General features: G+C 33.7%; 9 protein-coding genes and 1 pseudogene across 19 annotated transcripts; 4 read left to right on the forward strand and 6 right to left on the reverse strand.

The window, feature by feature from the left end:
• Positions 1–15,180: 15,180 nt before the first annotated feature.
• On the reverse strand, positions 15,181–20,617 carry LOC138331806 (indolethylamine N-methyltransferase-like). 2 transcript variants are annotated; one of them, XM_069279590.1, is made up of 3 exons: positions 20,430–20,617; positions 16,720–16,921; positions 15,181–16,169 (listed from the first exon to the last, which is right to left on the reverse strand). In XM_069279590.1, the coding sequence occupies exons 1-3, from the start codon at positions 20,581–20,583 to the stop codon at positions 15,743–15,745; spliced, it is 783 nt and encodes a 260-aa protein (XP_069135691.1). In that variant the 5' UTR covers positions 20,584–20,617; the 3' UTR covers positions 15,181–15,742. The 2 variants fall into 2 exon arrangements, with proteins under 2 accessions (XP_069135691.1, XP_069135692.1); XM_069279591.1 differs by lacking the exon at positions 20,430–20,617 and adding an exon at positions 19,444–19,632 and having other exon boundaries at positions 15,198–16,169.
• A 2,166-nt stretch (positions 20,618–22,783) lies between these two features.
• On the reverse strand, positions 22,784–28,179 carry LOC138331807 (indolethylamine N-methyltransferase-like). 2 transcript variants are annotated; one of them, XM_069279592.1, is made up of 3 exons: positions 27,996–28,179; positions 24,295–24,496; positions 22,784–23,745 (listed from the first exon to the last, which is right to left on the reverse strand). In XM_069279592.1, the coding sequence occupies exons 1-3, from the start codon at positions 28,147–28,149 to the stop codon at positions 23,319–23,321; spliced, it is 783 nt and encodes a 260-aa protein (XP_069135693.1). In that variant the 5' UTR covers positions 28,150–28,179; the 3' UTR covers positions 22,784–23,318. The 2 variants fall into 2 exon arrangements, with proteins under 2 accessions (XP_069135693.1, XP_069135694.1); XM_069279593.1 differs by lacking the exon at positions 27,996–28,179 and adding an exon at positions 27,023–27,210 and having other exon boundaries at positions 22,802–23,745.
• Positions 28,180–30,399: 2,220 nt separating this feature from the next.
• Positions 30,400–37,335, reverse strand: LOC138331808 (phenylethanolamine N-methyltransferase-like; annotated as a pseudogene).
• Positions 37,336–39,029: 1,694 nt separating this feature from the next.
• On the reverse strand, positions 39,030–52,252 carry LOC138331812 (nicotinamide N-methyltransferase-like). Its single transcript, XM_069279604.1, has 3 exons — positions 52,068–52,252; positions 43,167–43,368; positions 39,030–42,759 (listed from the first exon to the last, which is right to left on the reverse strand). Exons 1-3 carry the CDS (start codon positions 52,240–52,242, stop codon positions 42,330–42,332), a joined length of 807 nt encoding a protein of 268 aa, XP_069135705.1. The 5' UTR covers positions 52,243–52,252; the 3' UTR covers positions 39,030–42,329.
• On the forward strand, positions 52,086–66,793 carry LOC138331811 (uncharacterized). Of its 5 annotated transcripts, XM_069279600.1 has the most exons (4): positions 55,519–55,600; positions 56,607–56,633; positions 57,830–57,905; positions 59,323–66,793. In XM_069279600.1, exon 4 carries the CDS (start codon positions 59,333–59,335, stop codon positions 60,374–60,376), a length of 1,044 nt encoding a protein of 347 aa, XP_069135701.1. In that variant the 5' UTR covers positions 55,519–55,600; positions 56,607–56,633; positions 57,830–57,905; positions 59,323–59,332; the 3' UTR covers positions 60,377–66,793. The 5 variants fall into 5 exon arrangements, with proteins under 5 accessions (XP_069135704.1, XP_069135700.1, XP_069135701.1 ...); XM_069279603.1 differs by lacking the exons at positions 55,519–55,600; positions 56,607–56,633 and adding an exon at positions 52,086–52,222; XM_069279599.1 differs by lacking the exon at positions 56,607–56,633 and having other exon boundaries at positions 55,485–55,600.
• A 1,826-nt stretch (positions 66,794–68,619) lies between these two features.
• Positions 68,620–71,979, forward strand: LOC138331813 (elastase-1-like). The gene is made up of 6 exons (XM_069279605.1): positions 68,620–68,758; positions 69,364–69,532; positions 69,873–69,963; positions 70,508–70,679; positions 71,068–71,216; positions 71,756–71,979. Exons 1-6 carry the CDS (start codon positions 68,704–68,706, stop codon positions 71,903–71,905), a joined length of 786 nt encoding a protein of 261 aa, XP_069135706.1. The 5' UTR covers positions 68,620–68,703; the 3' UTR covers positions 71,906–71,979.
• A 408-nt stretch (positions 71,980–72,387) lies between these two features.
• Positions 72,388–83,058, reverse strand: LOC138331809 (uncharacterized). Of its 4 annotated transcripts, XM_069279596.1 has the most exons (3): positions 82,936–82,991; positions 75,645–75,750; positions 72,388–74,454 (listed from the first exon to the last, which is right to left on the reverse strand). In XM_069279596.1, the coding sequence occupies exon 3, from the start codon at positions 74,448–74,450 to the stop codon at positions 73,185–73,187; it is 1,266 nt and encodes a 421-aa protein (XP_069135697.1). In that variant the 5' UTR covers positions 74,451–74,454; positions 75,645–75,750; positions 82,936–82,991; the 3' UTR covers positions 72,388–73,184. The 4 variants fall into 4 exon arrangements, with proteins under 4 accessions (XP_069135697.1, XP_069135695.1, XP_069135696.1 ...); XM_069279594.1 differs by lacking the exon at positions 75,645–75,750 and having other exon boundaries at positions 82,940–83,058; XM_069279595.1 differs by lacking the exon at positions 75,645–75,750 and having other exon boundaries at positions 82,936–83,004.
• Positions 83,059–86,542: 3,484 nt separating this feature from the next.
• On the forward strand, positions 86,543–106,491 carry LOC138331814 (uncharacterized). 2 transcript variants are annotated; one of them, XM_069279606.1, is made up of 23 exons: positions 86,543–86,884; positions 88,121–88,197; positions 88,504–88,619; positions 90,146–90,235; positions 93,882–94,022; positions 94,380–94,501; positions 95,038–95,138; positions 95,553–95,647; positions 95,983–96,092; positions 96,620–96,741; positions 97,452–97,541; positions 98,741–98,913; positions 99,129–99,224; positions 99,985–100,113; positions 100,389–100,535; positions 100,968–101,052; positions 101,165–101,265; positions 101,905–102,061; positions 102,371–102,511; positions 103,111–103,296; positions 105,017–105,232; positions 105,521–105,643; positions 106,036–106,491. In XM_069279606.1, the coding sequence occupies exons 1-23, from the start codon at positions 86,760–86,762 to the stop codon at positions 106,155–106,157; spliced, it is 2,865 nt and encodes a 954-aa protein (XP_069135707.1). In that variant the 5' UTR covers positions 86,543–86,759; the 3' UTR covers positions 106,158–106,491. The 2 variants fall into 2 exon arrangements, with proteins under 2 accessions (XP_069135707.1, XP_069135708.1); XM_069279607.1 differs by lacking the exon at positions 106,036–106,491 and having other exon boundaries at positions 105,017–105,179.
• Positions 106,492–108,880: 2,389 nt separating this feature from the next.
• LOC138331816 (protein N-terminal glutamine amidohydrolase-like) lies at positions 108,881–115,687 on the reverse strand. Its single transcript, XM_069279609.1, has 6 exons — positions 115,514–115,687; positions 113,823–113,922; positions 113,407–113,460; positions 111,841–111,986; positions 111,218–111,342; positions 108,881–109,043 (listed from the first exon to the last, which is right to left on the reverse strand). The coding sequence occupies exons 1-6, from the start codon at positions 115,579–115,581 to the stop codon at positions 108,931–108,933; spliced, it is 606 nt and encodes a 201-aa protein (XP_069135710.1). The 5' UTR covers positions 115,582–115,687; the 3' UTR covers positions 108,881–108,930.
• Positions 115,688–115,736: 49 nt separating this feature from the next.
• Positions 115,737–120,205, forward strand: LOC138331815 (isochorismatase domain-containing protein 1-like). Its single transcript, XM_069279608.1, has 5 exons — positions 115,737–115,896; positions 117,331–117,378; positions 117,703–117,864; positions 118,263–118,379; positions 119,371–120,205. The coding sequence occupies exons 1-5, from the start codon at positions 115,768–115,770 to the stop codon at positions 119,515–119,517; spliced, it is 603 nt and encodes a 200-aa protein (XP_069135709.1). The 5' UTR covers positions 115,737–115,767; the 3' UTR covers positions 119,518–120,205.
• The last annotated feature ends 417 nt before the right edge of the window (positions 120,206–120,622 follow it).

The following is a 120,622-nucleotide window of genomic DNA, read 5'->3' on the forward strand; positions in this document are numbered from 1 at the left end:
TTAATTTCTTTTGTCCAATACTGGTTACAACAGCTAGCATACATGGTAAAATAGGGGGATAATTTACAACCTCTAATCGCGGTAAAAGTGTTCAGGGGCGACAACTTACCAGCTCGAATTCCGGTGAGAGACGTCAGGGGGGATAACTTACAAGCTCGAATTCGGGTAAGAGAGGTCAGGGGAGATAACTTACCAGATCGAATTCCGTTAAGAGAGGTCAGGGGAGATAACTTTACCAGCTCGAATGCCATCCGGTTGAGAGAGGACTCAGGGGAGATAAACCGTCTCGAATTCCGGTTAAGAGAGGTCAGGGGAGACAACTTACCAGCTCGATTGCCTTGTAAGAGAGGTCAGGCATCGTCTGGAGATAACTTGACCAGCTCGAATGCGTTGAGCGGTAAGAGAGGTCAGGGGAGATAACTTACCTGCTAATATACTGGTGACTCCGCCATAATGCCGATGGCCTTGAATGTACAACAACAGTAGAGAGAAAGTACGACCAATGGAGACGATGATGATAGAAACCCAAACATCTGTAGTGAAAGGTTGTTGACGAGGAAAATCGTCATACTGATTGTATATAAAATGTAGAAACCCAAACATCTGGAGTGAAAGGTTTTCTTAACGACTTCGTCATACTGATCTATAAAATCCAAAACCCAAACATCTGGAGTGAAAGGTTGACGAGGATATCCAGTCATACTGATCAATAAAATGTAGAAACCCAAACATCTGTAGTGGCTAAAGGTTGGCGAGGAAATCGTCATAATAAAACGATCTATAAAATATAGAAACCCAAAACATCTGTAGTGAAAGGTTTGACGAGGTAAATCGTCATACTGATCTATAAAATATTGAAACCCAAACATCTGGAGTGAAAGGTTGGCGAGGAAATCGTCATACTGATCTATAAAATGTAGAAACCCAAACATCCTGTAGTGAAAGGTTGACGAGGAAAATCGTCATTTACTGAATCTATAAAATGTAGAACCCAAACATCTGTTAGTGAAAGGTACTGACGAGGATATCGTCATACCTGCGTCAATAAAATGTAGAAAACTAAAACATCTGTCTTCGAGTGAAAGGTTGAGCGAGGAAATCGTCATACTGGATCTATAAAATATAGAAACCCAAACATCTGTAGTGGAAAGTGGTTGACGAGGAAATCGTCATACTGATCTATAAAATATAGAAACCCAAACATCTGTAGTGAAAGGTTGGCGAGGAAATCGTCATACTGATCTATAAAAATATAGAAACCCAAACATCTGTAGGTGAAAGGTTTGGCGAGGAAAATCGTCATACTGATCTATAAAATATAGAAACCCAAAACATCTGTAGTGAAAGGTTGGCGAGGAAATCGTCATACTGATCTATAAAATATAGAAACCCAAAACATCTGTAGTGAAAGGTTGACCGAGGAAATCGTCATACTGATCTATAAAAATATAGAAACCCAAACATCTGTAGTGAAAGGTTGACGAGAATCGAGTCCATACTGGAGCTATAAAAGATATAGTCATACTGATACTATCTAAAAAATATAGAAACCCAAACATCTGTAGTGAAAGGTTGGCGAGGAAATCGTTCATACTGATCTATAAAATATAGAAACACCCAAACATCTGTAGTGAAAGGTTGGCGAGGGAAATCGTCATACTGATCTATAAAATGTAGAAACCCAAACATCTGTAGTGAAAGGTTGATGACGAGGAAATCGTCATACTGATCTATAAAATATAGAAACCCAAACAATCATGTAGTGAAAGGTTGGCGAGGAAATCGTCATACTGATCTATAAAATATAGAAACCCAAACATCTGTAGTGAAAGGTTGACGAGGAAATCGTCATACTGATCTATAAAATATAGAAACCCAAACATCTGGAGTGAAAGGTTGGCGAGGAAATCGTCATACTGATCTATAAAATATAGAAACCCAAACATCTGGAGTGAAAGGTTGGCGAGGAAATCGTCATACTGATCTATAAAATATAGAAACCCAAACATCTGTAGTGAAAGGTTGGCGAGGAAATCGTCATACTGATCTATAAAATATAGAAAAACCCAAACATCTGTAGTGAAAGGTTGACGAGGAAATCGTCATACGATCTATAAAAAAAATATAGAAACCCAAACATCTGTAGTGAAAGGTTGGCGAGGAAATCGTCATACTGATCTATAAAATATAGAAACCCAAACATCTGTAGTGAAAGGTTGACGAGGAAATCGTCATACTGATCTATAAAATATAGAAACCCAAACATCTGTAGTGAAAGGTTGACGAGGAAATCGTCATACTGATCTATAAAATATAGAAACCCAAACATCTGTAGTGAAAGGTTGACGAGGAAATCGTCATACTGATCTATAAAATATAGAAACCCAAACATCTGTAGTGAAAGGTTGACGAGGAAATCGTCATACTGATCTATAAAATATAGAAACCCAAACATCTGTAGTGAAAGGTTGCGAGGAAATCGTCATACTGATCTATAAAATATAGAAACCCAAACATCTGGAGTGAAAGGTTGGACGAGGAAATCGTCATTGTACTGATCTATAAAAATATAGAAACCCAAACAATCGGAGTGAAAGGTTGACGAGGAAATCGTCATACTGATCTATAAAATATAGAAACCCAAACATCTGTAGTGAAAGGTTGACGAGGAAATCGTCATACTGATCTATAAAATATAGAAACCAAACATCTGTTCAGTGAAAGGTTGGCGAGGAAATCTCGTTCATACTGATCTATAAAATATAGAAACCCAAATATTTGGAAGTGAAAGATCAGACGAGAAACGTCATACTGATCTGTAAAATATAGAAACCAAAATCTGTAGTGAAAGTTGACGAGGAAATCGTCATTACTGGTCTTTAAAATATAGAAACCCTAACATCTTGAGGTGAAAGGTTGACGAGGAATCGTCATTATGCTCTATAAAATATAGAAACCCAAACATCCTGGAGTGAAAGGTTGACGAGGAAATCGTCATACTGGATCTATAAAATATATGATGTACAATTAGGCATTGTTTACAAAACGTCATTGTTCTGTATGGCCTTATCTTTTGTAATATTCAAACGAGCTTAGCCATTTTAGGTGTATTTGAATTCTATCATTGTTGCTTCTAGATTGCAACTGACCTGGAATTAATTAAGAACCAGAGAAACACTTGATCTTGAGTAATCTTGTGTGGCAGGTTTAGATTATGTCGATTTGTCCTACAGTAATAAGACGTTTTATTTTCGCTGTCAAATATATATTTTCAGGATAGTATAAGTATGTCCTGTTTATATCCGGTATTGTAGGTGGTATTTTTATTATCCTGTATTATTGGTTTCGTAATGTGAACCGGAAGGAGACTAAATGCTAAACTAGATGCAATAAGCAACAAGTTTTATTCAGACAATGCATGGTGGTTTTTTCAAACAAATTGTTCGTCAAAGTTTTATCAATGGTGACGTATACAAATACTGCAAATTGTACTGAATATCTTCTTATGCATAATGAAAGATACCCGGCAGCAGCAAAAATAATGCAAAATAATATGTAGGATATGTAAAAGTCCAGGTAAAGATTTTGATTTTATAAAAATGTAAATTTTATTTTGTTATTAATATTGTCTAGGTCCATTGTCTCTTGTTTCGACACTGTATGTTTAGGAGAAGGCTTTTATAAAAACTTTTAACCTGATCTTTTTATCTTTTGTATTGACAATAAAACTATGTTTAAACTAAAAAAATGTCTGTAATTAAGAAGTTTGATACATGTTACATTTTATGATATAAAATGCAAAAATATTTCAATAGTTTAAGTTGTGCAATTACGTCCAGCACAATAGATTCATTTAATATTTCTGTTTACACAGGTAACAGTTTGTTGGCAGAAAAGGGTTAAAAGAACAATACAACGGTAATCAAACAATAACAGGGTTCAATCCATGTTAAATAATTCTTGATATTTACTTAACATTCATCTATCCATTATTAATTTCTCTATCAAATGATGGCAATCCGTGAGTCATTTAATCATACAATTTACTTAATGTTCATCGTAATGCATCACGTACGTTAAATTCTAATTAACAACTCCTTTAACAAGTTGATTAGTGTATTGATATATGTGAAATTAAGATGTGTCCAGTTTGTTCAATGTAAATCTTCATTCCCATTCAAAATTAATTTATGTAAATTCTAAACTAAATGTTCTTTTATTTAAAAACCAACCTCGTTTATTTGCTAAAAGATCCTTATCGCCCTGAATATTTCTCACTAATAAGAAACCAGGCATGTTTGTGGATTTTAATTCATGTTCGTGCACTTTAATTCTGTCATCACGATGTTTACAAGTCTCCATGGTGAAATTTTATTAATAGCTGATAGTACAAACTATCTAATTCGAACCTATTCACGACTCGCCCGCTCGTCTGTCTGTTTTAACGCCTGACATAAAGATACACTTTGAAGTGCATCTCATATGCATTTAAGAAATAGGCGATAGCAATATAAAATCAAACACGACATCCGACCATCCAAATTTGCAGTCCAATGATATCATTTTTAAGTTACAGTCCAATATATAAACATTCCCAATTTAAAGTTTTCAGTCACAATATTATCAAATAGTCTAGTCTGCGTCTACATCCTTTCTCATAGGAAATTACACGATTAAGTATTACGAGACTATCATGTCATTGAAATAAAGTATTAATAAATGTCTGTATTGTTTCACTTCCATCAATGGTCTCATAATAGATAAAAGAACACTTTTTTACAAAAGTATTAACAAAACATAAAGGTCTTCCTTGAAAATGGCAAGTAGTAAAAAATGTATTACATCAGTTTCATGTCATTGACAATTGAAACATAGTATTGAACGTTCTAATTTCGTTTTCAGAAGAACAATAACTTTCAAAGTTCGGATTCAAATCATTTCGAAACTCGTGTGTCAGAGCCTGTGATGTGACCTCTTACCTGTGCCTTGGTAGGTACTGAGAATGTTGTCGATGGTAAAACAGTCACTGATACTATTCTGACACGTAGTCAGCAGTCCCGAGTACGTGATGTTCCCGTTATTCTCCTGCTGCTGCCAAAACGGCGTGAAGATAGCCACGCTTGCGCAGACGAAACTGATAATGATGACAATGAGTGCAACACATGCTAATTTGGAGTTGTTGCCAATACACGCCATCCTTGGACTGTCTCTCAAGTGCGTTTTTTCGAATATTTCCCGTTCCAGTCGTTGTATCATAAATAACCATAACAACCCATTTGTATGGAGTTTATAATAGTCACCGTCAGTCCCAAGCTTTGTCGATCAGATTCCACAGCTAAAAAATTATTTTTAAATTAGAGCACAGCTATTGTAATTCTTTCTGTACTTTGAGCAACACTAGCGATTTTGACGAATGACATGTATTGGAACATTTAAGACAATGTAACAATTATCTATTTAAAAAACCGAGTGTTTTCACCACTATTTCATCTGCAACATCTTCCATTTGATCCAGACATTCGAACCACGTGATGAAAATGTATATTTTTACATTCATGGCCCAATCTGTTGAATATGTGATAAAAACACAGTCCTCCGGAGAATCAAAGATCACCAGTGGAGGCATCGGTGTTAATAAACTGCACACAATATTTGGATTCCTTGACTTCATATGTATAATATATACATCACACAAAGAGTCAAGTCATATATAGAAGTGCATTTTTATCTGTATTTCCTCGATTATTGGAAAGGCAATGAAGCATACATGGATTTAGATCAGGAGACGCCACTTTAACTTTTTCATCCATTTTATCACAATCCAGAGTATCTATAGATTCAAATGTCATTAAACCCTAGATGTACCTAACTCTCAATGATTAAAGGGGAGTTTATAAGTATAAAACAAAAAAAGCTTGTGATGTATGACTTAGTTACAAAAGGAATATGTTAAAGCATGTGTTCATGAAGAATTAATTACCAACGAACTCAACAATAAGATTAGGTGACATATACAGAAAGTGATTAATAGTAACTTTATAATCAAATTAACTCAACTTCTATAAATAGAATCATCATCACAATATTGACTGATTAATTATTTGACACAGATATGTATTAGAGACGCGGCTCTGTTTCCATAACACTATTAGGATATCACATGTATAGCATTCATAAGAAACAGATCCAAATAAAATAAAATCGTACGACAATGACGTGGAGTCCTTATTTTTTGGCTATAAAACGTCACAGTGAAAACATAAAATAAAACTAGAAATAAATCGTGATATTATGTTTTCAAGGAAGAAAATGTCCTGAATTGGCATTAAATGATATGAAATATAATTTTAGCTTGATAATAGTAGGCAGAGAGAGTGATAATAAAGATATAACACTTGATTATATCTTAAACACGGACGCTTTTTCCTTTGTTTACAACTAACTTACACAATGCTTGCCATTAAACCACTAACCCAAGATTCATAGCAACTGCATCTGATGATTTAGACGATTTCATTATTATTATCTTTATTTCTTCCAAAATGAAGAGTATATAACGATAATATATGAAAATACATATGGTAACAGCATGAAATAATATGTACAAAATTAGAGAGAGAGGGAATAGCGGGAAAATACACAACATAATTATTATAATCATTAAATAGTATAAATATCCCTTCCAAAAAATTTCGGCCTCTTGGTCATCTTCAGGTACATAGAAATTTAAACGTTCAAGACTGATTTCACCTAGCTTTTCTTGTGTTTCTATATGTACCGGAAGATGGTCAAGAGGCCGAAAATTTGTGGATGGGATATTTATATTATTTAATGTTTATATATATTCTCCCTCTGGAGAACTAGTATTTGAAAGTATAATTATTATAAATCAGAGAAAGAGAGAAGAGGGCACAATTCTCTCGGATATTTCTATATCAAAATATTTTCAACATATATATATATTCTTAAAGATAAACGACGAGTCAGTTTTGCAGTGATTGTAAATCAGCTACATATACAAATTGAACATCTTTTTAAAGGTATACACTGGTAACAATCTGAATTGTTCCATATCATACCTTTCCAATGTATAGCCCAAGGGACCTCCTAATAATACATGTACATGTATTAATATGAAATAAAATATATATTCGTGATTGATACAATTGAACATATGAAACATTTTCTTTTTTGTTCAGTTAAAGAACAATTCAAAACAATATGACTAACAATATCAGTGTAAAAGTGTCCTCAATAGTGACATAATATTACAGAATTTTCTAAACGTACAGACACAATCATTTTCATATTAAAGGCAAGTGTGATGACGTAGAGAGCTAGTTTCCAAAGGTAATGGGGTTTTAAACAATCATGTAATGATAAGAATCGTGTGAATTCTGAATTTATGCGCGTCATTTGACATTCTCAAATTTCCAGGCAATTTTAGTTTCATTACATAGTTACATATTTGTGGACTAATGCATTCCAACAATATCTGGAAGAAAAGGATCCATCATCAAAATTTTTAAGACATATTCAAGTTGTATTCTTAAGTATTTTGGTAATGTCTGGAATAAAACCTTTCTGAACATATCGTAGTTTCAATATTATTTAAAAACAATCTCACCTTGAAAATTTCTAAAAAAGCAAATTTATTCTATTTCATTCTACAAACTCTGCCTAGCCTATGAACAATAGTTTTTTTTCTTCTATATCAATATAAGCCTCTCCCATATAGAGGTTCAGTTACACAACCTATGAGTGAAGTACACATATTCCTGTTCTAGTTCGTCTGTCAAACCCTTGTATAGACTTTTAAATAGAATGTTGAGCCCCTTTTTCTAGCATTGATAAATCAGGTTTTGATATCAACCAAAGATCACACCCCAATAGAGCAGGAAGTATAAACTTTTATGTTTTGATAATTTTTTGAAATCGTAAGAGGGTTCACACTGTAAACTTTTTAGTGTTAAAGCTTAATCCATTTATGGTGTTTTTAACGTGTAGCTAGCTTAACACCAATAACGGTGTAAAAAACGACTAACACCGTTCCTGGTGTTGAAAGTTAATTCCAAACAATGAAAACTGTACGTGTTTACCCTAAATTTGGTGTTTAACTTTTTTGTAATCCAATCACGGAATGTTGGTTTTGGTGTAAGTGTTGCAACGTTACACCAAAATGGTGTAACTTTACACCAAATTCTCACTTCGAAGTGTAACGTTACAACTCCAGTGGTGTAACGACCTTACACCAACTTTTCACTTGAAAGGAAACCTTTACCTACCACATGCGGTGTAACTTTACACCAGATCTCCGTTTTGAAGTGTTACCTTACACCATAGTGGTGTTACAATTTACAGCAAATCATACTTGAAAGTGTAACCTTACACCACATGGTGTAACCTTTACTCATACAAATTTTTCACTTGAAAATGTCAACGTTACACCCCGGTGTTTTTAGCTGTACACCAGATCTCCGTTTGAAGTGTTACCGTTACATTGTACAAAGGAGTAAGCTTTACACCAAAACCTAATTTGAAAGGGTACATTACACCTCAGGCGGGAGTTTACTTTACACCAGAACACTTCGTTTGAACATGGTACGTTGTGACACCACAGTAAGTTGTTACTTTTACACCAAATCATCAACTTGAAAGTGTTACCTTACACCACAGTGGTGCCTACTTTGCACAAATTCTAAACTTGAAAGAGAAACCTTACACCACAGTTGTGTGTGACTTTACACACAAATTCCTCACTTTGAAAGTGGTAACGTTACAACCACAGTGGTGTTTACTTTAACACCAACTAGGTTTTTCACTTGAAAGGGTAACCTTACACCCGCAGCGGCGTTACTTTTCATAAGATCATTCGTTTGAAGTGTTACCTTATACCACAGTGGTGTTACTTTAACAACCAAATCTATACTTGAAAGTGTAAAAACGTTAAACACCAGCAGTGGTGTTACATTACTCCAACTTTTCACTTGAAAGGGTAATCTTACACCACAGCGGTGATTGTTACTTTTCATAAGATCAACCGTTTGAAGTGTTGCCTTACACCACAGTGGTGTTACTTTACCACCAAGAGCGTAATATGAAAGTGTAAACCTTACACCACAGTGGTGTTACATTAACACCAAATCCTAACTTGAAAGGGTAACCTTACACTCATAGACATGTGTTACTTTTACACTGCAACTTTTCGTTTTGGCTTTGTTGCTACTCTGCAAAATAATACTAACGTTTATCTAATTACAAATATAGTTTACACAGGTATGTTATCCGTTTTTCATTGTGATGATTTTGTCTTTTTTTAAACTAGCCCTAAAGGTCGACTGCACAGACTGGGATTTTGTTCCGGTATTGCAATAATTCGATAATGGCTTTCTAAATCAAAATATGTTTTAATGAAATAATATTTCTATAGAAATTGTAGAATAGCATTTTCCACAAAAATAACAGAATAGCACAAAATAAAGACATGTCTTTATAAGTAAATAATACCCCATATACACATAATTATGCACATGGACTTTGTCATCTGATTACTAATCATGGGATGAAATGGGGGTTAATAATGAAATAATCATAAACAGGTAGATATAAATAATTATGCACATGGACTTTGTCATCTGATTACACTGCACGTGTCTATAGATGCCAAGTAATAAATCAAAGTAAGACCAATTCAGGATAAAGCGAAAATTAAATACCACCCTAGTTAATGTGATTGTGGAAGATATAACAGGAGGCATTGCTCCCTCTCTATGTTTGACTGACACATCTATCAGAGAGACTCTTATCCATATAATACAGCACACCATTACAACAATAAGCTTACATCTCAATTACACATAATTGTTAGTAACATTGCAATATTGTATTTCTTCACAAGTAAAGTTCTCAAAAAGAGTATGCATTTCATCAACCGCATATACTTACTACCAACAATGATTACATCCCAGGTACTAAGTTTCTCGGCGTGTCTTAATATAAATACATAGAAAAAACTGGTATGAACCATGTGGTCTTCAAAAATAGAGTTCGTGATAAAGAACATTTTAAAGTTATCAACCATTTTTAGAACCAACCAAAATGTAATATACGTCGGCACATATTCTGGCACATATAGTCAAATTGATTGGAATTATACAATTTAAAATCGTAGAAAATTAAATAAGCACTGGAAAAACGAATTTTTTTACCATCAACCTAGGAACAACAGTATATTATACAAAAACCTAGGACGTACTATTAAGGATTTTAAGCAATCACTTAAGTATTTTACCATTATTATAAATATTACTATATATCTCTACAAGCCTTTTTTGTCTTTCCAATGATGTTGGACTGAAGAGAAACTGATGAGCAAAATAGTCTTATATATACAAACTATCCAATTTGTATATGACAGAATATAAATTCCTTAAATCCTTCATTAATATGGTAAAGTATCAAAAAACCAGTATTATTTATATCCGGAAAATACAGAAATACTTAAAACCTATGCCAAAAAGACTAGTAAATTGTCATACTAAGAAAGTGCATGTGACTCGCATAAAAGTTCACACACTATTTTGGAGTAGATCATTATATCTCGCCCTCACCAAACCAAAAGTCCACAAAGATCTGTCAAGGAGAAATTTAATTATAAGAAATTGATTCCCAAACTTAGGATAAACGTTTGGTGATCAAAAAGTTGGCAATAATCGTTTTCAAAAACAAATTATCCATTTGATTTAAACCTAACCATTGCATATCATTTCACTTACATTTGAATTTAAATGCATTGTGTAGTTTACATTTTGTCTGCAAGCCATGTGCACTTTACTAGACACAAAAATCACGCCTATTTTAAAGCCATTCTACAACTTCTGTGAAACAATTATGGTGATATTTTAAAAATCGGTTTTTCATCTCTGTGACCTGGTTATGACATGATATAAATCACTGAATAGTGTAAAACCTTAGGAGGACATGAACAAAAGGTCAATGCAATTAACAGTTTATAAAACAATGGAATATGTATAATCGTCATGGTTAGTGATTCCACATCCTCTTTACCTTATCCATCCGCAACGCACATTATACAACCGCATGTCAATTTAAAATTGTACCAACGGCCACCAAGCATTTTATCCACTCAAAACACACTTTATATATCCACCTGCTTTCACTTTACATGTATGAACAAAAAGTTCTGCATATCGTTATGTGACATACAATGCACTAGTTAAGACTATATAAGATTTGTATCCCCTTAACAACTATTATTTCCCCATAATAAACAATATCCGTACAGGCTTTAGACCTACATATACATTTGTAAATACCTGACTGAAATATTTTGCAGTATCTATCCATACTAAATTGCATCAGATCACCCTCAGCGGGCTGACCGGAAATGGAGTTGAGATACGTCTGTAAGTACCATTCTGGGTCAAATAAGCCAGCGTAATCCGTGGTTGTTCCTCTAGCCGCCATTTTAAGATCAAATGTACTGGTACAATACGGGTTAGGCTACACCAGGAAATATATTAGGTTTTGCGTTATAACCTACATGTAAAAGCGATGATTCGATTCGGGATGATATTATGCGTTCTGTTTGTGAGAAAAAATATTATAGCATCGATATCTCGGTATGTTATGTAACACATACATGATTTACAGAAATTATTAATTTAACAAATATTTACATTATAGACTATTAAATATATGTTTATATGGACGTCATTAATTATAAAGGTTAAATACAATGTTATCGACTAGTTAGTTCTTACAAACTAATAAAACTCGAAAATTCGTAACTGAAAAATGAAGTAAATTATTTAGTTATAATTAGACGAATCAATGGGAAAATGGGTATGTGTAAACATAAACCTGGGATGATAATAAATAAAACAAAAATAAATAAAACAGAAATATGACATTGTATTATCCAGCCATGTTCATCAGAATTCTCTCATTTTAAAACAGTTTATAAAGAAAAGCGCAGTAAAATTTTTATGAAAATTATTGGTTATAAAGTTATGACGCTTGAATAGTAATATCTTACATAACCTAATAATTAGCAAGCTAGACCCTTTTCACTTCCTGATAACCGCGACTGTATATAGCGTGATTCTCAAACTACTCGTGCTTTTGTCTGTAAACAATAACTTGCTGTATATAATACATAGTCAATGGGTCGAGACGGCACATACATTGTATACATACATATTATATGTACACAAAGAAGTACACTGATGACACCAGGCTTTCAGCGAGAGTAATTAATAGTCTTGGTTTAAGAGTCTCGCCCCTTACTGGACTTACCTGACTGAAAATATGCTGTTGTATCTCTCTAGATTAAAGCGTAACAGGTTCCCCTGGTCAACGGTCTGTCCTGTGATGCAGCCATAGTAATGTCTGAGATACCAGTCCTGGTCAAACTGACCATAGTAGTCTGTGGTTGTACCGTCCGCCGCCATCTGTAATACGTACTGTCGTCAGTAGCCATATAATACCTATGCATGACAACAAGATGATATACAGATACAAGGATATAAATAGATAAGATCTGTTGTGCTTTTAGTGTCTGAGATTTATTATTATAATGTCTGAATGCTAAAATGAAGACCAAATAATAATTTCGAATTTTCAGGAAGTCCTACTGGAAATGTCACTGCCTTCAAATGGAATCTATGCGGAACGCGACTGACCAACGTTGAACGGGACGGTGGGAATTAAATTTTCGAGCTCATTTTCACTTTTTAAAAGACTTCTAATGTTAAGAATATAAGTATCAATTGTTTGAAAATCAGCTATAGTTCAAGTTACGGGTCTGAACACTCATGACTTATTATATAGCCTAGTCTTAAAATAGAAAAGGAATCTGGAAATTAAACTCATCATATTTTTATGCAGAAAATAAATTTAAATAGTTCTAAAATAGTTTTGATGTGAAAACATAGTATTGCTTGCCAGCATAGTTAATATTCCAAATAATACATTTTCACGAAGAGCTTTTTCCAAACAGCTTGGATTGAAATTGGAAGTAAAGACATCTCTTTCGTTTTTTATAAAAATAATAAGCAAATAAATTAAAAAATATCATACATGTATTTAACTAAAAACAAGCTCACCAAATGACGAGAATTTAAAGGGCTAGTAAAAAAAGACAATTTTGCTATAGTCATCAAAATGAAAGTCAATTTAACTATCTAATAGCAAATTCGTGTGATGAGACCTTCGTTTGTTAAATGCATTGACTTATAAGGTGTTTTGCAAATATAGGCCAAGCAAACTTACGGTGCTTTTGAACAAAAAGGTTTCTCAACTTAACTTCAGTAAAAGGTATATAAACGTCACACACGAATCTCTTTGCCGCCAAGGTAAAATTTTGTTTGATTTCAGGTCAGTGTTTGTCAGAAAAAACACACGTGCATAAAGGTTATATGTCTGGATTGATCAATATAACAATTTGGAAGCTTAAATACTGATTAGCATTAACGCCGAATAAAAAAGTGTTTTGGCCATATTAAAGATTTGTGGTAATTTTAGCATGTACATGTAAACATCTCTTTCGTTTTTTATAAAAATAATAAGCAAATAAATTCAAAAATATCATACATGTATTTAACTAAAAACAAGTCTCATCAAATGACGAGAAATTAAAGGGCTAGTAAGAAAAAAGACAATTTTGCTATAGTCATCAAAATGAAAGTCAATTTTCTTCTAATCTCCATTCGTGTGAGAGACCTTCGTTTGTTAAATGCATTGCACTTATAAAGGTCCTTGCAAATATAGGCCAAGAAATGATTACTGTAGGTTGAACAATAATGTCGCCAAAGGTTTCTCAACTTGTTTGGGTTCAGTAAAGGTATATAAACGTCCACACGAATCTCTTTGCCGCCAAGGTAGAAATGTTTGATTTTGGTCAGTGTTGTGGTCAGAAAACACACGTGCATAAGGTTATATGTCTGGATTGATCAATATAACAATTTGGAAGCTAATAAATACTGATTAGCATTGACGCCGTATAAAAAAGTGTTTTGGACATATTAAAGTTTTCCGGTAATTTTAGCATGTACATGTAGTGTGTGTATTTATGTACTTTGTAAGGATCTGCTTGAAAGTAGACTTGTTTGTCAAGGAAGTATAGCGTGAAAGTACGATGTGGATGTATACTGTATATTAATATATAGCCATCGTGGAGATATTGCGAGTTAATTTTATGTGTTCAAGATATAGTTTGCGGTAAAGTGTGATGGCACAAATATAAGCACGCTAACAGTACTATTGTGTTACCATTCTCTGTCATTTTGAAAGAATTGAGACATTAGAATAACAATAGTGGAATATTATGATATCTGATATTACATTTTTGTTTATGTATTCTCATTTCATCAACTGAATTGTACACTCATTCCTCTATTGCAGGATAACTGCTCATATTTTGTAGCCCTTGAACATTCTGGTTTCTTTTTTATTTGGATGTGCACTGACATCCTAACTTAAGTGTAAAGAATTTGGTTCCTGTACAACGAAGATTCGAATCGTTAAGAGGTGGGCGTTTTAAACAGAATACCATGTTCACAACTGTCGGAACAATTCGGGAAAAAGGCAGTTATGCATCTCGGTCTCATATTTCTAAGGATTTAACTGACATCAGAGCAAATGGTGTTGAATATTCTGAAACCAACAGACCAATGCACAATTAAGAGGACAATGTTGAAGAAAATGATGCAGCTTCGAATACAATGTACATCCGATACAACAACGGTACACGATTGTGTACGGGTAGAGGCGCACCATTACCTTCCTGGAAGCAGGATTCAAACTGACGAAATGTGTGTGGGCCATATCCAAGACACAATGTCCGGAAGTAAGCATAATGAAACTAATATTGAAATGAATAAGCTTTGAAAATATTTCTATATTACTGTATCACATCCATTCTGATTTACCAAGAAATCAAACATAACGTAATCTTGTTCAAGAGTAGTCAACTTGTGGAAGGAGATAAAATCCCGATTGGCTCCAAAACAGGAAGTGAAAGCCTTCAGAACCGTCTCTGTGATTTTCCTCGTGTTTCTGATAACCATGACTCCGCAGTGCGTTTCTGGACTTGTCCATGTGATGATATTTCCCTGGTACAGATTTCAGATAATATATAACATGAAGCATTCCATTTTTTTTTTTTTTTTTTTTTTTTTGTTATGTTATACTCTTTCTAAACAAAACTAAACGAAAATTATTGACAGAAGAATCATTTTATTGACATTTCCAACCCCTCAGGTTATATATATATATATATATATTTATACGATGCGAGAATAAAATAGTAAGTGAGTTAATATATAAGACCCGAGTCCTTCATGGCAAAACCTCCTTTTCGATTAAAATCCAAATTGGCCGCCATTATTGCTGATTATTTTCTGTTCTAGTCTAAGTTCTGAATTTAAGTTACATAGAAACAAGTTTAATATTTCCATTTTAACTAATTTGGGGATGAAAAATCGATTGATGTTAATTCTTAAATCGTTAGATGTCGAAGTAAGCTTTATTTTAATAAGTATGGAAGCTGATAGTCAGGTCCTATGAAAACAAATACTTTGCAGTTTGTTGAAAGTAAGTTGGTTTCAATAATTAATAATATAAGTGATTATAACGAGTTTATATTCGAATACATTTGGACCATATATACATACATGTAATGAATATCAACATGTATGTGAACTTCAAATGTCAATTTTTCTCATATTTTGATAGCATGCATAACGAAATAACCATGGAAATCAGAGTACGCTTCGTCTTCAGATTTAAATTTCACGACATCAAACTGCTTTATGTCAAATCCACAACTGACAAAGGTTGACTCTATGTCTTCCTTTGAGAGCCAAACGCACGCGAACTTGGACTCTCCAACTCTGTACCACGTCTGTTCCAGAACGCCGTTCAGGATGAAATGACCCCCAACTTTCAATAATGATGCCACGTTTGCTGCATTCGTGCGGTACTGGTCAATGGTTAGAGCTGCTGCTTCTAAACAGAGGCTTGAAGTGATAATATCAAATTGTGTAACGTCACTTCCGCTTCCCAGTGGGATCGACATGGTCACATCGATAGGTAAAACAGCACGAACTTTACCTTTCATTGCTGTTTGTCTCTCAACGACAGTTTCACTAAAACAACATACAAAAATAGTTTCAAAGACATGTACGGGCAAATAAATAAGGGATGATGATGTAATTCATATTCTAATTTCTTTTTTTAGATTATATTGGACTATTGACGGATCGCCAGCTGTCAATCAAACCGCACGTGACTTTGTATTTTGTATTGTGTGTGCTACGATGTTTGCTCCGACATTGAATAGAAACACGTGCGTTTGTGAGCACGAGGCGTGATTATATTACACCTGGCGATCGGTCAATTGAGAGACAATGAATCCTTCTTCAGAACGTGCTTGTCCAATACGATTTTCACAATAATTATCAGAGCAAGATCCGTGTGATTTTTATCTGCTTAAGGAATTAAGATAAACCACACTAGATTGGATTGTATATTTTCATGCTACATGTATAACACAAATATCTTGATATTGTTTTACACCCCTTTTAAGTAGATATATATGGAAAATAACTAAAACAAGACAAAGAAAGTTGGTAAATTACAAGACTTGCGAAAGGAAAATTAAAACTTCGTAAAATACGAAAGGAGTTGTGTACCTACCTTGAGGTTTCCTGTTTTAACACATATTCGGTAATCTTTTCTATCAATGTTTTGTCACTTTTCCACCAATCAATGAGCACTTTTCTATTTTGTGCGGCGAAATCTGAGAGGTATACGTCATCAACATGGCGGCTGGCAGTGATGATGGAATGAACAGAAGGGCCTGTGCCTATGTCGAGTAGTTGTCTGCCCTTTACTTCACCTTCGAAGTATAATCATAATAGGTACTGTACAAACGATTATATAGCATAAAGATTCTAGTTGATATTTGTTTTTACGGCAGACCACCAAAACATGACATTCAGCCGTTAAGCCTAATCACCCAAACATCCTATTTCAAAAATCAATATTATCAGCTTTTGTCTACTTAATGTGAGCGGATTCTACATTATACATGTAGATATTCTTTAATAATTCGAACCTTTTTCCATGCAAATATATATATGTATGTATATAACTGTCATCGGAGTAGGATTTTGATCGTGTAAATCCAAATTTAATGTTCTGACCAACAATACATACGTAAGTGTGTATGATACATTGTGTTAGTAATAAGATATGAAATACACCAACTTATCGGTATCATGAATGAAGCTTTTCTTTGGCTCTGTTGCTACTCTGCAAAATAATACTAACGTTTATCTAATTGATAGTTTACACAGGTATGTTATCCGTTTTTCATTGTGATGATTTTGTCTTTTTTTAAACTAGCCCTAAAGGTCGACTGCACAGACTGGGATTTTGTTCCGGTATTGCAATAATTCGATAATGGCTTTCTAAATCAAAATCTGTTTTAATGATATAATATTTCTATAGAAATTGTAGAATAGCATTTACCACAAAAATAGCAGAATAGCGCAAAATAAAGACATGTCTTTATAAGTAAATAATACCCCATATACACATAATTATGCACATGGACTTTGTCATCTGATTACTAATCATGGGATGAAATGGGGGTTAATAATGAAATAATCATAAACAGGTAGATATACATAATTATGCACATGGACTTTGTCATCTGATTACACTGCACGTGTCTATAGATGCCAAGTAATAAATCAAAGTGTGAACAATTCAGGATAAAGTGAAAATTAATTACCACCCTAGTTAATGTGATTGTGGACGATATAACAGGAGACATTGCTCCCTCTCAATGTTTGACTGACACAGCTATCAGAGAGACTCTTATCCATAATAATACAGCACACCATTACAACAATAAGCTTACATCTCAATTACACATAATTGTTAGTAACATTACAATATTGTATTTCTTCACAAGTAAAGTTCTCAAAAAGAGTATGCATTTCATCAACCGCATACTTACTACCAACAATGATTACATCCCAGGTACTAAGTTTTTCGGCGTGTCTTAATATAAATACATAGAAAAAACTGGTATGAACCATGTGGTCTTCAAAAATAGAGTTCGTGATAAAGAACATTTTAAAGTTATCAACGATTTTTAGAACCAACCAAAATGTAATATACGTCGGCACCTATTCTGGCACATATAGTCAAATTGATTGGAATTATACAATTTAAAATCGTAGAAAATTAAATAAGCACTGAAAAAAAAACGATTTTTTTACCATCAACCTAGGAACAACAGTATATTATACAAAAACCTAGGACGTACTATTAAGGATTTTAAGCAATCACTTAAGTATTTTACCATTATTATAAATATTACTATATATCTCTACAAGCCTTTTTTGTCTTTCCAATGATGTTGGACTGAAGAGAAACTGATGAGCAAAATAGTCTTATATATACAAACTATCCAATTTGTATATGACAGAATATAAATTCCTTAAATCCTTCATTAATATGGTAAAGTATCAAAAAACCAGTATTATTTATATCCGGAAAATACAGAAATACTTAAAACCTATGCCAAAAAGACTAGTAAATTGTCATACTAAGAAAGTGCATGTGACTCGCATAAAAGTTCACACACTGTTTTGGAGTAGATCATTATATCTCGCCCTCACCAAACCAAAAGTCCACAAAGATCTGTCAAGGAGAAATTTAATTATAAGAAATTGATTCCCAAACTTAGGATAAACGTTTGGTGATCAAAAAGTTGGCAATAATCGTTTTCAAAAACAAATTATCCATTTGATTTAAACCTAACCATTGCATATCATTTCACTTACATTTGAATTTAAATGCATTGTGTAGTTTACATTTTGTCTGCAAGCCATGTGCACTTTACTAGACACAAAAATCACGCCTATTTTAAAGCCATTCTACAACTTCTGTGAAACAATTATGGTGATATTTTAAAAATCGGTTTTTCATCTCTGTGACCTGGTTATGACATGATATAAATCACTGAATAGTGTAAAACCTTAGGAGGACATGAACAAAAGGTCAATGCAATTAACAGTTTATAAAACAATGGAATATGTATAATCGTCATGGTTAGTGATTCCACATCCTCTTTACCTTATCCATCCGCAACGCACATTATACAACCGCATGTCAATTTAAAATTGTACCAACGGCCACCAAGCATTTTATCCACTCAAAACACACTTTATATATCCACCTGCTTTCACTTTACATGTATGAACAAAAAGTTCTGCATATCGTTATGTGACATACAATGCACTAGTTAAAGACTATATAAGATTTGTATCCCCTTAACAACTATTATTTCCCCATAATAAACAATATCCGTACAGGCTTTAGACCTACATATACATTTGTAAATACCTGACTGAAATATTTTGCAGTATCTATCCATACTAAATTGCATCAGATCACCCTCAGCGGGCTGACCGGAAATGGAGTTGAGATACGTCTGTAAGTACCATTCTGGGTCAAATAAGCCAGCGTAATCCGTGGTTGTTCCTCTAGCCGCCATTTTAAGATCAAATGTACTGGTACAATACGGGTTAGGCTACACCAGGAAATATATTAGGTTTTGCGTTATAACCTACATGTAAAAGCGATGATTCGATTCGGGATGATATTATGCGTTCTGTTTGTGAGAAAAAAAATATTATAGCATCGATATCTCGGTATGTTATGTAACACATACATGATTTACAGAAATTATTAATTTAACAAATATTTACATTATAGACTATTAAATATATGTTTATATGGACGTCATTAATTATAAAGGTTAAATACAATGTTATCGACTAGTTAGTTCTTACAAACTAATAAAACTCGAAAATTCGTAACTGAAAAATGAAGTAAATTATTTAGTTATAATTAGACGAATCAATGGGAAAATGGGTATGTGTACACATAAACCTGGGATGATAATAAATAAAACAAAAATAAATAAAACAGAAATATGACATTGTATTATCCAGCCATGTTCATCAGAATTCTCTCATTTTAAAACAGTTTATAAAGAAAAGCGCAGTAAAATTTTTATGAAAATTATTGGTTATAAAGTTATGACGCTTGAATAGTAATATCTTACATAACCTAATAATTAGCAAGCTAGACCCTTTTCACTTCCTGATAACCGCGACTGTATATAGCGTGTTTCTCAAACTACTCGTGCTTTTGTCTGTAAACAATAACTTGCTGTATATAATACATAGTCAATGGGTCGAGACGGCACATACATTGTATACATACATATTATATGTACACAAAGAAGTAAACACTGATGACACCAGGCTTTCAGCGAGAGTAATTAATAGTCTCAGTTTAAGAGTCTCGTCCCTTACTGTACTTACCTGACTGAAATATGCTGTTGTATCTCTCTAGATTAAAGCGTAACAGGTTCCCCTGGTCAACGGTCTGTCCTGCGATGCAGCCATAGTAATGTCTGAGATACCAGTCCTGGTCAAACTGACCATAGTAGTCTGTGGTTGTACCGTCCGCCGCCATCTGTAATACGTACTGTCGTCAGTAGCCATATAATACCTATGCATGACAACAAGATGATATACAGATACAAGGATATAAATAGATAAGATCTGTTGTGCTTTTAGTGTCTGAGATTTATTATTATAATGTCTGAATGCTAAAATGAAGACCAAATAATAATTTCGAATTTTCAGGAAGTCCTACTGGAAATGTCACTGCCTTCAAATGGAATCTATGCGGAACGCGACTGACCAACGTTGAACGGGACGGTGGGAATTAAATTTTCGAGCTCATTTTCACTTTTTAAAAGACTTCCAATGTTGAGAATATAAGTATCAATTGTTTGAAAATCAGCTATAGTTCAAGTTACGGGTCTGAACACTCATGACTTATTATATAGCCTAGTCTTAAAATAGAAAAGGAATCTGGAAATTAAACTCATCATATTTTTATGCAGAAAATAAATTTAAATAGTTCTAAAATAGTTTTGATGTGAAAACATAGTATTGCTTGCCAGCATAGTTAATATTCCAAATAATACATTTTCACGAAGAGCTTTTTCCAAACAGCTTGGATTGAAATTGGAAGTAAAGACATCTCTTTCGTTTTTTATGAAAATAATAAGCAAATAAATTAAAAAATATCATACATGTATTTAACTGAAAACAAGCTCACCAAATGACGAGAAATTAAAGGGCTAGTAAGAAAAAAGACAATTTTGCTATAGTCATCAAAATGAAAGTCAATTTACTTCTAATCTCCATTCGTGTGAGAGACCTTCGTTTGTTAAATGCATTGCACTTATAAAAGTCCTTGCAAATATAGGCCAAGAAATGATTACTGTAGGTTGAACAATAATGTCGCCAAAGGTTTCTCAACTTGTTTGGGTTCAGTAAAGGTATATAAACGTCCACACGAATCTCTTTGCCGCCAAGGTAGAAATGTTTGATTTTGGTCAGTGTTGTGGTCAGAAAACACACGTGCATAAAGTTATATGTCTGGATTGATCAATATAACAATTTGGAAGCTAATAAATACTGATTAGCATTGACGCCGTATAAAAAAGTGTTTTGGACATATTAAAGTTTTCCGGTAATTTTAGCATGTACATGTAGTGTGTGTATTTATGTACTTTGTAAGGATCTGCTTGAAAGTAGACTTGTTTGTCAAGGAAGTATAGCGTGAAAGTACGATGTGGATGTATACTGTATATTAATATATAGCCATCGTGGAGATATTGCGAGTTAATTTTATGTGTTCAAGATATAGTTTGCGGTAAAGTGTGATGGCACAAATATAAGCACGCTAACAGTACTATTGTGTTACCATTCTCTGTCATTTTGAAAGAATTGAGACATTAGAATAACAATAGTGGAATATTATGATATCTGATATTACATTTTTGTTTATGTATTCTCATTTCATCAACTGAATTGTACACTCATTCCTCTATTGCAGGATAACTGCTCATATTTTGTAGCCCTTGAACATTCTGGTTTCTTTTTCTATTTGGATGTGCACTGACATCCTAACTTAAGTGTAAAGAATTTGGTTCCTGTACAACGAAGATTCGAATCGTTAAGAGGTGGGCGTTTTAAACAGAATACCATGTTCACAACTGTCGGAACAATTCGGGAAAAAGGCAGTTATGCATCTCGGTCTCATATTTCTAAGGATTTAACTGACATCAGAGCAAATGGTGTTGAATATTCTGAAACCAACAGACCAATGCACAATTAAGAGGACAATGTTGAAGAAAATGATGCAGCTTCGAATACATCCGATACAACAACGGTACACGATTGTGTACGGGTAGAGGCGCACCATTACCTTCCTGGAAGCAGGATTCAAACTGACGAAATGTGTGTGGGCCATATCCAAGACACAATGTCCGGAAGTAAGCATAATGAAACTAATATTGAAATGAATAAGCTTTGAAAATATTTCTATAATACTGTATCACATCCATTCTGATTTACCAAGAAATCAAACATAACGTAATCTTGTTCAAGAGTAGTCAACTTGTGGAAGGAGATAAAATCCCGATTGGCTCCAAAACAGGAAGTGAAAGCCTTCAGAACCGTCTCTGTGATTTTCCTCGTGTTTCTGATAACCATGACTCCGCAGTGCGTTTCTGGACTTGTACATGTGATGATATTTCCCTGATACAGATTTCAGATAAATATAACATGAATCATTCCATTTTTTTTTTTTTGTTATGTTATACTCTTTCTAAACAAAACTAAACGAAAATTATTGACAGAAGAATCATTTTATTGACATTTCCAACCCCTCAGGTTATATATATATACATATATATTTATACGATGCGAGAATAAAATAGTAAGTGAGTTAATATATAAGACCCGAGTCCTTCATGGCAAAACCTCCTTTTCGATTAAAATCCAAATTGGCCGCCATTATTGCTGATTATTTTCTGTTCTAGTCTAAGTTCTGAATTTAAGTTACATAGAAACAAGTTTAATATTTCCATTTTAACTAATTTGGGGATGAAAAATCGATTGATGTTAATTCTTAAATCGTTAGATGTCGAAGTAAGCTTTATTTTAATAAGTATGGAAGCTGATAGTCAGGTCCTATGAAAACAAATACTTTGCAGTTTGTTGAAAGTAAGTTGGTTTCAATAATTAATAATATAAGTGATTATAACGAGTTTATATTCGAATACATTTGTACCATATATACATACATGTAATGAATATCAACATGTATGTGAACTTAAATGTCAATTTTTCTCATATTTTGATAGCATGCATAACGAAATAGCCATGGAAATCAGAGTACGCTTCGTCTTCAGATTTAAATTTCACGACATCAAACTGCTTTATGTCAAATCCACAACTGACAAAGGTTGACTCTATGTCTTCCCTTGAGAGCCAAACGCACGCGAACTTGGACTCTCCAACTCTGTACCACGTCTGTTCCAGAACGCCGTTCAGGATGAAATGACCCCCAACTTTCAATAATGATGCTACGTTTGCTGCATTCGTGCGGTACTGGTCAATGGTTAGAGCTGCTGCTTCTAAACAGAGGCTTGAAGTGATAATATCAAATTGTGTAACGTCACTTCCGCTTCCCAGTGGGATCGACATGGTCACATCGATAGGTAAAACAGCACGAACTTTACCTTTCATTGCTGTTTGTCTCTCAACGACAGTTTCACTAAAACAAAATACAAAAATAGTTTCAAATACATGTACGGGCAAATAAATAAGGGATGATGATGTAATTCATATTCTAATTTCTTTTTTAGATTATATTGGACTATTGACGGATCGCCAGCTGTCAATCAAACCGCACGTGACTTTGTATTTTGTATTGTGTGTGCTACGATGTTTGCTCCGACATTGAATAGAAACACGTGCGTTTGTGAGCACGAGGCGTGGTTATATTACACCTGGCGATCGGTCAATTGAGAGACAATGAATCCTTCTTCAGAACGTGCTTGTCCAATACGATTTTCACAATAATTATCAGAGCAAGATCCGTGTGATTTTTATCTGCTTAAGGAATTAAGATAAACCACACTAGATTGGATTGTATATTTTCATGCTACATGTATAACACAAATATCTTGATATTGTTTTACACCCCTTTTAAGTAGATATATATGGAAAATAACTAAAACAAGACAAAGAAAGTTGGTAAATTACAAGACTTGCGAAAGGAAAATTAAAACTTCGTAAAATACGAAAGGAGTTGTGTACCTACCTTGAGGTTTCCTGTTTTAACACATATTCGGTAATCTTTTCTATCAATGTTTTGTCACTTTTCCACCAATCAATGAGCACTTTTCTATTTTGTGCGGCGAAATCTGAGAGGTATACGTCATCAACATGGCGGCTGGCAGTGATGATGGAATGAACAGAAGGGCCTGTGCCTATGTCGAGTAGTTGTCTGCCCTTTACTTCACCTTCGAAGTATAATCATAATAGGTACTGTACAAACGATTATATAGCATAAAGATTCTAGTTGATATTTGTTTTTACGGCAGACCACCAAAACATGACATTCAGCCGTTAAGCCTAATCACCCAAACATCCTATTTCAAAAATCAATATTGTCAGCTTTTGTCTACTTAATGTGAGCGGATTCTACATTATACATGTAGATATTCTTTAATAATTCGAACCTTTTTTCCATGCAAATGTATATATGTATGTATATAACTGTCATCGGAGTAGGATTTTGATCGTGTAAATCCAAATTTAATGTTCTGACCAACAATACATACGTAAGTGTGTATGATACATTGTGTTAGTAATAAGATATGAAATACACCAACTTATCGGTATCATGAATGAAGCTTTTCTTTGGCTCTGTTGCTACTCTGCAAAATAATACTAACGTTTATCTAATTGATAGTTTACACAGGTATGTTATCCGTTTTTCATTGTGATGATTTTGTTTTTTTTTAAACTAGCCCTAAAGGTCGACTGCACAGACTGGGATTTTGTTCCGGTATTGCAATAATTCGATAATGGCTTTCTAAATCAAAATATGTTTTAATGAAATAATATTTCTATAGAAATTGTAGAATAGCATTTTCCACAAAAATAACAGAATAGCACAAAATAAAGACATGTCTTTATAAGTAAATAATACCCCATATACACATGATTATGCACATGGACTTTGTCATCTGATTACTAATCATGGGATGAAATGGGGGTTAATAATGAAATAATCATAAACAGGTAGATATACATAATTATGCACATGGACTTTGTCATCTGATTACACTGCACGTGTCTATAGATGCCAAGTAATAAATCAAAGTGTGAACAATTCAGGATAAAGTGAAAATTAATTACCACCCTAGTTAATGTGATTGTGGACGATATAACAGGAGACATTGCTCCCTCTCAATGTTTGACTGACACAGCTATCAGAGAGACTCTTATCCATAATAATACAGCACACCATTACAACAATAAGCTTACATCTCAATTACACATAATTGTTAGTAACATTACAATATTGTATTTCTTCACAAGTAAAGTTCTCAAAAAGAGTATGCATTTCATCAACCGCATACTTACTACCAACAATGATTACATCCCAGGTACTAAGTTTCCCGGCGTGTCTTAATATAGATACATAGAAAAAAACTGGTATGAACCATGTGGTCTTCAAAAATAGAGTTCGTGATAAAGAACATTTTAAAGTTATCAACGATTTTTAGAACCAACCAAAATGTAATATACGTCGGCACCTATTCTGGCACATATAGTCAAATTGATTGGAATTATACAATTTAAAATCGTAGAAAATTAAATAAGCACTGAAAAAAAAACGATTTTTTTTACCATCAACCTAGGAACAACAGTATATTATACAAAAACCTAGGACGTACTATTAAGGATTTTAAGCAATCACTTTAAGTATTTTACCATTATTATAAATATTACTATATATCTCTACAAGCCTTTTTTGTCTTTCCAATGATGTTGGACTGAAGAGAAACTGATGAGCAAAATAGTCTTATATATACAAACTATCCAATTTGTATATGACAGAATATAAATTCCTTAAATCCTTCATTAATATGGTAAAGTATCAAAAAACCAGTATTATTTATATCCGGAAAATACAGAAATACTTAAAACCTATGCCAAAAAGACTAGTAAATTGTCATACTAAGAAAGTGCATGTGACTCGCATAAAAGTTCACACACTATTTTGGAGTAGATCATTATATCTCGCCCTCACCAAACCAAAAGTCCACAAAGATCTGTCAAGGAGAAATTTAATTATAAGAAATTGATTCCCAAACTTAGGATAAACGTTTGGTGATCAAAAAGTTGGCAATAATCGTTTTCAAAAACAAATTATCCATTTGATTTAAACCTAACCATTGCATATCATTTCACTTACATTTGAATTTAAATGCATTGTGTAGTTTACATTTTGTCTGCAAGCCATGTGCACTTTACTAGACACAAAAATCACGCCTATTTTAAAGCCATTCTACAACTTCTGTGAAACAATTATGGTGATATTTTAAAAATCGGTTTTTCATCTCTGTGACCTGGTTATGACATAATATAAATCACTGAATAGTGTAAAACCTTAGGAGGACATGAACAAAAGGTCAATGCAATTAACAGTTTATAAAACAATGGAATATGTATAATCGTCATGGTTAGTGATTCCACATCCTCTTTACCTTATCCATCCGCAACGCACATTATACAACCGCATGTCAATTTAAAATTGTACCAACGGCCACCAAGCATTTTATCCACTCAAAACACACTTTATATATCCACCTGCTTTCACTTTACATGTATGAACAAAAAGTTCTGCATATCGTTATGTGACATACAATGCACTAGTTAAAGACTATATAAGATTTGTATCCCCTTAACAACTATTATTTCCCCATAATAAACAATATCCGTACAGGCTTTAGACCTACATATACATTTGTAAATACCTGACTGAAATATTTTGCAGTATCTATCCATACTAAATTGCATCAGATCACCCTCAGCGGGCTGACCGGAAATGGAGTTGAGATACGTCTGTAAGTACCATTCTGGGTCAAATAAGCCAGCGTAATCCGTGGTTGTTCCTCTAGCCGCCATTTTAAGATCAAATGTACTGGTACAATACGGGTTAGGCTACACCAGGAAATATATTAGGTTTTTGCGTTATAACCTACATGTAAAAGCGATGATTCGATTCGGGATGATATTATGCGTTCTGTTTGTGAGAAAAAATATTATAGCATCGATATCTCGGTATGTTATGTAACACATACATGATTTACAGAAATTATTAATTTAACAAATATTTACATTATAGACTATTAAATATATGTTTATATGGACGTCATTAATTATAAAGGTGAAATACAATGTTATCGACTAGTTAGTTCTTACAAACTAATAAAACTCGAAAATTCGTAACTGAAAAATGAAGTAAATTATTTAGTTATAATTAGACGAATCAATGGGAAAATGGGTATGTGTAAACATAAACCTGGGATGATAATAAATAAAACAAAAATAAATAAAACAGAAATATGACATTGTATTATCCAGCCATGTTCATCAGAATTCTCTCATTTTAAAACAGTTTATAAAGAAAAGCGCAGCAAAATTTATTATGAAAATTATTGGTTATAAAGTTATGACGCTTGAATAGTAATATCTTACATAACCTAATAATTAGCAAGCTAGACCCTTTTCACTTCCTGATAACCGCGACTGTATATAGCGTGTTTCTCAAACTACTCGTGCTTTTGTCTGTAAACAATAACTTGCTGTATATAATACATAGTCAATGGGTCGAGACGGCACATACATTGTATACATACACAAAGAAGTAAACACTGATGACACCAGGCTTTCAGCGAGAGTAATTAATAGTCTCAGTTTAAGAGTCTCGTCCCTTACTGTACTTACCTGACTGAAATATACTGTTGTATCTCTCTAGATTAAAGCGTAACAGGTTCCCCTGGTCAACGGTCTGTCCTGCGATGCAGCCATAGTAATGTCTGAGATACCAGTCCTGGTCAAACTGACCATAGTAGTCTGTGGTTGTACCGTCCGCCGCCATCTGTAATACTTACTGTCGTCAGTAGCCATATAATACCTATGTATGACAACAAGATGATATACAGATACAAGGATATAAATAGATAAGATCTGTTGTGCTTTTAGTGTCTGAGATTTATTATTATAATGTCTGAATGCTAAAATGAAGACCAAATAATAATTTCGAATTGTCAGGAAGTCCTACTGGAAATGACAATGCCTTCAAATGGAATCTATGCGGAACGCGACTGACCAGCGTTGAACGGGACGAGTGGGAATTAAATTTCCGAGCTCATTTTCACTTTTTTAAAGACTTCCAATGTTGAGAATATAAGTATCAATTGTTTGAAAATCAGCTATAGTTCAAGTTACGGGTCTGAACACTCATGACTTATTATATAGCCTAGTCTTAAAATAGAAAAGGAATCTGGAAATTAAACTCATCATATTTTTATGCAGAAAATAAATTTAAATAGTTCTAAAATAGTTTTGATGTGAAAACATAGTATTGCTTGCCAGCATAGTTAATATTCCAAATAATACATTTTCACGAAGAGCTTTTTCCAAACAGCTTGGATTGAAATTGGAAGTAAAGACATCTCTTTCGTTTTTTATAAAAATAATAAGCAAATAAATTAAAAAATATCATACATGTATTTAACTAAAAACAAGCTCACCAAATGACGAGAAATTAAAGGGCTAGTAAGAAAAAAGACAATTTTGCTATAGTCATCAAAATGAAAGTCAATTTACTTCTAATCTCCATTCGTGTGAGAGACCTTCGTTTGTTAAATGCATTGCACTTATAAAGGTCCTTGCAAATATAGGCCAAGAAATGATTACTGTAGGTTGAACAATAATGTCGCCAAAGGTTTCTCAACTTGTTTGGGTTCAGTAAAGGTATATAAACGTCCACACGAATCTCTTTGCCGCCAAGGTAGAAATGTTTGATTTTGGTCAGTGTTGTGGTCAGAAAACACACGTGCATAAAGTTATATGTCTGGATTGATCAATATAACAATTTGGAAGCTAATAAATACTGATTAGCATTGAAGCCGTATAAAAAAGTGCGCGTTTTGGACATATTAAAGTTTTCCGGTAATTTTAGCATGTACATGTAGTGTGTGTATTTATGTACTTTGTAAGGATCTGCTTGAAAGTAGACTTGTTTGTCAAGGAAGTATAGCGTGAAAGTACGATGTGGATGTATACTGTATATTAATATATAGCCATCGTGGAGATATTGCGAGTTAATTTTATGTGTTCAAGATATAGTTTGCGGTAAAGTGTGATGGCACAAATATAAGCACGCTAACAGTACTATTGTGTTACCATTCTCTGTCATTTTGAAAGAATTGAGACATTAGAATAACAATAGTGGAATATTATGATATCTGATATTACATTTTTGTTTATGTATTCTCATTTCATCAACTGAATTGTACACTCATTCCTCTATTGCAGGATAACTGCTCATATTTTGTAGCCCTTGAACATTCTGGTTTCTTTTTCTATTTGGATGTGCACTGACATCCTAACTTAAGTGTAAAGAATTTGGTTCCTGTACAACGAAGATTCGAATCGTTAAGAGGGGGCGTTTTAAACAGAATACCATGTTCACAACTGTCGGAACAATTCGGGAAAAAGGCAGTTATGCATCTCGGTCTCATATTTCTAAGGATTTAACTGACATCAGAGCAAATGGTGTTGAATATTCTGAAACCAACAGACCAATGCACAATTAAGAGGACAATGTTGAAGAAAATGATGCAGCTTCGAATACATCCGATACAACAACGGTACACGATTGTGTACGGGTAGAGGCGCACCATTACCTTCCTGGAAGCAGGATTCAAACTGACGAAATGTGTGTCGGCCATATCCAAGACACAATGCCCGGAAGTAAGCATAATGAAACTAATATTGAAATGAATAAGCTTTGAAAATATTTTGATAATACAGTATCACATCCATCCCGATTTAACAAGAAATTAAACATAACGTAATCTTGTTCAAGAGTAGTCAACTTGTGGAAGGAGATAAAATCCCGATTGGCTCCAAAACAGGAAGTGAAAGCCTTCAGAACCGTCTCTGTGATTTTCCTCGTGTTTCTGATAACCATGACTCCGCAGTGCGTTTCTGGACTTGTACATGTACATGTGGTGATATTTCCCTGGTAGAGATTTCAGATATATATTACATGAAGCATTCCATGTTTTTTTATTTTTGTTTTTGTTTTGTTATACTCTTTTTAAACAACACTAAACGAAAATTATTAACAGCATAATCATTTTATTGACATTTCCAACCACTCCGTCAGGTAATATATATATATACGATGCGAGAATAAAATGGTAAGTGAGTTAATATAAGACCCGAGTCCTTCATGGCAAAACCTCCTTTTCGATTAAAATCCAAATTGGCCGCCATTATTGCTGATTATTTTCTGTTCTAGTCTAAGTTCTGAATTTAAGTTACATAGAAACAAGTTTAATATTTCCATTTTAACTAATTTGGGGATGAAAAATCGATTGATGTTAATTCTTAAATCGTTAGATGTCGAAGTAAGCTTTATTTTAATAAGTATGGAAGCTGATAGTCAGGTCCTATGAAAACAAATACTTTGCAGTTTGTTGAAAGTAAGTTGGTTTCAATAATTAATAATATAAGTGATTATAACGAGTTTATATTCGAATACATTTGTACCATATATACATACATGTAATGAATATCAACATGTATGTGAACTTCAAATGTCAATTTTTCTCATATTTTGATAGCATGCATAACGAAATAACCATGGAAATCAGAGTACGCTTCGTCTTCAGATTTAAATTTCACGACATCAAACTGCTTTATGTCAAATCCACAACTGACAAAGGTTGACTCTATGTCTTCCCTTGAGAGCCAAACGCACGCGAACTTGGACTCTCCAACTCTGTACCACGTCTGTTCCAGAACGCCGTTCAGGATGAAATGACCCCCAACTTTCAATAATGATGCTACGTTTGCTGCATTCGTGCGGTACTGGTTAATGGTTAGAGCTGCTGCTTCTAAACAGAGGCTTGAAGTGATAATATCAAATTGTGTAACGTCACTTCCGCTTCCCAGTGGAATCGACATGGTCACATCGATAGGTAAAACAGCACGAACTTTACCTTTCATTGCTGTTTGTCTCTCAACGACAGTTTCACTAAAACAAAATACAAAAAATAGTTTCAAATACATGTACGGGCAAATAAATAAGGGATGATGATGTAATTCATATTCTAATTTCTTTTTTAGATTATATTGGACTATTGACGGATCGCCAGCTGTCAATCAAACCGCACGTGACTTTGTATTTTGTATTGTGTGTGCTACGATGTTTTTCTCCGACATTGAATAGAAACACGTGCGTTTGTGAGCACGAGGCGTGGTTATATTACACCTGGCGATCGGTCAATTGAGAGACAATGAATCCTTCTTCAGAACGTGCTTGTCCAATACGATTTTCACAATAATTATCAGAGCAAGATCCGTGTGATTTTTATCTGCTTAAGGAATTAAGATAAACCACACTAGATTGGATTGTATAGTTTCATGCTACATGTATAACACAAATATCTTGATATTGTTTGACACCCCTTTTAAGTAGATATATATGGAAAATAACTAAAACAAGACAAAAAAAAAGTTGGTAAATTACAAGACTTGCGAAAGGAAAATTAAAGGAAAATTAAAACTTCGTAAAATACGAAAAGGGTTGTGTACCTACCTTGAGGTTTCCTGTTTTAACACATATTCGGTAATCTTTTCTATCAATGTTTTGTCACTTTTCCACCAATCAATGAGCACTTTTCTATTTTGTGCGGGTGAAATCTGAGAGGTATACGTCATCAACATGGCGGCTGGCAGTGATGATGGAATGAACAGAAGGGCCTGTGCCTATGTCGAGTAGTTGTCTGCCCTTTACTTCACCTTCGAAGTATAATCATAATAGGTACTGTACAAACGATTATATAGCATAAAGATTCTAGTTCATATTTGTTTTTACGGCAGACCATCAAAACATGACATTCAGCCGTTAAGCCTAATCACCCAAACATCCTATTTCAAAAATCAATATTATCAGCTTTTGTCTACTTAATGTGTGCCGATTCTACATTATAGATAGATATTCTTTAGTAGACATTTCTAACATCGACAGAGACACAGACTCGGAGTACGACTTCGACGGTTTGAGGGGTCATCTCACAATGCAAAACGATGTATTATTAACATACATTGTATCTTTGTACCTTTCTTACATATTCGCTAATTGCGGCGCATCTATAGTATGTGCAGTTTTGCAGCATCATAGAAACTACGATAAAAGATCCGCCGGAGTACATGATCATGTACACTTACCTCGGTTGAGATACGTATTCTTTAGCTGGATATACTATAATATGAGCAAGCCATTTCGTCACATCATACATATGCTACAAAAAGATTATGTTAGCTCTAGACGATATTTCATTTTACCTTTATGATTGACCAATCCGAGAGTTCATCGGAACTTGAGCTGATATGGCAACTTAGTGCTACGTGAAAAAAGTTTATTCCTTAATGTTTAATTCGCACTTCAATTCGATCAAGACATGGTGCGTATATCGTGCGAGAAGCTCATGAAGGGGTCTCCTACCCGATCACTTTGGTTTTCTCCGGGCACTCTGGTTTCCTTCCACTCTAAGACCCTCTCACTCTTTCATCCGGGCCATCGAAAGTGATTTGTATAAGTTGTTTAACTTTTTTCGCAATCGATGTAAAATAAAGTTCATATTTTTTATATATGCAGACATGGTTTTAAGATTGTACAAACCCAAAACGTAACATAAACAATTGGTCTGTTTTCAAATATTAAGCAGTTTAGAGATACGTGTATTATGAAATAAGTAAAACCGAAAGAAACAGGGAAATCAATAAATCGAATCAAATAGCGCTTTTTTAAAAAGAAAGAAACTTTGAAAACTCATCCTCAATCAAAATATTTATGTTAACTGTTTCCAATGGCATTGACTCCATTAATCATTTTTATACAAATGTAATAAATATATGAGTGCATATTGATAGTACAGCGAGAAAATTGATTCTGTTGGTGGGAATTAATGCAAACGTCACTCTCTGCAATCGGAACACTTCATGAAAAGAAAATGAAATCCGATTGAATAGGCTATTAAATCTTAGAAGTTGTCAATTACTAGATGCAGTGATGACAAAGATTATGAGGAATATGAATAGATTATTTGTTGGACAAATGGGCATATTTTTATTTATAGCTACAATACTATAACCATAAGGAATACTTTTTTTAAATTTTGTAGAGGTTATTGAAAGTGACTGAGACAGTGTTATTGTTATACAATATGGTTAATAACTGAATCAAAATTAAAACTTTTTTAATCAAGGTGATAATAAATACTATTGATGATAATATTTTATTTGCCATTAAAGCAGTATGGTGACTGTTGCTAAAAAAGAAAAAAAAAGGAAAAAAAATTAAGAAAAGTAAAAATAATATAGCATTAGTGAGGATCGAAACCGATACCATTAGATCTTGTGCCTTATGCAGTATCTGTTTGTCCAATAAACATGCATTATACAGAGCTGGGATGTCCTCGGCGACGTCCGAGCAAAAATTTTACATTAAACATTTTGAGATGATCCCTGAAAACAGTCGAAGTTGGTCTCGGAGTCCGTGTCTGATCGACGTTAGAAATGTCTAATAATTCGAACCGTTTTCCATGCAAATATATATATGTATGTATATAACTGTCATCGGAGTAGGATTTTGATAGGGTAAATCCAAATTTAATGTTCTGACCAACAATACATACGTAAGTGTGTAAGATACATTGTGTTAGTAATAAGATATGAAATACACCAACTTATCGGTATCATGAATGAAGCTTTTCTTTGGCTCTGTTGCTACTCTGCAAAATAATACTAACGTTTATCTAATTGATACTTTACACAGGTATGTTATCCGTTTTTCATTGTGATGATTTTGTATTTTTTTAAACTAGCCCTAAAGGTCGACTGCACAGACTGGGATTTTGTTCCGGTATTGCAATAATTCGATAATGGCTTTCTAAATCAAAATCTGTTTTAATGATATAATATTTCTATAGAAATTGTAGAATAGTATTTACCACAAAAATAACAGAATAGCACAAAATAAAGACATGTCTTTATAAGTAAATAATACCCCAAATACACATGATTATGCACATGGACTTTGTCATCTGATTACTAATCATGGGATGAAATGGGGGTTAATAATGTCATCTGATTACACAGGTAGATATAAATAATTATGCACATGGACTTTGTCATCTGATTACACTGCACGTGTCTATAGATGCAAAGTAATAAATCAAAGTAAGACCAATTCAGGATAAAGCGAAAATTAAATACCGCTCTAGTTAATGTGATTGTGGACGATATAACAGGAGGCATTGCTCCCTCTCTATGTTTGACTGACACATCTATCAGAGAGACTCTTATCCATAATAATACAGCACACCATTACAACAATAAGCTTACATCTCAATTACACATAATTGTTAGTAACATTGCAATATTGTATTTCTTCACAAGTAAAATTCTCCAAAAGAGTATACATTTCATCAACCGCATACGTGTACTTACTACCAACAATGATTACATCCCAGGTACTAAGTTTCTCGGCGTGTCTTAATATAAATACATAGAAAAAACTGGTATGAAACATGTGGTCTTCAAAAATAGAGTTCGTGATAAAGAACATTTTAAAGTTATCAACCATGTTTAGAACCAACCAAAATGTAATATACGTCGGCACATATTCTGGCACATATAGTCAAATTGATTGGAATTATACAATTTAAAATCGTAGAAAATTAAATAAGCACTGGAAATACGATTTTTTTTTACCATCAACCTAGGAACAACAGTATATTATACAAAAACCTAGGACGTACTATTAAGGATTTTAAGCAATCAATTTAAGTATTTTACCATTATTATAAATATTACTATATATCTCTACAAGCCTTTTTTGTCTTTCCAATGATGTTGGACTGAAGAGAAACTGATGAGCAAAATAGTCTTATATATACAAACTATCCAATTTGTATATGACAGAATATAAATTCCTTAAATCCTTCATTAATATGGTAAGGTATAAAAAAACCAGTATTATTTATATCCGGAAAATACAGAAATACTTAAAACCTATGCCAAAAAGACTAGTAAATTGTCATACTAAGAAAGTGCATGTGACTCGCATAAAAGTTCACACACTATTTTGGAGTAGATCATTATATATCTCGCCCTCACCAAATGTCCACATAGATCTGTCAAGGAGAAATTTGATTATGAGAAATTGATTCCCAAACTTAGGATAAACGTTTGGTGATCAAAAAGTTGGCAATAATCGTTTTCAAAAACAAATTATCCATTTGATTTAAACCTAACCATTGCATATCATTTCACTTACATTTGCATCTGAATGCATTGTCTAGTTTACATTTTGTCTGCAAGCCACGTGCACTTTACTAGACACAAAAATCACGCCTATTTTAAAGCCATTCTACAACTTCTGTGAAACAATTATGGTGGTATTTTAAAAATCGGTTTTTCATCTCTGTGACTTGGTTATGACATAATATAAATCACTGAATAGTGTAAAACCTTAGGAGGACATGAACAAAAGGTCAATGCAATTAACAGTTTATAAAACAATGGAATATGTATAATCGTCATGGTTAGTGATTCCACATCCTCTTTACCTTATCCATCCGCAACGCACATTATACAACCGCATGTCAATTTAAAATTGTACCAACGGCCACCAAGCATTTTTATCCACTCAAAACACACTTTATATATGAACAAAAATTTCTGCATATCGTTATGTGACATACAATGCACTAGTTAAGCTATATAAGAGTTGTATCCCTTTAACAACTATTATTTCGCTATATTAAACAATATCTTTACAGGCTTTAGGCCTACATATACATTTGTAAATACCTGACTGAAATATTTTGCAGTATCTATCCATACTAAATTGCATCAGATCACCCTCAGCGGGCTGACCGGAAATGGAGTTGAGATACGTCTGTAAGTACCATTCTGGGTCAAATAAGCCAGCGTAATCCGTGGTTGTTCCACTAGCCGCCATTTTAAGATCAAATGTACTGGTACAATACGGGTTAGGCTACACCAGGAAATATATTAGGTTTTGCGTTATAACCTACATGTAAAAGCGATGATTCGATTCGGGATGATATTATGCGTTCTGTTTGTGAGAAAAAAATATTATAGCATCGATATCTCGGTATGTTATGAAACACATACATAATTTACAGAAATTATTAATTTAACAAATATTTACATTATAGGCTATTAAATATATGTTTATATGGACGTCATTAATTATAAAGGTGAAATACAATGTTATCGACTAGTTAGTTCTTACAAACTAATAAAACTCGAAAATTCGTAACTGAAAAATGAAGTAAATTATTTAGTTATAATTAGACGAATCAATGGGAAAATGGGTATGTGTACACATAAACCTGGGATGATAATAAATAAAACAAAAATAAATAAAACAGAAATATGACATTGTATTATCCAGCCATGTTTATCAGAATTCTCTCTTATAAAACAGTTTATAAAGAAAAGCGCAGTAAAATTTTTATGAAAATTATTGGTTATAAAGTTATGACGCTTGAATAGTAATATCTTACATAACCTAATAATTAGCAAGCTAGACCCTTTTCACTTCCTGATAACCGCGACTGTATATAGCGTGTTTCTCAAACTACTCGTACTTTTGTATGTAAACAATAACTTGCTGTATATAATACATAGTCAATGGGTCGAGACGGCACATACATTGTATACATACACAAAGAAGTAAACACTGATGACACCAGGCTTTCAGCGAGAGTAAATGATAGTCTCAGTTTAAGAGTCTCGTACCTTACTGTACATACCTGACTGAAATACACTGTTGTATCTTTCCAGATTAAAGCGTAACAGGTTCCCCTGGTCAACGGTCTGTCCTGTGATGCAGCCATAGTAATGTCTGAGATACCAGTCCTGGTCAAACTGACCATAGTAGTCTGTGGTTGTACCGTCCGCCGCCATCTGTAATACTTACTGTCGTCAGTAGCCATATAATACCTATGCATGACAACAAGATGGTATACAGATACAAGGATATAAATAGATAAGATCTGTTGTGCTTTTAGTGTCTGAGATTTATTATTATAATGTCTGAATGCTAAAATGAAGACCAAATAATAATTTCGAATTTTCAGGAAGTCCTACTGGAAATGTCACTGCCTTCAAATGGAATCTATGCGGAACGCGACTGACCAACGTTGAACGGGACGGTGGGAATTAAATTTTCGAGCTCATTTTCACTTTTTAAAAGACTTCTAATGTTAAGAATATAAGTATGAATTGTTTGAAAATCAGCTATAGTTCAAGTTACGGGTCTGAACACTCATGACTTATTATATAGCCTAGTCTTAAAATAGAAAAGGAATCTGGAAATTAAACTCATCATATTTTTATGCAGAAAATAAATTTAAATAGTTCTAAAATAGTTTTGATGTGAAAACATAGTATTGCTTGCCAGCATAGTTAATATTCCAAATAATACATTTTCACGAAGAGCTTTTTCCAAACAGCTTGGATTGAAATTGGAAGTAAAGACATCTCTTTCGTTTTTTATAAAAATAATAAGCAAATAAATTAAGAAATATCATACATGTATTTAACTAAAAACAAGCTCACCAAATGACGAGAAATTAAAGGGCTAGTAAGAAAAAAGACAATTTTGCTATAGTCATCAAAATGAAAATCAATTTACTTCTAATCTCCATTCGTGTGAGAGACCTTCGTTTGTTAAATGCATTGCACTTATAAAAGTCGTTGCAAATATAGGCCAAGAAATGATTACTGTAGGTTGAACAATTATGTCGCCAAAGGTTTCTCAACTTGTTTGGGTTTAGTAAAGGTATATAAACGTCCACACGAATCTCTTTGCCGCCAAGGTAGAAATGTTTGATTTTAATCAGTGTTGTGTTCAGAAAACACACGTGCATAAAGTTATATGTCTGGATTGATCAATATAACAATTTGGAAGCTAATAAATACTGGTTAGCATTGACGCCGTATAAAAAAGTGTTTTGGACATATTAAAGTTTTCCGGTAATTTTAGCATGTACATGTAGTGTGTGTATTTATGTACTTTGTAAGGATATGCTTGAAAGTAGACTTGTTTGTCAAGGAAGTATAGCGTGAAAGTACGATGTGGATGTATACTGTATATTAATATATAGCCATCGTGGAGATATTGCGAGTTAATTTTATGTGTTCAAGATATAGTTTGCGGTAAAGTGTGATGGCACAAATATAAGCACACTAACAGTACTATTGTGTTACCATTCTCTGTCATTTTGAAAGAATTGAGACATTAGAATAACAATAGTGGAATATTATGATATATCTGATATTACATTTTTGTTTATGTATTCTCATTTCATCAACTGAATTGTACACTCATTCCTCTATTGCAGGATAACTGCTCATATTTTGTAGCCCTTGAACATTCTGGTTTCTTTTTTTATTTGGATGTGCACTGACATCCTAACTTAAGTGTAAAGAATTTGGTTCCTGATCAACGAAGATCCGAATCGTTAAGAGGTGGGCGTTTTAAACAGAATACCATGTTCACAACTGTCGGAACAATTCGGGAAAAAGGCAGTTATGCATCTCGGTCTCATATTTCTAAGGATTTAACTGACATCAGAGCAAATGTGTTGAATATTCTGAAACCAACAGACCAATGCACAATTAAGAGGACAATGTTGAAGAAAATGATGCAGCTTCGAATACATCCGATACAACAACGGTACACGATTGTGTACGGGTAGAGGCGCACCATTACCTTCCTGGAAGCAGGATTCAAACTGACGAAATGTGTGTGGGCCATATCCAAGACACAATGCCCGGAAGTAAGCATAATGAAACTAATATTGAAATGAATAAGCTTTGAAAATATTTTATAATACTGTATCACATCCATTCTGATTTACCAAGAAATCAAACATAACGTAATCTTGTTCAAGAGTAGTCAACTTGTGGAAGGAGATAAAATCCCGATTGGCTCCAAAACAGGAAGTGAAAGCCTTCAGAACCGTCTCTGTGATTTTCCTCGTGTTTCTGATAACCATGACTCCGCAGTGCGTTTCTGGACTTGTACATGTGATGATATTTCCCTGATACAGATTTCAGATAAATATAACATGAATCATTCCATTTTTTTTTTTTTTTTTTTTTTTTTTTTTTTTTTTTGTTTATACTCTTTTTAAACAAAACCAAACGAAAATTATTGACAGAAGAATCATTTTATTGACATTTCCAACCCCTCAGGTTATATATATATACATATATATTTATACGATGCGAGAATAAAATAGTAAGTGAGTTAATATATAAGACCTGAGTCCTTCATGGCAAGACCTTGTTTTGGATTAAAATCCAAAATGGCCGCCATTATTGCTTATTAATTTTCTGGTCTAGTCTTAGTTCTGAATTTAAGTGACATAGAAACAAGTTTAATGTGTCCATTTTAACTAATTTGAGGATGAAAAAATCGATTGATGTTAAGTTTTAAATCGTTGGATGTCGAAGTAAGCTTTATTTTATTAAGGATGGAAGCTGATAGTCAGGTCCTATGAAAAAAAATACTTTGCATTTTGTTGAATGTAAATTGGTTACAGTAATTAATAATATTAGCGATACAAACAAATCGAATATCGAATGTGCATTTATCAAGTATTGTTTTGTTCAGTCATTTATTCTAGAAGAAAAATGTTTCGACTAACAGAAATCTTATCAGTTAACTAAGCAAGCTGAAAAAGAAACTTGTCGTGTCATGGTATTCACTATTCGAGATACTGCGAAAAAGAATTACTAAATGTGCAATACTGTATATGAGTGGACATAAAGGTTGCACAAGACAGATTTCTCATGTTTCAATACTTTTGACAAATATGACATCTTAAAACTATATTATAAGCAGATAAGGCTGAGAATATGTTAGGAGATCAGTGGATAAAGAAAATAATCCCAAAATTTTATATTTGTAAAATTATTAACATTTTTGGGATTTGAACCGAAAGCAGGTTTTGTCATAGGGGGATTCGGGTGTTGTTTTCAATGGGGTTTGCTGTACCTTTACTGAACCCAAAATAGTTGAGAAACCTTTGTTGGCATTTTTGGCAAACCTAAGTTGCTCATTGCCTGCCTAATTTGTTGATCATAAGAAACATTACCTTTCAGAAAAATTTTGAAGCTTGCACCTATCCACAAATTGCCTCCAGTTTATGGAATTGCCGGCGGTATTACGACCTCTCCAGAAAGTTGGTATGACGTCTGTTCTGGACTAGGTGGTTTGGCAGAATCATTGTAAGTAAATACCAAACAAAACCTTGGTGATTCACATTGTATATACATTATAGACCACACCTGCCAACAGTCATTAAATTTGAAGCAATGCTAAAAGAATGATAAAGAATGATTTATAAAACGATAATGCAGTTATGATTTATGATTTATAAGCTTTGATTTTTAAGTCATATGTGCATCTGTAAAGAAAATTCAGTTTGATGTCGACTGTACAATCATTCCAATTTGACTGCCAGTGTTTTCAGTGTTATGCATTATTTATGTAAGGTTTTGCTTTATGCATTCCCGGAACGTGATAAACGCGCTTGATCAAGTGTAAAGGACCAACTACATGTGTATGACCGATGTGTTAAATATGTGCAAATGTGATTCAAAGCATAAATTGGTCAGATCTAGAGGTTTAACAATCTAAAATCACGAACAAAAACAAATATTTCCCTTGTGAATGTATTTATATAAATAAGATAATGTTCAACCTACATGAAATACAATTCTACCACCACTTAACATACGCCCTCAACAAAGTAACCTATACTGCATTCTGGTTGTTAAAAATCGACCGACTACTTCTCCTAAACTACTAGAGATTGCAAACTAGTGTGGTGACATATATACATGTATCCTTTCACGGTGTAGATACATGTACGTAATTTATATGGAAACAAAATACCTCCGTCTTTTTCAGAGTTAACCCCCTTTATTACAAAAAGATTAAGATGTTACTCTTAAGCTTCTGAAGGGATTTCAATGAAACTTTAAGACGATATAATTCTTATACGGTTAACAGGAACAAACACTTAAATTTCAAATTGGCATAACCGATCGATCCATGTATGGATCAATTACCTCGCCCTCCACTTTCTCTGATCATATAGTTAATCTGTGGCCAAAATTGATAACACAGATTTGCACTTTTCGTAAATTTCTAACTTGAATACTGCCAATGTCATGAGACTTCAAACGTATTAGATCTTCATATGCATATTTTTGTGAAAGCAGTAACATGTTTAACCTGTCATAGCGATCAGTATAACTCATTTCATCTTTCTGTGACCTTTAACCCGTAGTGCTACAGAGAAAGTCTGTCGTTATATCTGTGGCCTTGATCTTGGTACCTCGATCTTCGTCCCAACTTACGATAGGCTAAATGTCAGGCTTCTAGAACTATAACCTAACATGAGAAATACTCTATCTCGAATACCTTACCTGAAGGCCAATGTCATTCATTAAAGTAATCAATTTCAATAAAATAAAGACCAATATAAACACGAAACCAGCGTATTATATCAAACATATTTATAAGCAATACATGGAGACAACACCATGGATTTTGACATTTTGCACTGTGACACGGTGTTCGATTCTAATATGTGAATTAAAAGCGACTTATCTCGATAAACTAATGACACTATAACAAGTAATATCCATCATCGAAAACGGCATCGGTGGTGAGTGGTTTAACAACGTTAAATAAATATCGATTATCCACGCGGAACTCACTTTATTCCATTTTCCCTGTCAAGTATCCCTCTCGGAACCTCTCGGGTGTTTTTATAACAATTATTATCAGACAAAAATAAATGTGATGTTATAATTAAGGGGCTGTTGAAAACATTTTATCACATTTGAAATTGTTAAAAATAAATTGTTGAAGAATAAAAAAAAATAAAAAAAATATTAGAGAGAAAAATATACATTGTCAAATCTTTACATTTCTCTTACTTTGACAGCATGCATAGCGAAAAAAACGTGAAAGTCAGAGTATACTTCGTCATCAGTTTTCAATACATCAAATTGCTTTATGTCAAACCCACAGCTAACAAAGGTTGACTCTATGTCTTCCCTTGAGAGCCAAACGGACCCGAACTTGTACTCTCCAACTTGGTACCAAGTCTGTTCCAGAACACCGTTCAGGATGAAATGACCCCCAACTTTCAATAATGATGCTACGTTTGCTGCATTCGTGCGGTACTGGTCAATGGTTAGAGCTGCTGCTTCCAAACAGAGGCTTGAAGTGATTATATCAAATTGTGTAATGTCACTTCCGCTTCCGAGTGGGTTCGACAAGGTCACATCGATAGGTAAAACAGCACGAACTTTACCTTTCATTGCTGTTTGTCTCTCCACGACAGTTTCACTAAAACAAAAAAAAAGTTTTATGTTTCAAATAAGAATAAACGAATTAGGTATCACAATTAAATAATTAATGCATTTATAATTTAAATGTTTTTGATCGGTTGTGAAACTGGTGAGAGACAATTAGATTCTCCATCGTAAATATCATTTTGAAGATCTGTGCGATTCAATTTAGGCAGTCGAATTATACATTTTATTAAATAGTGAGAAAACTTTATACTGAAAATACTTCCTGAAATTATTTAACATTCATTCTGGTGTGTGTTTTAATAAAACTGGTTTCTTCTACTAAGTAGAAATTATGAAAATATTTAAAAGAAGACGAAAATAGTCCTTAAATCTCAAGAGAAAATTGGAGCTAAGTGAATAAACTTAACTCCCAAGATACAAGAGAATTTGGGTACCCACCTTGATTTTTCTTGTTTTAACACATATGCAGTAACATTTTCTATCAATGTTTTGTCACTTTTCCACCAATCATTGAGTAGTTTTCTATTTTGTGCGGCGAAATCTGATAGGTATACGTCATCAACATGGCGGCTGGCACTGATAATGGAATGAACAGAAGGGCCTGTGCCTATGTCGAGTAGTTGTCTGCCCTTTACTTCACCTTCAAAATAACATAATGTAATGAATTTCGGCAGTATTTAGTTCTCATAATTATTTGTCTGTGTGTAATGAAAAGCTATGTAAGTAATGTAATTCTCAAAATATTGGTAACATTTGGTGGTAAATAACATACATTTTTGTATGAAAACTTTTTTCTTGATTTGTAAGTATGACAATTACGGTACATATAACTTGAACTGTAGAGATTCAATACAAAAACTGAAATGATGAACAGTCCCCAAGGTAAAACCGTAAAATCAAATGTAAATTAAATATTTCGTTTCACGACACACTCCAAACCAGTTATATGTGGTACCGTACATGGGTGAAAATGTTACATGCTACTTTTTCTCCAGAAATCTATTGAACATCATAAGTTTTGGAAAATTAAGCTGTGGAAATTGGTTAGAGACACAAACAAACATGCATGATGCATTACATGTATAAGCATTTGCAACAACATATAGAAGATAAACATTTTAAAGATGCTCCACCGCCGACAGAGCATAAATGATATTCATCATTTGAACAATAATTGGTGTTTAATCGTGTATATATATGTATAATTAACACAAAAAATAATATAAAATAATTTCCTTCACCTTTGGTGCATGCGCAATCAGTACTTCATTCTATATAGGATATAGTGGCACGGATTTTTTTCGGGATGCAATTAATTATTTTTGTTATTTTTAACTTAAAATTAGAAGCTCAAACTTTTCAATGGTGGTAATGGTGTAAAGTAAGTAACTTTTGTAACTGAAGAAAAATACTAAATTGTCTGCTCTTGTATTTGATAGTGAAAAAATACCATTTGTCAGAGGTGGAGCATCTTTAAGTAATAGTTCTCGTTTTTATGCTTTATGTATGTTTAGATGAAAGCATATTTGATGAGATCACCAACAATTTCTAATATCGCTGTCAAATGTTCATATGCAATGAAAATGAAAACCACAGGTAGGTTTTTGGCTGGACTGTGCGTACATGTACTCATTCCACTGTAATCTAGACGTAAACACCATGATTTATGAAAGTACTGCTAACAATCATCTTGAGCTCCTATTTAAGTTTGTAAAATTAAAACTTTGCATTTAAGTATTGTGTTTTTAGAATATTGGTAACTTTGGGTGGTGAATAACATATCCAAAGCTCTTCTTGATTAGTGAACTATGGAAGTTATGGCATATAACTTTAATATAAACTAGATTTGATCGCGATCAAAACACGGGATTTCCACCTATGTAATGATATAAGTAATGTTAGCGAACGGACGATTGCTTGAACGAACGGACGATCTCACTCAATATTAATCAGAAAGCGTTTCTTACGAAAGTAGTCTGGTCCAACAGAAAAAACAGATTTAGGGGAATCCCCCTTTGGGCAGAAGATTTCATAGAGAGGTGAATATATCGGAGCCTGCTGATTGGATATATTCAGGGTACACCAGTTAATGGTTTATGTGTGGGTCGGACAATACATGTAGATGTAAAATTTGTAAAGAATTTTGATAACTTCATTTAACCTGAATAGTAGCAAACGTTAACACGGTCCTCTATGGGAATTTATTTGGTTCTGTGATCTCAAAACGGCCGGATAGTTTCTCAAAATAGCACCGGTTGTGTTTGAACATCCGGTGTCACAGGTGACGGCTCTGCCACACACTTAAAAGGTTTTTTAAACCTGTCAGTTATTGTGTTTGTGCATTACTTTTATTGTTTGTATGTTCAACAATGTACGTCCCATTAACAGCTAGGGTCACGTAAGGACGGCCTCCCATGTATGCGGTGTAGCTACACATGTACGTGTATTTACGCAAACATGTGTACATTGTTCATATATACGTGTACATGTAGAACTTAAAACATCTCGAAAAGTATTCAAAACTAAATGAAGAAAGACCTTCGAAACGGCCCGTGTGTATATATAAGATTGAGCCCAGGACAGAATTTTAACCCGGCCGCTGATTGGATTGTTTGATTCTGAATTTCAAAATCAAAAATGTTTTCTGACAGGTAATTATTCCTTGATAACCGTGATATGAATTTGGAAATTCCGATTGAGATTTAGGTTCAAAATATCAATTTTGATAATGAATAGGTAAACACATTAGAATTTCAGGTTTTTTTAAAGTGCAAAAATTCTCCATTTCTTATAAAGATCTTGAACCAATGCGGAATAACACGTACGATTAGAGTTTTAGTATTAGATACCGATTATCTCCCTTTGGCCACATGCCACATCATGTAATCACAACTCAAAATCGCTGAAAGTTCTATACCCTCCGCCACTTTGAATCATATGACATTGAAATTGGTCATTTTATGTATCTGAAAGCATGAATTTTCACATCCAATTCAAAACATTTCACCTTTGAATTTTCATGAATTACGCTAAAATTTACGTTAAAAAATGAACGAAACGCCATATTCGGAGGTCTATATTTCCGCCATTTTCAAATTCATGTCTTTGAAATTAAAAACGTATAAAGACAATAGGCTAAAGCTAACATTTGCAAAAATTCAAGATTCTACATGAGATGATAAAGGCCCTACGAGCTCACAAATAACGGAAAAAAATAAGAAAATGAAACAAATTGCCATATTTGGAGAGCTATATTTCCGCCATTTTTCTATATAACCCCTTAAAAATAAATAACTTTTGAAGACAAAAGTTCATACAACACAGGTATGAAAAATCAACACTGTACATACAGGTTTAAAGGCGCTGAAACGTCTCGTGCAAGGACAAATAAAAACTAAAATTTCGATTTTCGATGTCCTATATCTCCGCCATTTTGAATCTTATGACCTTGAACTTGGTCATTTTATGTGTCTGAAAGCATGATCTTTCACATCCAATTCAAAACATTTCACCTTTGAATTTTCATGAATTACGCTAAAATTTACGTTAAAAAATGAACGAAACGCCATATTCGGAGGTCTATATTTCCGCCATTTTCAAATTCATGTCTTTGAAATTAAAAACCTGTACAGACAATAGGCTAAAGCTTACATTTACAAAAATTCAACACTCAACATGAGATGATAAAGGCCCTACGAGCTAACAAATAACGGAAAAAAATAAGAAAACGAAACAAATTGCCATATTTGGAGAGGTATATTTCCGCCATTTTTCTATATAACCCCTTAAAAATAATTAACTTTTGAAGACAAAAGTTCATACAACATAGGTATGAGAAATCAACACTGTACATACAGGTTTAAAGGCGCTGAAACGTCTCGGGCAAGGACAAATATAAACTAAAAATTCGATTTTCGATGTCCTATATCTCCGCCATTTTGAATCTTATGACCTTGAACTTGGTCATTTTATGTGTCTGAAAGCATGATCTTTCACATCCAATTCAAAACATTTCACCTTTGAATTTTCATGAATTACGCTAAAATTTACGTTAAAAAATGAACGAAACGCCATATTCGGAGGTCTATATTTCCGCCATTTTCAAATTCATGTGTTTGAAATTAAAAACCTGTACAGACAATAGGCTAAAGCTAACATTTACAAAAAAATCAACACCCTACATGAGACGATAAAGGCCCTACGAGCTCACAAATAACGGACAAAAATAAGAAAATGAAACAAATTGCCATATTTGGAGAGCTATATTTTCGCCATTTTTCTATATTTAACCCCTTAAAAATAAATAACTTTTGAAGACAAAAGTTCATACAACATAGGTATGAGAAATCAACACTGTACATACAGGTTTAAAGGCGCTGAAACGTCTCGGGCAAGGACAAATATAAACTAAAAATTCGATTTTCGATGTCCTATATCTCCGCCATTTTGAATCTTATGACCTTGAACTTGGTCATTTTATGTGTCTGAAAGCATGATCTTTCACATCCAATTCAAAACATTTCACCTTTGAATTTTCATGAATTACGCTAAAATTTACGTTAAAAAATGAACGAAACGCCATATTCGGAGGTCTATATTTCCGCCATTTTCAAATTCATGTGTTTGAAATTAAAAACCTGTACAGACAATAGGCTAAAGCTAACATTTACAAAAAATCAACACCCTACATGAGACGATAAAGGCCCTACGAGCTCACAAATAACGGACAAAAATAAGAAAATGAAACAAATTGCCATATTTGGAGAGCTATATTTTCGCCATTTTTTCTATTTAACCCCTTAAAAATAAATAACTTTTGAAGACAAAAGTTCATACAACATAGGTATGAGAAATCAACACTGTACATACAGGTTTAAAGGCGCTGAAACGTCTCGGGCAAGGACAAATATAAACTAAAAATTCGATTTTCGATGTCCTATATCTCCGCCATTTTGAATCTTATGACCTTGAACTTGGTCATTTTATGTGTCTGAAAGCATGATCTTTCACATCCAATTCAAAACATTTCACCTTTGAATTTTCATGAATTACGCTAAAATTTACGTTAAAAAATGAACGAAACGCCATATTCGGAGGTCTATATTTCCGCCATTTTCAAATTCATGTGTTTGAAATTAAAAACCTGTACAGACAATAGGCTAAAGCTAACATTTACAAAAAATCAACACCCTACATGAGACGATAAAGGCCCTACGAGCTCACAAATAACGGACAAAAATAAGAAAATGAAACAAATTGCCATATTTGGAGAGCTATATTTTCGCCATTTTTCTATTTAACCCCTTAAAAATAAATAACTTTTGAAGACAAAAGTTCATACAACATAGGTATGAGAAATCAACACTGTACATACAGGTTTAAAGGTGCTGAAACGTCTCGTGCAAGGACAAATATAAACTAAAATTTCGATTTCCGATGTCCTATATCTCCGCCATTTTGAATCTTATGACTTGAACTTGGTCATTTTATGTGTCTGAAAGCATGATCTTTCACATCCAATTCAAAACATTTCACCTTTGAATTTTCATGAATTACGCTAAAATTTACGTTAAAAAATGAACGAAACGCCATATTCGGAGGTCTATATTTCCGCCATTTTCAAATTCATGTGTTTGAAATTAAAAACCTGTACAGACAATAGGCTAAAGCTAACATTTACAAAAAAATCAACACCCTACATGAGACGATAAAGGCCCTACGAGCTCACAAATAACGGACAAAAATAAGAAAATGAAACAAATTGCCATATTTGGAGAGCTATATTTTCGCCATTTTTCTATATAACCCTTAAAAATAAATAACTTTTGAAGACAAAAGTTCATACAACATAGGTATGAAAAATAAACACTGTACATACAGGTTTAAAGGCGCTGAAACGTCTCGTGCAAGGACAAATATAAACTAAAATTTCGATTTTCGATGTCCTGTATCTCCGCCATTTTGAATCTTATGACCTTGAACTTGGTCATTTTATGTGTCTGAAAGCATGATCTTTCACATCCAATTCAAAACATTTCACCTTTGAATTTTCATGAATTACGCTAAAATTTACGTTAAAAAATGAACGAAACGCCATATTCGGAGGTCTATATTTCCGCCATTTTCCAATTCATGTCTTTGAAATTAAAAACCTGTACAGACAATAGGCTAAAGCTAACATTTACAAAAAAATCAACACCCTACATGAGATGATAAAGGCCCTACGAGCTCACAAAGAACGGACAAAAATAAGAAAATGAAACAAATTGCCATATTTGGAGAGCTATATTTTCGCCATTTTTCTATATAACCCCTTAAAAATAAATAACTTTTGAAGACAAAAGTTCATACAACATAGGTATGAGAAATCAACACTGTACATACAGGTTTAAAGGCGCTGAAACGTCTCGGGCAAGGACAAATATAAACTAAAAATTCGATTTTCGATGTCCTATATCTCCGCCATTTTGAATCTTATGACCTTGAACTTGGTCATTTTATGTGTCTGAAAGCATGATCTTTCACATCCAATTCAAAACATTTCACCTTTGAATTTTCATGAATTACGCTAAAATTTACGTTAAAAAATGAACGAAACGCCATATTCGGAGGTCTATATTTCCGCCATTTTCCAATTCATGTCTTTGAAATTAAAAACCTGTACAGACATTAGGATAAAGCTTACATTTACAAAAATTCAACACTCTACATGAGATGATAAAGGCCCTACGAGCTCACAATTAACGGACAAAAATAAGAAAAAGAAACAAATTGCAATATTTGGAGAGCTATATTTCCGCCATTTTTCTATATAACCCCTTAAAAATAAATAACTTGTGAAGACAAAAGTTCATACAACATAGGTATGAAAAATCAACACTGTACATACAGGTTTAAAGGCGCTGAAACGTCTCGTGCAAGGACAAATATAAACTAAAATTTCGATTTTTGATGTCCTATATCTCCGCCATTTTTGATCATATGACCTTGAAATAGGTCATTTTATGTTCCTGAGAACATGGTCTTTCATTTGCGCCCTTCAGAACATTTCTACGGTAAAGTTCATATTTGACCTTTGTTTGACCTCATTTGACCCTCTAGCGAACTCATGACCTAGACATAATCTCTGATAACATGTAATGAGAAAAAAACTTTCAATATCGCGATCTACCTGAATAACTAAACATGGACGATGTACAGCGTATAGTTATGAAGTTATGAGCATTTAAACTTCGTTCGAAAAAAGTAGTTTTTTATGTCTGTGACCTTGACCTTGACCTTTATCGTACAAAATCGAACGTACGTTTCAAGCACTCATGTACCTACATAACATGTCCAAATTTGAACGTCGTACCTTGTTCCGTTCTTGAGAAAAAGTGTTAAGAAGGTTTCGTGGAAATAATAAGAATAATAAGAAAAAACAGAACAATAACAATAGGGATTTCCATCCTGAATGGAAATCCCTAATGATACGTGTATATTCATGTCAAATATGAATCCTTGGTTCATTGTAAGTAAATGTACATGTACATATAAAACATGTTATTTTATTCAGATAGATCAATAAAGATACATTCTACTAATAACTTATTAACATTCGATAATCGTACCTCAAGTAAAACACTGTTCTTTAAAATTTTCCAAAACTGCTTGTGTAATTACACATGTTTAACCTTCACTATCTTAACAGTATAACATGTACAATGTATGTATGTATTACACACTTCCTCCGCTCACTATCTTAACAGTATAACATGCACAATGTATGTATTTATTACACACTTCCTCCGCTCACTATCTTAACAGTATAACATGTACAATGTATGTATTTATTACACACTTCCTCCGCTCACTATCTTAACAGTATAACATGTACAATGTATGTATTTATTACACACTTCCTCCGCTCACTATCTTAGTATCTTTACAGTATAACATGTACAATGTATGTATTAATTACACACTTCCTCCGCTCACTATCTTAACAGTATAACATGTACAATGTATGTATTTATTACACACTTCCTCCGCTCACTATCTTAACAGTATAACATGTACAATGTATGTATGTATTACACACTTCCTCCGCTCACTATCTTAACAGTATAACATGTACAATGTATGTATTTATTACACACTTCCTCCGCTCACTATCTTAGTATCTTTACAGTATAACATGTACAATGTATGTATTAATTACACACTTCCTCCGCTCACTATCTTAACAGTATAACATGTACAATGTATGTATGTATTACACACTTCCTCCGCTCACTATCTTAACAGTATAACATGTACAATGTATGTATGTATTACACACTTCCTCCGCTCACTATCTTAGTATCTTTACAGTATAACATGTACAATGTATGTATGTATGTATTACACACTTCCTCTGCTCACTATCTTAACAGTATAACATGTACAGTGTATGTATTAATTACACACTTCCTCCGCTCACTATCTTAACAGTATAACATGTACAATGTATGTATGTATTACACACTTCCTCCGCTCACTATCTTAACAGTATAACATGTACAATGTATGTATTTATTACACACTTCCTCCGCTCACTATCTTAACAGTATAACATGTACAATGTATGTATGTATTACACACTTCCTCCGCTCACTATCTTAACAGTATAACATGTACAATGTATGTATGTATTACACACTTCCTCCGCTCACTATCTTAACAGTATAACATGTACAATGTACGTATATGTATTACACACTTCCTCCGCTCACTATCTTAACAGTATAACATGTACAATGTAAGTATGTATTACACACTTCCTCCGCTCACTATCTTAACAGTATAATATGTACAATGTAAGTATGTATTACACACTTCCTACGCTCACTATCTTAGTATCTTTACAGTATAACATGTACAATGTATGTATGTATTACACACTTCCTCCGCTCACTATCTTAGTATCTTTACAGTATAACATGTACAATGTATGTATGTATTACACACTTCCTCCGCTCACTATCTTAGTATCTTTACAGTATAACATGTACAATGTATGTATGTATTACACACTTCCTCCGCTCACTATCTTAGTATCTTTACAGTATAACATGTACAATGTATGTATGTATTACACACTTCCTCCGCTCACTATATTAGTATCTTTACAGTATAACATGTACAATGTATGTATGTATTACACAGCGGGGCCCTTCACACTTCCTCCGCTCACTATCTTAACAGTATAACATGTACAACGTATGTATTAATTACACACTTCCTCATATGTATCAAATTCAATCAGAGTTGTATCCCTTTAACAACAATTATTTCGCTAACAATAGCCTATTCATATACCTGGTTGGAATATTTTGCAGTATTTATCCATGTAAAACTGCATTAGATCGCCCTCGATGTGCTGGTCGGGAATTGAGCTGAGGAACGTCTTAAGGTACCATTCTGGGTCAAACAGGCCAGCGTAATCCATGGTTGTACCGCTAGCCGCCATATTTGTGAGTAGAACTAAATACATGTACCATAGGGCAAGGAAGTCCACGCACTAGAGCACTATAGTGAATATGCATGGAGTCAAATTCGAATGACAGTCATTAAATTATAATACATCAAGACAGTTAATTTACTAGTTTAGCGATGAAACAGAACGTTTACATGTAGAAGTAGAAGTCTTAACGCATATTACAAACATGATAAAGGGTATACCCGTGTGTTTGTATAAAACGTTCAGTGGTATATTATTGTTTTCAAATCCCACGCACTAGAGTACAGTACACCTCAGGCGTGGGGTAACCCTAAACGACGTCACAAATACCAATGATGGGCCACCACAGGCACCACATCTCGCGTTGTTATTGTCTGTGATATCCGGCAGAGTAAATCAGTCTTCAATTTAAAGATGCTCCACCGCCGACAGAGCATAAATGATATTCATTATTTGAACAATAATTGGTGTTTAATCGTGTATATATATGCCTAATTAACACAAAAAATAACATAAAATAATTTATTTCGCCTTTGGTGCATGCGCAATCATTACTTCATTCCATATAAGATATAGTGCCACGGAATTTTTTCGGGATGCAATTAATTATTTTTCGTATATTTAACTTTAAGTAAAATTAGAAACTCAAACTTTTTAATGGTGGTAATAGTGTAAAGTAAGTAACTTTTGTAACTGAAGAAAAATACTAAATCGTCTGCTCCTGTTTTTGATAGTGGAAAAATACCATTTGTCGGCGGTGGAGCATAAGGAAAAGCCGGAATTTTACAAGAAAAACGGGTGGTTTTCAAATCCCACGCACTGAGGCAATGTACACCTCAGGCGGGGGTACCCTTAATGACGTCACATATACCAATGATGGGGCACCACAGGCACCACATCTCACGTTGTTATTGTCAGAGATATCCGACAGAGTAATTCAATCTTCAATTTAACCAGGAAAAGTCAGAATTTTACAAGAAAAACGGGTGGTTTTCAAATCCCACGCACTGGGGCAATGTACACCTAAGGCGGTGGGTACCCTTAACGACGTCACATATACCCAATGATGTCAGAGATATCCGACAGAGTAAATCTATCTGCAATTTAACCAGGAAAAGTCTGAATTTTACAAGACAAACGGCTGGTTTTCAAATCCCACGCACTGAGGCAATGTACACCTCAGGCGGGAGTACCCTTAATGACGTCACATATACCAATGATGGGGCACCACAGGCACCACATCTCACGTTGTTATTGTCAGAGATATCCGGCAGAGTAATTAAATCTTCAATTTAACCAGGAAAAGAAAAACGGGTGGTTTTCAAATCCCACGCAATGGGGCAATGTACACCTAAGGCGGTGGGTACCCTTAACGACGTCACATATACATGTACCCAATGATGTCAGAGATATCCGACAGAGTAAATCAATCTGTAATTTAACCAGGAAAAGTCTGAATTTTACAAGACAAACGGCTGGTTTTCAAATCCCACGCACTGAGGCAATGTACACCTCAGGCGGGGGTACCCTTAATGACGTCACATATACCAATGATGGGGCAATGCTAAAAGAATGATATATAAAACGAAAATGCAGATTTTGTTCATAATGTAGCTTTGATATTTAAGTCATATGTGCATCTGTAAAGAAAATTCAGTTTGATGTCGACTGTACAATCATTCCAATTTGACTGCCAGTGTTTTTCTGTGTTATGCATTATTTATGTAAGGTTTTGCTTTATGCTTTCCCGGAACGTGATGAACGCGCTTGATTTTTTCGAGAAGATGTTGTAATAAAGCAAGAACAAAGGACCTACTACATAGGGATTGGATTTCGTTTTTATGTTAACCATGTTTGTGTGGAGCAATTCTTATTGCGTAATGTTGCGTCAAAATGTAAACAAAAAATGGTTGGGATTAAAAATTATACAAATCGTGGGGTCACGTTTGCTATTTGTTTTTTTTGTTTTTGTTTTTGTTTTTTTGTAAGAGTCTTTGTGATTTTTGAGTCACGTACAACATGTATTACTAAATTACAGAATTACTAAAAAAAAAAAAAAAAAAAAAACAGGTGAGCGATAAAGGCCCACTTGGCCTCTTGTTTCACTTGCACAATATAGGGTTAGGCTACAGCAGGAAATATGCGTGTTTTGAGTTATCAGCTAAAAGCGATTAGTGGGGTTTCGTTTAGGGATGGAATAAATAGGCATGCTGGGTGCGAGAAAAAATATTTTAACATCAACATCTTGACATAATTTGTTATTTGTGTTGTTTGTATATTTTGGTAAACAATTATTCCGTCTTTGCATATTACAGAGTTAGCTCCCTTGCGGGTAGGTATCAATTCTTACGTCATTATTTTGTGAGCGCAATTTACGTTGTTTCGTCCGAAAAGTATGACGTTACGCTCGCAAACTCATGACGTCACAATCAATACCTGCCCGCAAGGGCAGATAACTCTGTAGTATGCAAATACGGAATAATCATCACAAACACTCATATTTTGAGGAACACTGAACATGACTTAAACTAAAAACTTCTTTTTCTTAAAAACGGTATTCTCACTATGTTCAGATGACATTATAACATTAACTATGTACATTGACTTATGCAATTGCTTGATATACATGTAATCTACAATGGCGATTTGCATAAAGTGTCAAAAAAGACTTGATGTGCTTTTTGTAAAGTCAAACAAGCGCTCATTGTTTTATGACCTTTTTACTTTTTATTTTATTTTTTCGTATTTATTTATTTTCAATATATATGTAAGTATACGCCAAGAAAAAGTACGTGTTTATGTAGAGTTGAATATACATATGTACATGTATATACATGTCAGTATAGTAATTAATACTGGTTAAAAAATTCCGTGCCAGGTCCCTGTGGTAATACATAAGGTGTACACATGTATATACTTTTATCAACTTTTTATGTTCAAATACACCTGCAAAATGTACAGGTAAAAAGTAATACAAACATAATTATTTTGGTCACGGCTATTACATGTATATAACAGGTTATATGTTTATATATATACCTTAAACAGATTCTTCACGAAAATGGACCTCCATGCCAGCCAGTACATGTAACACTTATTGTAGGCCTAAATCATTCAATCCTTGTTTTATTCAACTATTTATGGTCTCATCTACGCCCTTTTTTATTAGAGGGCTGGCACAAAGATTAAGATTGTTGCTAAGATAACATCAGAACCCGCGCATTTCCGGATTGATTTCCCCATATAATGACTCTAATTTTAGTTACATGTGCTCCGTCGGGATCATCAGAATGTTTGAGAATTTTTATTTACATTTGCATGAGCAGTGAACAGATTTGTGACTGTACGGTGTACATGTGTGTACTGCACTCTAGATATAGACTTATATCAGGTCAGTATATATGTGAACAAGTTGTGGCTACGTATCAAGATATACATGCTGTACAGTGACTGATATAAATCAGGTGCTAGTAACCACAGGCGTCTTGTAAGCTTACTTCCTATTTTGGAAAGCCATATGCACATGCATATGGCCATGTAAGTTTAACGTACACCACAGCGCTAGCCGTCATCGTTGGTTCATATGCGTTTGCTTCTGGTTTTCGGAAGCCTTTGTATATATAAAGGTATGAACAACTTGTACGGAATATTTATATAAAAAGCACACGTGAATTTTCCACTGGTTTTGTAACAAACGTCAATACAAAAACATACTTTCCAACCCGATGGAAATGATGTACATTGTACATAATAAGATCTTGAGTTTACATGTATATTATACATATATTTCCGGTTCAGGACATATGGAAGCCTATATATACTTTTGTATGTCGGGACATCTTAACCACTCGGCCACCGCGGCCCCAATACATCCTCTACCGGACTCAGTAGTATGTGATATATGGACTACAGTACATTTAGTACAACATGACTTATGGGGAAGTACAATTCACTCTACATACTGTATAAAATATTGATAAATTATTCAATAGATTTATCCACATGTGCATATGTAGATGTCTTAAGTTTCACAACATATCAGATTTAATATGACTGAAGGCAAGGCCTTAAAGGTGCATCCAGATGTTTCAGTAACCATTATGCGTAATTATGCACTATTAAAGGCCCACTACCTTTCCGGAGGAAAACGTAAAGGTTTCGTTAAAACATTGATAACATCAGAAAATATATACCAATGGCCTATTATGATGTTACAACACCAAACATATGCAAGATTTCCTGCATAATATATGATAACAGCGGAGAGTTATTTCGCTGTTTTGTCGTCTGGTGCAGTGATAGTCAACTACCGCGCGGTATTAAGGACGACAGTGGGAAACATAAGACAACTGCGTTATGAAAATTAACATTTTATTTATTTTAATCAAATTTTTCAGAATGTGATGACACGTGTAGTATTAAAGGTAAGTTAAGAACTTTAGCGACTATACAAAAATATCGATCTCGTTTTACTTTCCCATTTTAAAAATTAAAAGCCGTTTCGAAAGGTAGTGGGACTTTAAAAATTTCAATTTATGGAAATAAAGGAGTGAAATTTTCTGTTTATTTTTTATTCTTATATTCACAATCTATCCTTGTCCCAAAACCTACATTTGAGAAGGAAATCCACAAAAGAAAAGGAAGAAATTTTTATTTCCGTAACAGATATTCCGTTTTTGATCAGCTGATTATATTGGAAGGTGGTCTATCACTTGAACGCTTGCAAATAAAGAGCAATAGCACTGAGCTTCTGCCGGATGAAGATTACATTCGTCGGAATATAAAAGCGTTTGAACCGCTTGAATACATTATGAGCTGACTTCAAAGCATCACATTCACGCTGATGGGATTTTTTACAGTGGGTAAAAAAATGGCGACCGCAAACTGAAGCTGTCAGTGTGTAGGATTGAATTTTGAAGATTGAGTTTTTTCTTATATTTTCATGTACATCCGTATATGTATGAGTTTTTTCTTATATTTTCATGTATGTGTTACCTTAGAAGTGCTTTGCACTTCAGGAGATGCGTCCTTATGATAAGGGTGGCTAAGGTATACATAAAAATATAAGTAAAAAAACAACAATCTCCAGCTTCAGTTTGCAGGCGCCACTTTTTTTGACATATGGGGAGGGGAGTCATGGGTAATCAGCATGGATATGATGCTTTGAAGAAATTTCATTATATGACGCTTAAAAAAAAAAAAAAATCTACCTCTAGTCATGATCACAGGTCTTCAAAATTAATAATCCCTTGTGATCTAAATATCTGGGGAGAGGGGTATATTATAAAAGAGAACAAACATGGAATTAACTTAAGTGGTAGTATCTTTTAGAAGTGGGGTACTCCCCCAGTTCACTTTATTATTTTACCATGGGGAGGGTTTCATTTCTCCATAATGGTATATTTCCTGTCATTTTACCACAGGGGGTCATAATACCATACTACACCGGTGATCCATGCTTAAACAAACAATTAAAAAAATATTTTACTTGTAAAGTAGATTTATAAAAGAACATTTTATTTTCGTTTGGAAATTTTTAATGTAATGCATGTACAAATTTGTATTACAATGCAAGCATGCAGAGTAAGCTCATATTTCAGAGTGTTATTTTGTATTTCAGATGGTGATGAGCATAAGTCATGCTTCAATAATAGAAGATTCGTAGAGGATGCATACATCAATGTATAGACAGCCAGGTTAGGACATTATCATCCTTGATATTCCAGGGGTTATGGTCACTTACGATATAATTGGATATTACATATAGAATTAATAAACATTATATTTATATGTTATTTATGGTAAAAAGTATATTACAGAAATAGTACATATTTACATGCTTATTTTGATACTGTCCATAAATTGCAAATAGCATTACAATCTATTTCTGTTTCATTATACACGTATGTCTATTCTGTGTTTATATATACTTTTATTTATTTGGGAATTTTGAAATTTTTGGCACACAACACACAATTGAAGATGCTCAACCACTTACAAATGACTTTTTTTCCTCCCCATAAAAACAGGAGCAGAAGATTTAGTAATTTTCTTCTGTTGCAAAAGTTTCTTACTTTACACTATACCACCATTGGAAATTTTAAGCTTCTAATTTTACTTCAAGATATATATTAAAAATAATTCATTGCATCCCGAAAAAAATCTGTGGCACTATATCTTATATGGAATGAGGTACCTATTGCCCATGTATACACCAACAGCAAAATAAATTACCTTATATTACTTTGTGTGTTTATTAGACATATATACACACAATTAAACACCAATTATTGTTAAATTAATAAGTATCGTTTATGTTCTGTCGGCAATGGAGCATCTTTAAATCATGACTATTACTATTTTATACCTTCATGAGTATAGATAATCTTTTTATTTGAAAACAAATGTATCTATCTTACTATTCACAAGACATCAATATCACAATCTATAGAATTGCTATTAATTTTTACTTTGTAAACACTGCCATTATACATATGTAAAGCAAGCAAAATCTAACTGTTAATACTTATATCTTTTATTCCTTGCCTAGTAGTACATCCTCAATACTCCAGGGGTTACATTCACTTACGATCTCTATGCCCCTGGACTGTGTCATAGTAAAATTGGAGGCAGCTCAGCGGAAAACATATGAAACTATCACAGACATGCAAAGATTTCCTTTGAAGACTACAGAGAAAGCGACGCCCAACATAGAAGCCACACAGCCAATTATACGACTCTTTTGATGTAAATCAAACTACTAAATTACCTGCATGTACTGTTTCCTCCAATATAAGATATGAGATGTTATGAGATAGTCCAGGGGTGTAGAGATGGTAAGTGAATGTAACCTCTGGAGTATCGAGGATGAGTAGGTAAGACTCAATTACATGCATACGGAGTTGTATACAAAGTAAATAGCCTTTTTCAAAATTCTTGCTTTGCTCCACAAGTGATAATAATGGGCACCAAATGTAGCTCTTAAGATGGTGCCATTATCTGTCTAGAAATCTTTTGAGCTTCAATATTGAAGCTGAGTTATTGCATGCAAATGTATTCACAAGAATTTTGATAATGACCAGATAATGTATGATCTTTTGATATCTTTTCTAGATTCCTAAATATGGGTCAGATAAACTTGAAGCTGAGGAGAGGGATTCTACCCATAATATTTATCTGTATCCTGGCACTCTACATATACTTCAAGAAATGGTCAGTCAAGTTAGCTACACACGAAAGTATATCTGCCAGGATGTTAATGCCGGACAAAATCTCTCGGAAAAGTGCATATGAAGTTTATTACAAGAATTTAGAAGAACAGGAATTTTCTCAAAACATTATAAGGTTTGGACTTGAAATTATGAAGAAGTCTGATGTTGTGCTATTTGGAATGCTGAATGAAGCCTATCTTCCATTTACATATAGCTGGTTATGTAATACAAAGCCGATGGGTATCCACGCCAACGTCCTCTTACTGACAATGGACAAAAACTCCACTGATCTTCTCAAGCGTGACTGGCCAGAAGTTCATACAGTTCAGCTCAACATTGGTGATTTCAGGGGTGATCAAGAATACAGTAAAGCAGGGTATGTTAAAATGATGAATCTGAGAACACAGGCCATTAACATACTACTCAGAAACAAAATATCACTGCTTCTTTTTGAAACAGACTGTTTATGGATAAGAAATCCTGTTCCAGAGGTTGTCCGAGCGGTCAAAGGCTATGATATCTTGTTGGTCAAGCCAACACATAAACATGGCTATCTCGGTGGTTTCATGTATCTTATGCCTGGAGAAGCAACTCTAAGAGTTTGGGGCAAGTTGTCAGAAAAAATGTTTAACCTTCATAATACTCTGACCAATCTTAAGGACAAAGACACTGTTGCTGATGAAACAAATGATCAGGTGTTTTTCTCTACTATCATGGAACAGGAAAAAAATAAGATTAAGTTACGTGAGTTTTCAAATAAGAAAATCGTAGATGGAAAATGGTACAGTGACTTTACTGAAAAAGATAGAAAAGAAATGAAGCCTTTAGTTATCAATAATAATTGGGTGAGGGGAAACCAAAAGAAAATTTCCAGAGCAAAGAAATGGGGTCACTGGTTTGTATCAGACAGTCTGAAATGTAATATGACCCAGGTCAACAAAGTAATTATAATTTAAGCTTTTGAAAGGTGTTCATAAGAAATTGCTAAAATGTTGTAATGCCACAATATGGCAACAAGATAACAAGCATTGCCAAAGTTTAAAAGAAAAAGTCAAATATAGTGCCATATCTTGTCAATGACTTATTACCAAACTTATAAACGATATTAATAAATTAATACTATGGTATGTCCATAAGTTATTGAAAAAGTTTTAAATACCAGATATTTATAAATTTATAAATCAATAACATATCACTTCAATGATATACATGTATTGATAAAATTAAGAAGTAATTATTAATTCCATATTGTGCCAATGTGATATTGATAAAGTTAAAAATGAATCAATAATTCTATTGATAAAGTTAAAAATGAATCAATAATTCTATATTATGTCAATGAGATATTGACAAAGTTGAAAAAATATTGCCATATCATGTCAGTAACTTAAGGATGTATTCTTCTGAGGTTTCAGTCCCGTTGAAGTCTCGTTTTGACAAAGATCAAAAAGTTATGAGATTTTCAAATACATACATTCTATCAATATCTGTTGCATGTTGCTAGTTGCAAATTTTGTCAAAAAATCACATATCTATTTTTAGTAGATTTTTTTATACAGCGGTTTCAAGAAATGGCCCGTTTGGCGGCCATTTGGAAATTGTGTCTTTTTTGGCTTTGAGTCGAGCCATAGTTTTACCATTTTTTACTTAAATTGATTTTACTTAAATCATCACTATGCCAGCATTTTTAGCTGTATCGAGCTAATTTTGCTGTAAATTTTTACATGATAATTCAAATATTGAGCATTAATGTAGGAAATGATACACTTTTGTCACTTTATTTTTATATTTAATAGTAATTTGAGCACTTTTCTCTTTTATTCAAAAATATATAAAAATAACAAATATTGTGGTTATGTAAAATGGTGCAAAAAAGTAGGCACACGGACCCACCATTTTTCTGCCTGATTTAGATAGAGCAACCATTTTCCCATTGATATTGACAAAAGGTTAATGCTGAAACTTTTTCTATGAAGGGTTAAATTTGACAAAAATGGCTGAAAATGGTGCTTTTTAGAGCTCAAATTAAGAGGTAAGGGTAGCAGATGTTATTCTGAGAAAGAATATGAGTCTTATAAATCATAACTGGTATATTTTTAAAGAAGATGACTTGAAAATCAATTCTACAAACATCCATACATATCAAACACCTCATTAGGAAATTATGGCTTTAATTTCTCATATATGTTGTCAAAAAGTCAAAATTCCCATGAAATCCAATATTTTGTCAACTAGGTATCTTTGAGTGACAATAGTTCAAACAAGAGCACACAGACATATGTTTTTTCTTCCATTTTCTGTAATGGTATGAACTCCTATAAATTTCCAAAAATCTATATGAGAAAAAAGTTTAATGCAAGAAAATTTTGACTTCACAGTGCAGTACATCCTTAATGACAAAATTTAAACGTTATTCATTAATTCTAAATTCCATATTGTGCCAATGAGATATTGACAAGGTTAAATATGATTTATAAGTGACAAAGTATGTCGCTATCATTTCAATTGCTGATACAAAAACTGGTGTGGTTATAAGCGACTAGTATAAAACGGTTTATCTGATATTTGACTTTTAACATGAGCTTAAAGATGAGCCAACACTGACAAATGATTTTTTTTCTCTATCAAAAACAGGAGCAAAAAAAACAGCATTTTTCTTCAATTACATATGTTACTTAAGCTTGCTTTAGAGCATTGACACCATTAAAAAGTTTAAGCTTCTAATTTTACTTCAACATAAAAATATTTATAATAATTAATTGCTTCCCAAAAAAATTCTGTGGCACAATGTCCTATATGGAATTAAGTACTGAGTAAGCATGCACCAAAAAGCAAAATGAATTATTTTACATTATTTTTTTTGTGTTAACAAGACACATAAATGCTCAATTTGCCACCAATTATTGCTTGAATGATTAGTATAGTTTATGCTCTGTCGGTGATGAGCACATAATTTACCTCGATGTTCATTAGAAAGCATAGGGATCAAAGTATAACTTCATTAATGCATGTTTTAGTAAAGATGATGCAGTTAAAGACCTGATACATGTACAGGCAAAATGAACACAAAGATGTTTTGATGATAAATAATGTTATATACGCAAAAAACTGTAGTTTGTTTTTGTTGTTAGTTATGTGCCTGCAATATTGGTATGATTATACAGCTGTAATAATTTGAGAGAGAAAAGCAGCGATTCATATCATGCTTTTTTATATGAATTTTGTTGATATTTAAAGACGACAGACACTCAATCATTCCATTGTCATTTGTATATTGTCTTGTATACATGGTTTTGTTCATCATGGAGACTAAAATTATAAGGAAATATTAAATATAGATATATGCATGAAAGCCTAAATTTTGGAAAAGCAAAAGGAAGCACGTATTCACTGCCTACAGATGAAGTATATAAGCAAATCTGTTTCTGACATCGATCTCATTCATTAATGGGAGGAACTCCTCATGATATATATGCTTTGTAAACACTTCTGTAATTCTAGGAAAACATTTTTCGATATTTTGTAGTTTATGTATGTGTATTTAAAGACTGCTTGTATTATATTTGAAGACGTATTATCATTAATTTTGCTATCTCCTGCCTTTTAGATATGTATTTTAGAATATTGGTGAATATGATATATCTATCAGCTCCATTATGTTATATTGAATTTGATGTTAACAAAATTGAACTACATGCACTTTGAAGATATTTGTAAAAATTGTTCAACTTTAAGTGATTATATTTTTCTTTTATTTTTAACAATAAGTAATTTAACTTTTCGTGTTATTTTAATGATTATTTAGCAGTACAAATATTTGAACTTTTCATTACATGAAAGCATTTCTTTTTTCCACAGAAAGTGTTTAATATTATGTAATGTTTCAATTTAAGTAGAGTCACGGCCATACATTTTGGTTGTTGTTTTTGCATTTTTCTTGCCGAATTCTATTCCTTTTAAAAAAACAATATTTACACTGTTGATCATACTTTTAAAATATCTTCATTTACCTTCGTAATTGTACATTTTTTAATGAAAAATCTCGACTCTTGCATTGTATAATTATAGAGGAACTGCTTCTATATGATATACATTGTATATTATATGAAATGTATGTATTGTTTTACATTCCATTTGTTTCTTCAACCTATTGCTTTATCTTTTAGTTTAATCAACAACATTTAGTTTCTTTTTCTCTTTGATGTTTTCAATATCGCTTATTGTTTTATTAGCAATTCTTAATATCATATGTACTATTTTAAATATGATTTTAATCGGATCTTAAATGTCTCTGGTCGAATGAAAATGTTACTGTCTCACATATGAAAGCCTCTATCTAATGGAGTCCACCATAAGAATAGGAGCATATTGACAAATTGAATGATATCATGTAAGATACTTTATTTTTTACGAGATATGAATTTTCGCAAATAACTGATAAAACGTAAAAGGAATGCACGGTTGTCAATATGAGTTCTTGATAGCAAATTTATGTATTCAAGAATAATTTAGTAATAATTTCAATATATTTGACTTGTATAGCGACAAATGCAACTGGAAATCAGAAAAAAGAGAAAGCGAAATCTTCTCTCTGAAAATTAAACTATTATACACTATTCTTGAAGTTTTACATTATTAAAAGAAAAAGAATCAAAATCTATTGTAAAATTCTTTTTCATCTGCTGATAACAACGAAATTGATGACGTCACTTATTTTGAAGCAATCACACTTATCGGCTCTCGTCTTGTCAAAGGGAAAACGCAATTGTGTAAATTCGTGACGCATAATATTTGTCTTCCTATTGTTTGTAAAAAGGTAATAAGTCTAGTAAGTGTTTTTATGGTTATTCATAATATTTAGACGAGCGAAGTGATGAATTTGCGTATATTTAAAATGTGGGCTGATAACGACATACCAGTACTGAAACCCCGTAAGCTTAATCATCTTTAAAGTAACTCCATACGTAACTAGCAGCAACAATTCAAGTTAGATTCGACCCCGATATCGTCAGAATTTGTAGATGTAGTTAAAACTAAACTAACTCAAAGAATTTTGATAATGATTTCTTAATAACTTTGGAAAGCAGTTGTCAAAAGTCGATTCTTGCTAACATGCCTTCGTTCTACACTGGTCTTCATAAAAGTTACGATTGTTGTCGAACGGAAGTCGGAAAGTTTATGATGACCCGATCTCGGAAGAGTTCGGAATGACGTTACATAGTTAAGGTATTCACATGGTGTTCTCAACGACGTTTTTTAGTTATCAGCTAACTTCGGCCTATTTGAATGCGTTCAATATTTATTTGATTTTTTTTATTAAAAGTGTCCGAATCATTATCATTCACTTTGACTTCGATTTAGTCATATCTCTGCATAATTTACAACATGATTTTTAGGTCATCTGACCCGAAGGGTCAGGATGACCTATTGTCATCATGCACCGTCCGTCGTCGTGCGCCGTGCGCCGTGCGCCGTCCGCCGTCCGCCGTGCGCCGTCCGCCGTGCGCCGTGCGCCGTGCGTAAACTTTTCATTCAAACAACTTCTTCTCAATAACCGGAAGGCCCAGGGTACTCATATTTGGCCTGTAGGTTGCTGGGATGGAGGGCTACCAAGTTTGTTCAAATGAATGACCTTGACCTTCATTCAAGGTCACAGGGGTCAAAAAGGCCAAAATCTTTAAACGACTTCTTCTCAAGAACCAGAATGCCCAGGGTACTGATATTTGGTCTGTAGGTTGCTGGGATGAAGGGCTACCAAGTTTGTTCAAATAAATGACCTTGACCTTCATTCAAGGTCACAGGGGTCAAATAGGCTAACATTCTTTAAACAACTTCTTGTGAATAACTAAGAGGCCTAGAGACCTGATATTAGGCCTGTAGCATGCTGGGATGAAGGGCTACAAAGTTTGTTTGGATAAATGACCTTGACCTTCATTCAAGGTCACAGGGGTCAAATAGGCTAAAATTCTTTAAACAACTTCTTATGAATAACTAAGATGCCTAGAGACCTGATATTAGGCCTGTGGCATGCTGGGATGAAGGGCTACCAAGTTTGTTCGGATAAATGACCTTGACCTTCATTCAAGGTCACAGGGGTCAAATAGGCTAAAATTCTTTAAACAACTTCTTGTGAATAACTAAGATGCCTAGAGACCTGATATTAGGCCTGTAGCATGCTGGTATGAAGGGCTACCATGTTTGTTCAAATTAATGACCTTGACCTTCATTCAAGGTCACAGGGGTCAAATAGGCTAAAATTCTTTAAACAACTTCTTGTGAATAACTAAGAGGCCTAGAGACCTGATATTAGGCCTGTGGCATGCTGGGATGAAGGGCTACCAAGTTTGTTAAAAAAATGACCTTGACCTACATTCAAGGTCACGGGGGTCAAATAGGCTAAAATCTTTAAAGGACTTCTTCTCAAGAACCAGAAGGCTCAGGGTACTGATATTAGACCTGTGACATGCTTGGATGAAGGGCTACCAAGTTTGTTCAAATGAATGACCTTAACCTTCATTCAAGGTCAAAGGGATCAAAAAGGCTAAAATCTTTAAACGACTTCTTCTCAAGAACCAGAAGGCTCAGGGTACTGATATTGGACCTGTGACATGCTGGGATGAAGGGCCACCAAGTTTGTTCAAATGAATGACCTTGACCTTCATTCAAGGTCACAGGGGTCAAAAAGGCCAAAATCTTTAAACGACTTCTTCTCAAGAACCAGAAGGCCCAGGGTAGTGGTATTTGGCCTGTAGGATGCTGGGATGAAGGGTTACCAAGTTTGTTCAAATGAATGACCTTGACCTTCATTCAAGGTCACAGGGGTCAAAAAGGCTAAAATCTTTAAACGACTTCTTCTCAAGAACCAGAAGGCTCAGGGTACTGATATTGGACCTGGTACATGCTGGGATGAAGGGCTATCAAGTTTGTTCAAATGAATGACCTTGACCTTCATTCAAGGTCACAGGGGTCAAAAAGGCCAAAATCTTTAAACGACTTCTTCTCAAGAACCAGAAGGCCCAGGGTAGTGGTATTTGGCCTGTAGGATGCTGGGATGAAGGGTTACAGGCGGCAAATAGGCTAAAATCTTTAAACAACTATGTTGTACTAATAGTCAGATGACCGTTAAGGCCCATGGGCCTCTTGTTTTTCAAGTTTCGTCTAAATCATGAAAACAAATCAGACATATGGATATTGGGACTTTAAGCGAAAAGCGCTAAAATATGCATGTTACAGTAATTGGTGCAATTTTGTTTATAAATTCGGGGAATTATTTTATTGATAGACAGCATTAAGACATATGGAAGATATGTCAGCATTTAGTCATATTAGATTTTACATTCATTGGTATTTTTTATTAAATATATTTTGTTGTACACGAGTGTTTTGTTATCATTAATAATCAATATCTATTGTTTGCAGTCGATTCTCCTGACTAAGGATATCGATATTCCCAAAACTGTTCATGGTTGATAATTTCAAGTAAGCTATACAGATGTTGTCGGGAAAATAGTTATATAAGTACACTGACATGAATTAAATTGTTCTTATTATAGTTCAAATGATAAGTAAATGAAAACAGTTTTAAAAGTTCACATGGTTTTTATTCCGTCTTATTAAACTGCCATTGTGTCCCATCAGTCCTCTGCCAGATCCTGTGAATGAATAAAATTGTTTGTAAGGAGGTTTCATGTATTAATTCCTAACAGAAACAAGAGCTGTTGGAGAACAGCAAAGCTCGCCTATTCAGAAGAAGTTGATGTTCAAGTATTTACTCTTTATACATGGAAATATGACAAATTAACAGACTCAAAAAAAACCTAAAGGACCCCAAATTGGTTGTATTATCATGTTCAGCATCCATACACATTAGGAAAATAAAATCATAAACATTTATGATGACTTAAGCTTAAACAATAGACAAAATAGAAACTTGCTCAAAAACTTTAACATGCAAATATGACAAATTAACAGACTCAAAAAACCCCTAAAGGACCCCAAATTGAATGTATTGTCACGTTCAGCATCCATACACATTAGGAAAATAAAATCATAAACATTTATGATGACTTAAGCTTAAACAATAGACAAAATAGAAACTTGCTCAAAAACTTTAACATGGAAATATGACAAATTAACAGACTCAAAAAAAAACCTAAAGGGCCCCAAATTGGTTGTATTATCACGTTCAGCATCCATACACATTAGGAAAATGAAATCATAAACATTTATGATGACTTAAGCTTCAACAATTGACAAAACAGAAACTTGCTCAAAAACTTTAACGTGAAATGGGACGCCGACGCCAACGCCGAGGTGACAACATTAGCTCCCCCTATTCTTCGAATAGGCGAGCTAATGATTAAATAGGAATAATAAAACGAAAATCTAAGTTAGTGCCCATGGAACATGTCGGCGTATTTAAGTTAATATACATATATAAGATTAAAGTTATTGTAAATGAAATAAAGGAATGAATGCATTTAATATCGGCTTTATGTGGAAGTATTACATATATTACTATTATAAGCGAATAAAATCAATTTCCTGAGTGTAACTGTCATTTAATTTTTCACAAAACAAATCCATAGTTTTGTCATGTATGAAAATAAACATACTTATCAGATACGCAAATATGGAAGATATTGCTTGAGCCTTTCGCTTGCATTGTCAAAACAACGGAATTTCGAAAAAAAATCACATATATAGTCAAAAAGTACAATATTCACATTAGTTCAACATCAAGCACACTAACGTATTTTTCATTCCATTTTCAATGTTAGTATGGATTAGAAATTATAATCAAAAGTTATGTATTAAAACATTTGACGTATCAACAAAGACGATTATTAAACCTAGAAAAACGAATGCAAATTTTTCAATTTGACAGATGCCTAGTGTGTTTTGAAATTTCGCCAAAGAAAAGTTATACAAGGAATTCAGCGGCACAAAAGTTTAAAATATTTTCGTGGTATTAAACTATTTATTGTGGACTAGTTGTGCACGTTTATGCAATTAAACATCAAAAATAGATTCGGGTAAAGAGAAGTTTATGATCATATTTGATGACCAGTGACCATCTAACATAATTACCTGGGAGAACGACACCTGATGTCGGAGTCCCTTTGTTCCTGTTTACTCACGAAACTTCGTGTCACGATGCTTGAATTGGGTGTGCGTAATTTGGGTTTATGGTGCAGGGTTTCTACTATAAATACCAGGATTGTCTGTGCAGTATTATGCAGTTCCTACACAGGGTACCTGACTACTGACACTGACTACCGATATGGGTTTGACCAGATCTTTGGCGTGCCTCTTATCCCTGGCTTCACTTATCTATGGTACGTATAGCTTATTTCTAATGTATTTTACGTTTCAAAATATGATTATTTTGCCTATTTGATATTATCCGGTATTGGAATATCATATTTCATGTTCATTGACTTTCATTGCATTATATATTGTTACAATTTTTCGTTTCCTTTGTTATGAAAAATAATATGCATATTCACCAAAGTGTGAACTACGTAAGTTTTCCACTAAATAGTTGAGCAGCAAGCAGAATTTAGTATGTGAAGTATTCATGAAAGAAAATAACGTAGTACATATTTAATAAGGACATAAAACTAAGAGATTAATTTTCATATCATAATACTACTGTAGTAAAATGTCTATAATGTTGATAAAAAAAATAAAATGCATATTAGATAAAGGATCACTGTGATAATGTAAAAGAAATCTGTCGGGATGGCATGCACATAGTGTTAAATATGGTCTCGGTCTCTCAGCTGACGGAGCATGCTTCTTTGACTGACCATTCGGGAGAGCCATATTTTTTCTCACCGGAGATCCGGGTTCGATTCCTGGTCGGGGTAATCGACAGTAGTCAAGTGTATTTTTCACTATTCTTCTACAATAGAATCACTATTTTTGTATATGCCAATAGCCAGAACCCTCGATGAACAAATATCTCGGATCATTGGTGGACAAGAAACGGACGCTAATGAATGGCCGTGGCAGGCGTCACTACAGTACAGGGACAGTCATATCTGTGGTGGCTCTCTCATAGCACCGGATGTCGTTCTCACGGCTGCGCATTGCGTAGATTTTGGCACGTAAGTACTATGTATGTTTGAACGTGCTTTCTTTTGCCGATATCAGAAAAAAGAAAATGAACATATTAATAATTAAACTGATTCGTAAATGAATAATACGGAAGTGATACTTAAAGACCAAACATAAGCTGAAACAAAAAGCTACGACAGATACAGAAAAGTTAAACCCTCAGCAAAGTTAGGCATATATATTTGTTAATCTTAAAGATATCGTCTTTTTCTTTATCAAGATGGTACTAACAATGACTAGATCACTTTACTACTGCACTGTTTCAGTCGCTGCAATAGCCTGCCAGTTTGTAAACAAACCAATATGACAATAATCATCTTTACCTTGCAGTACTAGTGACTTTTCTGTAGTAATGGGAGAAGATGAGCTTGAGAGAACCTCCGGTAAAGAACAAAGGATACAGATTTCTGAAATCATCATGGTATGTTTCAAATACATTTTAGGTTTACTTTATCACTGTCTTATTGGCAGACCTGTAACGATATAAATGACTTTATTATATTTTATTATGTATCGCTTTCTAGATAAGAATTTACGTAATGTTGTACATGTTTCCTCCGTATCGTGAAAACGTGTAGTTATTCATAAGTTAAATTTATCCACGAGTCCTAATACAAAAGAATGATCATTATCGAGTTCTGGTGTTTAAGATACAAATTGCATTGCATTTAAACCGTATTATATTATTTTCGTAAAGGTTTTATACAATGCAAATGAGAAGTATCATGTTGCAAGTTGTTAAACTCAGAAAAATCGGCATACTTAGAAATTGAAAGTTATAAATTCAATTACTAATTCAATTAAATTGATATTTTTACAACAGGAGATGAAATTAAAACAAAGATATGATACAGTGAGATTAATGATTAAGTCTACAGCAGATTATACTATTTTCATTCCAATAGCATATTAAACAGTAAGAAAATAAAGCCATAAGACTCATTTAGATGTTTCTTTTTTACTAGCACGGTAGTTATGATGGTAGTGCCGGTGGCTACCCCAATGATATCGCCATCCTCAGGCTCGCAGATAACGCAGAACTGAACGCCAATGTCCAGCTCGTTCCCATGGCTGACAAGGGTGACGCTTTTGTTGGAAACAACGACTGTTGGCTCACTGGATGGGGAAAGACGAGTGGTACGTTTATTACGACTTGTCTGTGATTTACCACCGTTAATATACTTATTCTAGTAATATATGTGTGTATTATCGTAATGTATATTAACCCTTGTTCCATGGTGTGATTATTTGTTTGATCCCGTCATGTCTTCTTTATGGGAAATATGCAATGCCATTGCCGGTTATATTTGCGGATCATTTTATTGCAATTTGGACAAGATAATTGAATTTTAACGATTTTAAAATTTCGCGATAGGGCTTTAATGGTTTTAATAATTCACCCATATCTTAATTTTTTGCGGTGTTCTTATGCGTCATTTTACCTTTGACAGTCTATAATGAACTCAACACGATATTATATGAAACATTAATTATGTTTTTAATTGTTGCATATTTGTACCGATAGCTTCCAGTTCTGTCGCCCCGAAGTTGATGGAGGTGAACATTGACGTCATCACCAACTCGGATTGTAGTAGACAGTGGCGCCGCGTATCGGGAGCTAACATCTTCACCACACACATCTGTCTTTACGAACAAAACAAGGGGTCATGCAATGTAAGTCACAGTTAGTACCTTTACGGATAGGCTTGTCACCAAAACCGAAGTTAATGATGAGAATTCTTCAGCTAACTATGATAGTAGATTATCTTACCTTAGTCTGAAACTTAGAATCGACATGGCGTAGATACTAAAATCACCAATCTAGATTTTGCAGAATTGTATGATTCGAAGCAAGTACTTTTGGGTTTCTCATATGTAAGCGTCGGAAATTTGCATGCAGCTTTTAAAACAAATAATTCAAAGTCGCCCTTTTCAATAATCGAGGAAGAGTTAAAAAGGGAAGAACTTGTTAAAAAGGGAAGAACTTACATCAAGGGAAGGAAGCTTGTAGAATAAGTCACTCACATAAGATCAAGACCACCATCCCTTAACAGTAAGTTCATAATGAACTTTAAGCCAATGAAAATCGTCCCAGATCATTACACTAGTGACATACGCAAAAATATTACACGGGCGAAATAACTGGATATCAGGCGGATTATGTGATAAAACTTGCTATGAAACTTGAACTTGAATTTGTTGTTATGTTTCAGGGTGATAGTGGAGGTCCTCTGGTTTGCCGAGTGGATGGTCAGTTCGTTCTGGCCGGTGTGACGTCATGGGGTATCAGCACGTGCTCAGGGTATCCTAGCGTGTACACACGTGTTTCGGAGTACCGTAACTGGATCAGCAACAACATGTAAACTTCATGATTAAACAGATTACTTATAAACACGATATGGATAGATAACAAAATAAATTGGAGAATATTCGTGAATACTTGTTTGTTTCATTTCAATAATACTGCATTAAATCAAATTATTTAGTTTCCTGATCCACAGGTTAGGACACGATCTTATTTGTACTTTATACATTTGAATAAAAAAACGTCCTTGTGGCTTACAAACCACAATCACAGCATTCAAAATGTCACAATATCTCCCCGCCTATGCGAAAACTAGTTTCCCCAAAACCTAGATGACACGTCATTTAATGTTGTCATTTTTGTTTTTATTGTTTGCTATGATATAAAACACATAGCCATCCTTACAATGATGGTAATACTGTAAATGAAATAATTTTTGCTAGAAAATTACTGATTCCTCTACTCATGTTTTCAACAGATGAAAGTTACCTTTCGTCGGCTGTGTAGAACCTATACGAAAATATAAACAACATAATGTCATTGCTGTATACGTATTCATTTATAAACAAAGGAACAACAGCTGTGGGAATCCGGATACAATTTGTATCAGTAGAGGCCCGATAGAGATGATTTCCGACAAACATCATACAATATTGACAAAAACGCTGTAGCCTGGGACATGTTGACGCCAATTAACATTCCAAGGGTATTCCACCTATCTGTTATCAAATGGGGTCACCGGATATTGACACTGAAGTACAACTAATGATAAAGTTTGAAAAAAATATGAAGATAATGTTGTAAATCAACTTTCTTTCGCAGTTAATATCTTTCGCGATTTCTGCTTTTGAATTGAAATTAACTTTCGCTGAAATTAACTTGATTGCAAATTTTGCTTAAGTAAATACCACGGGAATATTTATGTTGGTTCACAGTATCTTTTATTCAGAGTAATTTCTCGAACGTTAACCTCCGCGAATTAATATCTACGCTTTAAATATTGAAAGGAATCCCCATTCAATTTTAAAATCTTAAAATGTTTATCTTCGAGAATTAAATCTGATAACGAAATTTATTAGCTGCGAAAAATGTTTGTTTACAGTAATAGAAGCGTATTGATGTCACGCATTTCTATTATGTTATGCAAATGTATTCTACAATTTGAACATTTTGAACTCTATTAATTGCACATTAAACTTTAAATTTCCAATGTTTTCATTTTACATATCAATGCTAGAAAGTCACAACTGTAATCATAAGAAAAATTGCAAATGCATCGTATGTATACTGAATACATGTAAATTTAAAGACCTATTATACATTTTCTATTTTCATTTCTACACATACTTTCTCCAAACAACATCATGTGGCCATGCCTTTGAAGATGAAGGTTGTAAAGAATTGTTTAGATATGGATCATATGCTGTATAGTTTCTAGACATAAAGAAATTTATAATTTCATTGCCACTATCTGTCCCTTTATGGAATTCCCATTCCATGAGAATCGTAGGTACTGATATTTTACTGAAGAATTCTTTCCCGCCGCTCAACACTTTATGTTCATATCCTTCTACATCTATTTTCATAATCACACGTTTTGAGTTAAACCCCGGAAGGTTTAGCACATTATCAAGCGTTGTTGACGTTACAACATCAGCATATGTTCCGCCTAGCACACTCTCATTAACCTTCTTCTTATTGGAATCCTGTACAACAAAGGATCCCCCGACATTGTTTACATCAATGCCGAGTGTAACATTCTGTGATATGTCAGACAGAGCGCTCCGGATAATTGTCATTTTGTCCGAGAACATACCCGCTCGGACGGAAGAACAGATCCGCTGAACGTTAATTAATAAAGGCTCTACAGATATAGCGACAAATCCTTCTTTGGCTGCAAATAATGAATATATTCCAAGGTTGGCTCCAATGTCTAGAAACGTTGCAGTTTGTTCTCTCCGCAATGCCGCTAACACTAAATTCACAAATCCAGACTCCCATATTTGGCCATTAGCTAAAGCTCCACTTACCCATTTATCACTCTGTGGGTCGTGGATAAACACGTCTAATAGACCAGACATCGTATTGAGCCTGGCGGATTGAAAACGAGGTATGTCCTTACATAGTTCAGGTACCTTTGTCCATCCTTTGTCTTTGATGGCGTATAAATTTACAGGTATTTCATTGTTGGAATCTGACAGTTTTTGTTGTTTTGTTTTTGTCGTGCTTGCGAGCGTTTTAGTCCTTGTTGAAATCTGCTGTGCCACATATTGATCTTTTTGAGGTTTCAGCTTAAATAAATTTTGTGCTGAAACCGGTCGTTGTGCTTGTTTGTCTATCAGAGGTTGAATTGAACTTTTACTTTGCTTGGATAACTGGTTCAACGCGAATTGCATATCCTTTAATTTGTTATTAAGTTCATCAATCTGTAATTGTTGTTGATGAATTTCAGTTCTTAGCTGTGATCCTTCATGTACATACGGTATTGACTGGTTTGCATCACCACTCGAATAACGTAACTTAGAGATGAAACAAACTATCATCACCATAGCAACTACTGAAGTCAACATCAAGGCGCTGGCATACCTCATTGTAGTCTGCATCCCGCTTAAATAAAAATAACACCAATGTTTAGATTAAAAAACAAACATTTTAGAAGATAGATAGAAATGCAATTAATAAAAGCAGTAGTGATACTCATGGAATTTTTACACGCTTGAGTTATATTCTAAAAGTTGCAAAAGACACAAGCTTTAGCGAGGTTTAAGTCTGACCTATGTTTGATCCACGAATAATGTTTTTTGGGGGGTTTTTTCAATGTAACAGCACTGTAAGTCAATTAGTTCGGTAATTCAAACTTTAAAATCATTTAAACTAAAAACATGTCATTATCAAACTTATCGATTTTAAAGAGTTTCATCTGCATTAAAAATACCATGTAATAGTTTTAATGTAACAGATTTCAAAGAATTCTTGTCAAAATGCTTAGTCAGTGAAGGGATATATGTTTGGTACCCCTCCCAAAAGAATCTGTCAGTAGGGGGATGTAAAGACTCCCTTCAAAATCAAGGATAGCGACATGCTAGAAGCGGTGCAGCGTAGGGCAACAAAAAGTCTTCTAGGAATGAACAGTTTAGAGCTTTCAAGGCTGTCGTATAGAAGAATAAGAGGGGACATGATTGAGTTACACAAAAACAAATGGCATATATGATAAAGAGGCATGTATTTTCTTAAAACTATGGGAAAATGGTGCAGCTAGACATATTAACAGAGGAAATTCAAAAAGGATATTCCCACAGCAATCCAGGACACTATTATGTAGTAACAAATTAACTATAAGAACGGTGAAAATGTGGAACAGTCTACTCGAAGAAGTTGTTTCAGCACTTAACATAAACTGCTAAAAAATAGACTTGATAATAATTTGAAAAATCAGGAAATGATATATAACTATAAGACTACCATAACCGGAATATGAACTTCATCACATTTTTTAACTAAATGTATAAATTTATGAGTCCGGTTTAGTGGAACAATGTAGTTCATGTACTGGAATTATTCTATATTCTATTCTATATTCCTTATAACTCCATACTGCAGGTTATTTTGGGCACTAACCATCACTTAATCTTGTAACCATTATTCTGTCTGATATGTGTTTTCAGGACATAACTAAATGAGACATTCTTTGTCAAAATTTGTACAAATACAATATATGCCTGTAGCAGTGATGTTCTACTGTAACTTTAATATAAGTTTCAACATTTTGTCTGAATCTTGTGCTTTATTTGGCTTACCTTGTGTAAAAATCTTATGAAAGGCTAGTCCGGCTCTAGAACCAGAAACATTTTGATACACTGTACTTGTCAATTTAGTACTTCAAAATACCCTGTGTACATGTTTCTAAATGAAAAAAAAATCATGTTTAAAGATCCTAATTCAAATATTCAAATCCTACTTACACTGTTGTGCTGCAATAGATAAACCGATTCTGATTAATAATTTGTTAATAACCTCACCAACTGGGAAATGGTTTACGCAACCGACTAATCGGTTGTCGCGCATTCGGTTGTCGCGCAAGAATACCTAGACCGGAACACTGACTTCCGCAAGTAGTGTTAATGTGTATCAGATTTGGCCTATGATTTCTGTATCATTTAATTCTCAAATATGAATATTTGAAAGTATTGAAAATCTTTATAATATTTCAGAAAAAAAAATATTTGAGAATTATTGCATCAATGGAATGGAAAAGATAATGTTATTATGGAACAATATTTTGTGTACTTTCGGAAATTGACAACCTTTCTCGCCAAATTGGAGCCAGCTGTTCCGGGATTCCATCAATCGTATAGCATTGAAAAGCGAAGTTTTATTTTATCGGAACATTAAATTTGAAAGAAATAGTCGGTTGAAATATAAATATAAGAAATGAGAACATTACAAGTATGAAGCACTTTAATCGAGATACGTACATGTAACATGTGTGTAGGTTTAAGTCATAAATTATTTGTGCTACTGTTTATACAATGTCACTCTGCATGTGATGACAACCTCTTTGTCTAACTGTATGAATAATACCATGTATCTATAAGCCTTAGGGCTTTCGTAAAATAAAAATTGATAGGCCTATAGGCTAGCCTGCACACAATGTGAAGCTCGGTGCTATTTTTAGACTGCAGTCGTAAACAGCTGATCGACAAACCAATCTTAACAGATTAATGTAGCAATTCAATCATAAATTCAAGTAATATATTAGCAGAACGGCATCTGTCTCAGAGTTAGAACAACTGTTACTTTTTAATTCATGATTAAGGACGCTTGGTTCTGTTGCCAGTCATTCGCGATGATGAACAGTCACACTCAGCAGACTTACAAAATTCATACAACAACCTTTATACTTAAATCCATCGATAATAATATCAATATCTATAACAGGTAAATTGCACAACTACTTACCTGGACACGAGGTCAATGTCCACGTACCTTCCTGAACACGACAACAATCAAACATTCAATGTCAACCTATCACTGGGTTGAATAAAATGTATAAACAATATAGAATGCTTAAACTTATTCTGAAACAGTCAATCGCTCTGAAATATCGGTCATCGTCAAATGATACTTAATTTAACAATCATTTAAATTAAAAATGCACGGTTTTCACATTGACTTCCTCGTATTTAAATTAACCTGTTATCAACAATGCGTATCGGTGAACAATGAGAGTAGGCGTGGCTTACATTGTATATGTATATTAGAGAGTACGTCAGCCTAATTTATCAAGTCAGCAATGAAGCGCCATGACTACAAGTAGTTTAAAACCAAAGGTATGTCAAAACGGATGATCTACAGTACGCGTCAGGTGGTTTAGTTCTCAATCACTCCCAGGGTTACATGTACGAGTGTCACACGAGTGTAGGGGATTAGTACAACCGATGTTTCAACTCGGGTGTTTACACCGACCACCACCCGACGAGAGGCGACGAGTGTAGGGGATTAAAATCGTAAAATTCAGGTTTGAGGATTCGAAGCCGGACACGTGGTAATGGTCACCGGGTTTCGGTTACCAAGACCGCTGTGTGGTCGTTCTTCATAAAATTTCCAAACAACTAAAACAACGTGTAGAATCTAAGTTTGTCAGCTTTGAGCGGACGAATTAAACAGAAACTATCGATGGAAATGTCGATTGTTATAATTAACTTTTAACGTGTAGAATCTCAGTTTGTCAGCTTTGAGCTTTTGTTCGCTAGGACGAATTACACAGAAACTATCGACGGAGATGTCGATTTTTACCTGTTTGACTCACAATATCTCCCCCAAATGAATGTTCGCACACTCAGCAACTGTCTGAAACAATGATTTCCTAACTGTAAAATATCATTAAAACTGTCCCTCAATTTCCTTTTTACCCAAATCGCGATTGTGACCTGGTTGACAGCTACATGGTAAAAGTTGTCGTGTCTACAAAAAATAGTTATCGTACCTTACGTCTCTTCATTTCATTCTTCAGCATAATATTTCACATTGTTCTTTTTCCCTTAGAAATTAAATGTAATACATACTATCTCCTGAAATGATAATTATGTTATTAACGGGAATAAGTTAATAAAAGTACTAATACGTTACTCAATGGCAGATAAAAAAAATTAAAAAGGAAACATTTTACGGATTACTAACCATGAAGTGACATAACACATCTAGATGCAACAGGATGTTAAATTTCATTTACGCACTATATTCATTTCACAATTTAACCGCATGACGCAGTGATAGCCAGCTATAGCATGGTTTAGGTAGTCGACGCCGGTATCCATAAGACTTTAGAGATAAACAAATAAAAAAAACTAATAAAAATGTTTGGTAATCTAGCTATATTGATATCGAATCCCATTTTCAATTGCTGTCCTATCTTTACGTTTTCACATATAATCACTAATCAGAAATCGACTACTTTATTTTATGACTATATGTTAGTGTCAGGGATCTTAAATGCTTAATTGGCATATTAGATGTACGGTCATGGGCTAATTTGTAGCGGAGTGACCGGATAAAAAGATTTCCTTCAGTGTTTACTTTTATTATCAACGACATCGGCCTACGCGTCAGATAAACACTAATACTTATGTAAACATTATTGTCGCACTATCACACCTAAGGTCTTGCACACAACTTTATACATCAAACACTGAACGCAAACACTTTGAACTTTATTGTATATTTACGGATTGCTGATATTACATAATTATGCTATTCTTGTCAAGACATCATGTTACATGAGAAAATACTGCTGATCATTCTTATAAACCGTCCTTTATCGGGCTACACTTTAAACTTTGACTTTTAACATGTTGAGACGACAACTGATGGGGTTATCAGAAAGAGTCAATGTTGAGATTATCATCGTTATCAATACTATTTCAGAATGTCATAATGTAAGGCAAGTGACAAAGCAGGAATGTTTTTTTTTAATTTGATTTAATTTTGATACAAAATCTTAGTTTAATTTAATCTACTAATTTTTAACTCGAATTTTAGTTCATTGATATCGTAATGCAGGTGCATACAGTATGTAAGTTATAAGAATTGTAGATCGTGCCATTAGTGTATCAATTAAAAACGGATCACAAAACATAAAAAAATGATTTGATATGATATATAAAAATGAATTAAAATAAGCATTTATTATTTTCTTTTTCCAATGAACATGTTAATTATTACAAGTGGTGACACCTACTAAGTAATAATTGAATTTGACACCTAATAAATAATAATTGAATTCAGCATATGATGTACATGATATATACAATGTAAATATAAAAACAAGTTACACGTAACAGATGTGAATTCAAAATTGTCTGAATATTATGAAAACACACCTAATCTAATCTAAATAAATATAAACATATGTATAAGTGATGAATAGAAATTAGGGGAGTAAATCATCAATTGTCTATGATGTATATATTCATTGAACAAAACCGTGAAATAGACCGTGAGAAGTAGGTTACGGTGATTATTATATATCTATCTAACTGGGACGATAACAAGATTATTCGTATCAGGTGTAAACACATTCAGCTAGCATATTTCGTTGCGTCATTGCAGTCTTTTCATTAAGCGTCATTGACCGTATAGAAGGTTATTTTCGAGAAGATATTTTCGCGATTTCTCGGGACATCGACATCGCGAATGACCGGCGTAAATAATCGTCTATAAAGTATATAATGTAATCAATATGGACAAAACCAGCATAATAATACAACGTGATATATATGTGACATGTAATTTGGATACCTTAAGATAACAAATAACAGCATATAAATGGTTGTTATGCTTACTAAAAATGTAATTTTAACTTCAATCGAGAAAAAGAAATCTGAAGGAATTTAATTTTCACATAAGACTATGAGGGAATATACTAAACATGTACATGTAGTTATTATTTTATGGATTATTATGATGAAGATGTTTTGGGATCACATTTATCCCGCAAAATCATAAAATTATTTTCCTTCATCCTTACATGTATATGTATATTAGACCGCACCTGAGAGACACTCATTAAACGCTAATGTTAAAATCAATATAACGAGTATATAGCTATCAGTTATAAGTCATTCTAACCATTGTAGTTCAGTATGATTTTGTTACAGTTATTTTTTATTGAATAATAATTTATTTCTTATTAAAAACATATTAAGAGACAATAGTACACGATAATGATTCAAAATAGAACGGACTGATTTTATTTTTAAGTCAAAATTGATTTGACGATCAATTTTCTTCTTGGTTCCGAAAATCACTGGATCCAGATAGGTTCTTTTTGCATTTTTAAAAGCAATGGGTTGATGGTGATTTATTTAATGTAAATAGTAAATGTTTGACTTTTTTGAATAGTGTTACAGTAGCTAACATGTTAGTGCTGAACATTAAATATGTAGGGAGCATAATATATACATATTACCGTCCTCGATACTACAGGGGTTACTATGACTGACGTTATATCCACCTCTGGACTATATCATAGTGAAACTGAAGACAGCAGAAAACACAGGGAAATTGATCCTTTGATAGTATACCAAAAGAATCGGATAACAGTACACTGTGATTGACTGTGGCTTTGACGTTGGGCGTCGCTCTCTCTCTCTCTCTCTCTCTCTCTCTCTCTCTCTCTCTCTCTCTCTCTCTCTCTCTCTCTCTCTCTCTCTCTCTGTAATCTTTAAAGGAAGTCTCTTCGGTCTTATGATTAGTCATTTTTTCTACAGAACAAAGCTTTAAGTTTTTCTATGTGTTAGTTCAGGGGTGAATATAATCTCAGTGATATTTTGAAACACCTGGAGTATCTAGGATGTCATGTTTCTCAATGACAGTATACAAAACCACTGAATGAAATCATTTAAAGTGTAAAGACAAGGAAACAGGATAATATAGAGAATGGAAGGCAAACATAATTACCTACATATAATATCACCAACATCTAAATGGAAGCATTTTGTCTTTAGAAAGGTTTTGTAGATATTTATCCTTATTATTACTTTGTATGTTTTCTTCTTACTGTTCTATCTAATATTAACTACATGTTTCCTTTTTCCTCGTGGATTTTTTTCTTAAAAGTACGTTTAAATTCTTTAAATGGCAGTATTACCATACCAATGATTTTTCCTTTATAAATAGAATGTATGTGATATTTCAAATATTGTAAATTATAACAAACTTTTTTTTAATAAAACTACTTCTTAAAATGAATAAAATATTAAGAATATTATTTCATATAGGACAAAATATTAAATGTTATAAATCGATAACTTTATTTAGAATATTTTGACAAAATTTCTCTCGATTAATAAACCACTTTAGTGGATAATGGAACTTATTTCATAAAATTAAAACCATATGATTTAAATGTTGCATTGCAGAATTAGATGCCTTCTTCTAATTTCCAACCATTTGCCTTTGCTTGCTAACCTTGCAGCTTCAAACACTTAAGATTTCTGTCAATATTTGCTTGTTTTAGCCTATGTACATACAATTCATTACATTCGGTGATGAGGTTATCGTCATCGGGTGTCCTTATTTTTTAATCTAAATATTCCGCCGATAACACAAGTACTCAGGTACGTACAGGCTGTCATGCAGATCTCGGTCAGACAAGCTTATCACTGTTACATTTCTATACTCGTGTGTGGTAACATTAATTCCATACAATGTCTTACCCTGCCAAAAGCAAAACCATGTACATCTTATCTGTAAATGAACATACTATTTTTGTACATATATATAATGTACAGTTCCGATAAATGTTGATATAGTTCTAAGTTTATGAGTGAAATCAAAATATGAAACTTAATTATATAATTTACATACATTGCTCTGTATAATTAAAATTTTGCTTGTTATCGTCGACCAAGATTATTGTATAGCGGCTGACTATGTATTATTTTGAATACTTCTTTACATATTTGCTTTTGTCTTCTTGTAATACAACAGATTTCAAACACACTTTATAACGTGCAGAAGATCTTCCCAGAAAGTCACCTCGGCCGAACGATGCAGACATCTAGTATCCTCCAATACCTGATTAACCACCCGCAGTATATCTGTTCCTTTAGCGAATAATTTATAATCTATGGTTTATACACAAATATGAACATTTCCCATACAGAAATAAATGTTTACGTAGGGAAAATTAATTAGCTATGGTACTGACCAGTTGGAACAGAGAAGAATTAAAATGCCCTAACCAGTAAAAACATACCTCAAATGTAGTCGCCTTTTATAGTTATACGTGATGAAGAGCGGATAATAAGTAGCTTGCACATTCATTACATATACACATTCATCTTGAACAAACGTTTTAGGTATATATAATTCTTTTAATTGCAATGTGATGTTAACTTTATACTGCAATATGTTTCTGCATTATGTATACTGCATACTATTTGATAATATTACAGGACTAGTGATTATTAAAATTTATCATACCACGATGTTTAAGTTAAATGATATCGGCCTTAATCTGTCGTATGATAATGCGTTTTATGTTTTATCACTGCAATTCACTGCTGACTTGGTCCGTCTGATATCGTTTTAAATCACACTGAATGCAATGACGATCTTAACAGATTCAAGAATGGGAGCTCCGATATCAAGGAATCAATAAATCAACAACCAAAATGTTATCACGTATAACATTAAGTTACTATCGAGGACATAATTTACCATAAGCAAGGTTTACACACTTGAGCAAGAATACATTTCTCAGTATTAGATGTACTTATGATTAATGTATTTCTTACTATTTCCCATGATTAATGCATTTTGCACTATTTCCTATGATTAAGTAGTTGTAATAATTAAATATGTTATGAAACACTTCCGGGTATATTGTCTATATCACATATATGTAAGACATGTAAATGCTGGTATTGTTGCTCAGTACAATTCTTACCGGTCGTGACTTATTAATTCATAATGTATGAATTAACTATATCTAACACAGTGCATACCTAACAGAAACGTGGCGAAGTATCAAACTGATACCAAGTTTATACAAAGTAGTAGATGAAAGAGCCGACAGATACCCACCTACCTTCCTGTTCGTACGTTCCCTAGCCATGTAACGGTCCTCGCGATCGGGTACTTCACTGATAACATACTCGCCATCTACTTCCGGTAACAACCCACCAAACGTTAAACATATTATCGCATTTAATGTAAACATACATTGTCTGTACACGCTCAGGACATGACACATACGGACATGAGTGTTTAGTTAAGGCTGTGTGTATTTGGAATTTAGCCTTTTTAACCTTGTAGTCGATTATTATGGCGACAATGATATGTCAACGATTTTACGGGATATTAACATCGTTGTGAAAATGAAATTTGTGAAACATGAAGAAACGTTAGTCAGTTAGTGGAGTATTGATCCAATATTCTCTCTCTCATTTCAAGTACAAATCCCAAACTGCTTGGTGTCCGAATATAGGGTAGACTAATAATAATAAATGATATTATATTCAATGGAATTAAAAGGAAATACAACCTTGACTTTAAATAAAATAAAGCAATCGTTTGAAACGAATTGGTTACGTCGATCAAGGATGAATAGTCCTATTATGATACGATTTTATCCTTTTTCCGAAACTCAAAGAAATTCCTTAGTTCAGTACTAACAGTAGGTAAAAATATCCTTGTAACAACCTTGACTCACGGATTTGATAAATCGGTAAGGGCTAGATTGAAGTAGCTAAAACATAATCTACATCGATCAAGAATTTTCTTTTCAAAAACTCTCAACATAACAATACATACTGCCGTCATTGACGATAGTACCCGTCTCAGCCAGAAATATCCGTTAAAACCCACATAAATTGTTATGGCCACTCTCATGGGTTCAAACATATCTGAACCACAACTAAATCTCGCATCTCTGGTTGTAAATAAGACGGCGGGCGTAATTAATGAAGCTGCAATTGATTAGTTACCTTATTTTCTTGCTGTACATCACATCAAATATGTTCGTGTGATTTATACCAATGCCATTTAATTAATGTTACAATTTGAATACACCTAAATTCAAAATATGGCTTTTCTACTTTGTATTGATATGCCTTTGGCCAGTGTTTTTTTTAATATCATTAGGCTAATGACAGTTTAATATAAAAATGAATATGAAATTATTTCTAGTAAAGACATAAAAACGTGACAAAATTTGCATGAAACATGTAAAACATTTTTACCATCCTTTTTTGATTTTTGATTAAAGGGTTTGTGACACAAAAACCTTTTTATAAATTTTCTGATAGTTTGACCCCATCAATGTTGGCTGACACACGTTTCACAGCACTCCGCAAAGCTGTTTATCTACTTTAAGGGCAGTAAGGGTAAATTGCTGCGGCTGAGAAAACTTTAATGAGCTAGCCAGTCACGTGGTACCAACGCGTCATCCGTTTCACCTTGCTCTGCTGTCTGCTGTAGATACTATATATTTATAGAGAAAAACTACAGAGTCTTCTAGTATTTTTTTAAATATCTGCAGTGGAAAATAATGACAGTGATATCCCTGCTTTGGGATTTGTTCCAGACATTATCCTATACCAGTTTGACCCTTTGGTGAACACTGATGATTCTCTTTCTACGGAGAAAGGGATAACATCGCCAGATGTTTCAGATGCTGATCGAGAAAACCAAGAAGGTAATTATATAATCAAGAGGATCGGTTGACAAACACAGCATGGTTTGTAATACACCTATTATTATTTTAACTTAAATATAGATGTGGATGCCTTCATGGGTATTCATCAGATAATTTCTTTTTAATAAGTGAATATAATCTGTAATATATCTTACATAATTAAATTTTTTACATTAAAATCATCTATTGAGAACAATTGATTTCTCCTTTTATTACTTTATACATGCATTAACCTAAATTCATTTGTATGATTTATATCAGTGACTTACGACTTATATAATTATTACACTAATTTTACATACCTACATATTACAAATATATTCATGTATCTCAATAAAATCTCTTTTTTTAATTAACATCAATGACAGCAATGTGCAATACACTTTATTACTATGTCAATAAACAATTGAAGAATTCAGTAAATGAGGATTGCATTCTTAACAACAGAGGAATATATAATAATGACATTGGTTACTACTGTGAGACAAAGCTAATTACATGGTTCAATAACACAATGTCAATTTTTTCCATTATATGTTGTGGATACATATTTAGTTATACCGGTTGTTTTTTTTTATTTTCAACAGGTGTTCATGTGGTTTCTTTGATCCAATGGTTACGGTCTCGGAATCTACGTTCTGCTGTCGTGAGATAAATGATATCAATGATATAGTTTTCAATAAAAAAACATCTCTGTAAATTGTTTATATTGTTATTAATTTTACCTATTGATATATTTATTATTAAAGAAGTGTTATTTTTGTTGCAATATTTATATACATTACATCAATCCTCTTCTCGATATAATGTATTTATACGGCTATACAGCCAGATACTATTACTGATATTATGCAATTATCTATTTAATAATGTGTACTGTAGCATTCGTATGAGTAATTAAGTAGCAGGCAATGGTGATGATAAATTGTCCTTCAGTTGTTACAAGCAAGCACACATTTGAAACACGCACATTCCATGTATAATGTTTACTAACAAACAGGGCTGAGTAATTATAACATAAATGTACATTAGATACCATTATCAGGTCAGAGATAATAGGTCACCTTTTCAAACATGAATTAAAATGACCCTGAAGTAATTTAATGCCTCCATATAAAACCCCATTCACACAAATAATGATTTTCTGTCAGCTCAAACTTGACACTTATGTAATGCAACCATGTATTTTGAATACCATTCTTCTTTAGAAAGCGAAAGAACTTGTTTTAAAAAAAACTTATTTTATTTTAACTTCTTTCATTTCTGTGATTGTTAAAGCAGCACATTGCACCACACTGAATTTATAATGACAGCCTGTAATTATTTTATGTGAAACACAGGATAAGACTATTCGTGTCTCATCAGCAGCGGTGAGCCAGTCGGTGATCCAGTGACGTGTGCTGGCTGACAGCCTCGTTATCGCAATAAATTTTTGCATATCGGTCAGCTGCCCAGATGACCCTATGTATAGCCTGGTATCTCAGTGTGTGTATTTGCCATCCCCGTGGAGTGGGCTATTTCGGTTAACTTAAAAGGGGCCCAATCTATAGACAACTTATCACTTTTTGTGTCACAAACCCTTTAAGAGAAGATCAACATACTCACAGATTTGCAGACAAATAGAAATGATCGTGTTACTAATTATGAACTTAAGCTAGTCACATTTACAACTACCAGGTCCAGTATTTCTAAATGTAAAGTATAATTCAAACATATTTAATGCAAACGTAATATTAACTTCGCGTATCAAAGATTATTCAGAAAAGGGCTGTTTGTGCAAAAAAATGTTTTAAGGGACAGAATGATCAATGAGGACAAACTATCCTGATTAAACAATTATGCAACCTCGAACACTACGGTTATAACTAGCTTTATTAGAACAAATGTTTCCATAGAATATAAGTACAAATGACCCTCAAACACTGTTCTGAAAACCGTAAATGTAGCTGGATTGGAATGTGTCGATTGTAGGTGACCGGTTGAGCATTTAGCTAATGTTCTGAGTCGGGGTTCGAATCGCGGTCTGGCCGCTACATTATTCTCCTCTACTGTTAGATAAATAAGGCAAGATTTCATTTCCATAAAGGAACTATATCAGACAAAGATAGTACGATGCGATAATACTGAATTAAATTTCTAAATATGGCATATGGCAATTGTTCTCGGCTTATCTAAGAGTTTATATACAGTCATTTAGTACAGAGAGGGAAGTATGTTCAATATGAAAGTGGTACTTCTAATATGTTTTATGATCAACAATGTATCAGGATTCCTTTTTCCAGAACAGGAATCCGTCCATCTATACGTTAGTGTTACCGGTAGTGACCACAACAACGGGTGAGTACTTCACTATATATCAGTAGAACTGTTCTACTCCATACTCACAATTCCATATCCACTTCTTTGAATTCACTCAGAAATGGTTGGTCAGTATCGCTATTTTCTGCGTATTATCTTCACCAGGGTATAGCTCGCGCGCAGGAAGCAAAATCAGCCATTTTCTTTATAACATTGTGGTATCTGACAACTGCCTCATATGCCTACACAGAATTCGAATTCGCGACGCAGAGGTGGAGGGTTTGCGGTAATATGTCGGAAAAACTTAACCACTCGACCAGCGCGACCCCTTTAGGAGAATGCACACATTGATACCAGAAAAAACCTACAAAAGCAGAATTATTGTAAAGTTATAACGACAGCAATGTTTTACTTAGTTTACTTTAATATACAAATACAGGTACATGTAGTAAGATGCAGTTTGTGTAGCTGGGAGAGGTACCTGTGTATATGAATATAAGCTAGATTGTTCTTAAGTTTTCCAATACATTTAACAATTGAGTTACGTAACATCGATATACGATTATTTTAACACGGGTTATCTAAAATTGATTACGTATTCGTGAAAACGAGCAAATATGAGCTCGGCTATTCTTCGAATGGTGCTATTTTAACGGTAAACACAACATGGTTAGCTTTATCACTAGGTAAATTCAGCCATAACGATTTTGACCAGATATGTAACTTTATTTAAAATGTTGTTTTCTTTTCATATCAAAACACAAACAGCTGAAATGAAAAAGATATTGATTTAAAGATATCAATTTATTTCTTATTTTATTTGTTAAAATTGTTTTTAAGTAATGTCAGGTTGATGTCTATGGAGCGTTTAAAACTGTAAATTAATATAGAAATGCAGGTGTTCTATAACTATGTTTTATTTGAAAAAAAAAATAGAAAAATAGACTACTGTTAACCATTTGTCTTTTGTGGCTACTAAATTTCGAGATTTCATTTCAAAATATTTTCGCAAAGACCAAGCTTCGCGTATTTGAAATTAAATGGAAATTTCTTTAAATCTAATTGTGCAAAAAAAAGTTGAAGATTTTAATTTGCGGAGATAATATAAGCTTTCACGAATCTCAGTTGATCGCGAATTTTACGAAAATAAGTCGCACGCGAAAGAAATTTGGTTTTAGGTATTTGATTTGGTTTATAACCTGATGGTTTTGTCAGATGTTGTATCTATTTCAATGCCATTAACCTATCATAATTAACTTGATTGTTTTATTTCAGGTTAGATGTGCATCATCCATTTAAATCTATTAAGACAGCAATCTCTCATCTAACCAATTCAAACATCAGAGGCAAAAGTGAGTATCAAAATCCTGCATAAAGTGGAGTACGGGATGATTTTGGTCACTATGAAGGGAATTTGATGAACTTATATTTTCATAAAATAAGGACGGTGCATTATCATTGAATTATTAGGCTTTTACCATTACGTATATGCTTTTGAAGAGCCAGGTATGTATGTATACACTGAACAAAACGAAAACTCAAATTATTGTTTATTCTATATATTCTTTGCCATATTTATTTCTTAAATAATATCATCAAATAACTTTTTGTGTGTATGTGTATGGTAGTTTTGAAATCTCGTCTTTTTTATTCTGCAGATGTATTTATAGAACTGATGCCAGGATACCATGACCTGACGACAACAATTTACTTACAAAATAGTGACGAAAGGATTGTAACGATCCGAGCTTATGGCAACAGTGAGGTGCATGTGGTATGTAATAAAATGTTTAAATTCACTTCTTATATTTTATTATTTAAAGATACCTGTACTACTCAAATTAGTATTTTTCTTTTGTTATTTTAGAATATTGCCGTCATTGAAAAATTTGAACTTTTTATTATATTTCAGAATAAAAGTATTTAAGATAATCAATTGCATCCTAAACATATACATGGGACTACAACCATTTATGGAATGAGGTACTGATTACAAAATTAACAAAACCAAACGAAATGATTTAATAGGTTTTAATGCATTAATTAGATATATCTAAACACGATATTTTGTTTGCTCTGTAGGCGGTGGAGCATCGTTAAAATGTATACCATAAATTGCTGTGTTGAAATGGGTTAAATATTGTAATCAAGCAACTCATTAATGAGCTTAAAGATGCTCCAACGCCAACAGAGCATAAATGAACAATAATTACTATTAAATCAAGTATATATATATATGTCTAATTAACACCCAAAATAATATTAGTTATTTATTTTGCTTTTGGTGCATGCGCAATCAGTACCTCATATTTTATAAGACAAAGGGCCACAGAATTTTTTCATAGTGCAATTAATTGTTTCTAATATTTTTATCTTGAAAAAACATTAGAAATTCAAGTTTTTCAATGGTGGTAATGGTGTAAAGTAAGTAACTTTTGTGGATGAAGAAAAATACTAATTCGTCTGCTCTTGTTTTTGATAAAAATACTGCTTGTCAGCGATGGAGCATCTTTAACAAATATGATTTATCACTATGAGAATTATCAGCAAAATAGAAATATGCTGCATCAAGGTAATAAATGGTGTGAAAAATACCAGCTCTGTGTGTTCACATTAGATGTTCTGAGTATAGTGGTTAATGTTTATTCACAATGCAGTAATTTATTGTAATCAATCACTACATCTGTTGTGAATCGAAATTCGGAGCCTCTAGCGTATAAACTTCGATCGAGCAAAGGATACTGTGTAGAACCGAGGGACATAGATCTGAAGTATTTAACAGGGTAACAATACTGATGTGCTTGTATCGATGACCATAAGTGGATGCCAATGCAATATGGCCAGATAATTAACATAACGGAAACCATTGCGTCTGATCTCTGACTAATCAATGTAGAGCTTGTTTGATAAATATATACTTATCTGGCCTAGCGGTAAAATAGAGGGAGCTTTACCATTGATACTTACGTATGATAGGCTTCAATCGTCATTGTTATATTTCATTGCGATAGGTTTTCCCTTTGTTTGCTCAGCAAGAGAGAATATTGTTATAAACATAGCATGACTCTATAATTTGTTGGTTTCTTCATTTTGATCTGTGTGTGTTTATTTTGTGTTTTGTGTTTTTTTCGTGTGTTTCATAAAAATGCATGTATCACTTAATATCGTTATCTTAAGGTATTGGAACTCTAAACCAAAGGTTCTAAGAAAGCATGCTACAGTACAGTGTATACCAAATATATCAAATATTTAATCTGAGTCAGTAAGTCATTACTCATCCTACATTTGTTTTTTATCCAGACTGGTGGGAAACAGTTACCATCATCCTTGTTTAAACATGTATCAGATTCTGCTATTCTTCATAGGCTTCCTGCCGAGGCACAATCAAATGTAAGTATTGTGTAGATATTAGCGGAAATAGTCACTGACATTTTCGTGATTTCCATTTCAAAACATTTTCCCGGAGATTAAGTTTCGCGGATTTAAAATTGAATGGAAATATCTTTGAATTTATTTCTGCAAGAATTGTGTAATATATCAAATCGCGGAAATAAACTTTCGCGAATTTACCTTGATCGCAAAATTTGCGAAATTTAATCGTGAGCGAAAGAAAGATGTTTAACAGTATTAACAAGCGTCTCCTGTACTGAAGAAAATAAAGATACTTAGAGCGCTGTGATTGGGTGGAGCTCTCAGTCGTGATAACCAAAGAAATGATTTTGAAATGCGAGAAGCCATCCCAATTATAATTCGTTTTATGAATATAGGTAAAAGGTGGTTATGATAACTTTTGTTATCTAACAGTATTCTAAGACACACCGAACGATACATGTACATGCAATTTATATTTCGTTTGGTTTGCTGTGTTTGTACGTTTAAGCATGACGTTCCAAATAGTATGTCGATGTCATTGAGAAGGTATATCGACTTTAGTTTTAGAATATATGCAGTTATGTATTACTTTCCCTAAATCCCAGTGCGATATAACCCATTTTATGAACATTACGTTATAAACATTTTAAATGCTATAAAACAATACCTTTTAAGTTATCGACATGTTAACAGCTGTTAAAAAAATGATTGGTCATTCAGAAACCTCACGTATATAGGGAGGGTAACTATTTATCTATTATGGTCTGTTTGAGAGGGCACTATTGCCTCATAGTATTGTCGAGGGATTAAATAGTGCCCGAGCCGAAGGCGAGGGCACTATCCCATCACGAGACAATACTAAGAGGCAATAGTGCCCTCTCAAACAGGCCATAATGGGTTAAGTACATCATCCTCAGATGGGACTTGTTTTATGTCATCGTAACAGAAGCACGTCAAAGTGACACCTCGCAATGCTATCTTCATTTCCAAACCATATTATTACGTTAAAAGTACAACATATGAATTGTCGCGGAAATCTGTGTTTCTATAAAACGGGATTCAGCTTCATGAAGATTAAAAGTATATCAATATAGAACATGAGTGAATTTTCTTCTGTAGAACAGCAGCATTTGCTTCCATCCCCGCACACAACAGCCTGCTCGCCATCTTGACGTCTTGGTCGAAGCGAAACGTTATAATGACGTCATGTAATGGTGACGTCACAATACATTCACGTTCAATTTCGCGCCACTTCAATAGTGCCCGCTTGCCCAGGCACTATTGCAAATAGTAGCCATGTGTGTAGCCAATCAGAATCCAGTATTCTGTCACGTGGTATACCAATATAAAATTATTAGCATTACCCATTTATATTTAAACATTTACTGTCTTACCAGACACTCCCAAAGAAATTATCAGTGAATTACAAAAATGCTTTTTTGAAGTTTGATGGAATGAAAAGACTGATAAAGTAAAGCGCACTGATATGTATGGCGATTATGATGAAGGAAGTCTTCGAGTACCACATTGTTTCTTTTTGTCATGCTTTAAAAATGTGTTGGATCAAAAAATAACTTGATCCATTGAATTCCTCCCCTTTGAAAACACTGTTTCTGGATAAAATTTAAACCTATGGTGGAGATAAAATTTTCAAGATGAAGAAAGAAGGCATTTTAAGAATTTCAAATTCCCTAAATATTTTCTGAAAAGAGATTATAAACATTTGGGCAGATCTGTCTGGTGATGAACTCCCCACAACCCCTGGCATAGTTGCATCTCAGCCAATCTGGTATAATAATTACATAAAAATTGATAGCAATATAATATTGTATAAACAATGGTTTGAAAAAGGTGTATGTTTTATTGGAGACCTTGTTGAAAATAATGACTTTCTGTCATACGGTAACTTCTGTATGAAATTTAATTTGAATATTAATTTTATTGAATTTTATGGAATTTTGAATGCAATACCTAGATCTTGAAAACATATTTTGTACCAAAATAATACACCACTGGACATGAAACCATGTTAACAAATTCAATACTTAAAAAGTCATGAAAAGGTTACAATTTGTTTTATAAATGTTTACTGACAAAAGTTACAGAGGTACTAAAAAGAGTCAAGATTCCTGGCAGGACATGTTACATGTCAATATTCCCAAAGAGTCTTGGTCTAAGTTTTACCTTATTCCAAGATATATTACAGATGACACAATATTGCAAAATCTTCAATTTAAACTTCTTCAAAGAATAGTATATACAAATACCAAATTAATGCAAATTAAAATGAGCGAGACGGAAAGGTGCACGTTTTGCGAAGAGGGAAGAGAAACTTTAATGCACCTGTTTTGGGAATGCTGTCATGTACAATCATTTTTATCATCTTTTTTTAAAACCTTTTAAGAACAAAATATCAATCAGAAGTGCCTAGGATTCCAATTATTATGTTTCTTGGAATTTTGGACAATGAATATGAAGATGTGACCAAATTTTTATTCCTAATGATAAAATATTATGTATACATGAGTAAATTGAAAAAGAAAATCTCTACAATTAGAGATTGGAAAACACATATTTTGCATTATAGAAATGTAGAAATGTATGGGTTACACACTTATTCAAATAAGAAACAAATTACTATAAATCAAAAGTGGAACTTTATTGATAGACTTTCAGAGTAATTATTAAAGTATTGAAATTGGCATTAGTTTATGATGTTATAACTAATAAGGCAAGGTTATTTAAATAAAGTTGTTCTTCATTGTTTTTCTATTAAACTCCAATATTACAATATATTATAGCTGGTTATGCATGGATGGAATAACATTGAAAATTTTGGTACTATGTAATTTTTTTTTGTTTTTGTCTTTTTTTGTCTTTTTTTGTCTTTTTTGTTACCTGAAAGTCTTTTGAATGTTGTTTCTTGACATATTTGATATTCATGAAAAACTTCTTTTTTTCACATTTTAGATTTACTTAGCAAATAGTGTAAATAAATTACCGTAAATAATAAGTGTTCTCCTTAAACCATATTGCTAACTAAGACAGTGTTTGTTTTTTCAACCAAAATTGCTTACTTTGCTATATCTTTCATGTAAATTATGTAGACCTCTTGTGTATAAATAAGCTCACTATTTATAGATAAAGCTCTTTCTTTTTCTTGTAATTAAAGTTGTGTATGACATATGAATGTGACATCAAAAAATTGAAAATGATAAAAAAAAATTATCGACATGTAAGTTTTGTCACAGACTGTAGGAATTTTCAGCATTTCACAACGGGCATTTTTTATAAAATACACATTTTATTCACATTACGATTGAATATCGCCCTTATTAATATTTTAAATGCTGAAAAACAATACTTCAAACGTTATTGACATGCAAGGTTCGTCACAGACTGGCCAGTACATATGCCTATTTCTGATTATCGATGGCAAACCTCGGATGAGTCGAATACACCGTATTCCTCGAACTATGGACCTGGTCCCTACAGTGGTTTTACTGCATATACTACTAATGATATTAAATATGACGATAAGTGTTTGGCCAAAAGGTTAGCCTTCAATTTAGATGTCAGTTTCCATGTTTTGATTACGTATAGCCTTCCAATTAAGGAGTTGTTTTGATTAATATACATGATACTTTTCCTCCCTTTGGTTTAGGTAGTTGCAGCGCGTCTATCGGATGCAGGGCTGACACACATAGATGATCTTACTGAATATGGGTTCTATAAAGAACACTCCGCTCCCACGGAGATATTCTATAATGGTGCTCCTTTGAGGATGGCAAGGTGGCCAAACGAGGTAAGCTACATATAAACGTTTTTTTCGGGACTAATAGCTCCATAACCTTCTGGCATTAGATTTCGCTGATACAATTTTTAAACGAACGCTTCTAGTAATTTTTGAGTACATTTATTTAGTTTTAATTAACATTTTCGATAAAAATGGAATAGTTTGTGTAGAAATGAAAATCTAAAACATACCATTCAGTACAGACATAATTAAATGTATGGATTATTAAATATTTAGCCGCATTCCAATAACTTAGCAATATTTGGTTTGAAGCCGCAGATCTCACGCAACTGAATGTACATCTTCTTAAATGAGATGTCATTTGACGTCACTGTATATCGTACAATCAGTAAACCACCATTTTAGGGTCAAGGCTACATCAACATAGCGTCTCTAGTCGACGGACAGAGTGGGACTAGTTTCACCTTCTCCGGACACAGAGCGAATCGGTGGACCCAGGAAACGGATTTATGGGCTCATGGTTTCTGGTATAATACTGAAATAGCGGAAATAATCTTTCGCTTACATAGATTAGAATTACACCGCCAATGTCACATAAAAAGTATTAAGAGGCTGAGGTTGGCATATTAATTTCGAAAAGTTGAATGAAGATATTTATTCTGCATTTGCATATAACATAATATCTGCCCTTACGCTTATGTATTGATTGTTTGCCAGCGTTATTTTTTTTAGAAAAAAAGTTCCGCTCACAAAATAATGGCGTCAAAATGGATACCGACCCATAAGGGAGTTAAATCTGTAATATGCAAAGACGGAATACTCAATGAATCAACAATTGTAGAGAATATTTCGGATATATATCTGCATATACTATCAAGGGCTACAAATCTAATATTATTTGTGCATTCATGTTGACGACTTGGCTTATCTCGTTCTGGTGTACTTAGCTCTGCGCCTTTTATACTGTCTTTATTTAACCGTTTGATAATTATATTTGAACTATACCTTTCGAGTAATTTACAATATTGTTCTACTGTTTCTATATTTCCCCAACCCTGTTCAGGTACTGGAGTTGGGCAGATAGGTCAGTAAAGATAAAATCCCTCACAGCATCTAACAACACCATCACTTTATCCCACCCTCCGCAATACGGACTAAAAACAGGTAAATATATTACACACATTTAAACGTGTGTATTTAACATTGTTCCTACCTTCAGGAACGTCCGCTCTTGTCGTCACGTATGATGTTCCGTAGAGAAATCGCCAACGATTTATCTGCTGAAATAATATGACACATAGATATTGATAGATTTATTCTCGTCGTATTCAAACTTCAATATTGAGCCTGTTATTTAGATAAAATACCTACATTCATTAATACTAGTTTATAATAATGCCGTTTACTTCCAAACTTATTTTTGATACTGTGCTATTGCATAAGATTGTATTTAGAACAGTGGAACAGCCAATTGTGTCAAACATTACTCTTCATGAATATTTTAGGCATAATACAATGAAGGAGAAAACATAAAATGACGATGGTATCATTTTTGGTTGTCTTAAACAATTTCTTTAGGACATTTCCATCTTGGCCACAATTACCAATACAATTGGCTTAATCAAGGAGGATACTTCCGTATAATCAACGCCCTGTCTGAACTTGACGAGCCGGTATGCTATTCTACTATAAGCGAATTTTGCACCAAATGATATACCTTAATCAAGTGCAGCACGAAAATTTGAGGTGCTTCAGGATTATTCTAATATTCTAATCAGTATATACAATTTGTTTTTAAATGTGCTTATCCAGATACCCGTACCTATTATAACTATAATTTCATTTGATTTATTCATTTTTGTACTATATTTTAAAAAAAAAATATGACCTATCAATGGTTGGTCATTTGGTTGGTCAGAAAAGCTTACATGAGATACTGTAAAAATCTGTCCTATTTTGACTCAATAGGAAAATGAAATTTTAGAAAACCGACTGTTTTGTTCTACAGGGCGAGTACTATATTGACAGGACCACGGGAATACTCTACATGTGGCCACCGACCGGAAGTGTGGGTCACCATGATGTCATATACGCCTCTGTTTTAGACCACTGCTTCACGTATGTGGTTATACAAATTACGTCATACGAATGCACTTGGTTCATGAATATCTTCAATACTACAAGAACGTGTCATAAATCGTGCGGTACTCGTCCATTCTTGATTGTAGTCATATATATAGTGTTGTATTCTTTAAAGCCTTGTATTGATTTATATTGTCAGCGGACGACATATTCCTTAGTTTGCTTTACTCTTCTAGTACAAATTAAGGAAATGGAAATGTTAATGGACTGTACATGGATAGTATTATCTAAGAGACATTTTAATACCTTTGAATATTTAAGCAAAGCATTCTATATACAGCGTCATCTCCATGTTAAACCGCTTAGTCATCGACCGAAGTAAACGAACAACTTCAAACATGATCCTAAAGTTGAAACATTATAAGCCATCGATAAAGTTTCTAAATCATTATTTCAAGCATTATTGTTTTGCAGTCTGGACCATACATCTAATGTGGTTTTTGAAGGATTCACTTTAGAGGCCTGTCGCCGGAATCATTATTTCAAGCATTATTGTTTTGCAGTCTGGACCATACATCTAATGTGGTTTTTGAAGGATTCACTTTAGAGGCCTGTCGCCGGTATGGTCTGAATATCCGAAACGGACATAATATTACTATAGAGAGGATGGAAGTAAAGAATATAGGTAACGTAACAGATTTAAAAATATACCGCGGTGACTGGGATTAAGGGCAACAGATGATTTGTCTGACCCGAAGACAAACTGTTGCCTTCAATTCCAGTCAACAACTGTATACTATTACCTTGGTCGCAACACAGACATTGACGCTACTTTGGTCGAAACATAGGTAATGTTTCATTGATGAAAAATGCACAAGTATAATGTACAAGGACGAAGCCATGTACTTGTACCAAGGTAGAGGCATAAGCAACGTCTCACTAAGGAAGCAAAAAATTAAAACGTAAAGTAAAGAAAATAGGTAGCGCGACATTAATGAAACAAAGTGCAGTATTAATACCTTGGTCGGAGTATACGCAACATCACGTCGACACCGCTTGAATTAAAACATAGGTAGGTGGTGATGTTACATTGATGAGGAATACACTAGTATACCGGTATGTACAATGATGAAGCAATGTATATTAGTGGTCTGAATATAGGTAACGCGATATATATGAATCAACGTACAGTACTGGTACCTTGGTTTTATTATAGGTAGCATTTCATCAATAATGTAATACACCTTGTACGATATAAAGGCGGCAACACAGCATATCATGTGAAACGTTTTCCACATTACACAATATTTCATTGATTAAGCATTTTTTATGCATGTTAGATAAAATGTTAAATTTATTGTGTATATTGATACCATAAAACGTAACATGTTCTAGGTTCATATGGAATCGCCTGTTTAAACTGCCAGACTTTGAATATAACTGGATGTGACATACATGATGTTGACGGAGGTATCAAAGTATCGGGTAGGTACCAACATATTGACGGACATGACTAATATATAGATATAGAGAGAGAGGTTTTACACGAGTGGCTATGTAAACATCGTCAAGATTGTATGATTCTATTGAACACATACCTTTTATCAATAGAAAAATATGTGAAAATTCTAATTTCGTCTTTATATAAAACATTAAAAATCCGGCTTGGATAAGATGTTTCCTTCTCCCACCATTCTCTGATTTGTAAAGATTTTTAGCCGTTGGATATTTCTCTGTCAACCCCTAGGGTATGATAAATTGCGCGCGCTAACCTTTTGAACCCGAAGACAATTACGTGACGTCATGGTTTAATGCGGTGTGACCGTGGCGTGCATTGTCGGTGACGTCATCAACATTGGCGTGCAGATGACGGAATCATGTTCGTATCGCGATGAAAATGCTTCTTTTAGGCTATTATCTCATCTTTTTCTTTTGTTATGGGAAAAAGAGAATAATTCCCTATCTATGAGAGTGTGACAACTAAATCTCTATCCTCGGGGGAATTCCTGAATATCCGACCCTCGGCAATCCTCGGATTAGACGTTCATAAATTACCCCTCGGGTTGTGATTTCGTTGCCACACCCTAAAGGTAGGGAAAGATTCCTTTAGTTTACTGAGACAATCATGAGACGTCATTTTCAGATTATGACGTCAAAACTACTTGTGACGTCAGGATAGTGTTATTACACGTTTGTCTACAATATTTATGACATGGCCGTATGACATTGATGGACAGGCCAGTTATGTGATAAAATACATTTGTAGATATGAAGACTTTTCAACCTAAAATTGAATCACGAAATTAACACCAAATGATTGGTAGTTGATATAGACATACCTAACGATACTTTATGCATATGTTTGCAATTGTAAAATGATGGTTGATCTCTTATATAATCGCTCATTCTCGATATTCGTTATACCCAGTCTTGGCACATGTCAAGGTACCACTTGGGCATTTCAGGAGAAACACAATTGACCACACAAGCCTAAAGAGATTGCTTTTGAGCATCCTAATACGTACCTTTATTAGAATATCTGTACATGTTGTTGTTTTTGGGTTTTTTTTTTTTTTTTTGTTTTTTTTTTTTTTTTTTTGTCACGGACATAGCCTTCATCTTCATCATGAAATTTACCAGGGTAGAGTGTGGTTTTGTTACTGTATGTTTACTTATCTTTTTAGGAGGAGTCCGAGCTACCCTATCCCCCTCCCGGATATCTGTGACTGATAACCTCCTACATCGCTTCAGTAGAGAAATGGCAGTCGGGGCGAACGCCATATCAGCCTCTGGAGTAGGGATATACATGGCCCACAATGACATCCATACTGCCCAGTATACTGGTATCAGATGGAGTGTACGTAATATTGGTATCATTGTCATGTTATTCTAAAAATAATACATCTTTGCTTTTAGGAAATTATGGCAGATTTTTGTGATGTGCGAAAATCGCATTGCCTAAAAAACTGCTAAAACACTTGAGCTTATTGCCACTGCAATCGCCAAAATACATTGACGAAATTAAAAAAGATAAACTTACAAAACCTGTAGTTGTATTTCCTCTGTCACCAGGGTAACGATCACGTGATGGAGTATAACCATGTCCACCATCTTTGTCAGAATTCAAGCGATTGTGGCGCCCTTCACACTGGACGTGACTGGACGGGGGTATGTCATTTAGTCTATATACTTGTAGTTATTTCAAGCATGAAGTCAATCTTTCCCATGGCGCATTGCGGTCTCCACAATATCACCTCTGTAAACGGCCCAGCGACATTTCAAGATTCTTGAAAAACGTATTTCGAAAGCATACTAAATTCTTAAATATATATTGTAAGTTCCCTTTTGTATCATTTTTCTGTAAACGACTGTCAGTTCTGACATGATATAATTTGATCATTCAATATCAAACCAAACAATAATGGATTATTTAGCGGATACACTAGATTTACTTAAATAGTCACGATTTGCATACTACGTCCGCCGTTTCAAAAACAATCACTGCGAAGTCATATATACAGGGGTGCAATGTATTAAACAATCGTCATAACGTAATATTATGTGGTCTAAGGTCAACAGACGGCCAGTTCTTGAGCCGTTGACAGAGGTGAAAGTGGGGACCGCAATAAACTCTGAGTTAATGTTTATCAATAATATTTTATGAATAGTATGAATATGCATTTTTTTTTGTAAAGGAAATGTGATCATTGGTAATATAATATTGTGATTAACTGGCCATATAGTCGATCTTTCACAAATCATTGACATGGGTCAGTTGAATCCATGAAATTAAATCATAAGATATCAAATCATGTAAAAAAAATTCCTTGTCAAAGTGAACATAAAGGAAGTTTAAGTTGCGATAAAAGCCAATATGACGACAGTGATATACAACGCCATCGGCGCAGTTATATTGTTTCTTATGCAGAGAGGATGTGTCATTCGATACAACATTATCCATCACAACCTTCGGTTCCATCCCGGGGCAGACGTCCGAGGCATCATGCTCGACGATCAGTACGCAAGTGTCAACATTCACGACAATGTCTTCTATAACGTAAGTCATTAATTCTAATTACAATTAAATGAAATTTTAATCCCACACTAACATCATACATTGTCATAGTGAGATGCACTTGATGTTACTGTATACTAAAGGGTTAAACGTCCTTCAATTGGCATTCATAGCCAAAATGAATGCCAATTGGACAGAAGCAAAGTCGTTGGATTTGCCTTTGTCCATGGGCAGTTGGAATTCATATTGGCTTGAATTCTAACTTAAAGACGTTCAATGTTATATATTCAATATATAATTAAATATTTCTGCCTCAGAATGACGTACATGTCAACATTGGAGGAGGGCGTGACAACGTCATTCATAACAACGTATTTTATGACGCCGTCAAATCATCCATGCAAGTAGATTCTAGAGGAGTTCCGCATAGTAGTTTTGAACAAACATTACAGCAAAATCTTCATGTAAGTATGAATGATGAATCTAAATTTGACCTAGATGCACAATGACTGTTACCGTCATAAGATAAAACTAATAATGTTTACGATTTCAGATCGATCTTGGTCTATTTTCGGTCTACTATCATCACACACAATTATATTTTGTTTCAATTTACTATTGTCTTATAGATTAAGTTTTATTAGTTGTTTGGGAGATTTTTGATAACATCAAATTCATTTTTATACAGTTTCCATGTAAAAGTATAATATTTTTCTCGGACGTATTTTCAAATCTCAAAAATACGTTAATGGTTTTAAGCTGTCTAGCAATCGTATTTATGCCTTTTCAATCTTCTCGAAATAATATAATGTTTTGTCTTTATTAACTTTTTTCTTTCTATTTGAATCATTTGGTGACGTCTTGTATTTCATCAATAACTCGTTTTATTTCCGTAGGCTGTGCCGTACACAAGTGCACTTTGGGCAAAGCGGTATCCCAAATTAGCCGTCATTGACGCGAATGCACCCGATGAACCACGTGGTACGGGTTTTAATTTTAAAACATTTATTGGTTGCAATTCTTAAATACTTTACCATTTTTTATTGTAGAATGAATTTGGTTGTTATTATGTTTTGATTTTTCGTTGTTTTAGGTAATGAAATTTCGATGAATATTTTCTACAATTCTGCTGCTCCTGATTTTACGGGTTCAGTGGAAAACCAACACTGGTTCAACGTTACTCTTAATCGACAGGTAAGCTATGTCATTTATATATCATACGACATAGTAACCGTTTATCTGCAACAATATGTTCACCCAAAATGTATAAACCTATTTGTATTATTCAATTTTATCATTATTTTTGTTATTCAATTATATGACACTATTACGTCTGAATCGTAGATATTGTGAATATTTAAGATGTTCATTCCTCATCATTCAATAGTGTGATCCTGTAGCCATACAAATTTTCTTCACATCGCGTTTTGAACATTAGATCCACGTAACATTAGTAACTTGTGTGGCCATATATCGTATAGACGGCTATTTTCGAAGGTCAGATTTTTGCGATTTTTAACTAAAAACGAAGAAAATAAATTTAAACGGTTTTAAATTTTCGTGGTCTGACTTAAATGCTCTATGTGAATCAACCATTTTTTAATACTTCGCGGATGAAATGTAGACGATCATAGCAAAATTTTAAAAATTGGGAAAATATTATTCCCGCGTATATAACTGGCTATACAATATATGATTTAAGTCACGTCGCAAAAATTTGAAGTCTCTAAAATTTTATTTTCTCTTTGTTAATTCCGAAAATGATGAAGTTACCAGCCTACACAGTATTGTTTTATTGAAATATATATTTTATATTAAAAAATATTTTTGAAGGCTGTAGATCCAGCTGACTTTAATAACCCATCTGCGGTTGATTTTCGGCCACGATGTTCACTTGCTACCTACGCTAGTAAGGTCCACTTCCCTGACCCAGTGCGTCCGCACGAGGTCGGGCCGAGAGGCGTTGTCGGCCCAGCATACAAAACACATGGTATGTCTTAAACGTATGTAAGAGAGTGGAGACGAATAGTTTAATTAACGTTCATTGATTTGCTAAACATAAATGAAGTTTGGTATAGGCTGAACTGGTAAAATAAAACCGGTTGAGTAGAAAATGTGAGTAAAATGAAAAAGTGTATTCAAAATGTGTGGGTTTTTTTAAACTAAACAGCTGATATCGATAAACATTGTTTTTGAAAGCGAAAATAAACAATTATATTAAATAGGCGATGCCTGTTTGTATGACATGTTATATTCTTGATGTCTATGCATATTTTAATTTTGTCACATACATCGTTAGGCTCCATACGTGACGTCAGCACTGTTATTGATGACGCACCTGCTCCATGCGCCACACATACACCGACGACGATTGTTCCAGTGACGTCATATTTACCAGACGGGTCGCACGCAAATACCATAAAACATACGCCAAGTGAAGGTGTAATGATCAAGTTTACTGATTACCGTTAAGCATGTTGTGGCGAAATGTGAAAACAATGTTTAAAACCATCGATCGGCCTGCCTAATAAACGTATCTCAGCGACTTCTCATGTCTGCCTTCACCTTAAGGATGATGGTTCAGTGTCAATATCTATTTAGATCTACATTTCTTCTCAGTCTTCGTCCAACTCACAGTTATATAATATTGGTAGAAGACACATATCCAGCCATAAAGATGTTCCACCGCCGACAAAACTTAAACGATGCTCAGCATTTGAACAATAACTAGTGCTTAATCGTATATATGGTTCTAATGAACACAAAAAAAAATCTTGCAAAATGTTTTATTTTGCTTTTGGTGCATGCGCAATCAGAACTTTATTCTATATAGGGCATTGTGTCATGAAAATCTTTCGGGGCGCTATTAATTACTTAAAATAGTTTATGTTGAAAAGAAGATCAAAATATTTAATGGTGGTACTGGTGTGAAATAAGTAATGTTTGTAACTGAAAAAAATAATAATTCATCTGATCATGTTATGATGGAGAAAACATACCATTTGTCAGAGGTGTAGCCTCTTTAATGAATTGTTTTAGGTTGTTGGTTCAGTGCGGATAGTTGTCCTAATCATCCTGGCTTCACTTCGGGTCTACAACGGGATGTGGACGGTGAGAAACACCTAAACACAGGACATAACGAATCAGCTTGTCTGGCCCGTGTGCCCCATATGGTCAGCTATTGTGGCAGCCAATCAAAATTTTACGTCATTTATGGCCCGACAGGTAAGGTTTAATTTATACTTATATCTGTGAATGAATAAAACGAAACGGAAATACATATACTTGTGTCTGTTTCATCCTTATAGGGAGGGTAAGTGATGCTGAAGTTAGAGTGTAATAAATGCTAATAAGTATTAATACTGTCAATACGGGGGTTTCGAGATCCCAAAACGGCATGGATAAAGTACAATTTACTGTCGATTAATCCAACCTGTCGGTGATTATGACGTGAAACTTTTGACGTGATTTTTGTGACGTCATAATCACCGGAAGGTGGGACTAATCGACGGTAAATTGTACTTTATCCATGTCGTTTTGGGATCTCGAAACCGCCGCATTAAGACAATAATAACGTGGTTATGCATTTTAATCGGGTATCAATTTCATTTATTGAAATATTTAAACCAAGCAGGTACGCGAAATTGTAGCTTCTCGATCGTCAAAGTTTACGCTATACCGGTAAGAAGGACACAACCTATATTTAATCCAGTATTGGTTAATGTTTGTTTTTGAGCGTGGTGCAGGTATACTAACTCTTTCAATTATATAAAGGGTTTTTTTTAGTGTCTTTAGAGTTTCAAGAAATTACGTTTTGTGTATGAAATTTCAAACTTTATCAAGAATTAGGGTAAAGTCCTCAGAGAAGTCAATTTTTTCTGGTATTACACTTTTTTCTCATATAGGTTTTGGAAATAGGAGTTCATACTATAAAAGAAAACTGAAGAAAAAACATATGTCCGTGTGCTCGTTTTTGAGGTTTTGCACTCAAAGATACCTAGTTGACAAAATATTGGAATTTCTGGGATTTTGCCGTTTTGACCATATACACAAGAGATTAAAGCCATAATTTCCTAATTAGGTATTTGATATGTATGGATGTTTGTAGAATTTTCTTTCCTGTGGTCTTCTTTAAAAATGTACCAGTTTTGATTATTAAGACTCATATTTTATCTTTTAAATGCACCATTTTTAGCCATTTTTGCCATATATAACCCGTTATAGAAACAATTCTGGTATTAAACTTTTGTTTATATTTTGCATATCAATAGGGAAAGGTTTGTTCTTTCTAAATCAGGCAGACAAATTGCTTTTTAGCCCAATTTGAATATTTGTTATTTTTCAATATTTTAGAGTAAAAAAAATAAAGTGCTCAAATTACTATTAAATGTAAAAAATAATGTGACAACAGTGTACCATTTCACACATTGATGCTTAATATTTTAATTACCACGAACCTAGTAAAGATTTACAGCAAAAAATAGCTCGATACAACTAAAAATCTGGCGCAGTGACGGTTTAAGTAAAAACAATTTCAATAGAAAAGGGTAAAACGGTGGTTCTGCTCAATGCGAAAAAAGACACAATTTCAAAATGGCCGCCAAATGGATCATTTACTAAAATCCCGGTATAAAAAATCCACACAAAAAAAGGTATTTTTTTTTTACAAAATTTGCAACTGGCAACTTGCTACAGATATTGATAACTTGTATTTGAAAATCTCATAACTTCTTTGATTTTTGTCAAAACTAGACTTCAACGGGACTGAAACCTTAGAAGAATACATCCTTAAAACAGATAAACTCTCTCAAGTTCAGTGCATTGGATCAACAAAAGCTCATGTAAAACGCACACTTAATGTTCAACAGTAAAATGAATGGCCACTATATGTATACACCAAACAAGAGCAACTTACATTCCTCTCTTTATATTTTTGTTTTTCTAGGAGCCATGACTCTGGGAGGAGCTGGGTGCTACTTCGCTCAATATGGCTGCCCGAAGTACCATAATTATCACGTCGGATTTGTCCGGGACACATGGGCTGAACAGCATCAGAATGCTGGCCATAACGAGAAAGTCTGTCTATCCCGTGCTGTAGCCGAGTGGAGGTACTGTGGATCTGACACCACTTACCCCATCACCAGTATCTATCTACCAACAGGTGAAGAATGAGACTGGCTTTTTCGTATCTGTTGATTCCAAATCTTATTGTTGCACATGAAAGTTTTCATATGTATCAATAGTTTTTAGTTCATTAAATGAAGCACGTCTCCGGGAAGTTTCAGTTATTTTATAAAAAAGATACACGTTTTTTCGTATTTGTTCATGCAATTATTTTATTGTCACCACAAACTGTATTTTTTGTGTTTCAGTAGATTCTTGGTTTAATCAAAATAAATTTATCTCCGGGAAATTTTAAGTTTCTATGTAAAAAATAATCTATTATTAGGTAAACGGACTACTGCAGCAGGTGGCTGTTGGATTTACGTTACAAAGTGCCCTGCTGACCCCACAGTTAATGTGCCACATGATTTGTTCTTTGACAATTGGGGAGCAACAAATGTTGGATCAGGTGAGAACAATATCAGAAATACACAGATCAAAACTACAAGAAATAACCAAATACAATTGTTTTAGTGACAAAGTCTATAACATGGCAAGGATAAGTATTAAGAAATTCTTTTCCGCCAATGTTAGTATAATGACGGATTGATTTTCACCCAGTGCCATTTTGAGGTCATTCTAATCGATTAGTCCTGATAGAATACGAAACGAAGGGAAGTAACTCTGATACGTCAGAATTGTTATAGCCGACGGATGATCTCAGCACCAGAAACTGATATAGCAATTTATAATTGGAACTTTATTTTCCACATCATGCTAAATGTCTTCATTATTTCACATGTCGTTTATATATTTTGCATTTGGTTTGTGTAACTCCTATTTTAACATATCATTCACCAGATAAGGACGCGGTCGCTTGCTTGCAAAGGGCTGAGGACTTCTGGCTTCAATGTGGAATGCATGCAGACGCCCCCGTCACCGCTTTCTATCGCCCAGAAGCTTTGTCCAGGACTGTTCCTTAATATGATAACCAAATTGACCGACAGTAATGTGACAGTAATTATTCCTAAGTACTGTTAACCGACTTCACTGCGCGTCGACTTAATTTTGGGTTTTTATACTCCCATGAATTTGTTTCCACTGCGATTCATTCTCGCGGTTATGTTGTTTTCTCTGTACCAATATTTGAACATTATTTCTGGCGAATAGTTTTCGCAAATCCCACCAAAATACGCGAAATTGAAGTCCACGTGGAAACAAATTGGCTTACAGTACTTAAACTAGATAATTCTTATGTTCTGTCCTATTTATAAGTGTACTTCAATAAAGCTACAATGGAATGTGTTGTTTTCATTATCTACATCTTTGTTTATATTTTGTATAAATTCGCACATGATTGATCGAGATAAAACCAATTATCAATGGTGTACCTCTGTTGCGATCAAAGCAAGATGTCTCAATTTAAGAGTTCATTTCTCTCTTCAATATCAGTTATTGTAATACCCTGCACGACATTTGTTAAGTTTGCTCATTTTTAAAACAATGGTAAAATGTAGGCTAGATGAACAATGAAGTATGTATATTTGGCTTTGTCAAAAAAAACGTACACTAAAAGTGTTTTATTTTGAAGAGAGCGTAAAATGTAAGTACACGTTCATATATCTATAGAATTTATTTTAATACAATTCGTATCAAATAGTATTGAAAGAGATCTACGGGTAAGTAAAAACCAGACTCATAGGAAAGTAGTATAGTGCGTGTTCCTGATCCATACAAACAAATTACCAGAGAAAAAAAAAAAAAAAGAATATTAAAATTTTATTGATTTAGTACTTTATATATAAAATATTGCAACCGACATTGGTATCGTTCTTATCACTAGCAATTATCAATCAAATAAATATATCCTTTTTAACATCAAATACAATAAACAATGATACATAATCAGAATGCATGTTAGTGGAGAAAGGAAATAATAAACGGTCGGTGAACAATATAAAATCTTAATCAAATTGCCTCTGTTCAAGCAACTTCAAATACAAATATATGGTAGTTATAAGCTAGTGAAATGAGATTCATTGCCTTGTTAGATTTAAGCAGATTGACCATAATTAAATAATGTGACACAATAGTCTTTATATTCGTTAAAAATGCTCACATAAAACTATATACCTTTGATTTAATAACATATCGACCAGATACAGCGTATGAATATATGGCACCTTCTTAATTAAAATAGTGGCCTTAAAAGGCAACAAAAGATATTGTTAAAAGAAGTTAAGTAACTCAACCGTGGTATAGAATTATATGTATGTGTACATATTGTATTTAAAGAAACATAAAATATTTAATACTTCAATGAGACAAGAACTTTCTATACGGTATAATAATACAGTATACTATAATCTGTAAATACAATGTAATACCATAGGGCTAACATAAATCAGCAAGAAAGGTTTTAATTTTCCGAGCATGAGTGGCACAGAGTGATACACTATTTCAACACAATTCTTTGGTTACGCCTCATTCAAATACAAACTAAATGATAACAGTTATACAAATTACACATGCTTTAGATTCATAATAACTATATTCTTAAAATAATTTTATAACAGCTACTTAATATGGAAACATAAAATGTTTAATATGTACTATTTTGTTCAGATATTAAAACTATTATTAAACCATTGCATCCTACAAATTAGTAATGAGATCGGTTGAAACTATGAAATTTTAACATTTAAGAGTCATCTTAAAGACACCAATATTAACATTTAACATTGTGTGCTACAGGGAGTAATCCTAGTGACACCTATATTAATATTTAACATTGTGTGCTACAGGGAGTAATCCTAGTGACACCTATATTAATATTTAACATTGTGTGATACAGGGAGTAATCCTAGTGACACCTATATTAATATTTAACATTGTGTGCTACAGGGAGTAATCCTAGTGACACCAATATTAAATATTTAACATTGTGTGCTACAGGGAGTAATCCTAGTGACACCTAATATTAATATTTAACATTGTGTGCTACAGGGAGTAATCCTAGTGACACCAATATTAATATTTAACATTGTGTGCTACAGGGGCACCAATATTAATATTAACATTGTGTGCTACAGGGAGTAATCCTAGTGACACCATATTAATATTTAACATTGTGTGCTACAGGGAGTAATCCTAGTGACACCAATTTAAATTTAACATTGTGTCTACAGGGAGTAATCCTAGTGACACCATATTAATATTTAACATTGTGTGCTACAGGGAGTAATCCTAGTGACACCATATGTGTGATATTTAACATTGTGTGCTACAGGGAGTAATCCTAGTGACACCTATATTAATATTTAACATTGTGTGCTACAGGGAGTAATCCTAGTGACACCAATATTAATATTTAACATTGTGTGCTACAGGGAGTAATCCTAACATGGAGTGCTACAGGGAGTAATCCCAGCGACACCAATATTAAATAATTAACATGGTGTGCTACAGGGAGTCATCCTAGTGACACCTATATTAATATTTAACATTGTGTGCTACAGGGAGTAATCCTAGTGACACCAATATTAATATTTAACATTGTGTGCTACAGGGAGTAATCCTAGTGACACCAATATTAATATTTAACATTGTGTGCTACAGGGAGTAATCCTAGTGACACAATTATTAAACATTTTAGTAGTGTGTGATATTGGGAGCCACACTAATATTAAATATTTAAGATACCAGTTTAAATATCAATATTGTGTTCAACAAGGAGTCATCCTATTGACGTCAACATTAACTCTTTGGCTTTTTGGAAAATTTGTGTACAAGTCCTTCAAAGTCCAGCACAGATCCTACTCCTTTAGCTGGGTCCATAGATATAAAGTCGTGTATGTTGTTTGTGGAATCTGAAAATTAAATTCCAGGTTCTTAAATCTCATTAGACATACAAGTAGTACTACAAATTTTAAGATATATTACAGAAATAATAAACATGTTTATTTCAAATAGATGTATTTATGATCAATGTTGCAATAAAATATAAGTGAGCTCAGTATTATAGATCCCCATTTGTATTAAACGTAACAAACCATCAGTAAGAGAGCTTTTCGTACTATACAATAACAAATTAAGAATCTAATATGGTATTACATATGAGAGTTTTGTGATACCAATACTTTTTTGTTGCAAGATCGCAAAATTGCAACACTAAAACTTTTTAACTTTTGAAATTAAAAATTGATGTTTTCATGGTAAAAATAACAGGGTATTTGAAAAAAAAATGCTTGGTTATTTCTGCAATCACCTTTAAATATCGAATGACGTACTTATGCGATATTGTACAAAATTAATGCAAACACTGCATTGGCATATATGCTGTATTATTTGGTAACACAGTAATTCAATATGTATAACAGGAAATATAATCATATATATTTCGTTGAATAACGCATTTCATATATAGAATTGAAAGCATTGTTTCATTAGTTCTACATGAAGAACTTCATAAAGGATATTGAACAACAAAGAAAGACTGTGTTCCATACTTTTCAAAAAGCAATGACAGTTGTTACAGATAACAGCATTTCAACCACTTGCACAAAAACCTTAAAAGATGCCCCATCGCCGACAGAGCATAAACAATACCCATCATTTGAACAACAACTAGTGTTTAATAAACACAAAAAAATAATGTAAAATAGTTTATGATGTTTTTGGTGTATGAGCTATCAGTACTTCATTCCATGTAAGACATAGTGTCATGGAATTCTTTTCGGATGCAATTATTAATATACATTTGTATAATATGTTTATGCTGAAGTGAAATCAGAAACTCAAACTATTAAATGGTGGTAACGGTGTAAGGTAATTAACTTTTGTAACTGAAAAAAAACACTTAATTCGTCTGCTCCGGTTTTGATAGATAAACCATACCATTTGTCTGAGGTGTGGTATCTTTAACGAATAAAATCACTGTCACTGAACTGATTACAATAACCTTGTCTCCAATTAGTAGCTAACCAGTGGGTAATGTAAAAAGCTTTAATTACCCGACGTTTGTATAAATGGATATGATGGTAGCTCACTAAACTTACCCAACGTTTGTATACATGGATATGATGGTAGCTCACTAAACTTACCAAACGTTTGTATACATGGATATGATGGTAGCTCACTAAGTGTACCTGACGTTTGTATACATGGTTATGATGGTAGCTCACTAAGTTTACCTGACGTTTGTATACATGGATATGATGGTAGCTCACTAAGTGTACCTGACGTTTGAATACATGGACATGATGGTTGCTCACTAAACTTACCAAACGTTTGCATACATGGATATGATGGTAGCTCACTAAGTGTACCTGACGTTTGTATACACAGAAATGATGGCTGCTCATTACGCTTAACTGACGTTTATATACAAAAATATGTACATGGATATGATGGCGGCTCACTAAAACATTATTTACCTGACGGTAACTTAACGGTAGCTCACTAAGTTTACCTGACGTTTGTATATGGACATGGACTTACGTAATAACGGTAGCTCACAAGTTTACTGACGTTGTTCCATTAATGCTAGCTCACTTTTCCTGAAGATTGTATACATGGATATGATGGCGGCTCACTAAGCTTATCTGGCATTATTATGCATAGAAATGGTGGCTGCTCACTAAGTTTACCTGATGTTTGTATACATGGATATGATGGTAGCTCACTAAGTTTACCTGTCGTTTGTATAAATGGATATGATGGCAACTCACTGGTTTCACTGAGTTTACCCTGTCGATATGATGATCATAGTTTACTGACGTTTGTATACATGGATATGATGGCGACTCACTAAGTTTACCTGACGTTTGTATAAATGGATATGATGGTAGCTCACTAAGTTTACCTGACGTTTGTATACATGGATATGATGGCGACTCACTAAGTTTACCTGATGTTTGTATAAATGGATATGATGGTAGCTCACTAAGTTTACCTGACGTTTGTATACATGGATATGATGGCAACTCACTAAGTTTACCTGACATTTGTATACATGGATATGATGGCGGCTCATTAAACTTACCTGACGTTTGTATACATGGATATGATGGCGGCTCACTAAGCCACTGTTTGTTGGCATCCAACATGTGAGATCTGTCGGAGGCAAATATCGATAGGAACTCAGACCCAGGTATTACCCGAAATTTTCTGAAATATCCATAATTCATTTTCAGGTTTTTGGTTTCATGTTATAATGTTCCTATACATCTACATATTAAGCAACATGTCTTTGGTAATATAAATTAATTATTAGCCTAACGTTAGTACTGTATATCAAACAACATGAGTCTAAACAACATGTGTCTAGCTTTGTACATTAGGTAATATCAGCATAACTGTTGAAAAGTAGATTTAGGCAACATTGACAAGAGTTTGTTTCTGTGAATACCAGTCAATTTAAATATGTGTGGTAATGTATAATGAGTTAAACATACTACTTTTTGCATATATATAATTTATATGATAGCCTAGCTGTGGTAGTACTGAAGGCTAACTGCATTATACTTAACCATGGTACTGTAAGCCAGTTATTATACTAACTGTGCAATCTGTGGCACTGGCTGTCGACAATGATCATCTTGCCTGAGAAACTCTTGGCTGTAAGGCAGTTTTAAAATGACTGAACTGTAGTAGCCCATTACTTACCTGTGATATTGCTTTTTCAGTGTTAAGTTTGGTCTGATACCCTTGGCTGTATACTCGGAGAAGTCACAAGGAAAAGGCAGTTTGGTATCTAGGTCATACACTAGGGAAGTATCATCATCATTGTAGATACATATCACATGGTAGTCCTATTAAAAACAATAATATATTATAGCAACAGGCCAAATGGGCTAAAGTTGCTCACCCTTTTTGAAACTACAGTTTCAAAAATTGCCTGTGATCTTACATGAAGGTCAATGTTGTTATTCATTTAAACAAACTGGTAACCTTATATCGCAGCATGCTAGAGGCCCAATGTCCCTGGACTCTTGTTGTAACAGAAAAGGATGTTATTTAAAAGTTGACTTTGCTTACCCTTTGACCAAGTGGCTAATGAATGTAATCAAGGTTTGTTTACTTTTCCAACATGGACATTAATACTAAAATGGACAAAACAACTGTTTATTATAATTGTCTGACATAGACAATTTTAAACTGTCATAATGGTTAATATACATTTTTATTATATGACAGGTGCTTTTGTTGTCTTTTGATTGGCCGATACGCTTCTCAGAAGTATTCATCAACTGCAATATCAACCCCGAAATTGGCAGCGAAAAGCACGCAAGGTTACTGGAATCAATTTTGACATCGAGTTGTACCCAAATAAAGTGTAACGCGAGTTTCCCTCATTCAGTGACGTCGGAATAATCTATTGTGACGTCATTATTATAGTTTGCAACATATATGGTGGAAGGCAGCAAGTTTGCTGCGATCAACAGAAATGAACTGCAAACTTCAATTTATGGAAAATGTTCAAGAACGCAAGAGGGGCTGCAGTTGATACAATATTCCGTGGCTCTATCAGTCTATAGCGTTAGCAAGAAGCATTTGGATATTTACCATTCATACTACATGTAACTACTTTTGTAAACAGAAACAGAAACTCGAAAATCATATAACCGTCGGCCTCCAGCCTCGGGATATATAACTTAATCGGGTTAATAACTCACCGTATCCACCTGAAAATAGGTCGATTATTGTATAATATTACCTTATTTAAATAAAATAAGAACAAAGCATTGTATGACATGACATAGATCTGGGGCAAAGATTTAAGTTTTACTTTTATCCTCACTGTTAGAATTACTTCTTTGCCCTATATTTACTACGATTTGTACTTTGTATCCTACAGACATATGGCAGTAAGGATCCAGTGTTACCTGGAATACAACCATTGTTTTACTTCTTTGGCCATATCATATAAATATAAAAACATGTCAATTTATATTATTAGTTGTTATGAAATAATTGTTTTGATAAAGTAAAGGACTGCATTGAAAATAGGCAAACTTTTCACACCATTTAATTTGACTTTATGTGCATACTATCATCAGTAATCTTATCCTTATAAGTATAATGACTGTATCTATATTTATTGAATATTAATATCTGGTGGTAATGACTGCAATAAACAATGTAAACAAAAGAAGTGAAATAAAGATCATCAGTGTCATCTTTCCATAGCTGTGAAGGTAAAGGAAAATGCTGTCATGAATAAATTCTTACCCATACTACAACTCCATCAGGTGAAGCACTCGATTTCTGGTAAAAGAGTGGAATCTAAAAAGCAAAGAAAAACATATCAAGGGAATTGATTCACTCAATGTTACTTTTGAAAATTACCAAGTTTTTCATCTCTGTTTCATTTCTGTTTTACTTCTGTAACATTAAGAATATTTAATAAATTAAAAAATTAAAAAGCTATTTGTTCAACTAGATTCAATGAAGTAATATACTACTTATATTTACATTTGTAATTTTAGTTTGATTAATATTTTGACGGAAAAAAAATACTTTATGTAACAACTAACAATTTGGTGCTTACATATAAATATTATTTTTCCTGTCAATTTTGTTTGAAAACAATGAAGCAGTTTTTAGTTATGACGGGAAGAAAATAAAATAAAAGTTTTTAAACCAACCTGTTTGTTTTCATTTGATATAAACACACAATAGCAGTATGACATCTTGTTTGGACTTCTGTCCTTTACAAGCTCACAGAGTTTCCAAACATTTTCTTCACTGTAACAAACAAGTAACATATTAACAAAATTTTGATGGAATATCAATAACATGTACATACCATTTAAAGTACCTGAAATAGCCTGGTGGCAGCTATTTAATTTTCCTGAGTTTTTTTTGTGTATGTCCGTCAATACAACTAATACAGTATATATACATGTAGTTATATGGGGTTATCGGAAAAAAGAATTGAGGACAGAAGAACAAACAAACAAAAAAGACTCTGCCGCAAGATGATAGAAATATTTCTAGTATTTTCACAAATTAATTCAGTTGTATGATATGTATAGTATATACATGTATAAAATTAAACAGAAAGAAATTATTAATGATTTTTTAAAGGTAATCACAAGTCCAACACAAATATTGACAAAAATAGATGGATTTTTTTGTCCAATACAGGGGTTTTGAGAGAATGATTTACAATTTTCCAGTGTATTGATTGTGACATCTCAAAAGTCATGTCCAAATTTGATGTCACAATTACCGGAGAGTGGGACTTATCAATGACAATTTGTACTTTACCTACGTCGTTTTGGTATCTCGAAATTGAGGACAGAGGTATTCATTGAGAATTAAATGTTGTATCATATCATATATTGTGTGTGGCCAACAGGTCTGGATCAAGCTGGATAAATCCTTATGCAAAGGTAGAAGGTGACCGTATCACTTTCGTGCACTATTTACAATTTAAACTTCTATATTTACAGAACCAGTTAATAGATTTCTAAAAGAAAACAGATTGATCAAATTCTGACAAATACTAGACAACATATATTATTGTGTAACAGGAAAGGAGAAAATGTTTTTGTCATAGGTCTTGTCAAATATGTGTAACAAGAGAGAAGAAAATGTAGCGGCCAGACTGGGATTCGTACCCTGGACACTCCGAACACTAGCTGAATGCTCTACCGCTGAGCTATCTGGTTATTGTTGATCAACTCAGTCCATTCCTGTTACACTCCCTCCCTCCTCTTTCAAAGTCTTCGCCCTCAAAGCCATGAGATCCTTCACCTTGTATCACCATGTTCAGATGGTATTTTAGTTGGGCGTCAATTTTGTAACAGGAGAGGCGAAAATATAGTAGCCAGACCGGAATTTCGAACCTGGGACCTCTGAACACTAGCCAAATGCTCTATGGCTATGTCTAACCTGGTCACAAATGAACGAACCTGTCCAATCGCTACATGTGTACATTGTATATGAAGCTACATGTAGATTCCACATGTACATAGCATTCAATTCACAGGTATGTGTAGCTTCGATATCACTATACACTGTACTGTGCAGTGTTTGTGTTTACACTGTTCCTATATCCTTTTTACAGCTGTTTGAACTTTTAAGCATAGAGACCCAAAATGAACCCACATTTTTCCTGTGACTCCATTCCAATTACATAAGGGTACCCCATTTCATCTGGGGACGGCTCCATTGATGGAACATCCAGTACAAAATCCATGTATGCACTCTAACATGTGTGAAGTACATGTACATGTAATCAAAGACATAGAGCTATTGTGTAAAATATAGGTAAAACGAAAGTAAACAGATAATTTGAGTGTACAACATATCAGTAGGATAGTGTACTTACCAATAACAACTAGTGTATGTACATTTATCTGGAGTAGGAATTATATCAAGAATCTTGGCTTGATCCATGGTAAATTGTTTATTTAGCAACGTTTACATTGGTTTCCAAACGTCTTGTAGATCACGCTAAGCGCATCAATGACTACGACTGAAATGCCGGTAGTATAATCTTCCAGATGTTTGTTTTGAATGTGTATGGTCGCTCAAGCGTTTAAAGACCATGTGGGTCATGTGATCACTATTTTATCCGTAAAAATGGCTTCAGGAAAGCGTCTCGGCAATCTCGCGCTGGACAAGACAGTGATATTTGTGTGTGACATGCAAGAACGATTTCGTCCGGCTATCAGTTATTTTGCGGAGATCGTTGAAGTCGCAGGAAGAATTGTAAGATCAAATTTAGAGCAAAAAAAGTGCTACATATCATGTGTACCACATGCAGGTGCCTTGCCCTTGGTCAGTTTGTTCTGTAAAAATACAAAAACATATGAGATAAATTATACATTTTATAGCATCCCCTTACAGTACTATATATACAATATATACATATATACTTATGTATAGGAGAAATGTAGCGGGCAGACCGGGATTTGAACAAGAGACCCTTCGAACACTATAGCCGAGTGCTCTAACCACTGAGTTACCTGGTCACCGATAATTGACCCAGTCCAATCCCGCCACACTCCTCCCTCCTTTCTTGAAGTCTTCGCCCTCGAAGACATACCAGACCCTTCCAAACACCAGTGACCACCAACACTGTAGGTTATGTAGTTGGGCGCCAATTCTGTAACGGGAGAGGAGAAAATGTAGGCCATACTGGAATTCAAACCAGGGACCCTCCGAACACTAGCCGAGTGCTCTAAGGACTGAGCTACATATATGTACCTGGTCACCTATGATCGACCAAGTCCAATCTCACCACAGTATATTACATGTACAAATGTATGCTGATATTGATAGGGAATGTGTATTATTTAACAAATATGACAAAAAGATACAAATGGAACTTAAATGTATATATGGTGCCATAAATGGATAGAAAAAAAAAACTGTGATTGATGACAATGATTATTGTATTATTCAAAGGAATGTACAGTAATGAGCCAGGGATCAATCTAGCTCTGATTTATTACCGTTTATGGGTAAATTTCCCCTCAAGGAATGAATTCCCCTCTGGCCTAAAATTCCCCTGAAGATTTAAAAATTCCCCATTTGAAGCTAAATAATGACCATTTTTGTAATGCAATTTCCCCTGTGATTTATTTTTCATTAATTTTTAAGACTTTTGTTTGCAAATTTCTTCATATTTATCATACAGCTACTGCATATTTAATGATAAACTCAAATTTTTCATTATTGAGCTTAAAAACTTGCTTTATTAAATCTAAAAATAAAATTACAATTTAGTTGTTTTACCGTACTTTTTCGTCAAAATGAATATAATTTTGATCCAAAATAAGAAGATTCAAATTCCCCTATATTTCGCCAAACTTTTCCCCTATTTTGAAAAAGGGAAGTTTCCCCAAAAACCTAGATTGATCCCTGTAAGCGCAAAGCACAAAGGTAACACACATGTAATCGGGTCAATATGTACAAGACTCAGTACATTACATTATCAATTAAGGCACTAGTGATATGGAAGTATAATTCCCCTTACAATTTTATATACATGTTTGAAAATTGTTTTAGTGAATATTACATATGTAATTAGCATTTTTTTTTGTCTTATTAGTATTTATGTAATATTTTTATTCAGATTGTTGAAGAATGGTAACCACTGATTTTATTCTTGCTTTATTTATTTTTTTGATTTGTTTTTAGCTTGAAGCCTCAAAACTTTTGAATATTCCAGTGATTGTAACAGAACAAGTAAGTTTCAATAATAATGACTTATCTACATGCATGTATGCATCTGCTATATCCAGAATACAAAATTTAAAAAATATGAAAATCAAAGACCAAACTAAGAGTAATAAAACATATCAGTTACATGTTGATAATATTATTCACATTTACATAAATTCATTTTGGAAGGAAGTTTTACTTCCTTATCAAAGTATAAAAAAAAAATATTTCAATAATTTGATTATAAGTAACAGTATACAATATAATAACATTACTGACTTTCTATGCATTTTGAAAACAATTATTTGATACATCTTAATAAAAATACATTTTTTTCACCATGTTCAGTATCCTAAGGGTCTAGGCAGTACTGTGGAGGAGCTTGATATTAGCCATGCTGCAGGCAAGTTTGATAAGACAAAGTTCAGTATGATGTTACCAGAGGTGGAGGAAAAGCTGAAGACACTGTGTGGGGGAGATGTCCAACATGTTGTACTTCTTGGTATAGAGGTATGATCTACTATAGCTGGTTATTAAGTTGTGTTGATCAGCGATGTTGTTGTTAATATGTTATCTGTGAGACGGTATTAAATGATGGATAATTATAGATCATGTATATAGCTGCTATTATTGTGAAAAATTGTAGTTTATTAAAATTACAGTTTAAGCTGATACTTGATATGAACAGTTGTACTGTAGGTGTCTGAATCTGTAGAAATCATAACAGAATAAATATTCATTCAGGTGGTCTAATTTTATAGACAAAAATAAAAACATAGAATCTGATGTTAATTGAACAGCGAAGTACAGAAGAGGTTATATTAAAAGTAATAATAGAACTTTGTAATTAGCAGTTGCATGTATAATGAATCCAACATTTGTGACAAAGAATGTCATTTATTCTCCAGGCCCATGTGTGTGTCCAGCAGACTGTCATAGACCTGTTGTCTCGAGACATAGAAGTACATGTTGTAGCCGACGCCACTTCCTCCAGGTCACAAATGGACAGGGTATTTGCCTTTGAAGTGAGTCTGGATACTAATTAAAATGTTAATATCATCTACATTTAATTAATAAGAATTAGTACAATAGTGATAATTCTTATAAACAACTAAGGTCAATTGAGGTGGAGGAAAGTTGTGATACCTATCTGGCAACTTTGAACACAAAGCCTAAAAGTGGAAGTCCAGTGGTTGGAATACAAGAAAAGGCCTCTGCTACCACATCCCATAGATTTGTTTTAGTGTACAAGAGAAAGAAAGTTGTCACCACAAAAATAACATTATTTCTGTGTATAAAGGGAGATAATTCAATCTTTTTGAGCCTTGATATTTCTTGTTCATTTTGATTATGTATTATATTTGAATTCACCCTGATAGTCACCAATTGTTGTTTCCTTTGATTTTCTTGTTGCTTAGTTCATTTTGAAAACCGTGACATGCTGTTACCATTCATAAATCAATATTTTGGCTCACGAATAGAGCTCAGGGCTGTGAGTGAGCTCATACTGTTGTTTCCTTTAAATAATATTTGGGTGTTTTTTATGTGACAACTGACAAGTGATGTCCTTTAAAGCCCTTTTCAGGGTCATGATCTGTTGTTTCTGTCGGTTAACTTACAGGTGAGCCACAGGGTTTTGACGCTATATATTTACAGACATCTTATTACAGTATTACACATATAAAGGTGTCCATATATATCTATAAAGACAAAAACCTGTGGTTAAGCTGACTTTGAGAGATCCAAACTTCCGTTCCTTTGATAGGTTAATATCTGCGTATAATCTGTGTTAATAGCTTTAATATTAACTTGTTCACCCCTGAAATTTCATAATGGACTTGTCTAGTCTATGATTAAGAAGAGCCTAAATGTATCTCGAGGGGTGATTGAGTCAACTCATATATTCTCTTCAGTCCCACACTGCTGTGACTTTCGATTAATTAATATTTATGTCATAATGAGTGTACTAAACCATTGTCACTCTGATTACTGATGTGAGACTTTGTTACTTGACAGAGATTCCGACACAGTGGGGCTACAGTCACCACCAGTGAGGCAGTGCTATTACAGTTTATAGGGGACAAAGACCATCCACAGTTTAAACCCATCCAGCAACTGATCAAGAAAAGTGCTCCCGATTCTGGACTTGTCACCAAACTATAGACTGTGTAAAATATGTACTCATCATTCATCAAGAAAAGTGCTCCTGATTCTGGGCTTGTCACCAAACTATTGACTGTGTAAAGTGCTCCCTATTCTGGATTTGTTACCGACTATAGATTGTGTAAAAGGAAAAGTGCTTCTCTTTTTGCGCTTGGCACATGTGACTGGTTAAGTGTAACATAACATAAAAAAGGAATCTACACCTTCCTGTAGGAACTCAAATAATTGTTTGATATTTTGGTTTTTGGACTGAGTGATCAGCAACACTTTTCTACTCATTGTTAAACTGGGTGAGTTATCTAACCCACTGAAAAAATGTGTCACCGATTTTAGATTTGTCACAACTTTAGATTTGTCGATGTTACATATCCTGTAAAATTGTCTCATTTAGAAAGATTATTTTACATCATACTTAACAAATTCTATTCCTATATTTCATTTACTATGTAGAACAATTATATACCAATGTTGAATGAGTTCTACTTTTGATAATAACTCATATTTTCATTTCCTTTTTTACCTACCTATGAACAATATGTATTGTAAAATAAAGACGTTTTTTATTCCACTCATTAGCACATCAAGTAGTTTTTTTCAAGCCATTTTTATCGTTTAACATATGAGAATGATTAAATATCAAGCCATTTGTAGATCAAATACATGTTGAAATAAAACATTCTCTAACAAATATGTGTTGCGTTTGAAATTGCATTTATCAGATTGTCAGCTTTGAGCAAGCATTTCTGACCTACATGTGCTTATTCTATTTTGAATATTCTTCTAACAAAAGGAATGTTCCAAACACTGTTTCTTCTTCAGCCTTAAATTGGTTTGTAGATTATCTATTTGAACAACCATGGTCATTTAATGACAGACGCTGATGTGTGCAATTTGTTGCATGTGTGAGTGCCTATAAAGAAATAAAAAGTAAAAAGAAACTATACTGTTTGCAGCTATCCAAAATGTTTTTCAACGTAACTACAAAATTCTTGCAAATACTTTTTGTTGGCAGGAACATTGCTGAAAATTCTTGCAATATTTTTTGTGCAAGCAATGTCACACAAAGAGATTCAGAATGTAGAGCTGCCATTATGTTGTTTGCAAG

The sequence above is a fragment of the Argopecten irradians genome, chromosome 9 (assembly GCF_041381155.1).
Source record: "Argopecten irradians isolate NY chromosome 9, Ai_NY, whole genome shotgun sequence".
Lineage (NCBI taxonomy): Eukaryota > Metazoa > Mollusca > Bivalvia > Pectinida > Pectinidae > Argopecten > Argopecten irradians.

Excerpts from the sequence above, each read along its gene's own strand:
- LOC138331806 (XM_069279590.1), bottom strand. The coding sequence starts at position 20,583 with ATGGCGGCGGACGGTACAACCACAGACTACTATGGTCAGTTTGACCAG. Across the intron at positions 16,922-20,429 it reads CAACAGCATATTTCAGTCAG|GTGAAGTAAAGGGCAGACAA; the intron begins GTAAGTACAGTA and ends TATACTTCGAAG. Across the intron at positions 16,170-16,719 it reads TTAAAACAGGAAACCTCAAG|TGAAACTGTCGTTGAGAGAC; the intron begins GTAGGTACACAA and ends ATGTTGTTTTAG.
- LOC138331809 (XM_069279594.1), bottom strand. The coding sequence starts at position 83,013 with ATGGCGAGTATGTTATCAGTGAAGTACCCGATCGCGAGGACCGTTACA. Across the intron at positions 74,455-82,939 it reads GGGAACGTACGAACAGGAAG|CGGGATGCAGACTACAATGA; the intron begins GTAGGTGGGTAT and ends TTTTTATTTAAG.
- LOC138331814 (XM_069279606.1), top strand. The coding sequence starts at position 86,760 with ATGTTCAATATGAAAGTGGTACTTCTAATATGTTTTATGATCAACAAT. Across the intron at positions 96,742-97,451 it reads GATGGAAGTAAAGAATATAG|GTTCATATGGAATCGCCTGT; the intron begins GTAACGTAACAG and ends AACATGTTCTAG. Across the intron at positions 103,297-105,016 it reads CGTCATTTATGGCCCGACAG|GAGCCATGACTCTGGGAGGA; the intron begins GTAAGGTTTAAT and ends TTGTTTTTCTAG.
- LOC138331815 (XM_069279608.1), top strand. The coding sequence starts at position 115,768 with ATGGCTTCAGGAAAGCGTCTCGGCAATCTCGCGCTGGACAAGACAGTG. Across the intron at positions 115,897-117,330 it reads TTGAAGTCGCAGGAAGAATT|CTTGAAGCCTCAAAACTTTT; the intron begins GTAAGATCAAAT and ends ATTTGTTTTTAG. Across the intron at positions 118,380-119,370 it reads ACAGGGTATTTGCCTTTGAA|AGATTCCGACACAGTGGGGC; the intron begins GTGAGTCTGGAT and ends GTTACTTGACAG.
- LOC138331812 (XM_069279604.1), bottom strand. The coding sequence starts at position 52,242 with ATGTATTTAGTTCTACTCACAAATATGGCGGCTAGCGGTACAACCATG. Across the intron at positions 43,369-52,067 it reads CTGCAAAATATTCCAACCAG|GTGAAGTAAAGGGCAGACAA; the intron begins GTATATGAATAG and ends GTTATTTTGAAG. Across the intron at positions 42,760-43,166 it reads TTAAAACAAGAAAAATCAAG|TGAAACTGTCGTGGAGAGAC; the intron begins GTGGGTACCCAA and ends TTTTTGTTTTAG.
- LOC138331813 (XM_069279605.1), top strand. The coding sequence starts at position 68,704 with ATGGGTTTGACCAGATCTTTGGCGTGCCTCTTATCCCTGGCTTCACTT. Across the intron at positions 69,964-70,507 it reads AGATTTCTGAAATCATCATG|CACGGTAGTTATGATGGTAG; the intron begins GTATGTTTCAAA and ends CTTTTTTACTAG. Across the intron at positions 71,217-71,755 it reads AAAACAAGGGGTCATGCAAT|GGTGATAGTGGAGGTCCTCT; the intron begins GTAAGTCACAGT and ends GTTATGTTTCAG.
- LOC138331811 (XM_069279603.1), top strand. The coding sequence starts at position 59,333 with ATGGGTCAGATAAACTTGAAGCTGAGGAGAGGGATTCTACCCATAATA.
- LOC138331807 (XM_069279592.1), bottom strand. The coding sequence starts at position 28,149 with ATGGCGGCGGACGGTACAACCACAGACTACTATGGTCAGTTTGACCAG. Across the intron at positions 24,497-27,995 it reads CAACAGTATATTTCAGTCAG|GTGAAGTAAAGGGCAGACAA; the intron begins GTAAGTACAGTA and ends TATACTTCGAAG. Across the intron at positions 23,746-24,294 it reads TTAAAACAGGAAACCTCAAG|TGAAACTGTCGTTGAGAGAC; the intron begins GTAGGTACACAA and ends ATTTTGTTTTAG.
- LOC138331816 (XM_069279609.1), bottom strand. The coding sequence starts at position 115,581 with ATGGATCAAGCCAAGATTCTTGATATAATTCCTACTCCAGATAAATGT. Across the intron at positions 113,461-113,822 it reads TATCAAATGAAAACAAACAG|ATTCCACTCTTTTACCAGAA; the intron begins GTTGGTTTAAAA and ends TTTGCTTTTTAG. Across the intron at positions 111,987-113,406 it reads CTGATGGAGTTGTAGTATGG|GACTACCATGTGATATGTAT; the intron begins GTAAGAATTTAT and ends TGTTTTTAATAG.